This window comes from Hypanus sabinus, chromosome 32, assembly GCF_030144855.1.
Source record: "Hypanus sabinus isolate sHypSab1 chromosome 32, sHypSab1.hap1, whole genome shotgun sequence".
Classification (NCBI taxonomy): domain Eukaryota; kingdom Metazoa; phylum Chordata; class Chondrichthyes; order Myliobatiformes; family Dasyatidae; genus Hypanus; species Hypanus sabinus.
The window spans coordinates 5,092,873-5,218,411 of NC_082737.1; the positions used below are offsets into that span (position 1 = coordinate 5,092,873).

At 43.6% G+C, this 125,539-nt stretch overlaps 2 protein-coding genes across 10 annotated transcripts; one reads left to right on the forward strand and one right to left on the reverse strand.

Annotated features, from left to right (window-relative positions):
• Positions 1-18,212: 18,212 nt before the first annotated feature.
• On the reverse strand, positions 18,213-55,933 carry LOC132384422 (zinc finger protein 229-like). 9 transcript variants are annotated; one of them, XM_059955569.1, is made up of 4 exons: positions 54,917-55,933; positions 54,016-54,148; positions 31,662-31,829; positions 18,213-21,882 (listed from the first exon to the last, which is right to left on the reverse strand). In XM_059955569.1, exon 4 carries the CDS (start codon positions 21,472-21,474, stop codon positions 20,074-20,076), a length of 1,401 nt encoding a protein of 466 aa, XP_059811552.1. In that variant the 5' UTR covers positions 21,475-21,882; positions 31,662-31,829; positions 54,016-54,148; positions 54,917-55,933; the 3' UTR covers positions 18,213-20,073. The 9 variants fall into 9 exon arrangements, with proteins under 9 accessions (XP_059811552.1, XP_059811551.1, XP_059811549.1 ...); XM_059955568.1 differs by having other exon boundaries at positions 54,823-55,933; XM_059955566.1 differs by adding an exon at positions 35,089-35,229 and having other exon boundaries at positions 54,016-55,933.
• Positions 38,943-114,837, forward strand: LOC132384380 (zinc finger protein 850-like). Its single transcript, XM_059955484.1, has 4 exons — positions 38,943-39,014; positions 49,669-51,450; positions 54,781-54,977; positions 107,469-114,837. The coding sequence occupies exons 2-4, from the start codon at positions 49,985-49,987 to the stop codon at positions 108,824-108,826; spliced, it is 3,021 nt and encodes a 1,006-aa protein (XP_059811467.1). The 5' UTR covers positions 38,943-39,014; positions 49,669-49,984; the 3' UTR covers positions 108,827-114,837.
• Positions 114,838-125,539: the final 10,702 nt, after the last annotated feature.

A 125,539-nucleotide genomic window follows, 5' to 3' on the forward strand; every position in this document is an offset into this window, starting at 1 on the left:
CCCTTTGCGCACTTGATGCCCTCTGGTAGACTGCCATCCAGTCCCAGTGGGAAGGCTGTCAATGGCTTTACTCAGCTCTTCGGCAGTCGGCAATGCATCCAGTTCCTCCATAACAGGCAGGCATTCCACGGCGTCCAGCGCTCTCTCCGAGATGCTGTTTTCTCTGGAGAAGAGAACAGAGTAATGCTCCACTCATCTCTCCATCTGCTTGCCTTTGTCTTTGATAGTCTGGCCTGTTAAGGTTTTCAGTGGTTCTATCTTGCTCTGGATTGGACCGATGGCTTTCGTGGTTCCCTCGTACACTCCACGGATGCTGTCTATGTCAAACGATGACTGAATGCTTTCTCATAGTTGCAATCAGTGGCCTGGCTGTTCCCTGGGCTTGCTTCTTGCTGTCCTTAGCGCTTGCAGTGTTGCCTGGGTGGGGTGTCGTTTGTGCTCTAGCAGTGCAACACGCTGTACCTCGATGACAGCGGTGAGCTTACTTGAGTTCGCTTCAAACCAGTCCTGAGTCTTATCCCTTTTCTTCCCGAAAGTCTTGAATGCAGTACTGTGGTTAGTATTCCTGAGAGAGTCCCATCTCTGCTGAGCATCTCATTGTGGTGGGTCTGCAAGGAGAGCATCCTCCAGTGACTTGATGAACTCCGCTCCTTTGTCTGGGTGTTGTGTCTTACTGGCATTCATGCGCTGTTTGCCTGTGGGCTTGGCGTAGTGCAACTTCTCTGGCCGAAGTCAGTTCTTGCAGCAAATATGTGTCGCAGTCGGCACTCCGAAAGGAGCGAGTCATGAGCACGTTTCTCAGGTGACGGCGTTTTGTGATTCTCAGGTTCAGCTTGTGCCAGTGTTTGGAGCGGGGATGTCGCCAAGACACTTCGTGCTGAGCTTTGGTCCGGCAGTAGGTGTTGGTGACACACAATTCGTGGAGCTTGCAAAGCTGGAGCATTCGTTGTCCGTTGTCATTCATGCTGCCAATCCCATACCGCCCCACGCAGCTTGGCCAGGAGTCGTGGTCAGCGCCCTCTCTGGCATTGAAGTCGCCAAGCAGCAGCAACTGTTCCTGGTTTGGGATCTCCTGTATCATCATTCAGAGCTGGTCGTAGAACTCGTCCTTTGCGTCTTGTATGAGGAGAGGGTTGGGGCGTAGACGCTGACAAGGTTGATAAGCCCGTTGGATGCGTGGAGTCGAAGTGAGAAAATCCTCCTCGTCCCTCTCTCGCACGGCTCTACAATCTTCAGCAGCGAGTTGTTCACCATGCTCTCTGGTGTCGTCTGAGCCCTTCCACTGCCAGAAGAATGTACAAGCCTACAAAGTACCTAGGACATTTTCTTGGAGCGGTGTCAGCGTCGCACACCCTGCGGTAGGAAGGTTTACTGGTTCCGTAATGGATCAGCATCAGGGAACAACGGTATGGAATATGGCAGAAATTCCGAAGAATGCCTTCTGGGCTGCGCAATTTAACCTTGAAAATTATGAGTGGATGGCCTTAGACCTTCAAATTGCGAATGCATTAATAATCATTCAAGTGATTTACTTCCCCGTCTTCGCTATCATTGCTCTTCCCGGTGAGTCTCTCTCCAAAGCTCAACTATGCAACAATATTTAACTGTTGTCTAACGTTTATCACCCATCTGAAATTATTGCTGCTGTCGCACACTCCGTATAAGAAATTCTCAAAGTCTCAAATTCTGCAACGATGCTGTTGACTGTGACTCTTGGCACCGTGCAGGTCAATTGTCTAATTGCTAAACTCTGTCCAGCCGTTGCACACAGCATTTCATGACCGAGATATAATATACCGAGAAATATAATCCAAACCCGTAGTATTCTCAAAGCCAATCGCTCTGTCCACTCAGCGCCAGCATCACTGCACACCAGCCACAAATTGGATAAATTCTCAACAGAAAACGCTTCCTGATGTGTGTCACTTGATTATTATTTTTTCTCCTCCTCGCAGTGAACCTGGTGACGATTTTAATCTTTTTCAGAGGAAAGTGCGGTCTCTCTAGAGTTGTCACTCGCTACCTGGTTGCCATGGCAGCGGCAGATCTTATGGTTATTGTCCTGGATCTGATATTGGGCAAGATTCCGGATACTTACATGCCAGTGAAACTTTTCCTCTGGGGTAGGGATACACCAGTGTGTAAAATCCACGCCGTCCTGCTTTACGTTGCCACCAATTATTCGGTCTGGTTCACCGTCACTTTCACCTTTGACCGGTTTGTGGCCATTTGTTGCCAGAAGCTGAAAACAAAATATTGCACCGGGAAAACTGCAGCTGTGAATCTGGGAACAGTGACTGTGATCGGCTGTTTAAGAAACGCTTACTGGTATTTTCGGCTCTCGGGGCGTTATGCACTGTTAATTGCTCCATTTATTTGTAGGCAAACCGCATATTATGTGTCTTCATCTGTCGTAATACAAATGGACTTATTTAATTACCTTCTCACTCCTGTAATCCCATTCCTATTGGTTCTCCTGACGAATGGATTAACCATCAGGCACGTTTTAGTCACCAGCAGAGGGCGCAGGAGACTCCGGTGTGCTGACAAGGGACAGGGTTCCAGGGACCCGGAGATGAGAACCGCAGGAAATCCCTCTTTTTACTGCTGATCATCTCTGGCAACTTCGTCCTGCTGTGGGCACCGTTCACTCTGTGTTCTGCGTGGAGCCGACTGTCTGCTTTGCCTGCGGTGACGCTGCCTCCTGATTCTGTGCGAGAACTGGGCTCGATGTTGCAGCTTCTGTGCTGCTGCACAAACACGACTCTTTACGCCGTCACCCAGACCAAGTTCAGGGAGCAACTGAAGGACGCGATAAAATATCTCCTGGCTCTCATTGCTGCGAGTATGTCATGAATTAACGATGTTTCCCATCCTGGCCCAGCTAATTCACCACTCATTGCAGGCAAGCTCTGCATTAATAGTTCTCCCTGTTCGTCTCATTACTTGCCCGCTTTACCATCGCGAATGATTCCTCACTCTGGCTCAATAACGATAATTTTAATCTTTTTTCTTCCTGCATTCGCCGGTTTCTATCCCCCTCTCCTCCCCAGTGAAAATATTTATATTTGTTAGTGCAGATCACAGTTGTGACCCACAGTTCTGCCGTCCAAGTCCCACTTTTCACCTGTTCCAGCCGCACTGCTCCTCTCCAGCGAGAAACCTCTCCTGTGTTCCCGAATCCTCTCCCGTTTAACAGTGACTGCCAATCCAATCCGCACATCGATACTGTAAATTAACTCTTTTCCTGAGTACCGCTTTGATAAATTCAATGATTCCAGGAACATCTTGTAGCCACAATTTTATAAGACGTTTGAAAAATCGATGCTAGTGTTGATGAAATGCGAATGTCAATTTGCAATGTGAGTGGGGAGGGGCGGGGAGGAAATGCTCTAGTTTTTTTTAGGCTCGACTTGGCTGACGGGACTCTGTAGACCAGTTCAGCATGACTACACGGGCCGAAGGGCATGTTTCCGCGCTGGTTTCTCTTAAGTGTTTAGAAATTTCCACCCAACCTACCACAGAATGCTATGAGATAAGATCCCTCTCAGCCCTGGGTATTTGTTCTTATTTACGGACGTGAGAATGTCGATAATTATGTCTGGAGAACAGCAGCAGAATTTCCCCTTCCCTTTATTGGGCACTGAAACCGAGAGACGCTTTCCTGACGAATATCGACGGGAAGTAATATTTTTGCTCCCTCTCCCTTAACCTCTACGTTTAGATTCCACGTGTAGTCCCCCTGCAGTACCAGCACTTTCCACCAGCGCTTGTCCATGTTATGCTGAAAATAAAAGAAAACCTTCGCATTAATCTTAATGACGTCAGCCAGTGAATTACCTTCATCCCCAATTGTTCACGTTGAACAATTCCCTGCACTCGAGAGGACAACTCCACAAAGTTGTCCCTACCTTAGGAAGTACTAGGCTTACCCATATCCTTCTATTTATCTAAGCTCTATGTACCTATCCAAAAGTCTCTTAAGACCCTAGTGTATCCGTCTCCACCACCATTGCCAGCAGCCCATCCACGCACTCCCACTCACTGAGTAAAAAACGTAGCCCTGACCTCTGTACCTACTCCCCAGCACCATTTCCTGTGTCCTCTTATTGCAACCATTTCAGCCTCTGACTATCCACTGGATTAATAGCTCTCAGCATCTTATACACCTCTATTGGGTTACCTCTCATCCTCTGTCGCCCCAAGGAGAAAAGGCCGAGTTCACTCAAACTGTTTTAATAAGGCATTCTCCTCAATTCAGACAACATCCTTGTATATTTTTTGCACCCTTTCTACGGCTTCCCCATCCTTCCCGTAGTGAGGCGACCAGAAGTGAGCACAGTGGGGTCTGACGTGCGTCCTATATAGCTGCAACATCACCTCTCGGCTCCTAAATTCAATTCCACGATTGATGAAGGCCAATACCCCGTATGCCTTCTTAACCACAGAGTCAACCTGCGCAGCTGCTTTGAGCGTCCTATGGACTCGGACCCAAGATCCCTCTGGTCCTCCACACGGCCAAGAGTCTTATCATTAATAATGTGTCAGGGGTAAGTTTTTTTTTCCTTTTTTTTGCGTAAAGAGCAGTGTGTGCGTGGAATGGGCTGCCAGAGTGTTGGTGGAGGCGGATACGATAGGGTCTTTTAAGGCTACGTGGAGCTTAGAAAAATAGAGGGATATGGGTAAAGCCTAGGTAGTTCAGAGGTAGGGATATCTTCGACATATATGGGCCCGTATTGTGCTGTATGATTTCTGTTTCTATCTGTATGAGTAACCATATCCTATCTTCAGATATTTTTCCTTGGTGACTTTCACAGGAGGAATTAAACGATTTTTCCACGAATTGCTACACATAGACAGAGAAACTTACCAAACAAACGATTTGCACAAAATCCCCACAAACTCTGCAAAGCATCCTAATGCTGAGAAGGTGCGTTGTAAAGATTCGTGAATGTGAGTCTGTACGCAGCAGGGAATCAAATCAAGGCAGATCTGCAGACGGAGAAGAACGTGGATCAGTTCCCATTGGATCGGCACAAACTCTACACTCGGTATACTGTCCACTATCTGTGACTTCCTGCAGAGCCCCCACCAGGATTGAAGAGGTTAGCAAACCGAAACACCGACTGAATGCAATGCTGAAACGCTGGCCCCATCAAAACCGTATTTTCGACGTTAAGAAAGACACATCAGTTCAATAAACAGCACAGTCTATGCTTTTACAAACACTTCAGTGCTGTTGTGGGAAACAATGGAGACAGCAGCTCTTATTTTTGTTCATCCCGCCCTTCCCCCACCTACTTAGCTTTATCTATCACCTTCTAGCCCGTCGTTATCTCCTCCACCTTCATATTCTGGCTTGTTATCCCTATTTCCAGTGTGAATAGACCATTATACACAGGAGCAGGTATAGTCCACTCGGCCGATGGTGTCTGCTCCCCCATTGCTTTATTTATTACTACTGTCAACCCTATTGTTCCGCCTGCTCCCCGTGAAGTGGCGCCCAGACTAACTAGGAACCTATTAACCTACGCTTTAGTATACTCAGTGATTTGGCGTCCACCGCAATCTGTGGTACTGAATTACACAGGTTCAACACCATCTGGCTAAACGAATTCCTTCTCATCTCTGTCCGAAATGGACGTTCTCCAGTACGGAGGCAGTGCCCTCTGGCCCTTTATCCACTTTAACTCTATCTGGGCATTTCGATATTCGATCGGCTTCAATACATCCACCCCCACTCTTCTAAACTCAAGTGAGTACAGGCTCAGAACCTTCAAACTCTCCTCATATGTTCAGCCTTGCATTCACAGAATCACTCTCGGGAACCTCCTCTGCCCAATACCAGCACAACCTTTCGTAACGATGTGGCCCAGAGCGATCACAATACGCCATTTAGTCTGATGAATGTCTTATAAAGCCTCGGCTTCGTATCCTCGCTCTTATTTTCTGGTCGTCTGGAAATGACTGCTAGCATTGCATTTGCCCTTTTTACTATAAACTCAACCTAATAGTTAACCTTTAAGAAAACCTGCTCAAATACTCGCAAGTCCCTTTGTACCTGTGAGTTTTGAACTTTTCTCGCCGTTTAGAAATAGTTTATTCCTTTATTCGCTTTACTCAGACACATGCTCACACACTTCCTTCCACTATATTTCATCTGCCGCTTCTTTGCCCAATATCCTAATCAGTGTAATTCTTTCTTTACGCTCCATTCTTTCTCAAAACTATCTGCTCCTCAAACTGGATTCCAGCGACATCCACTATTGTCTCCTTGACTCTTTAAGTCTCTGAAAATAGTTCTGGCATCGTTTTTATGTTATTCCTTGTTTACTTCAATATTTCATTTGCCTGTTGCATTTTAGTTGCTTTGTTTTCGTTTTTTAAAGACTCTCAACTCCTCCTGTTTCCCACTATTTTCCATGTCCTTCGCTATTATGTCGTCCTTGCATTCGGTGGTCAGACATGGGTTTCTCTTGGAGTTTGCTCCTCTTTTCCCTCCTGAATTTCACAATCAGCTCTTCCGTCTTACTGACACTGCATCCAGGTTGTTGCTGTTACATTGCTCAACCAGCAGGTATATCTCGCTCCTGTACGCTCTCTGAGATTGTACCAACCATGTATCTATCATCAGCGAATTTATAGATGATACTTGAGCTCTACCTGGCACACAGTTCTGGGTATAGAGAGACTACAGCAGTGCATTAAGCACACAGCCTGAGTTGACCTAGTGTCGATCATTAGCGAGGGGAGGTATTATTTCCAATACGCACAGATTGTGGTCTTCTGGTTAGTAGGTCGAGGATCCAATTGCAGACGGTAGTATAGAATATAGAAGCCCAGATTAAATAGCTTATTATTCAAGACTGTGGAGATCATGGGGCTAAACGCTGGGCTACAGGTAGCGAATAGCATCGTGACATGGACTTTTTTTTATCCCCCAGGTGATCTAAGGCCGTATGAGGAACCACCGAGATTGTGTCTTCTGTAGTACTATTGTGGCGATAGAAAAAATTCAGTAGATCTCTCATTTACTGAATCGGATAAACATTGGGAATCAGATCAGAAGCAACAAAATAAATTAGACCTTGACATACCTTCTGCACATGATCGGTTTGAAATTGTACGCTCCTTCATCAGTAAAGCTGGAACAAGTATTTCAAACAATAGAACTATTCTCTAATGACATAAATATAATCTTTGGATTAGAAAAGTCAAGTCAAGTCAAGTCAAGTCATTTTGACCATAAACTGCTGGTACAGTAAACAGTAAAAACTAAACAACGTTCCTCCAGGAAACTGGTACTACATTAAGCAACACAAAACTACACTAGACTATGTGAGACAGTGCAAGGCTACACTACATAAAACAACATAAAAACTGCACGAGACTACAGACCTGCACAGGACTACATAAAGAAAACAATATAGTGCAGGGCACATAAAATCAATAAACAAGACAATAGGCACAGTGGAAGACAAAGTACAATATAATAATAAATTATGTAGATGCCAGTCTAGACTCTCAGTATTGAGGAGTCTGATGGCTTGGGGGAAGAAACTGTTGCCCAGTCTGGTTGTGAGATCGCGAATGCTTCTGTACCTTTTGCAGATGGCAGGGGGAGAACAGTTTATGTGAGGGGTGCGTGGGGTCCTTCACAATACTGTTACATAGAGAAAGGTACAATGAGACTAACAAAATGCAAACCAGATCAGAAAGATAGAATAAGACTGATGGAGAAATATGAAACATCAGTATTTAAGATTTCAACAAGCAAAGAAAGTAGATCATAGTGCGATAAATGAAAAAGCTAGAAAGAACATGCTTCAAGGCTGAAGAAAACCTGTTAAACAATCTCAATAGTAAAATATAACAAACGCTATAAACATTTCCACGATACCCATTCAAACACCAAAATCTTGATTTAAAATACAAAGCCATAAAAGACACTAACACCTTGCTCGACATTCAAGCTGTATCCAGATCTAGAGACAGTGTCCTCAAACTATATTACAACCGACACATGATTCCAAACAGGTGAATCCATCATAATCGCCTGGGCATAATATTACAAGATAAACGAGCAAGAACAAGTTACGTTACAGACATGGACATTACGACACATTTGGATAGCGGTAGAAGGATCAGTTCGAGTCAGCATGGGTTTACGAAGGGAAAATCATGATTGACTAATCTTCTGGAGTTTTTTGAGGATGTTAACTATGAAAATGGACAAGGAAGAGCCAGTGGTTGTAGTGTCCCTGGTCTTCCAGAAAGTCCCACATAGGAGATTAGTCGGCAAAATTAGGGCACATGGTATTGCGGGCAGAGAACTGACATGGATTGAAAATTGGCTGGCTGTCAGGAAACAAAGAGTAGCGATTAACGGGTCCCTTTCGGAATGGCAGGCTGTGAACAGTGGGGTACCGCAAGGTTCGGTGCTGGGACCGCAGCTGTTTACAAAATACATTAATGATTTAGATGAAGGGATTAAAAGTAACATCAGCAAATTTGCCGATGACACAAAGCTGGGTGGCCACCTGAAATGTCAGGAGGATGTTATGAGAATGCAGGGTGACTTGGACAGGTTGGGTGAGGGGGCAAATGTATGGCAGATGCAGTTTAATATGGATAAATGTGTGGTTATCCACTTTGGTGGCAAGAACAGGAAGGCAGATTACTATCTAAATGGAGTCAAGTTAGGAAAAGAGGAAGTAAAACAAGATCTAGGTGGTCGTACATCAGTCAATGAAAGCAAGCATGCAGGTACAGCAGGCAGTAAAGAAAGCTAATGGCATGCTGGCCTTTATAACAAGAGGAATTGAGTATAGGAGTAGAGAGGTCCTTCTGCAACTGTACAGGGCCCTGGTGAGACCCCACCTGGAGTATTGTGTGCAGTTTTGGTCTTCAAATTTGAGGAAAGACATTCTTGCTATTGAGGAAGTGCAGCATAGGTTCACAATGTTAAAACCGGAATGGCGAGACTGTCATATGTTGAAAGATTGGAGCGACTGGGCTTGTATACACTGGAATTTAGAAGGATGATAGGGGATCTGATTGAAACATATAAGATTATTAAGGGATTGGACACGCTGGAGGCAGGAAGCATGTTCCCGTTGATGGGTGAGTCCAGAACTAGAGGCCACAGTTTAAGAATAAGGGTAGGCCATTTAGAACAGAGAGGCGGGAAAACTTTTTCCCCAGAGAGTGGTGGATATGTGGAAAGCTCTGCCCCGGAAGGCAGTGGAGGCCAAGTCCCTGGATGCATTCAAGAGAGAGTTCTTATAGATAGCGGGGTCAAGGGATATGGGGGAGGGCAGGAACAGGGTACAGATTGTGTATGATCAGCCATGATCACGGTGAATGGCGGTGCTGGCTAGAAGGGTCCAATACCTACACCTGCGCCGACTGTCTATTGTCTATTGACATTGGAAAAGTACACGTCATGCAGAAATATAACGAATTAAAGGAGGAAATTGAAAGACTATTGAACATGATCCACAACAGACATCATCCCAATGTCACGATGGTGGTGGCATCCGTTAGTCTCGCAAGACCATGGATCTGCGCCTGGAAAGTCTGGGCTCTCCAGGGCGCAGGCCTGGGCAAGGTTGTATGGAAGACCGGCAGTTGCCCATGCAGCAAGTCTCCTTCTCCACACCACCGATGTTGTCTAAAGGAAGGGCAAGGGCTGATACAGCTTGACACCAGTGTTGTCGCAGGAGTTGGCAGAACAAGGTTGAAGTCAACGTCGGACTGCCTTAGGGACCCCAGCTCCGGATTTGTCCTCAGGGTTTACTCCCGAAGCCTTTCTGATCAGTGGTTATGTCCGCAAGGCAGCGGAGGTTTAAAATCAGAGTTTTCCCTCTCTTAGATGGACTGCCTTCCCAGGCTGACGAGTTCCTTGTATCCGAAAATGTAACTATACAAGGACATTAAACAATCACGCCAACAGTGCAATGTCCATGTAAATCTTCTGGAAATCACAAAACAAAGTATCACTGGAATAGAGCTAAAGTTGCTAGCAATTGAGAAATGAATATGCATGTCGATGCGCGTAGCTCAGACATTACAAGCTTGTGCTTATAAGTTTAAATGATAATAACACTAAACAGCTTCATTATTATGTTTCATACCCGGGGTGTTAGTGATGATAATCTCCCACTAGCCGTAAAACTCTCCAAATGGCGTGCTTCCCAACTAGCCTCTGATAACCAAGTCCAGTTCCTGGACACGCGAGTCTTAGCTACTAAGACTGGTGGAACTATTTCTATTGCCAGAATAAGGGGCAAATGCGGCTTACTGCTGTCTTAATTCTAGTCGCTTGCGGCGGATGGGTCCCATCAGCTATAGTTGGCAACTCGTCTCGTAGATGTGGAAAACTCTGATCTCAAAACTCCGATGCTTTGCGGCTCTACCCGCACACGGGGAAAGTATGGGAGTAAAGCACAAGGAACCATCCAGAGCAGGAGTCCCAAAGGTGACTGACAGAACGTCCTCTGCCTCTGGTTGTGCCAGGCCGCATCGATCTCAGCGGTTCTGTTGGACTCATCTCCTGCATGGAAAATAATTATTTTTGGTGGAGGTTGGGGGGAGAGGTGCATGGGCAACAGCTTGCTCTCCACATCCTATTGCCCTTGGATTCCATTCTGTCTTGCATATCACGTAGACAGCTGGGACGCAACACCGATGGTCGACGTAGGACATCAGAGGGCGTCAACAATGCTTCCTCATGCAAGATTCCCAGAAGGATTATGTACAGCTTGAGTCTGTGCTAAAGGCAAATGCAATGTTGACATTTATTGTAAGGGAATAGAATATAAAAGCAACTGGATAATGCTGACTCTTTATAACTCAGAGATTGTCAACAGTTTTGTGCCATTTCGTTGCCATTGGGGCAAGTCCAGAGGGAATTTCCAAGAATGATTCCAGGAGTGAATGGATTAACATATAAGGAGCGTTTGGCAGTTAAAAAAAACAAAAATATAAAAACAATACAGACCCTTCGGCCCACACATCTGTGCCGAACATGCCCTTACCCGAGAACTACCTAGGCTTACATAGAAACATAGAAAATAGGTGCAGGAGTAGGCCATTCGGCCCTTCGAGCCTGCACCGCCATTCAGTACTATCATGGCTGATCATCCAACTCAGAACCCAGTGCCTGCTTTCTCTCCATACCCCCTGATCCCTTTAGCCACAAGGGCCATATCTAACTTCCTCTTAAATATAGACAATGAACCGGCCTCAACTGTTTCCTGTGGCAGAGAATTCCACAGATTCACCACTCTCTGTCTGAAGAAGTTTTTCTCATCTCGGTCCCAAAAGGTTTCCCCACTAATCTTAAACTGTGACCCCTCGTTCTGGACTTCCACAACATCAGAAACAATGCATCTAGCCTGTCCAATCCCTTTAGAACTTTGTACCTTTCAATTAGATCCTGCTTAAATCTTCTAAATTCCAGTGAGTATAAGCCTAGTCGATCCAGTGTTTTTTCATTTGAAAGTCCTGCCATCCCAGGAATTAACCTGTTGAACCTTCTCTGTACTCCCACAATGGCAAATGCATGCCCATCTTCAATGACTGGTGTACAATGACACCCAGGTCTCTTTGCATCTCCCCCTTTCCTAATCGGCCGCCTTTCAGATAATAATCTGTTTTCCTGTTCTTGCAACCAAAGTGGATAACCTCACATTTATCCACATTAAATTGCATCTGCCATGAATTTGCCCACTCACCTAACCTATCCAAGTCACCCTGCATCCTTTTAGTATCCTCCTCACAGCTAACACCGCCGCACAGCTTCGTGTCATTCGCAAACTTGGAGATGCTGCATTTAATTCCCTCGTCTAAATCATTAATGTATATTGTAAACAACTGGGGTCCCAGCAATGAGCCTTGCGGTACCCCACTAGTCACTGCCTGCCATTCTGAAAAGGTCCCGTTTACTCCCACTTTTTGCTTCCTGTCTGCCAACAAATTCTCTATCCACATCAATACCATACCCCCAATACCGTGTGCGTTTGCACACTAATCTCCTGTGTGGGACCTTGTCAAAAGCTTTTTGAAAATCTAAATATACCACATCTACTGGCTCTCCCCTATCCACTCTACTAGTTACATCTTCAAAAAATCTATAAGATTCGGCAGACATGATTTTCCTTTCATAAATCCATGCTGACTTTGTCCGATGATTTCACCTCTTTCCAAATATGCTGTTATCACATCTTTGATAACCGACTATAGCATTTTCCTCACCACCGATGTCAGACTAACCGGTCTATAATTCCCCGGTTTCTCTCTCCCTCCTTTTTTAAAAAGTGCGGTTACATTAGCCACACTCCAATCCACAGGAACTAATTCAGAATCTAAGGAGTTTTGAAAAATTATCACTAATGCATCCACTATTTCTTGGGGTACTTCCTTAAGCACTCTGGGATGCAGACCATCTGTCCCTGGGGATTTATCTCCCTGTAATCCCTTCAATTTACCTAACACCACTTCCCTACTAACACGTATTTCCCTCAGTTCCTCCATCTCACTAGACCCTCGGTCCCTTACTATTTCTGGAAGTTTATTTATGTCCTCCTTAGTGAAGACAGAACCAGAGTAGTTATTCAATTGGTCTGCCATGTCTTTGTCCCCTATGATCAATTCACCTATTTCTGACTGTAAAGGACCTACATTTGTCTTGACCAATGTTTTTCTTTTCACGTATCTATAAAAGTTTTTACGGTCAGTTTTTATGTTCCCTGCCAGCTTTCTCTCATAATTTTTTTTTTTTGCCTTTCCTAATTAAGCCATATGTAGATTGAAATCACCCATTAAAACTACTGTTCCTTTATTGTACGCATTTTAATTTCCTGTTTAATGCCATCCCCAACCTCACTACTACTGTTAGGTGGCCTGTGCACAATTCCTACCAGCGTTTTCTGCCCCTTATTACTAGAGTGTTATGCAACTCTACCCATATTGGTTCCACATCCTCCAGGCTAATGTCCTTCCTTTCTATTGTGTTAATCTCCTCTCTAACCAGCAATTCTACCCCACCTCCTTTTCTTTCCTGTCTATCCCTCCTGAATATTGAATATCCCTGGATGTTGAGCTCCCATCCTTGGTCACCCTGGAGCCATGTTTCTGTGATCCCAACTATATCATATTCATTAATAACTATCTGCACATTCAATTCATCAACCTTGTTATGAATGCTCCTCGCATTGACAAACAAAGCCTTCAGGCTTGTTTTTACAACACTCGTAGCCCTTATACAATTATGTTGAAAAGTGGCTCTTTTTGCTTTTTGCCTGTCTGCCACTTTTACTTTTTACCTTACTACTTTTTGCTTCTACCCTCATTTTACACCCCTCTGTCTCTCTGCAATTGTTCCCATCCCCCTGCCACATTTGTTTAAAGCCTCCTGGACAGCAGTAGCAAACGCTTCCCCTAGGACATTGGTTCCAGTCCAGCCCAGGTGCAGACCGTCTTGTTTATACCGGTCCCACCTCCCCCAAAACTGGTTCCAATGCCTCAGAAATTTGAATCCCTCCCCCTTGAACCATTTTTCAAGCCACGTATTCATCTGAAATATCCTCCTATTTCTACTCTGACTAGCACATGGCACTGGTAGTAATCCAGATATTATTACCTTTGTGGTCCTACTTTTTAGTTTATCTCCTCACTCCCTAAATTCTCCTTGTAGGACCTCATCCCGTTTTTTACCTATATCGTTGGTACCTATGAGCACCACGATCACTGGCTGTTCACCCTCCCACTCCAGAATGTCCTGCAGCCGCTCAGAGAAATTCTTGACCCTTGCACCAGGGAGGCAACATACCATCCTGGAATCTCGTTTGCGACCGCAGAAACGCCTATCTATTCCCCTCACAATCGAATCCCCTATCACTATAGCTCTCCCACTCCTTTTCCTTCCCTCCTGTGCTGCAGAGCCACCCATGGTGCAATGAACTCGGCTGCTGCTGCCTTCCCCTGATAAGACCTCTCCCCCAACAGTATCCAAAACAGTATATCTGTTTAGGTGGGAGATGACCCCAGGGGACTCCTAAACTACCTGCCTATTGCTACGCTCTCTAGTGGCCACCCATTCCCTTTCTGCCTGTGTAGCCTTTACCTGTGGCGTGGCCAACTCACTGAACGTGCTATTCACGACTTTTTCAGCATCACGGATGCTCCAGTATGAATCCACTCGCAGCTCCAGACGCTCAATGCGGTCTGCCAGAAGCTGCAATTGGACACACTTCCTGCACACAAAGTCGTGGAAGTATCCCTGATTTCCCACATGCTGCAGGATGAACAAACCACGGGGCCGATCTCAGCTGCCATGACCTTCCTAATACTTGCCTCAACTTTTGAAACTTTCTCCTTTGAAAGGAACTTACCCAGCCTTACCACACTTGGAGTGAAGCTCATCCTCAGCCTCTTCTCGTCGAAGCCTCTCGAGTCAAAGCCTCAAATCTCCACTCCTTCACTGGCCCACTCACTCACTGGCCGCTCTGCTTGAGGTAACCCTCTATTTATTTGTTTTCAGCTTTTCAAACTGCTTGGTCACCTGACCTCGATTGCCCAATCAGCTGCTTTCTGCTGAGTCTGAGCTATTCAAATCTTGATTGTCTAATCAACGGCTTACCCATATTTTCCTAAGCTTCATTTAACTATCTAGGAGACTCTTCAAAGACGCTATTGTTTCCGCCACACCACTGCCGCTGGCAACGGATTCCACGCACTCACTACTCTCTGCGTTAAAAAAACTACCCCGATATCTCCTCTGTACCTACTTATATATATAATAGAATATGTTATATTATATATAATATCAGAATATATAAGCAAGGAGTTAATGCTGGTACTTTATAAGACATTACGTAGGCCATACTTAGTGTACTTTGGACCCATATATCAGAAAGGGTGAGTTGTCGTTGGAGACAGTCCAGAGGATGTTCAAGATGATTCCGGGAATGAAGGGGTTAAAATATGAGGACGGTTTGCCAGCCTTGGGCCTGTACTCCTGAACTGACCTATGTTTAAGAAATTCGGGTAGTGGGGGTAAATCTCACAGAAACACACCGAATGTGGAAAGCTCTAGATAGAGTGGATGAGGAGAGGACTTTTTGTATGGTGGGGGGAGCCATACCAGAGTACACAGCCTCAACACTGAGGAGCGGCCTTTTAGAGTAGTTAAGGAGGATTTTATTTAGTCAGAGCAGTGAATCTGTGGAATTCTCTGACAAAGACGGCGATGGGTGTCAAGTCTGTGGGTACATTTAAGGCAGAAGCATGGGGTTGAGTGAGAACGGTGGAGCAGACTCGATGGCCTAATTCTGCTCCTATGTCTTATGGTATTATACTGCTAGTGTCTTACACAGTGAACATCGACACAAAATACTTATTACATTCGGCCGCTATTTCTTTGCTCGATTCCTAACTCTCGAGCATAATCTTCCAGCGGTACAACTGTTCCCTCTCTTTTCCTCTTTATATATCTGAACAACTTTTGATACTTGATACCATTGTCATGGTCCAGACCAAAGTCCGCATTCCAGTTCACGGTCTGGTCCACGGACTCTGGGTCCTCCGGCTGTCCCTTGTTTCGGTTGGACTTAACTATAAGCACCTGATGCTCATCTTTTTTGCTGGGAATATAAGTGGCCCTGGGATTGAGAGTGGTTGGGGGGTCGTCTTGTCAAGATTCTCTGAGAGCTAACGGCCGGTGTAAGGCTAGAACGGCCACTTGCCATCTTTAGGCCGTATTGGAGAACCATTGCTTCTTGGAGCCTTGCTGTCAGTAGTCGGAGCTGTCATAGTGGTATGGATTCGGCCGTTTCCCGGGCCAGCTGGGTCAGCCACTCCGAGCAAGGTAGGGATCCGGTTGCTTCAGTAGCCAACCAACATTGCTGGCCGTAACTGCAACTCGGAGCAACCCTGATGCAAAGATGGAACTGTCTGTCGTTCTTCGGTGTTTGTCCCTTCCTGCCGTCACCCCGTGGGGTAAGTCAGGCCGTTCTGCCTTTGCCCTGCGAGGGTAATCTGTCTTCTCTTGGCCTCTGTTGGGTACGTCAGGCTGTTCTGCAGTTACACGACGGATGGTCCTGACCCACCTTGGTGTGGAGTGAAAGTTGATTCCCGGCTCTTTGTCTATGTACTGTGCTGTTCCTAGTCTGCCTCCAAGCTCCAGCCTCCGAGTTATTCAAGCCTCGAGCTCCAAGAACCCAAGAATCCAAGTTTCTAGCTCCAAGACTCAAGCCTCGAGCTCCAAGAACCCACTACTCGTCATGTCTTTGCTGGTTTGGGATCCGAGCCCGAGTCAAGACCCAAGTTCTGAGTCCTTGTCCAGTCTCGGGCTTGGAGTCCACGCCCAGGCTCATTGTTCCCAGTGACTCGTCCTGGTCCTGCTTCCCTTGCCTAGTCTGTGAATTGTCCTGTCCTTTAGTTTTGTCCCGTCCTGTTCCTAATAGTTCAGTGTCTGTGTCTTGCACTTGGATCCATTCCCAATGTCTGCCTTATGACAATCATTGGCTCATTTACCTTAATTTTTCATCTTGTCTCTCCCGTGTGTGTGTGTGTTTTTTTTTTGTTGTCTCCTGTTGGTTATGTGAAAGCTTTCCAATCCTCTAACTTCCCACCATTTTCTTGCTATATTATATGATCCCGCTTTTGCTTTTATCAAAAACAGGAGAAAATCTGTGGGTGCTGGAAATCCAAGCAACACACACACAAAATGCTGGGGAACCTCGGAGCCCAGGCAGCGTATATGAGAAATGATAAACAGTCGACATTTCAGGCCGACACCCTTCATCAGGACTGGGATAAAAAAAAAGATGAGACGTCAAAGGAGTGTTGGGGGTGGTGAAACGGGGGGGGGGGGGGGGGGAAGTAGTGAAGGAAAAAAATTTCTTAGGATATAATTTCCTTAAAGATTTTCGGAAGATCGTTGCTATTGCCTGCATACCTCTTCAGCCAACTTTTTCAGATCTCTGGGTTGTACACCATCTGGTCCAAGTGACATATTTACCTTCACACCATCTGTTTCCCAAGAACCTTCTCCCGAGTAGCATAACTTTACACATTCTGACCATTAAGATCTGTGACTTCCATATTCCTTGCAGTGTCTTCAATGAGTGATATACAATACTTATTCACTTCATCTGCATCACCTTGCACCCCCACCCCATTACTACCTCTCCAGCATCATTGTTCAGAGACCCGATATCCACATCCGGCTTTTTTACATTATAATGCACCTGAAGAAAAATTTGGTATCCTCTTTAATATTACTGGCTAGCTCATCTGTATATTCCATCTTTTCCTTCTTAATTATATTAGTTGCATTCTCTTTGTTCTTAAAAGCATCCCAATCCTCTAATTTAAAAGTAATTTATGTTCTTTGCTCTCTCTGGTTTTTATGTTGTGTTTGGTTTCTCTTAACACCCGCAGTTTTGCCGCGTTACCTTTAGAATACTAGTTCCTCTTTGTGATCTATGTACATCCTGTGCCTTCTGAATTGCCTCCACAAATTCCAGCCATTGCTGCTCTCTTTTCAACCCTGTCTGTGTTCAGAGCTGGAGAAGTCAAAGGATCATGGGACAGGAGGCTGGTGAGAAAGAAAGGGGAAGAGGAGCACCAGAGGGAGATGGAGTACAGGCAGAGTGATGGGCAGAAAGAGAGGGGGAAAAAAAAGGAGGGGGGAAATACATCCCTTTTGCCAATTGCCTTTCCAGCTCTCAGCTTCACCCCACCTCCTCTGGTCTTCTCCTATCATTTCGCATTTTCCCATCCCCCTCCTACTTTCAAATCTCTTACTATCTTTCCTTTCAGTTAGTCCTGACGAAGGGTCTCGGCCCGAAACGTCGACATAGATGCTGCCTGGCCAGCACTTTGTGTGTGTTGCTTGAATTTCCAGCATCTGCAGATTTCTTCGTGTTTGCATTTGAACATAAATCAGAGGCTAACTCAGAAAAATAAATCATTAATATAGAAGAAAACATTAACCAGTGGAATGAGTACGACCCTCCATGGGAGACATCCCAATGATCTGAGCAGATGAGATGGTGACAAGGAAGCATCGAGCACCTGACTGAGAGTTGGAGACCTGTTCCCAGAAACAGAGGGGTTCCTTGCAAAAATACAGGACAAGGTGGTTAACAAAAAGAAAACATATAATGCAAACAAACAAGGCAATAAATTCAGAAAATGCCAAGAGAAACCAGACACAATCCAACACATTCCATGATCCTGCTGCAGTTGAACTCAATCTGATTACTTACAAAGGTACAATCAAGTGGCAAATTTCATTCACCAAAATCTTGCTTAAAATTACAAACTCATAAATGCCCTCCATCACTTCATAAAGGCACCATGAATTCAAGCCGTATCCACTTTCAGAGTCAAAATCTTACAAATTATATGATGATCAAGACATTATTTCAGATAGGACAATCCATAATAACCATCCGGATATAATATTACAGGATTAACAAGCAGGAACAAATCCCTCAATAGATAATACCATTCTCAACACACACATGTATCGACTAATGGGGCAACTCACAACGGGCTTTGTTTGTGTCATCTGTCAAACTGAATTATTTTCTCTGTCAATCAGTTTCCAAATGTTGCTACTCTGTCATTTGTTGCCACGCCTCTCTGCTGATTCCCTTCTCCTCATCATACGTTCTTACCCTGACCATTGTCCAGAGCCCCAATCTCTGCCCTGTGCAGACCCGCCTCTGGTTTCTAACTCTGCTCCATTGAACATCCAACTAATGGTTTCCCATTCTGCTTTCTGTGTTTAGAGGACAGTGGTGTTTTCTAACAACCCTTCAGCAACAGGAGAAATGACCCAAAATGTGGAAATGAGCTGTGAATAACGAGGTTAACTACCAATGTCATTCTTCCTCAGCCCAGAGATTAGAGGGGTGAAGAACATCTCAGACAGAACTGCAGTCAGCTCAACATCTTCAGTCTGCAGAAAATTCAAGGGAAACCTCTTCACCCACAGAGTGGTGACTGTTTGGAACCCATCACCACAGGGAGAGTGAGAGTTGAACAACAGGGGAGGATTTAAAAGGACTGTCGTGGAACAGAATCACTGGCAGGGTCCAGCCAGCCTGAGTTGACTGTCTACTATACAATAGGTGTGTTATAAATTCACCAAGTATCAGAGAGAGTTTAAAATAAACTGATTTAATTGTCTCAGATCCAGAATATTAAACTCCAGTCCCATTAAAGGTGAATATGCAACAGAAGAAACTCCTCCCATGCCCAGTGACCAGGGTGCAGAACTAGGTATGGTGAGCAACAGCAATAATTGTTGAGTTCAGCACTGACCGTCACTCTCAAAATTACATTCAGCAACGGTGATGGACAAATATCCACCATGCAGCTTTTTGACACTTTCTCCCCAGTGTGAACACTGTAGTGTGCCATAAGTGTAACATACTGTAAAGTTTCACTGCTAATGTAATGGTCTCTCTCTAACGTTTCACTGCTGAGGTAATGTGAACTTTTGCCAGGGAGATGAGAAGAAGCGAATACAGATAGTGGGCCCTTTTTCTTTTTTTTTGTTTCCTTTACTAACCCTATGGTCAAAGTAAGATTTAAAAGCTCAACCGTTTAATCACATATTGTGTACTGTTTGTTGTTTCGGGGTACTGATTTGTAACAGGGGACATATCACGCAGCATCCACCCAAATGAGATCTCTTAAGTTTGGCTGGCCTGTGGGGCTATCACCCCCTACATTAAGCTGCTAGCCGAAGTGAGAGTTACACAAGATTAGTTGAGATTTTTTTAAGTTTGGCTAGGCTGGGGGTGGGGGAAGGGAAACCACCCCCATTATTAAGCTGCTAGCCTTAGCGAGAGTTACAAAAGGTTTCGTGACTGAGTTAATCGCTTCCCACAGTATGAGCAGCTGAATGGCCTCTTCCCCATGTGAAGTCGCTGCCGTCTCTGTAAGTTGGATGACCGACTGAATCGCTTCTCACACACCCAGCAAGTGAACGGTCTCACCCAGTGTGACCTCGTTGATGTACCTTCAGTTTAGATGAGCAAGTGAATCCCTTCATACAGTTTGAGCAGGTAAACAGCCAATCCCCATGTGAACAGACCGGTGTGCTTGTAGATGGGATGAATGAGTGAATCCCTTCCCACAGTCTGAGCAGGTGAATGGCCGCTCCCCAGTGTGAACTCGCTGATGTACCTTCAGTTTAGATGATCGAGTATATCCTTTCCCACAAACTGAGCAGGTGAATGGCCTCTCCCCAGTGTGAACTGACTGGTGTCTCAGTAGGGTGGATGACTGAGTGAATCCCTTCTCACAGACTGAGCAGGTGAATGGCCTCTCCCCAGTGTGAACTGACTGGTGTCTCAGTAGGGTGGATGAATGAGTGAATCCCTTCCCACAGTCTGAGCAGGTGAATGGCCTCACCCCAGTGTGAACTGACTGGTGTGCTTGTAGGTTACCTAACTGTGTGAATCCGTTCCCACAGTCTGAGCAGGTGAATGGCCTCTCCCCAGTGTGAACTCGCTGATGTACCTTCAGTTGGGATGACTGAGTGAATCCCTTCCCACACACTGAGCAGGTGAATGTCCTCTCCGCGGTGTGAACTTGCTTATGTACCTTCAGTTCAGATGAGCAAGTGAATCCCTTCCCACAGTCTGAGCAGGTGACTGGCCTCGCCCCAGTGTGAACTCGTTTGTGAGACATTAGGTAAGATGACTGAGTGAATCCCTTCCCACAGTCTGAGCAGGTGAACGGCCTCTCTCCAGTGTGAATCCGCTGATGTACCTTCAGATGAGATGAGCAAGTGAATCCCTTCCCACAGACCGAGCAGATGAACGGCCTCTCCCCAGTGTGAACCCGCTGGTGTATCTGTAGATCAGATGATTGAGTGAATCCTTTCCCACAGATTGAGCAGGTGAATGGCCTCTCACCAGTGTGAACTGACTGGTGTCTCAGTAACTGAGATGACAAAGTGAATCCCTTCCCACAGTGTGAGCAGGCGAACGGTCTCTCCCCAGTGTGAACTCGCTGATGTACCTTCAGATGAGATGAGCAAGTGAATCCCTTCCCACAGTCTGAGCAGGTGAACAGCCACTCCCCAGTGTGAACTGACTGGTGCGCTAATAGGTGGGATGACTGTGTGAATCCCTTCCCGCAGTCTGAGCAGATGAACGGCCTCTCCCCAGTGTGAACTCGCTGATGTACCTTCAGCTCAGATGATTGAGTGAATCCCTTCCTAGAAACTGAGCAGCTGAACGGCCTTTTTCCAGTGTGAACTGACCGGTGTGCTTGTAGGTTACCTAACTGAGTGAATCCCTTCCCACAGTCTGAGCAGGTGAACGGCCTCTCCCCAGTGTGAACTCGCTGATGTACCTTCAGTTTAGATGAGCAAGTAAATCCCTTCCCACAGTCCGAGCAGGTGAACGGCCGCTCCCCGGTGTGAACTCGCTGGTGAGCCATTATGTCAGATGATCAAGTGAATCCTTCCCCACAAATTTAGCAGATGACCAGCCTCTGCCCAGTGTGAACTGACTGGTGTGTTCACAGGTGGGAAGACCGGCTGAATCCCTTCTCACACACAGAATAGGTCAATGGCCTTGTCCCAGTGCAAACTTGCTGATGTACTTTCAGTTGAGATGACCGAGTAAATCCATTCCAACTGTTTGAGCAGGTGAATGGCCTTTCCCCTCTGTAAAATAAACGGCGTGCCAGTGGGTCAGGTGAGCGATTGAATCCCTCCCCAGAGTCTGAGCAGGAAGGATGATCGAGTGAATCCCTTGCTCCTCTTCTCAAATATCAGGATAGAGACAGCAAAACTGGCATGTTGTGTTCGAGATTCCCAGAGTCAACTTCCTTGTCGTTTTTACCCTGTAAAAAGATTTACCATATCCATCAATGGGTGGAAGACAACATTTCAGATGAGATCATTTCTGCCATCATGAATCTGTGACCAGGCTCAGTTTTACTCTCTCTGTTGGTATTATTCCCTGTTTTCACTGAGTTGCATGGGTGCCTGGCCCCACAATAACTGAAACACTCTCACACAAATAGCCGGCAGTGCATTCCACGCACCCACTACACTCTGTGTAAAAAAAATAACTCTGACATCCCCTCGGTATGTATTTCCAAGCACCTTAAAGCTGAGCCCCTTCGTGTTAGCCATTTCAGCCTTGGGGAAAAAAAAACTTTGGCTATCCACACTATCAATGCCCCTCATCATCTTATACACCTCAAAAAGGCTTCAAACAAAAACAAGGAAATTATACATCATTTTGGGGATTTGTTACGTATACAAAATTATGAGGGTATACATAGAGTTTTTTTTCCCACTGAGGTTGGGTGGGATGACAACCAGAGGTCATGGTAAGTTGGGAAGGTGAAAATTTAACAGGAACATTTGGAAAAGCTCTTCACTGAAATGGTTGTGAGTGTGTGGAATGAGATGTCAGCACAAGTGGTGAATATGAGCTCGGTTTCACCATTTAAAATAAGTTTGGATGGAAGCCTGGATGGTAGAGGTATGGAGGGTGATGGTCCCAGTGCAAGTAGTTGCATTAGACAGCTTAAATGTTTTTTCAGCATTGACTAGATGGGCCAAATAGCCAGTTTCTGTACTGAACTTCTCCATGATTCTATGACAAAGAAGCTGGCCAAACATGTTTGGAAGGGAAAAGGTAGGAGTGACAATGGAGCAGCAATGGCTGGAGTTCCTGGGAGCAATTCGGGAGCTGAGTGATCGATACATTCCAAAGAAGTGAAAGCATTGGAAAGGCAGGAGGACACAACTGTGGCTGAGATGAGGAGCCAATGCCAACAGAAAAGCCAAAGAGATGGCAAACAAAAAAGCTAAAACTATTGGGAAGCTTTTTAGAAACCAATAGAAGTTGACTAAAAAAAAAGTCAGATGAGCTCAGTGCGTGGAATTATGATATTGTAGTCATTACTGAGTCTTGGTAGCACCCAGCAGTCTGAGGCATTTAGAGGAACAAAATATCTGGGGTCTCAATATCTCTTGAAAATCAAGGGTCCCTGCAACAGTTACCTTTCAACTTCTATTGTGACAGGCACATACAAACTCTACACCCTCAATATTTCATTTCTAAAGGCCTCCAACCTACCAAGTATTCCTTTGTTAGAAAACAGCCAGTCCCAAACCACACTTGTCACACCAATACCATCACAATTGACCATCCTCCAATTTAAAATCTCATCCCGGAGTTCTCCCAGAGAGTTGTGGGGGTCTGGAATGCACTGCCTCGGAAGGCAGTGGAGGTCAGTTCTCTGGATGCTTTCAAGAAGGAGCTAGATAGGTATCTTATGGATAGGGGAATCAAGGGATATGGGGACAAGGCAGAAACTGGGTATTGATAGTGGATGATCAGCCATGATCTCAGAATGGCGGTGCAGGCTCGAAGGGCTGAATGGTCTACTTCTGCACCTATTGTCTATTGTCGTCCAGACCTCTCTTTTTGCATATTTACTTTGAATTTTACGGCAGTATTATCACTAATTTCTGTCACCAGCCCGTGATCATTTCCTAACAGTTTACTGCAAACTTCTATGTCAGGAATTCTACATACTGATTAAGGGCACATTTGACAAACTCTATGCCATCTAGTCCTTTTACAGTATGGGAGTCCCAATCAATATATGGAAAGTTAAAATCACTTACTGAAACAACCTTTGTTTCTTGGAATGGTCTGTGATCTCTCTGCAAATTTGTTCCTCTAAATCCCTCAGATTGTTGGGTGCAATCAAGTCCCAATAATGGCTGAAGTATCATAATTCCCTGTCCTGAGCTCATCGGGCTTTCTTATGATGCTTCTTGCATTGTGATATTCTCAGCACATTCATCGAACCATGCTCAACCATTTGATTGCTGACTCTATCTGAGGTCTGAACATCATCTGACTGGTGTCAAGAAAACAAACTCTCCATCATTATCACAAAAACAAAGGAGTTGATTGTGAAGGACAGGAGGAATGGAGACATCAATGGATCTGGGGTTGAGATGGTGAACACCCTTAAGTTCCTCAGCATAAAAATCACCAAGGATCTCACATGGTCTGTGCATACTCGCTGTGTTGTGGAAAGAGCACAGTAGCATCTCTTTTACCTCAGACAGTTGAAGAAGTTGTGTACGGTACCCCAAATCCTTTCTACAGGGACACAATTGAGAGCATTCTGACTGGCTGCATCACTGCCTGGTATGGGAACTGTACTTACCTTAATCGCAGGACCCTGCAGAGAGTGTGCAGACAGCCCAGTGCATCTGCAGATGTGAATTTCACACTATTCACGACATTTACAGAGACAGGTGTGTAAAAAAGGCCCAAAGGATACTGGGGACCCAATTCACCACAACCACAAACTGTTCCTGCTGCTACCATCAAAGAAATGGTACCACAGTAAAAGGACCAACAGACTCCGGGACATCATTTTCTACCAGGCCATCAGACTGATTAATTCAGGCTGATACACTTGCATTTCTATGTTATATTGACTGTCCCATGTACAATATTATAATTGACTATACCTTACACATTGCACCTTTAGATGGATACATAATGTAAAGATTTCTACTCCTCATGTATATGAAGAATGTATGCAATAAAGTCAATTGAATTCAATTCAATTCATCCTCTCCACTATCTGTTCTGTCATTCTGGCTCCCATTCCCTCTACAGCTTATTTGAATGATATCACCCTTCCCCTCACACTAGCACCAGCAAGCCTTACCACGAGGATATTAACCCCCTCTTGTTCTGTTCTAACAAATCCTCTATCACCCCTTTGACTTTCCTCTGCCAGGTAATTCCCCCCAACAGTTACGAAAGTGTTCCATTTGTTGTTGTGCAGGACAGCAACAAGAGTACTCTGCAAAGGCTGTATCACCTCATTCCCCTTCCTGACTCTCACTCAGTTTCCTGTGTCCTGCACTTTGTGTGTAACTTGCCTCTCTTCATGTCATATCTATCACCCCTCCAACTCCTGGATGATCTGTAATTCATCAATTTCAATTTCCAACTCATTAAAGTGCAGGGCTACAAGCTGCAGCTGGATGCACATCTTGTAGGTGAGAGCATCAGGGACACTGGAGGTCTCTCCACCTTCCCACCAATGTCCTCTAATTTGTAATGACCAACGTACACATAAATCATGTACTGTGCATTTTTTTACCCAGTGACAACATGTGCACAGTGAATTTTATATAGAGAGGTATTCATTTTTAACACCTAGCAAATTACTATCAATAAGAACTTTGATCTCCTCTAAGTTCGTCTGAGTTCATCTGCACTCTCACATAACCTATGTAGAAGGCTTGTAACGGGTAATGAAAGATATTCTTAACAGAGCTTTTGCACTTTGTCCATGTGGTTTGTTTGCTATATTATGCTTTCAAAATTCAGATTTCCAAATATCACTCCACCTCCTCCGACTTGCAAATTCTCCAGCAATTTTTGCATCGCTGCAATACGCACAGGTAACACATGTTTCTAAATGGACATAAATATTTCCCTCGAAACCTCTTGAGGAATTGAGGGTATATGAAAATCATTTTGAACCAACGTAACCTCTGGCTACAAAGAACAATTGGACTAAACTGAAATTTTTGAACTGAAGTAAACTCTATCTTCAGTGGTTAGCTAGGAGAGGCTCATTGGTGTGTATGGGGTGTCAGGGAGGGGTAGCACCTTTGGTGGGAGGGACATGTCACGTCCCTTTCAAGGCAGTTAGCCCACCTTTGGTCCCCATCTGGCTCTCAGATCTCAACTGTGACTCCCTGTAGCTGTTTGCATGCGACAGCAGCCACATCCTGTGGCTATGACAAGCCAGCTAATCCAGATGAGGGTAGGCGACGGGTCTCAAACCCTTGGTGAGATTGGGAGTTGTCTCCCCCAGCATATGAAGTCAGACTCCGGTGGATTGAGCGTACGAGACTACTACAAGGTCCAACGGTTAAGAAGGTGGTCTCTGCAAGTGTTGTGGAACGTGTAGAACAGGACAAAACACAGAAGACATCCTGTTCATCCACTGTGCCTAGCCCATCTCCAGTCATCTCTGTCTTGCCACTGGATCCAGATGGGAATTGGGAAGAGAAAGTGAGGATCTGTGCAAATCTCACTCACTTAAATCTAAATCATGCAATAGTCTCCACACCATCATCATCATAATGCTGTTGAGGTCTTCATCGACGATGACGGACGAACAAGACAGGCTCATTACTGGTTCTCTGTGGCTTGCAGAGAGACACATGGACAGCTGTTAACATTATACATTGTACCCTCATTTGAATAAAGAGAGGAAGACTCACTGATAAGGACAGGAACAAACATCTGTCTGTCACCCAATAAGTATTTCACATTTTGTTGCTCTCCGCTAGTCCCTCGCCCAAGGCTGATCAGGTACCTTAACGGGATTGGGAAAGAATCTGTTGGGAGACTCGTATAAGGTAGGCAAAATTTTACGAAGTGGAAAGGAAGCGATATCAGGTAAATTTTACTAAATGGGCAGGAGGTGGTACCAGGTAAATTTTACAAAGTGGGCAGGAAGCAGATGTGCCGGGTAAATTTATCAATTGTGTAGGAGGTTCCAGCCGGGTAAATCTATTAAGTGGGCAGGAGGTGCCAGTCGCATAAATTTTTCCAATTGTTAATTGAGCAGGAGGCTTTGCGCCGGGTAAATTACTTAGAGAACATTGGTTAATTGCCGTCGATTGATATGAGTGAGCCAGGAGCAGCCCTACACAATATGTGTGAGAGTTCAGTAGACAAGGAAAAAGATTTGAGAAACTGGAGAAAAAAATGTGGTGGAGGAACCTGCAATATTATTTCATGAGAATAAGCAATAAATTTGATATGGAAAAAGAACTGTGGAAATAAGTGGAAATTATTGAAAAAGGAATGGAAGGAAAGACAGATGTAAAGTGGAACAGTATATTATCAGCAAGTTGGAGGAATGATGCATGTGACAAGGGGATAGAAGTATGTACTGCAGACATAACGCCAAAAGGCTGGGAGACGGAAAAGTCGGAATGCGAATGGGTGGATGAGCACCGAAAACGAGAGCAGGAAAAACAATGTAAGCCAGTCTAGATAGGAGAGCAGGGCTAGAACGTCAGTTGGAAGTTTGAACTGATAGGGAAACAAGGGATCCCAAACCCATGCCTGGTACACTGATCCTGCTTGAGGACAGTTACTGTGATGAGGAGTGGGCACCCACCGTAGCCCCCCCCCCCCACCTTACCAGAGGCCAACTGCACCCAGTGCTCCCAAACCCTAATCCTCCCAGTACTCAGATACGGTGGCCACTCGGGTAAAACAGCGGCACAGGGAAGGGGAGGTCCCTATACCCTGAGATCCCAAAAGGGAATACCGAGGATTATTCTAAGACAGGGAGGAAAGAATCCAATCAAACCCCAAAGTTAATGGCTCCACAAAGACAATTGCATACCAAAATGCTACCAAATCCACAAGCAGGAGGAACAGCCCTCAGTGATTCCTGTGTATGCACCCTAGAAGCCTCAAGAAATGATAATGATCATGAACCAGATAGGAAAGGAAAACCAGCACAGCTTGTTCAGTGTGTCCGCAGTATTATACAAATGTTTAATGCAACTCCACAAGATTTATTCAGTCTCTGCTGCATGATTCTCATAGATGCTGATGGGCGGAGATGGAAGGCAGAATTGAGATACCAAACCTATCTGGAGTTACAGGCGGGAGACCATAATGAGAATGAACAGATAGACCAGATTATTCAAGCCTTGGAAAGGGCTTTCCAGCAACCTGTAAAACCTGTAAACATCACTGAAGTACCTGAATGCAAACCTAAGCCTGGGGAAATCGGGACCAGACTATCCAGACTATTGGGTGTGTTGTAGCCTGCTATGGCACTTTTGCAGGAGATAAAGCCTTTAATGATTGGAATCTGTCCGCCCCCCCCCCCACCCCCACAGTTTATGCCTTACTGCTCCGATGCTTATCAACTAAGTTAGCCAACATGATTAAAACAAATAATACGGATTGGCCTGACAATGACCGAAATTGAATACGACAAGCTTTGACATATTATTGGGACCCGACTTTCAAATCACGATCAACCCTGAAGGGAACTAATATTAAAGGTGAATATGTTCAGTGGGAAGAAGGACGTGAGAGGGCTATATGTAGGAATCAGAAATGGGAACAAAAACCTACCAAGGGACAGGTGGGGACAACAACCTGTTTAAAAACTGACAAGCAAGGAAGCTTCCTACTGTGAGTACCACCCCTCAGGAAGAGCCCAATGTAGCATTGCAAGTTGCTGGAATTACAATTCCATTTATGATTGATATGGGGGCAAACACAACCACTCTCGATCAGGAAATAGTATCAGAAAAGGGAAAACAGTTATCAGACAATCACATTGTCTGGGTTCGAAGGCTGTCTGGATATGTATTCATGTACCCAGCCACTACTGGTGGAATTCCAGGGGAACCAGTGAGAGGTTTCATTTACAGTCACCACCAGTCAGGGGTGTAATCTACCAGGGAGAGACATGCTCTGTCCTTTGGAAATTGAGATTCTATGCACGGACATTCACCCTGGGACTAGCAACCGACCAACAGCTTCCCAGTTTCCGACTCCCCAGTGGTGGGCACTTAATCTGGACTCCACTGCGTTTGAACCCCTTCTGCCAGCGGCCGACCCTCATGTGACTCTGTGCTATGACCCTATGTGGTGCTTAACTGAGGAAAGCCAATATTATTCACCCCTCAAGGGACAGAAGTTCCCAGTCACGGTGACTGGAGAGGTTAAAGGAAGAGAGGGCACTGCATTTCTGGCCGAAGTTCCAGATTTCCTTTGACAGACAGGACTGGTGGTTCCCCATACCACCATTAGGGTTTGCCCTGGGTTCAAGCCAAAGAGCCTGGGTTCCTTACCTACACCCTGACGAAACAAGCCTCCAGCACCAAGGGAGACTGGCAAGACTTGGCTGCGGGCCAACTCCAATACTGGAAGGAGTCTGAGGTGAAGACAGGACATCTGGTAAGAAACTCTTTTAACATTGACCAAACTCAAGATGTTGTACCCCATCTCTGGGCAATTTCAGGCCATGAGGTCGGCTGCACCAACTGCCCCTGTCCGGATCACCAGGAAATAAGGACAGACTCTCCCATCCATTCTGCAATACCCCCTCAAGCCCGAGGCAACATTTTATAAGGATGGAAGCTCTTTTGTGGATCCACCAGGATAATCATATTCTGGCTATGCGTTAGTAATGGACAGTGAAGTAATTGAACAAGCCTCTTTTGAAGTAGCTGTCTCCGCCCAGAAGGCTCAGCTGTTTGCTCTGACTATATCCTAGCAACAGACAAAAGTGTGAATCTTTAAACAGACTCCCGTTATGCATTTGGAGTTGTACATGACTACGGGGCTCCTTCTGAACATGGGGATTCCTGAATGCCTCTGGCCACCCCATTAGTAGTGCCACCTTTGTAAACAACTTACTCACCGCTCTACAGCTACCTCGAGTTTTGGCTATTATTAAATGTGTGGCCCACACCCACATGTCCGACTGGGTCACTAAAGGCAATGCTTTAGCCGATAAGACATCAAAAAGTGCGGCACGATCCTGGGTAGTTGCAATCCCCTCGGGTTCCCGTCAAGCAGCCTTCCGTGACTTTAGCAGAACAGGTTTGCCAGACATGCAGGAGGTACGTACTTTTCAGGGGAGGAGTTCAAACTCTGGTCCCAGATGGGGTGCCAGAAAGACTCGGACCTAGGCTTTTGGATAACCCCAGTGGGACAGGTTTGTGTTCCTATACAGTTTTTACCAATATTGGTCTATTATATACAGAATTGTACACACCTGGAAAAGGAGGGAATAGGTGGTAACCTGTACCTTGCACACCAGGTACGACTCTCTTGACAGGTGGACCTTCTTCATGTCTACAATTTGATTTTATTGAATTGCCTATAGTACATTGCTATAGATACTACTTTGTTATTATAGATGTGTTTAGTAGATGGATTGAAGCTAATCAACTTCCAATAATACTGCTATGACTGTTGTGAAGGTATTATTATGGGAAATAATTCCCAGGTACAGCCTGCCAGAGATGCTGAGCTCTGACAATGGCCCACACTGGTGGTGAAAGTGACAAAGAGGTATGTAACAAACTAGCTACTCAACGAACTGAGTAGAAGGACTCTCTCGAACTAAAGGAAAATGTATTGGTTGACAGTGGTGATCGTGTTTATGTCTTTGAGAGGGCTCACCCCAGCATGTTAACACCTTTTTGTCTCTCTGTCACACCGATGCCAAACAGGTAGAACTAGGGGCCTGCTGGATTTATGCCAAAATTCCACAGCATGGTAATACTATGATTCCAATGTCAGTAATCCCGCTGAACCAGAGTGAGGAACTCTCAGCTTGGGCTTTCTCAACTAACACCCAGGGAAGAGAGATAAGGAACTGTGGTTCAGTCAGAGTATACTGGGAAACATGAATCCTGGCCATACTTGCAGGTGCCCAGCAACGGAGAGGAATAACTGAGACTGAACGATTTTGGATGATCACTTTTCTCTCCTATGGAGCAGCCAGGAATTCATGAAAGATAATCAATTTGGCTACAGTGCTTGAGGAGCTGGCCACAATACTGCAGGGGCCCTGACAGAAACACAGGCCCAAGTAACAGAAATATCCACTGAAATGATTGCAATCTGGCTAACAGTCCTACAGAATTGTATGGCTTTAGATTTTATCCTAGCTGAGAAAGGGGGAACCTGTGCTATTAGTGACACAGAATGCTGCACCTATATCCCTGATGAGTCTACTAACATTACATCCCTCTCCGAGCACACTGCCAAGGGACTGACAGCATCAAGAAAGTAGGGCAGGATGTACATGGGTTTACGGAAGGGTCGAAATGGTGGTCTTTGAAGGCCTCTTCAGTAATATGTGGGACATAATGATGCATTATGGCCTAATAGTTGTACATATCATTGTTATAATTACAATGATCAAAAGGAGGAAGTGATAAAGTATTTAGAAGGGTTAACACTTTGTTAAACAATAGCAGTTTGTTTTTCTGAAAGAAACTGCTGATGAGCAACAGATGTAAGCCATATTTCTTCTTGAGGGTAGCTAGCTAGGGTTTCAGGATGCTCCTCCTTGTACACTCATGCATAGAGATAGGACAGCTTCAGACTGTTCTGTGTGTGTAAGCCATTATGACTATTTTGTAATTTGTCTTCGGGGCTGTCATGTAGTAAATAACTTTGGGTCCAGCCTGTCTTGTGTGGGGGGGGCAGGGGTATCAGGACAAATATATCTGTGGTGTGAGGGGAATTGTTAGTCAGTTAGTAGGCTGTTCCTGTTTGAGCAACTAACTGAGTCAGCCCCGGATGCTTGAAGTCAAGAGTTCGTGCCTACATGCTCTCTGAGTGACTATCCGGATTTGACTTCGACAGAATGGGAGAGCTTTTAAAGGACTGGGCTGCTGGAAGCACATTACCAGACTTGGAGTGATTGCAACTGGATCTGACAGAGGCATAACTGGTTTTTCTGGGCACATACAGTTCCACTCCAACTATTTCCTACCTTCCTTTGTACAATTATGTAATGTCTAAAGGACCAGTGTTTGAGTAAATGAAACTCACCAAACATTCTCCTGACTGAATCACTGGAATCTCCGAGTCAGATGGGTTCTCTCCAGCTGATGCTCTCAATCCTCGGGCTGGTTCACTTATTCGTGTTCCGTCATCTTCAGTTGTGGTTTGCTTCCTTTTGGGGGTTTTCTTCTAATAAATCTCTCACCGCAGGTCTAACTTTAACATGAAAGATAATGAAGCACATTAACAATAAAAAGGAGAACCAGACATTTCTGCTTAATGTTACTAAGAACAAAGCTCACTGAAATCTAAACGTTGAAGGCAGATATAATTATCTCAGTGAACAATCTTTTATTGTCCCTCACACGTCACAAAACGATATGGGATAAGAAGCAGCCATCATTCAGTCATGGTAAGATACAAGACACAGGAACAGAGTTAGGTGATACGATCCATCTGGTCTGCCCCACCACTCAACCATGGCTGATTTATATTCCAACACCAGTTTCCTGCCCTCCCCCTGTAACCCTGAAACTGCTTAGCAATCATCATTATATTAATCTGTCATAAATATAAATTCCACAGATCAGACATCTTTTGGCCATTTTTTTTCTCATCTCACTTTTAAAGGAGAAGCATCTTTATTCTGAGACTGTGCTGTCAGATCAGCGACTCTCCGTCTGATGGAAACATCCTCTCCATATCCACAGTATCCAGGCTTTTGAGCATTCGGTAGGTTTACTTAACCATACATCCCTCCACCACCCCCACCGACCCTCTGAACTCCATGAAGCACAGGTCCAGAACCATCAACTTCTCCTCATACGTAAAGCCGATCATTCCGGAGATTTTTTTTAAACCTTGTTCGCAACACACCACGTGATCTTGCGACACAAAGCGGGGGGCGGGGCAGATCTGCGGCACACAGCCTCACGTGACCCGTTGGCGGGACGTCCCTTTCAATTCTGCGGAAATAGACAGCCTGGGCTCCTGTTTTGGATCGTTCTAAGCAGATTCAGTGAAGTCAACACATTTCCGACGAGCCCAGATAACTGGGTACTAAATGAGTAATTGGCCCTCAGTTCGAGGCTCACGGTCAACATCGGATCTCCCCGCTCGGGATCGCTCTCAATACTCACTGATGGGAAAGAGATGACTGTGACCCGATCCCGCAGAACCCGCCCGGAGACTGTGAGCATGCGCAAAGTGATTGTTGCATCACCGGAGGGCGGGGCCTCGGAAGCCCCCTCCCGCCGGCAGTGACTCCAGCTATCCATTACTCTGTGGCCAGAAGCAAACTTGCCGCTCACATCTCATCTCACCCTAGATGTATTAGACATTTCACCCCCAGGAAAAATATATCGTCTGTCCATTCTCTATCTATTCCTCTCGTAATCTTATAAACGTCCATCCAGTCTCACCCCAGCTTGAGCCGCTCTGGAGAAAACAACACAAGTTTGTGCTACCTCTCGTTACAGCTCATGCCCTCTAATCCAGGCAGTATCCTGGTAAACCTCTTCTGCGCCCTCTCCAAAGCCCCGACATCCTTCCGAGAATGGGGGCCACCAAAACTGTATGAAATACTCCAGATGTGGTCTAACTAGTTTTATAAAACGGTGTTACGAACTGTAACGTTTGAGAAACGAACCAGCGGCAATATAGTTCACACTAGTCTGGTTTTGATGTTAAACCCACTTCTTTAATAGGATCTACAGATAATATAGTAACTTAACGAAATTCAGGTTCAGATTCAGTTTGTTGTCATTTAGAAACCACAAATGCAATGCAGTTAAAAAATCAGACAACGTTCTCTGGAATGAAATCACAAAAAAAGCACACGACAAAACAGACCACACAAGAAAAAACACATAACGTTTGGTAATTCCCAGTCCAGAGGCCGGAGAGGCTGCTGCGTAACAATATCGCGCTACCATCTTAGCACGTTCTCCGGAAAGGAACTCCAAACCCATCAGACAAAGTTAACAAGTTAATGAAGGAAAGTTAACAGTTTTATGCGTAAATATGTGTATATATAATTCCCAAGCTATCGAGCCTGAGGGAACAACTCTTAGAGACTTGAGATGGTAAAATTCAGTAATCCACGGAATAAATGATGGGAGAGAAATATTTGTAATCCAGGGTGAAACGTAGAGAAAAGGCCATTACTTCAAAATAACCGTCGACGAAGTTCTTATCCAATGGATTCGTCCACATACGAGTTATCAGCGAAAGTGACCTGTCACAGGAATACCGTCTACCAGGGGTTACCACACAACATACCCAGGCAAGGGATAACACAAACGCCCCCCCCCCCAAGATATTCCACAATCCATTCCTATGGATTATACGAAGTGACAGCCATACGCATTCGTTGCTGTTCTGTGTACCGATGATCAACCCACTCTTGTGGGCATCGGAGAGTTCCAAGCCTCAGCTGCTACAAACTGAAGCTATCAGCTTTTCCAGTCTCTCTCTCTCTCTCTCTCTCTCTCTCTCTCTCTCTCTCTCTCTCTCTCTCTCTCTCTCTCTCTCTCTCTCTCTCTCTCTCATGGTTAATCCACAGTTAGCGCTGTCAGCCTGTGACTTACGTCATAGTCCCGCCTCCTCACGCCGGCGCTCTTAAAGAAACAGTCACAGTACGACCGCAGGCTCGTCACAGCTACAACACAACTTCCCGACTTTTGAACTCAATGCTTCAACTAATAAAGACAACCATGCCATTTGCCTTCTTAACCACCCGATCAATCTGTGCAGTCTCTTTCAGGGAGCGATGAACTTGGAGTCTAAGATCCCTCTGATCATCAACACTGTTCAGAGTTTTGCATTTAATAGTGTACTCACTGTCTCTTTACATTCGACCTACCGAGCTGCTAAGATGATCATCACTAATCAAATCTCACTGAAATTTCTCAGGTCCTGTTGAATTTATTGCCAAGTGCACAAGTCCGAGAAGGTACAGGTACAGAGAATCACTGACTTGTGGCAGCATCACAGGCAAGTACATTCAGTTAACACACAAATTATACGATTCTCTGTCAGTAACAATCTATAATCTATAAACATGTCATTAACCGATTATAGAATACAGTACATTCTGTCATGATCCACATTAAAAAGTGCAATAACAGACTTCCTGCTTTGTGTACGTATTCTTTGAAAATGTTGAATTCGGTCCCTTTCTCCATTCCTCCTATAATCCACAACCAACTCCTTTGTTTTTGACACAATGAGGGAGAGTTTGTTTTCTTGACACCACTGTGTCGGGGTGATGACTTCTTCTCTGTAGGCAGCCCCGTTATTATTTGAGATTAGGCCAATCAATGTAGTGCCAGCAAATTTAATTAGCAGATTGGAGCTGTGGGTGGTGACACAAGTCATAGGTGCACAGAGAGTAAAGGAGGGGGCCAAGGATACAACCCTGTGGGGTATGTTTGCTGAGGGTCAGAGAGACAGAGGTGAGGGAGCCCGATCTTACCACCTGCCGGCGATCTGACAGGATGTCCAGGATCCAGCTACACAAGGCAGTGTGAAGGCTGAAGTCTCTGAGCTTCTTGTCGATACTTCTCGCCTTTGTGTGGCTACTGCTCTGCCCATGACTGCAAGGAACTGCAGAGAACTTTGGAGAACAGAGAACATCAGAGAAACAAGCCTCCCCTCCATGGACTCTTCCTACACTTCCCCTGCCTCGGAAAAGCAGGTCATGTACTCAAAGATCCTCACAACCTGGACATTCTGGCTGCAAACCCGCTCCCTCATCGGGGAAGAGACACAAAAGCCTTAAAGCGCGTACCACCAGGCTTAAGGACGGCGTCCTGTCTGCGGTTATAAGCGAAATGAATGATTTGGACCCAACCTCACAATGTAACTCGACCTGACCTTGCACCATATGTCTATCTGCACTGCACTTGCTCTGCAGCCATAATACTTTGTTATAGTTATTGTTTTGTCGTATATCAATCTATTGTTGCTATGTGTTGATCTGTGTGGATGGTACGTCAGGCAAGATTTTCACTGTAGCTCAGTACGTGATGAGAATAAACAAAATTCTAATTTTAATTGTGTGGAAATATTAGACAGACTGAGCTTCTGCTCTGGAACCACTTAAGGAAACTTAACTGTTGCAATTTCTGAGGAATGCAAATAAATGGAAAAGGCTTCAATCTCGCATTACGATCTGCGGTAACTGGAATCAGGTGACCGGTGATGGGTCTCCCATATCAATATCAGGATCAGGTTTAATAGCACCGGCATATGTCATGAAATTTGTTGTTTCTGCGGCAGCAGTAGAACCTAATTCAGAACAATAGATTTTAACAACTATGAATTACAATAACATACACATTAAATAATATAAACAGAGCAAAAATAAAAAATAAAAACTGTAATAAACTCTTAATTGTGTGGAAATTCTGGAGCAAAGCTTAACTAAACTGTATGCATTGATTAGAAGCTCAGAACAAGAAAAAACTGCTAAATTCTCATATGAGTGGATTATATACCCAGAAGTATTGGTTGCACGTTGACAGGTGGAAACAGTGGAATAAACCATAAGACCATCAGATACAGGAGTAAAAGAAGGCCATTTGGCCCATCGAGTCTGCTCTGCCATTCACTCATAGGCGGATCCAATTATTCTAGTCATCCCCACTCCCCTGCCTTCACCCCATACCCTTTCATGCCCTCGCTAATCAAGAGCCTATCTAACTGTGCCTTAAATACACCCAATGACTTGGCCTCTACAGCCGCTCATGGCAACACATTCCACACATTTACCACCCACTGACGAAAGTAATTTCTCCGCATCTCTGTTGTAAATAGATGTCCTTCAATTCTGAAGTGCTCTCTTGTCCCAGAGTCCCCTGCCATGGGAAATAACTTTGCCATATCTAATCTGTTCAGGCATTCTAAGTTTTGTAATGTTTCTAGGAGATCGCCCCTCATTCTCCTGACCTCCAGAGAATAAGAGCTGCTAGACATTCCTCATTTGGTAACCATTTCATTCCTGGAATCATTCTCGTGAATCTTCTCTGAACCTTCTCCAATGTCAGCACATCATTTCTAAAATAATAATCCTAAAACTACACACAATAGTCTGTGTGGTCTCACAAGTACCTTTTGGAGCCTCACCATCGCATCCCTGCTCTTATATTCTATACCACTAGAAATGAATGCCAACTTTGCATTTGCCTTCTTCATCACCGACTCACCTTTAAATTGACCTTTAGGGTATCTTGCGCAAGGACTCACAAGTCCATTACCATCTCTGCATTTTGAATTCTCTCCGCATCTAAATAATAGTCTGCCCGTTTATTTCTTCCGCCAAAGTGCAATAAATAATAGTCTGCCCGTTTATTTCTTCCGCCAAAGTGCAATAAATAATAGTCTGCCCGTTTATTTCTTCCGCCAAAGTGCAATAAATAATAGTCTGCCTGTTTATTTCTTCCGCCAAAGTGCATGTATTTCATTTGCCACTTCTATTAAATCTACCCACCAGGGTATTGGACCCCTTTGGGTTCAGGTGTAACCCCTGGAAGAGGCTCCAATGATCCAGGAATCTGAAGCCCTGCCCCCCCCCCCCCACATAGGTCTCTCAGCCGCATATTAATACGCCTGATCATGCAATTGTTTCATTGCTAACACGTGGCGCAGGCTGCAATCCTGAGATTACTACCTCAGAGGTCCACAGGGGTCTGTGTTGGCAACGTTTCTGTTTACTTTCTATGTCAATGCACCGGATGACAGACAGTATTGATGGCCCCGTGGCCAAATTTACAAATGAAGTCGAATATTGAAAGGACCGGATAGAGGTCGTGGAGGGCTATAGTATCCGGTTATCACAGTGCCATAAATACAACTTAAATATACAAACAATAGGCTTGCTCCGCGGCTTGAGATTCTTGATTGGAGAATGGCGCTTTATACTCAAAATCCTCATCGCCCACAGTGACTGTGCACTGATCCCAGCAATGGAACCCGCCACTGCAGACCCACAGTGCACTATGTACTGATTGCAAAGCTACGAAATTGCACGTGAATAGCCTGCCCTCTCACAACTCCACTCTTTCTGAGTCACCAGCAAACAGGGACATCTCACATCTCGCTGCCTCCGCCAGGTCATTAAACTGTGAACAACTGTGGTCAGGGACTGATCTCTGGGATACTCCAAACGCTACCTCCTTCCAGTCTGAAAACGATCCAGTCATGCAGCCACAAACTACCGATCTCCAACGAAAAAGCCTAATCACCTACTCCTGAAAGTCAATACCATTGCTGACTCTGAGTTGACCGCCGTCAAATGCCAGGAGGGTCATAATAATCAGAAAGTCTCTAGTCACAGCCGTGTAAATAAACTGTGATCTCAGCGGGTGCGTGGCGCTTGCTCAGAATGCGAAGGAGACAGGCAAACTGAGCCAAGTCACAGACTGATGAAGGGGAGGAATGATGGAATGATCCATTTTGATACAGAGAGGGAAGCAGAGAGTTTGATATTGTGCCTAATACTCACTCTCTCTCTCTCTCACACACACACACACACACACACACACACACACACACACACACACACACACACACACACACACACACACATCACAGTCCCGCCTGACTCAGGCACTTAAAGCGACACTCACAGTAAACGAACCTGCGGTCTCGCAACACAATGCACCTCCAAAGTCTGACAGCTGACTAGCGAGTGAATCTTCGATGGAGCAGAGTCAGAAACCGAAGAGTTGCCAGACTGAGTCAGGGCTTTGGGGCTCCAGAGATGGGGTCTAGAGTTTACGCGGAGGAGGAGAAGGAGAAGGAGGAATCAGACCAGCAGGATATGGCTACAAAAGAAAGATCAGAAACATTTGGAAACTGGTTGACCAAAAAAAGGGTGGTTAATTTCTGTAAAATACTGGTGGAAATTAACAGAAGAAGCAACAGATGTGGAGAAGAGTAAGTAGACAACGTTTAGGCCGAGCCCCTTCAGCATGCCTGGACTGTGTACTCCTCTGCTTAGTTGCTGCCTGAACTACAGAGTTCCTCCAGAATTTTGTGTATGTGCGTTTCTATGTTTCCAGCAACTGCAGAATCTTTTGTGTTTCATATCTGCACTTGTAGGAGGAATTTACTTTGGCATTAGATACAGGTTGATATTGAGTACATTGTTTACTGGAGCAGCTTTCTGTGTTAAAACAGCTGCTGCATTTTCTAACACACAAAAAAAACTTGAGCTATGGAGAATGAACTGATGCTCGCAGAAACTTGTAATGGTACTATGATTACCCATAAAGCCCTGTGTTTAAAGTTTTAGCCATCGCTGAAGCTGCGATCAAATGCGCAGGCGTCAGGATTGATGACATCAGCTAATATCACGCATGCGCGCAGTACACAAAAGGCCTCAGGTTACGAAAGCAGGTAAGAGAGATTCTTCAGGCGCTAATTTTTTACACCGGCTGACGGACAATTGCTGTGACCTGCGAACATCATGACCCCCAATCCCGCAAACCCTGCTTTCTTCCCTCTCTCAGCCCCACGATCCGTACACGGGCCCCGCAGAGCTTCCGGCTGATAATGTAATGGGAACCGATGGACCTCTCAGACAGAGCTGAGCTTCAGCTATCTAAAGGCAAGGATTAGGAAGTCGGAGAAAGGGAACAAAATCTATTGCATCAGCAGTTGAGAAAATCACCTTTGTTCTACCTCCAATCACAAACAAGAGAAAATCTGCAGATGCTGGAAATCCAAGCAACACACACAAAATGCTGGAGGAACTCAGCATTAGTACACTTTTCCATAGACGCTGCCTGGCCTGCTGAGTTCCTCCAGCAGTTTGAGTGTGTTGCTTGTTCTACCTCCTCTTGTTCTTGACTTTTCTGCCCGTGAGAATATATTTTGACACATTCTCTCTGGGTACATAATGACATCAAACACCTTTGCCCTGGGCAACAAGTAGCTTTCACATCACAAATGTGCCAGTCTCCAATGAGACAGACTACTGCCCTTCCCTTCATATTCTTTGGCATTGCCATCAATGACTTCACCACCGTCAGTCACCTGGGGAAATATTATGTACAATACAGAAACTGGTGTTACCTATGTGTATTGTGGTGATGCAAAAGTTGCTGGAGACTTTCCAAGTGGGAAGAAGTGGAGTGATATTTGGAAATCTGAATTTTCAAAGCATCATTTATCAAGCAAATCATGTCTGGACGGTGTGCAAAAGCACTGTCAAGAAAATACTACATTACCTGCTACAGAGTTTGTGTGAGAGTACAGATGAACTCGATCAAATCCATAAGTGATCAAAGCTTTTATCATCAGTGATTTGATAGCTGTTAAAATGAATACCTCAAAATATAAAATTTACTGCCTACATGTTGTTGTCACCACGCAAAAAGTTATAAATTAGAAGGGGCATTGGTGTGAAGATGGGGAGTCCTCCAGAGTCCCTGATGCCCTCACCTACAAGATGTGTATCCATCTGCAGCTTGTAACTCTGCACTTTCAGGAGTTGGGACTTGAAATGGATGAATTCTGGATCATCTGGGAGTTGGAGGGGATGATAGATGTGACATGAAGAAAGATGACTTACACCCAAGGTACAGGACACAGGAAACTGGTTAAGAGTCAGGAAGGAGAATGAGGTTGACTAGCCATTGCAAAGTACTCTTGTGGCCATGCCCCACAACAACAGGTAGACCACTTTAGAAACTGTTGGGGGTGGGTTAACTGACTGAGGAAAGTCAAAGGGGTGATGGGGGATTTGTTAGTTAGGGGAACAGAACTAAAAGGGGACTTATATCCTAGTGGTAAGCTTGCTAGTGCTTCCCTGTGGTTAAGCTAATGTTGCAGGGAGGATTGGAGCCAGAATGACAGAACAGACAGTGGAGAGGTTGAATTGAATTGTATTGTCTTTATTACTTACATCTTTCAGAAACATGAATAGTAGAAATTTTTACATTACGTCTCTAAGTGTGTAATGTGCAGTTTATAATTTATAATAATATGTACAACAGGATATTCAATATAGCATAGAAATCCAATTGTATCAGCATGAATTAATTAGTCTGATGGCCTGGTGGAAGAAGCTGTCCTGGAGCCTGCTGGTCCTGGCTTTTCTGCTGTAGTAGTGTTTCCTGGATGGTAGCAGCTGCAACGTTCTGTAGTTGGAGTGACTGAACACCCCAGTGATCCTACGGGTCCTTTTTACACAGTAACATAAATACCCTGGATAGTGGGAAGTTCACATCAACAGATGGGTTGGGTTTTCCGCACCACTCTCTGCAGAGCCTTGTGACTGAGGGAAGTACAGTTCCCATACCAGGCAGTGATGCAGACTCTCAGGATGCTCTCAAGTTGCTCCTGTAGAAAGTTCTTTGATTTGGGGAACCATACCAAACTTCTTCAATGGTCTGAGGTGAAAGAGGAACTCCTGTGGCTTTTTCACAACACAGCCGGTGTGTACAGACCACATGAGATCCTCAGTGATGTGTATGCCAAGGAACTTAAAGCTGTTCACCCTCTCAAAAGTAGATCCATTGATGACAAAAGCGTACCCTGTCTCCATTCCTTCTGTAGTCCACAACCAGCTCCTTTGTTTTTGCGAAATTCAGAGAGAGGTTGTTTTCTGTACACCAGACAGATGTTCAGACCTCAGACAAAGTCAACAATCAAATGGTTGAGCATGGTGCGATGAATGTGCTAAGCTGTGTATATCACAAAGCAAGAAGCATTGTAGGAAAGCCAGATGAGTTCAGGACAGGGAATTATGCTATTGTATCCATTACTGGGAGTTGGTTGCACCCAACGGTCTGAGGATTTAGAGGAACAAATTTGTAAGGAGATCACAGATTATGCCATGAAACAAAGGCTGAGATTGTAAGCAATTTTAAATTTCCACATGCTGACTAGGACTCACATACTGTAAAAGGACTAGATGGGGTAGTGTTTGTCAAATGTGCCCTTAATCAGTATGTAGAATTTCCGACAAAGAAGTGTGCAATAAGGTATTAGGGAATGATCCAGGGCTAGTGACAGAAATTAGTGTATGGGAACACTTTGTATCTAGTAATCATAATGCCATGAGATTCCAAGTATATATAGAGAAAGAAAGGTCTGGACCATGGTTGGAGATTCTGAAGTGGACAAAGGTCATTTTGATTGTATCAGAAAGGATCTGACAAGTGTAGATTGGGACAGGCTGTTTTCTGGCAAAGGAGTACTTGATAGGGGATTCATTTGGAAGGGGAATAGATAGGCCTTTCTGTGGCGGCAAACGAGACTCCAGGATAGTATGTTGCCTCCCTGGTGCAAGGGTCAAGGATGTCTCTGAGCGGCTGCAGGACATTCTGGAATGGGAGGGTGAACAGCCAGTGGTTGTGGTGCACGTAGGTACCAAGAGATAAACTAAAACGTAGGAACACAAAGGTAACAATCTCTGGATTACTACCAGTGCCACATGCTCGTCAGAGTAGAAATAGGAGGATAATTCAGATGAATATGTGCTTGAAAAATGGTGCAAGGGGGAGGGATTCAAATTTCTGGGGCATTGGAACCAGTTCTGGGGGAGGTGGGACTGGTATAAGCAAGACGGTCTGCACCTGAGCTGGACTGGAACCAATGTCCTAGGGGAAGTGTTTGCTACTGCTGTTCAGGGGGCTTTAAACTAATGTGGCAGGGGGATGGGAACAAGTGCAGAGAGACCGAGGGGTGTAAAATGAGGGTAGAAGCAAAAAGTAGTAGGGTGAAAAGTAAAAGTGGCAGGCAGGCAGGCAAATCCAGGGCAAGAAGCAAGAAGAGCCACTTTTCAACATAATTGTATAAGGACTAAGAGTGTTGTAAAAACAAACCTGAAGTCTTTGTGTGTCAATGCGAGGAACATTCGTAACAAGGTGGATGAATTGAATGTGCAGATAGTTATTAATGAATATGATATAGTTGGGATCACAGACACATGGCTCCAGGGTGACCAAGGATGGGAGCTCAACATCCAGGGATATTCAATATTCAGGAGGGATAGACAGGAAAGAAAAGGAAGTGGGGTAGCATTGCTGGTTAGAGAAGAGATTAACACAATAGAAAGGAAGGACATTAGCCTGGAGGATGTGGAATCGATATGGGTAGAGTTGCATAACACCAAGGGGCAGAAAACGCTGGTGGGAGTAGTGTACAGGCCACCTAATAGTAGTAGTGAGGTTGGGGATGGCATTAAACAGGAAATTAGAAATGCGTGCAATAAAGGAATAGTAGTTATAATGGGTAACTTCAATCTACATATAGATTGGGTGAACCAAATTGGTAAGGGTGCTGAGGAAGGGGACTTCTTGGAATGTATGCGGGATGGTTTTCTGAACCAGCGTGTCAAGAAACCAACTAGAGAGCAGGCCATTCTAGATTGGGTATTGAGCAATGAGGAGGGGTTAGTTAGCAATCTTGTCGTGTGAGGCCCCTTAGGTAAGAGTGACCATAATATGGTGGAGTTCTTCATTAAGATAGGGAGTGACATAGTTAATTCAGAAACAAAGGTTCTGAACTTAAAGAAGGGTAATTTTGAAGGTATGAGATGTGAATTAGCTAAAATAGACCGGCAAATGATACTTAAAGGGTTGACAGTGGATATGCAATGACAAGCATTTGAAGATTGCATAGATGAACTACAACAATTGTTCATCCCAGTTTGGCAAAAGAATAAACCAGGGAAGGTAGTGCACCCGTGGCTGACAAGGGAAATCAGGGATAGTATCGTCCAAAGAAGAAACATATAAATTAGCAAAATTAAGCAGCACACCTGAGGACTGGGAGAAATTAAGAGACCAGCAGAGGAGGACAAAGGGCTTAATTAGGAAAGGCAAAAAAGATTATGAGAGAAAGCTGGCAGGGAACATAAAAACTGACTGTAAAATCTTTTATAGATATGTGAAAAGAAAAAGATTGGTCAAGACGAATGTAGGTCCTTTACAGTCAGAAGCAGGTGAATTGATCATAGGGAACAAAGACATGGCAGACCTATTGAATAACTACTTTGGTTCTGTCTTCACGAAGGAGGACATAAATAATCTTCCGGAAATAGTGAGGGACCGAGGGTCTAGTGAGATGGAGGAACTGAGGGAAATACATGTTAGTAGGGAAGTGGTGTTAGGTAAATTGAAGGGATTAAAAGCAGATAAATCCCCAGGGCCAGATGGTCTGCATCCCAGAGTGCTTAAGGAAGTAGCCCAAGAAATAGTGGATGCATTAGTGATAATTTTTCAAAACTCCTTAGATTCTGGATTAGTTCCTGAGGATTGGAGTGTGGCTAATGTAACCCCACTTTTTAAAAAAGGAGAGAGAGAGAAACCGGGGAATTATAGACCAGTTAGTCTGACGTAGGTGGTGGTGAAAATGCTAGAGTCAGTTATCAAAGATGTGATGACAGCCCATTTGGAAAGAGGTGAAATCATCGGACAAAGTCAGCATGGATTTGTGAAAGGAAAATCATGTCTGCCGAATCTTATAGATTTTTTGAAGATGTAACTAGTAGAGTGGATAGGGGAGAGCCAGTGGATGTGGTATATTTAGATTTTCAAAAAGCTTTTGACAAGGTCCCACACAGGAGATTAGTGTGCAAACGCACATGGTATTGGGGGTATGGTATTGATGTGGATAGAGAATTTGTTGGCAGACTGGAAGCAAAAAGTGGGAGTAAACGGGACCTTTTCAGAATGGCAGGCAATGACTAGTGGGGTACCGCAAGGCTTAGTGCTGGGACCCCAGTTGTTTACAATATATATTAGTGATTTAGATGAGGGAATTAAATGCAGCATCTCCAAGTTTGTGGATGACACGAAGCTGGGCGGCAGTGTTAGCTGTGAGGAGGATGCTAAGAGGATGTAGGGTGACTTGGATAGGTTAGGTGAGTGGGCAAATTCATGGCAGATGCAATTTATTGTGGATAAATGTGAGGTTATCCACTTTGGTTGCAAGAACAGGAAAACAGATTATTATCTGAACGGTGGCCGATTAGGAAAATAGGAGGTGCAACGAGACCTGGGTGTCATTGTTCACCAGTCATTGAAAGTGGGCATGCAGGTACAGCAGGCGGTGAAAAAGGCAAATGGTATGTTGGCATTCATAGCAAAAGGATTTGAATACAGGAGCGGGGAGGTTCTACTGCAGTTGTACAAGGCCTTGGTGAGACCGCACCTAGAGTATTGTGTGCAGTTTTGGTCCCCTAAACTGAGGAAAGACATTCTTGCCATAGAGGGAGTACAAAAAAGGTTCACCAGATTGATTCCTGGGGTGGCAGGACTTTCATATGAAGAAAGACTGGATCAACTAGGCTTATACTCGCTGGAATTTAGAAGATTGAGGGGGGATCCTATTGAAACATATAAAATTCTAAAGGGATTGGACAGTCTATATGCAGGAACATTGTTTCCGATGTTGGAGAAGTCCAGAACGAGGGGTCACAGTTCATGGATAAAGGGGAAGTCTTTTAGGACCAAGATGAGGAAAAACATCTTCACACAGAGAGTGGTGAATCTGTGGAGTTCTCTGCCACAGGAAACAGTTGAGGCCGGTTCATTGGCTATATTTAAGAGGAAGTTAGATATGGCCCTTGTGACTAAAGGGATCGGGGGTATGGAGAGAAAGCAGGTACAGGGTTCTGAGTTGGATGATCAGCCATGATCATACTGAATGGGTGTAACCAAGACTCATTAATGACAGCAATATCATAATTCCATGTCCTGACCTCATCTGACTTTTTTTTTGTGTTGCCCTCTGTTGTTTTTTTAAATGTTCTGAATAGTTTTTGCTCTATTATTTGCCCTCTCTTCAGCTTTTATGGTGGCTTTGGCTTCTCATTTCAGCCACGGTTGTCTCCTCCTGCCTTTCGAGTGCTTCACTGGGATGTATTGATCACTGAGCTCCTGAATTGCTCCCAGAAACTCCAGCATTTGCTGCTTCATCATCATTCCTACCATTTCCTCTTCCAAACAAGTTTCTCCAACTTCTCTGTCATAGAAACTTGGAGAAGGTCAGTGAAGAAACAGACCATTTGTCCCATCTAGACAATGCTGATAACATCTCAGTTCTCTGATGCAATGACCTGCAGTGAGAATACAGCCCTCCATTCCGCCACCATCCAGGTACCACTTGTGCTGGCATCTCATTCCACACTCTGATAATCAATTGTGAAGAGGTTTTCCACATGTTCCCATTAAATTTAGGTTAAATGGGGAAGTCACTTAACCTCTGGTTGTCAACCCACCCAACATCAGCAGAAAAAGCCTGCTTGCATTTACCCTATCTATATCCTTATAATTGTGTATACATCTAACAAATCCTCAAAGCAATATATAATTTCCTTGTTTATGCTTAGAGCCTTTTTTTAGGTGTATAAGATGCTGATGGGCATTGATCGTGTTGGTAGCCAAAGGTTTTTCCCAGGGCTAACATGAGGGAGTAAGTTTTTTTACACCGAGAGTGGTGGGTGGGTGGAATGCACTTCCAGCAGCGGTGGTTGAGGCAGATACAATAGGGTCTTCTAACAGCCTCTTAGATAGGTACATGGAGCTTTGAAAAATAGAGGGCTATGCGCTAGGGAAATTCTTGGCAGTTTCTAGAGTAAGTTGCATGGTTGGCACAACATTGTGGGCTGAATGGCCTGGAAAATGCTGTAGACTTCTGTGTTCTATGTTGAACAGCATAGTAACTTTGGCTTTCGTACAATCCTCTGATAACTCTCCCGTCGCTAAGGATGATTTAATTATCTCTGCTAGGGTCCTGACAATTTCTGCACTTGCCTCCCGTAGGGTCAGAGGGAGTACCTTGTCATGTCCTGGAGATTCATCCACCCTAATCTGCCTCAGGAGAGCAAACATCTCCTCTTTTTTAATCTGTACAACGTGCATGATTTTTATGCCACCTTCCCACACTCACATAGACCCTGTGTCCATCTCCTGAGTAAACAGAGATGAAATATGAAAGATCTCCCCCATCTGCTTTGGTTCCACATGTGGATTGCCAGTCCAGTCTTCCAGCCTTCCGGCCTTGCAGTGCTTTTGTTCTTAATCTTTCTCTAGAATCCCTGAGGATGACCCTTCATATTTTCTGCGAGGGCAGCCTCATGCCTTCTTGTAGCCATCCTGATTTGTTTCTTATGTGTTCTCTTGCATTTCTTATCCTCCATAAGAACCTGCCTGCCTATCCCTGTTATGCAACTCCATTTTGTGCTTCACCAGGGTCTCAATATCTCTTGAAATCCAAGGTTCCCTCCGGTTTCTATCTTTACCTTTTATTCTGACAAACACATACCCGCTTTGTTCTTTCAAAATTTTGTTTTCAAGGCCTCCCATTTACCAAGCACACCTTTGCCATAAAGCTGCCTGTCCCAGTTCACAGCTGTGAGATCCTACTGTCATAGTTCCAGGTGCTTATCCATGGCCTGAACACGTCCACTTTTCCTATGCTGCTCCTTGTATTGAAATATGCAGGGCTCAGCATATTCACTGCACCATGCTCAACTTTTTCATTCCTGACTTTGTCTGAGGGCTGAACAACAACTGTCTCCAAAACCCCTCCACTCCCTGTTCCGTTATTCAGGCTCCCATTCCCCCTGCAACTTTAGTTTACCTCCCCCCCCCCCCCAACCTATGACCACTTCCCACCATGCAGCTCTGTCACCCCTTTGGGTTTCCTCTCCCAGATCAGTAAAAAAGAGGTGCATACCAGGTATAGGCAGATAGGAACAAATGGGGTACTTATGAAGTACAGGAAATTCAAGGGAACACTTATGAATGAAATAAAAGGTATGAGGCTGTCTTAGCAGAAAAAGTGAAGCAGAATCTTTTGCAGATATGTTAAGAGTGAAAAGATTGCAAGGGAAAAAAATAATCCTCTGGAAGATCAGAATGGTAATCCATATGAGGAGACAAAATAGATGTGGAAGTTTTTTTTGCATCCCTATTTACTTAGGAGATGGACACAGAGTCTACAGAAGTGAGACAAAGCTGCATTAACTTCATGGACCCTGTACAGATTACAGAGTTGGAGGTGTTTGCTGTCCTAAGGCATATTGGCGTGAATCAATCCCCAGGGCCTGACAAGTTTTTCCCTAGGACCCTGTGGAAGACAAGTGTAGAAATTGTTGGGGCCCAAGCACAGATATTTAAATAATCCTTAGAGACAGGCGAAGTATTGAAGGATTGGAGGACAGCCAATGTTGTTCTGCTGTTCAAGAAAGCCTCGAAAAGTAAACTAAGAAATTGTACATTGGTGATCTTGACATCAGTAGGGGGAAGCTTATTGGACCATATGTGCAGGAACTGGATATATAAGTATTTGGATAGATGTGGACTGATTAAAGATAAGCAGCATGGCTTTGTGCATGGGAGGTCATGTCTAACCAATCTTATAGAGTCTCTCGAAGAAGTTATCAGGAAAGTGGATGAAGGCAATGCAGTGGATGTTGTCTACATGGACTTTAGCAAGGCACTTGACAAAGTCTCACATGGGAGGTGGGTCAACATGGTTCAGTCACTCAGTATTCAAGATGAGACAGTAAATTGGATGAGACACTGTCTTTGGGAGAAGCCAGAGTGTGGCAGCAGGTGATTGCCTCTCTGACTGAAGGCCTGTGACTAGTGGTGTGCCACAGGGATCAGTGCTGGATCTGTTGTTGTTTGTCAACTATATCAGTAATCTGGATGATAACATGGTTAGCTGGTTCAGCAAATTTGTAGATGACACCAAGACTGGGGGTGTAGTGGACTGTGAGGAATACTATCATGGCTTGCAGTGTGATCTGGACAAGCTCAGAAAATGGTTTGTGAACTGGAAAATGGAATTTAATGCAGGCACGTGTGAGTTCTTGCACTTTGATAGGCTCTACAAAGGGAGGTCTTTAAAGTGACTGGTCAGGCACTGAGGAGCGTTGTGGAAGAATGGGATCTGGGAATACAAGTCTTTAATTCACTTAAAGTGGTGTCACAGTTAAATAGGTACAGAAAGAAAGATTTCAGCCGATTGGCCTTCACAAACCGAAGTACTGACAACAATAGATGGATGCTGTGTTGACTTGTAGAAGACATTGGTGAGGCCTAACTTGAAGTATTGTTTGCAGTTTTGGTCACCAACCTACAGGAAGATGTAACATAGGTTGAAAGAGTTCAGAGAACATTCACAAGGATGTTGGCATGTCTAGAGGACTTGGGTTATAAGGAAAGATTAAACAGGTCAGGACTTTATTCCTTGGAATGTAGAAGATTGAGGGGACATTTGATTGTTATAGAGGGTTATAGATAAGGTAAATGCAAGCTGGCTTTCTCTACTGAGATTAGGTGGGACTACAGCTACAACCAGAGGCCATGGGTTAAGGGTGAAAGGTGAAATATTAAGGGGAACATGAGGGGAAACTTCTTCACACGGACGGTCATCTGGGTATGGAATGAGCAGCCAACACAAGTGGTGCATGCGAGCTCAATTTAAACATTTAAGAGGTTTGTATAGGTACCCATATGGCAGGGGTATGGGAGTAGACAGTTTAAATAGTTCCACACAAACTAGGTTGCCCAAAAGGTCTGTTTCTGTTGTAATTTTCTATGACTGTGACAAGAACATAAAAGAATACAAAAATTCACTCTAAGTGCTTTTAACAGCTGTGCAAACCAACCATTCATCTCAGCAGGAATTTTTACATTGCATTAAAACTGTGATACTTTAAGTTAATAATACATAAAAGAAAATCCCATCTTCACATCAAGAAAGACTATTTGTGTGCGACTGTTTCAGTTACTGTGGGGTCAGGCACCCATGCATCTCAGCAGGAACAGAGAATAATACCAATGGAGAGTCAAACAGGTTGGAGATGGCAGAAATGCCCCATTCTGATAGAGACAGAATGAACATCAGGGAATTGATGGTCGTTCCAGATACCAGCACTGTGCCCAGTTAGAAGGTGATTTCTCTCTCCAACTTGGATTGAACTTCACTATTACAGTGTAATACCAGATCACACCTTGACAGTCAAATGATCTCATCTGAAATGTGGTCCTACACCCATTGATGGGTTGTGTAAATCTTCTTACAGGTTAAAAATGAGAAGGAATTTGTCTACGGGAACGCAATACGCCAGTTTTGCTGTCTCTGTCCAGATAATTCAGAAGTGGAGCAAGGGATTCAATCAACCATTATTCCTGCTCAGACTGTGGGAATGGATTCACTTGGTCATCTCAACTGAAGGTACATCATCAAGTTCATACTAGGACAAGGTAATTCATCTGTTCTGTGTGTGAGAAATGATTCAGTCAATCATCCACCTATGGACACAACAGTCAGTTCACACCGGGCAGAGGCTGGTCGTCTGCTGAATTTCAGGGAAAAGATTCACTCGGTCATCTGATGTAATGGCACACCAGCGAGTTCACACTGGGGAGTGGCCATTCACCTGCTCAGACTGTGGGAAAGGATTCACTCAGTCATCTCAATTACTGACACACCAGCGAGTTCACAATGGGGAGAAGCCATTCACCTGCTCAGTCTGTGAGAAGAGATTCACTCACTCTTCCACCCTACAGAGACACCATCGAGTTCACACTGGGGAGAAGCTATTTGCCTGCTCAGTCTGTGGGAAAAAATTCACTGATTCATCCACCCTACAGGGTCACCAGCGAGTTCACACTGGGGAGAAGCCGTTCACCTGCTCAGTCTGCAGGAAGGGATTCACACATTCATCCCACCTACGGAGTCATCAGCGAGTTCACACTGGAGAGAAGCCGTTCACCTGCTCAGAATGTGGGCAGGGATTCACACTGTCATCTACCCTACAGAATCATCAGCGAGTTCACACTGGGGAGAAGCCGTTCACCTGCTCAGAATGTGGGAAGGGATTCACTCAGTCATCCAACCTCCAGAGACACCAGTCAGTTCACACTGGGGAGAGGCCGTTCACCTGTTCAGTCTGTGGGAAGAGATTCACTCACTCATCCACCCTACAGAGTCATCAGCGAGTTCACACTGGAGAGAGGCCGTTCACCTGCTCAGAATGTGGGAAGGGATTCACTCAGTCATCCCATCTACAGAAACACCAGCGAGTTCACACTGGGGAGAAGCCGTTCCCCTGCTCAGTCTGTGGGAAGGGATTCACTCTGTCATCCCAACTGCTGGCACACCAGTCAGTTCACACTGGTGAGTGGCCGTTCACCTGCTCAGAATGTGGGAAAGGATTCACTCTGTCATCCCAACTACTGGCACACCAGTCTGTTCACAGTGGCGAGTGGCAGTTCACCTGCTCAGAGTGTGGGAAGGGATTCACTCGGTCATCCCAACTACTGGCGCACCAGTCTGTTCACACCGGGGAGAGACGGTTCACCTGCTCAGTCTGTGAGAAGAGATTCACTCAGTCATCACACCTACTGAGTCATCAGCGAGTTCACACTGGGGAGAGGCCATTCATCTGCTCAGACTGTGGGAAGAGATTCACTTACTCTTACACCCTTCAGAGACACCAGCGAGTTCACACTGGGGAGAAGCTGTTCACCTGCTCAGAATGTGGGAAGGGATTCACTCAGTCATCCAACCTACAGAGTCACCAGCGAGTTCACACAGGGGAGAGGCCGTTCACCTGTTTAGTCTGTGAGCAGAGATTCACTCACTCATCCAGCCTACAGAGACATCAGCAAGTTCACACTGGGGAGAAGCCATTCACCTGCTCAGAATGTGGGAAAGGATTCACTCGGTCATCCAACCTACGGAGTCACCAGCGAGTTCACACCGGGGAGAAGCCGTTCACCTGCTCAGAATGTGGGAAAGGATTCACTCAGTCATCTCAACTACTGGCACACCAGTCTGTTCACAGTGGAGAGTGGCCATTGTTATGAATCCCTAGATTTCATTTGCTGTGGGCTGTCATTTTGAGAGAGAGAAAGAGACAGAGATTAGGATGCCGAGTCAGTCTGATTTGCAGCTTGTTTAATTTGCTCGCAGCTTGTTTAGTTTTAACCAAGGACACAGACACTCAGAGTCAGATGGAGACGAAGGAGGAAAAATGGAAGGATCGAAACCAGGGAACTAGTGGCAAAGGGTCACTGTTTGGAACTTTATATGCCCATAAGGGTGGATTAATTATCGATTCACTATACATTGAATGTGTGGTTGCCACCTCCTTGATCCATGGGACTGGATCAGATTTGGGGTATCCTGTGAAGACCACTTCTGTGTTAACCCTTAGTCCTGGGTGTGGTGTAGTAATTCACTTGATACCCCTTGTAACAAGTCACTTTCGGCTATAATTCGTATATGGATTTGGAATGATGATGGATAAAATCTAGAGCAAACGTTCTCTCGTTTTATCACCATGGAACCTGTGGAATTCGACATAATTGCCTTCTGTCGACATTTACCCTGGATTACAAATATCTCTCTCTCATCACCTACTCTGTGGATGAACTGAACTTTCATACTTTACCATCTCAAGACTCTAAGCCTCGTTTCCCCCCAGCTCAATAGTTTGGGAGTTATATTTACACACATGTACACACATAGCACTGTTAACTTTTGTTTGTGCTTAAGTTGCTATATTGTAAGTAGATAGTAATAAAGATAATGGTTTTAACATCAAAACCAGACTCCAGGAGTAGTCTGTTGCTGCTGGTTTGTTTCTAAAGCATTATGGTTTGTAATAGAATTTGTAATGCGTCCAAGATATGAACAACTTCAGGGGGCATATTGATTGATTAATTAATTATGGATTTCATTGGGGAAATCCCTTTTGATTTATTTGTGTGTGCAAAATCAGCAGCAATGGATGTTAATAGATTTCTGGAAGAGCCAACCTTTGAGGAATTAGAGGACACCAGAAGGATTGAGTTGTTGAGTTGCTAAGCTGAAACTGACAATGAGGAGGGCACAGATGCACAGGATAATACCGAACATTATGTATCTGAGGGTGTGTTTAAAGTGGAGGAGTTGGAGGTATTTCCTGAAAGTAAACCTAGTGAGCTTGAGGTCCAGTACAAGTTAGAAAAATTAAAGATGGAGGCTGTGAAAAGGCAGAGGCAGTTTGAGGTGGAAAAGATAGAGAGGTTGCAGCAAAGGGGTCTAGCATTGGACTCTGGGTGTACATTTGAGGCCAGTCGGGAAGTTAAATTAGTACCTCCTTTTGACAAGGCTCAGGTTGATAAATACTTACAGCATTTTGAGAAGTCTGCTCAGATTTTAAAGTGGCCAAAAGAGGGTTGGTGTTTTGACCGCTGGTGCCCATATGAAAATATAAATGATGATTTTAACAGCTTGAAAGAGCTGGTTTAAATTGAAGAATTCAAAAGGTGCGTCCCTGATGACATAAAGACATATTTAGATTAAAAGGATGCAGCCACTTTGCAGGAGTGATAATGCTTTGTTACATGAGACAGACTGAGCTTCTGCTTTGGAACCACAGAAGGAAACAGAACTGTTGTCATTTCTGAAGAAAACAAATAAGTGAAAAAGTCTTCAATCTCGCATTACAATCTGCAGTAACTGGGATCAGGTGACCAGTGAGGGTCAATATCAATGTCAGAATCAGGTTTAATAGCACTGGCATATGTCATGAAATTTGTTGTCTCTGCGGCAGCAGTAGAGCCTAATTCATAACAATAGATTTTTAAAATTGTGATTTAAAATAAGAATATATGTATTAAATAGCTAAGTTATATAAGCAGTACATTTAAAACAAATGTAACAAACTAATTTAATTGTTTGGAACTATTTGACTGGGTTGTTGCTTTGGAAATTCTGAAGTGAAGCTTAAGTACACTTAACTGTACACATTTATGAGAAGCTCAGATAAATACAAAAGGCTAAGTTATCACATAAATGGGTCACACATCCAGAAATATTGGCTGCACTTCAGCAGGTAAAAACAGTGGAATGAAACATGCTGAAAATATTGCAGAAAAAAACATACTGTCCACCCACAATGAGAGGACGTGACATCCAGATCTGCCTTGTCTGAACAGATGAAAGATGAAGCTACACGTACACATAGAGCAGTGACCCGCAGATGCTGCAGATCTGCGGAAAAATGTGAACAGGAAACAGGATCATGTGATGGGTGGAGGGTCTCCCACCTGAAATGGTGACTACGCTCCTTACACCTCTCACACTGCCCGACCCATCGACTGCATTTCCCACATTATTCCATATTTACTCCAGATACGTGTTTAATTTCCTCCATATTGTCCCTGTCCCTTTCCCTCCAGGTCACAGAGTCACGGGCTCAATTTCCATCCCGATTCTGCACACAATTCAGACCCAAACAGGAATTGTTCAGGTTTTGTTTAAATCAATCTGTCTTTATAAACACTAATTTCTATTCACATTCCCCCAGCCTCACTGGACAGGAACACTGAGACACCAAGTGAGAAACAGCAGGAGGAGGCCATTCATCCCCTCTAACCTTCAGCAAGATGGCGACTGCTCTCCCATCTCAGCCACATGTTCCCGATCCTTATTTCCTCAACCTCTTCAATCTCCACACATCTGCCAGCCTTTGTTCTATGTGAGAACGATCACCGAGTCTTCACTGCCCTCTGTGGTGGGAATTTACAGACATTGACCACCCTCGGAGTGCAGACATTTCCCCTCATCTCAGTTCCGGACAGTCCATCCACTTTTTCAGAGACTGGGATCCCTGGTTCAACCGGTAATGATGCTGTGTATTTCAATGTGTTCAGCTCCCAGTCTTCCCCCTTCCCACCTCACCTGGATCGATCTCTCACTCCCCAGTTCTTGCCCCATCCCCACACCTCACCTCTTTTCTCTGACTATTTCCCGTCCACTCTCAGTCCAGAGTGAGGGCCCCAGCCCGAAATGTTGACGGTCCATTTCCCTCCACAGATGCTGCCCGACCCACTGAGTTCCTCCGGCAGTTTGTTCTATATAACCTGTGTTAGTACGGGGAGCGGGATTTTACACCATATTCCAAGTACAGTCTCAACAAAGCCCAAACAATTGTCACTTTGCCCGGACCGTTGGCCCCGCTTGCAGGTCAACAGTCTGCCGGTGTTGGCACCCTAATGTGGTGAATTCCTCTCCTCCCCACCACCGTGGGCTCAGACATTTCCAGAAATGAGCCCCTCCTGTCCCCACGGGGACAAACATCCTGTCCGCCCCCTCTCACACTATCTTTATCCTTTCAATAAAATCCCCACTCCCACTGCAGGGAACCGGCATCAAACCAACGGGCCGAGTTGTCTCCTCCTACCTCTCAGCGATACAACAGACTCCGGCCGCGGGAGATGCTTCACAAATGCCCCCGACTTCCCGCGGAGGGAAATGGAAATAAATCGGATATTTACTTTGAGATTTCTTCCGCATTGACGGGGAGAGCAGGCGGCCGCGGTGACAGATTCAGCGGGGGTAACACCCTCTCGGCTGGTCCGCCTCCGCTATTGGGTGTAACCAGTGATTAACATCGTTTCGCACCAATGCGAATAGCGCAGCTCCTGAATCCTCTGTTGTAGGCGGTGGGGAAGGGTGTGGTCACGTGATTAGTAGCTCAGCCTTTAAAGCGATTAAGCTCGAGCACATGACGTACGATACCGCGCACGTGAGGGCAGATACTGGTGTGGGGAGCCCATATGTGACGCCACCTGTGGGAGAACACTCGTATTTAAAAACACCTCAATGGACGTTTCTTATGATTTCGGTGGGACAACAACATTAATCACGGGTTTCATCACTGAATCCAGTGTTGTGTGATGTAAAGTCCCCTGTTATGTGTCCGGCTGTGCCGTGTTGTTGCTGAAGTAAGCAGAGTGTTGTTTGTCTAGATTCGTGTCACAACACCAGTATTGCCAGCGGGGTCCACACACAGTGTATTATCAACTTAAAACCTCTCGTCCCTGCAGTCTTTGTCTCCTGGTAAACTCAACACCCGAACAATGTTACCTCACCTGCCCCGTTTTTTTTCAGATATTTACCCCCTTGCTTCTCAGTCGTGAAGGAGGGTTCAACTGGAAACTTTGACTGTTTACTCATTTCGATAGATTCTGCCCGGCCTGCTGAGTTCCGCCAGCATTTTGTTTGTGTGGTTTGCTGAACCCAGCATCTGCACTCTGTCGTGTTTGTGATTTACCTCTCCTCTGACCCTCCCGCCTCCGGCCACTGGTGGCGCTGCCGCGAACCTCCTGCTATACGCAGGCCCCGTGCCGACCGCAGCTAACGCCGGCGGTGTTGTCGCACGGCTGGATGCTCCGAGCTCTCCGGTCCCGGAGCCCCGGTTTTAGCTTTGCGCCCGAGCCCGGGCTGTGGGATCAGTTAGTTTGGTTCCCAAGCTGTGAGGGGGATAAGGGTGAAGGGGATCTGTCTGTGTGTGTGGGTAGAGGTTATGGGTGGACTGTGGGTGTGGGGTAAGTGGAGGGAAGGGTGTCGAGTGGGGTGGGAGGGTGGGGATGTCTGTTTTGAGGAAGTGGGATGAACGGACGTTCCGTGACCCGGGTCAAATAAAGTTGTAACCAGGGGAGGATCTGTTCCGTAGTATCGGACGCTCGGCTATCCTTTCAGTGGGCAACAACTCTCTCTTCATATGAATTATTGATTAATCTTGCTGTTAACATTGTGTTTGTTACAAAGCCCCAGAGCCTGGGAAGAACTGTCACCACCATGGGCTGTTAGTGCAGATTGGGAAGGCGGTGGGGTGTCAGTGACCTCTGTATCAAAGAAGGACACGGGTTTGTTTGTGAAATATAAATGTCCGCACAGTGGTTTCGGATCATCTGGCGTATCTGTAGTTGGCAAGGGGAAAGGGAGAAAGGAAGGGGCTGATGAGGAAGAGTTTTAAGCAGCGAAGTATGGTCAGAGGTGGAGGGGTACAGGAGCTGTGATAGACCGTTTTAATCGTGTTTTTTATATAATCTCACAGATAGTGACTGAGGAAGAAGCGTGTTGAGGGAGGATACCCAGAGGTCAGCAGGTCAGACAAGATATCAGAGTGACAGTGATGTCGTTTCCAGTGTCACGGATATAGACAGTCGTCTTGAGTGAGGAGTTTGTGTGAAGATGCAATTCCATTGGAATTAGTAAAGTGTCTATCTATATATCTGAGTGTACAATCTTTGGGATTCGCTGCCCCGAGGGTACATTTGAGGTGGAGATAGATAATTAATTCAGGAGAGCGAGGGGAATGGTCACAGAAGCATAAGTCAGACACGGCTGTGTTAAATAATCATAAGATCATGTGATACAGCTGAATTCCTCTTCATTTCTGGTCTAAATTATTTTCCATCTCTTCTGAAAGTGTGCCCCCTGGTCCTGGGCTCTGCATTATAGGAAACATCCTCTCCTCATCCTCTTTACCTCGGGTTTTTTTCCGTTGTCAGGAACTTTCCTCACCCCCCACCCCCCGCCCGATTATTCTAAGCTCCAGCGGGAACAGGCACAAAAGCATCAAATACCATGAGCTGTGATCTTGTTAGGCAGCCTCATATGCAGCGCCTTGTTAAAGACCATCTGAAAATCCAAAGAAATATCATCCACTGTCTCTCCATTGTCTATCCTGCCTGCTTTTCATCAAAGAATTCCAGCAGATCTGTCAGGTAAGATTTCTCTGGAGGAAAACCATGCCGACTTTTGCCGTGCTATATCATGCACCTCCAAGTACCCTGAATCCTCACCATTAATGGACTCCAACATCTTCCCAACTACTGAGGTCAGACTATCTGTCCTATAATTTCCTTTCTTATGCCTCCCTCCCCTCTTAAAGAATAGAGTGGCATTTGCAACTTTCTAGACCGCCGTAGCCATTCCCAAATCTAGTGATCCTCGAAAAATTATTACTCATTCTTTAAGAGAAACATGAGGGGATATTTCTTCAATTAGAGGTGGTGAGATTGTGGAATGGGCTGCTAGAGCAAGTGGCAGGGCCGATTTCAACTTTTCAGAGAAGTTTGGATGGAAGGGGTACGGGAGAATATGGTCCCAGTGGAGGTTGCTGGAACTCGGCAGATTGATGGGTGTTGGCACAGACTAGATTGGCCGAATGGCATTATTCTGTGCTGTAGTGCTCTATGTCTAACGTCTGCACAAACTCTTCATGTACCTCTCCCTGAATCCTGGGTTGTACACCGTCTGCCCGGGAGTCTCATCTACTTTCAACCCTTTCAGCTTCTAAAGCACATTCTCTCATTAATAATAGCATCTACACTCACTTCTGCTCCGATATTCTTGAAGTATTGGCATTTTTGTGGGGGGAAAAAGATGCAAAGCCAGGGTAAGGAATGTAGAGGGGACAGGGGAGGAAGAAGTACAAAGTGGGAGGTCATGGGTGAAACTGGAGGTGGGGAGGGGTGAAGTAAAATATCTAAGGATATATAATTGCTCAACGAAACCAGGATTCAGCACTCTATGCTGCCATGTGTAACACTAATAAAGGTACACACCACGAAAGTAAATGAGAACACAATCCAGAATAATGAAGAAATGGTCTCTATGGAAGATCAAGTTCACCACTCACGTCTCTCTATAGAAAACATCCCGCGATCTGAGCAGACAGGTTTCTCTCAACCTGAGAAATGATTAAGCTTTGCGATGCCTGCACCTCGTTTTACCAGTTGGAGCCGAGAAACAGTAATTATTATACGTTGGCAAACCCTCTATAGACTGATAATTGCTACACATGAAGTCTTAGCCTCCAGAACTGCCCACGGGAATGAATTCCACAGATTCACCACACACTGCCTAATCTCATCCTCATTCCAAAAGGACGCCCCTCTGTTCTGAAAATCTTTCCTCTGGTCCTAGACTCTCCCATCATGGGACATATCAGTCTATTGAGGCCTTTCAACATTCCATAGGTTTCAATTATATCGCCCTAAATTCTTTTGAATTGCAGTGAATACAGGCCCAGGGTCATCAAATGGTCTTCATATGATAGGACATTCAATCCTTTAAACCAACTCCAGTGTTAGCTGCGGAGGATCAGAGGGATCTTGGGGTTTGAGTCCATAGGATGGTCAAAGCAGTTGTGCAGGCTGACTCTATGTCTATTGGCCTTCATCAATTGTGGAATTGAATTTAGGGGCCGAGAGGTAATGTTGCAGGTATATAGGATCCTTGTCAAAGGGCCTGTATTGTGCTGTAGGCTTTCTATGATACCCTGCTCTAATAAGCTATCATCTGCGCATTCTAGGGACTCTCCTTCTTGGGATCCAGCACCAACTTGATATTCCCAATATATCTCAATGACTATCTTAAATGACTATTGTTGCATTGCCCTTTTGGCCAGCACTTTCCATCACTCGTTATAATTTATGGACAATATACCTACTACTGTTTGGGGTCTCTTGACAACTTACATCAGAGTCTTTTCACCATTGCTGCTCTTTAATTCTTCCCACTATGATTTGTTACGTACTCGTGACATGACAGTGGTACCCTTGTCACGTGAATGGGGTTGAAGCTGTACTGGACTTGAGGTAATAGTCTTGTGATGGTGGAGTGACGTCATGTTCCCGCCAGTAGAGATCATGTGACGGGATTTTTTTTACAGGGTATAAAAGGAGGACCCCTCCCTGTGAGGAGGGGCAGTTCGTGGCTGGATTTGCCAAGTTGACTTCATGCCGCTGCGTGATTTAATGTAATGACGCAGTTTCGTTGAAAGATGAAGTTTTATCTAATGTCTAAAGTTTAAAAGGTCATTGCCAGCAGTTTCTTCACAATACTGCTAGTTGGAAAGTCAGTGGAGAGTGAAGATCGGTGTTCGGGAGTTAAAGATCGAGGAGAATCTACTTCGACGGTGAAAAGGGTTCGACCTTATTCGAAAGGAATTCGTTGACTGTTCTCGTGTTGATCTCTGCGGGATAGCAGAAGATTGAGGACAGTGTGATAAAGGAAAGGTCAGTGCCTTTAAGCCGTTTCGTTTCGTCAATTCTTCGTGGGAAGTTCGACGTCGGGGATCGAAGCCAAGCGACGTGAAAGAGAATTTAAATCGTCTTATAAAGTCTCTCCTTTTAAATGGACTGTGAGCATATCGAACTTTTGGCAATACTACTTTAAAGAACTGTTTTTACAACGTCACTTTAAGAACTGTTTGAGCTGCTGCACAGCAGCTGATTTCCGGTTACGTTAGTGTTTGTTTACTTTTGGGGGGTTTGTTTTCAGTGTTTAATAAAAGTGTTATTTGTTATAAAATCCCTTGCCGAACTCATATATTTATTGTTGCCTGAATACGTAACAGATTCAACTCCTTCTAAACCTAAAACTTCAGAAAGTGCAAACAAACAAGGTGATAAATACAGAAAAATGCCAAGAGAATCTAGAAACAGTCCAACACATTCTGGGATCCTGCAGCACTTGAACTCAATCTGATTACTTACACAGGTAGAATTAAGTGGCAAATATCATTCACCAAAATCTTGTTGTAATATATAAACACATGAATGACCACCATAACTTCGCAAAGGCAGCATAAATTCAAGCTGCCTTTCAATATCTTACAAACTATATAACCATACATTATTATTAATAGGACGATCCATTATAACTATTCAGATATAATTTTACAGGATAAACAAGCAGGAACAACTCCCTCAATAGATAAAACCATTTCCAAAACATCAGGCATTGTTAATTTTGCCAGTCAGACAACCAAGTTATTTTTTCTGTCAATCGACTTCCAAATGTTGCTACTCTATCATTTGTAGCCATGCTCCGCCGAATCCCTTCTCCTCATCATACAATCTTACCACGACCATCGTCCAGAGCTCCAAACTCTGCCCTGTGAAGGCCCACAGTTTCTGACCCTCCTTTGTTCAACAACCAACTAATGGCTTCCCATTCTTCATTTTTAGAATCCTTTTATTAATAGATAATCTTCTACAACTATAGAATAATACAAAACTTCAACGAATTGATATGTATACGATGAATAGAGCTGCAGAAAAAAACTAATAATATATAAAAATGAAAAAATATATATAGGAAAAAGAAGGAAAAAAAAAGAACCCCATCTAACTAAGAAAAAAACCCATTAACTACAAAAAAAAACATTAGGAATCAACCCCCGGAAGCAATACGTTTAACCATCATCTAGATATATAAAGAAATGTCATCAACCGGCAATTCACATTTTTTAAAAAAGATAATAAAATCGGAAGGAAACCATATAGCATAATTCAAATTAAATGGTAATAATTGGCAAATGAACCCATCTTCTCTCAAAATCAAATTGTGGTTCAAAAGCTCTACTAATTTTTTCCAAGCTGAGACATAACATTACTTCAGAAAACCATTCAATTTATGTAGGGGAAGGGATATCTTTCCATTTTAATAAAATAGCCCTTCTTGCCAACAATGTAACAAATACAATTACATGTTGATCTGAAGATGAAATACCCTGAATATGATGTGGAACTATTCCAAATAGAACAGTTAGTCATTAGGTTGTAAATTAATTTTCAAACCTTTAGAGATTATAGAAAATAAAAATTTCAAAAACAGTGTTTTTTGTAATTTATTTTTTATTGTTCATCAAACAAACATTTCCGTAAGATGTATTTCACAAAATCTCCACAAGGTATTTATCTGGGGTATACACTTATAGAAAAGAGTGAAAAGAAAAAAAACAAGCAAAAGGAAAGAACTATGTACAAGTAGGGAGTGATTTTATTTTTACAACAGATTCATTGATCTGTGAGAATAAAATGAGAATAAAATCTATGAGGCATTATATAGTTAAACCTTTTTTCCCAATATGAATCAAATTGTTCCAGCTTATGATTAACAGATGCTATTATCCTCTCCATTTTGTAAATGTCCATTGTAATTTCCATCCATGTATTTAAAGTTGTGCTCTCCTGTGATAACCATTTCCTAGTAAGAGTCTTTTTACCAGCCACCAACAGTATATTCATTAAATATTTATCTCTTTTCAACCATTCTTGAGGTATATATCCAAAATATATGGTCTTACTCTCCAAGGGTATTTCACATTTAAAGATGTCCTGTAGGGCAATAGTTTTTGATAACAGGGCAGACCCAAAAATATGATAATGATTTGCATTTTGTTTTCCACAATTTCTCCAGCAAACAGGGACGTTACTATTATCGTGGGATTTCTCAGAGGGTGTAATAAAATATCAAGTTTTTCCATCCAAACTCCCTCCATTTCTGTGAATTGGTACACTTCCATTGATAACTCCATATTGTTGTCCATTCTTCCTCAGATATAATTATCCCTCCTTCCTTCTCCCATTTTGTTTTAATGTACGAAGTCGAATGTGTTTTAAGATTTGACAACCCCTTATACATGCTTGAAATGATTCTACTACCATTATCTGAAGTATATGCTTTTCTGAAGAGTTCTATCAAGCACTTACCTGCCTTGGTTACATTTTTAAGCGTCTTATTAACATATTGTCGCATCTGTAAATACCGATAAAATCTTGTTTTTCTAATAAGTGGTTCTCTTCAAGCATTTTAAAACTGAACAGTGTTACTTCTTTCATTATGTTGCAAAGAACTGTTATTCCTTTAGCTGTCCAGTCCTTAATTCTAGCATCCAATTTATTGGTGTAAAATCAGTCATATGCACACCATTTATGAATTGCAATATCTCCCTCGAGATTATATTCTTTTATAGTAGTTTTCTATATTTTAAGAGTCAATTTCACCCATGGGTTATCAATAGTATTTATGTACCTTTGCAGGTTGCTATCAGCCAAAATTGTTTGTACGGGGATGGGAAGTACCCGCTCCTCAATGTTTTTCTATTAAGCCTCATATGATGGATTGCACCAATATATCACAGCTCTCAACTGTGCTGCAAAAGAGAAGGCAAGCCCCATTCCCCCCCTTTTCCTTTGCTAATTGCAAAGTTTTGAGACGAACTCTAGGCCTTTTACCCTGCCAAATATACTTCGATAGCATCTTGTTCCATTCACTGAATTGATTTTGATTACTCTCTTTTGGTAGGGTCTGAAAGATATAACAATCTGGGCAGTATATTTTTTTTAATAGACTCAATCCTTGAACTGAGAGTGAAAAAAGGAATCAGGCTCCATCTTGCCATATCTTCCTTAATTTTTTAATATAATAATTACATTCTGATAATTTTGCCAAATCTTTTGGCATAATGATGCCCAAATATTTGAAAGACTCCGTGTGCCATGCCCAGGGATATCGACTTTCACTTTCTATTGGTGGGCTATAGTAATATGAAAGTAATTGGGTTTTATCTATGTTGATCTTGTATCCTGATAATTGACCATGTTGTTTAAAGGATTGCATCAATTTAGATAAAGCGTATGTTGGTTGCCCTAGATAGATCAAAATGTCATCCACATAGCAAACCAATTTATGCTCTGTCCCTTTAATAGTAATTCCCCTGATATCTTCATTTTATCTGATGTATTGAGCTAATAGTTCCAGATATAACGCGGAGTAGTGGTGACCATGCACAACACTGTCTCGTGCCCCTTTCTAGGGTAAGACTATATGATAAATATCCATTGATTTTAATCCTGGCAGTAGGATTGTCATATAGTGTCTGTATAGTTTTAATAATTGTGTCTTGGAAACCAAATCTATGTAAAATTCTGTAAAGAAAATTCCAGTTAACCGAATCAAATGTTTTTTCAGCGTCCACGCTTATCACTATTGCTTCGATTTTATGTTTTTGTATACAATCCATAATGTGAAGTGCCCTTCGTATATTGTCTTGAGTCTAGTGTTGTCGTATAAAACCTGTCTGATCATTACGTATCAGTATGGGTAGAAACTCCTCTAATTGTTTGGCCATGATGGAGTTAAATAACCTATAATCTACATTAAGAATGGATATTGGTCTAAATGAACCGCATTCCATTTTATCCTTGCCTTCTTTCGGTATAGCTGAGATTATCACTTCTTTCCAACTGGGTGGCATTTGTGCCTTTTTTAGAGCCCAGTTCAGTGTGGGGAGCAAAACAGGAATCAAATCATTTTTAAATTCTTTGTACCACTCTGCCGTATACCAATCTGATCCTGGTGACTTGCTTAATTTAAGCCTACTAATTGCAGCTTTTAATTCAACTTCAGTTATGTCGGCAGTCATGCTTCTATTTTGTTCTTTGCTTAAAGTGGTTACTCTAAAGAATTCAAGAAGGTGTCAATTTGGGTAATGCTTCCCCCTGGAACTTTGGAATATAGCATTTTGTAAAACACTTCAAAAGCTTCTTGAATTTCACTTAGCTTTTTTTTTTATCATTTTCATTCTTGGGTCCCTAATTCTATTAATTGTATTTTCTGCTATCTTATTTTTCAGTTTCCACGGCAGTATTTTCATAGATTTCAATCCACATTCATAAGTAATTTTCTTAAAGAAACCAATATCACTTCCCGGGGTGTGTATATATTCAATAGAGTAACTGAATTGCCATCTATATTCCCCCTTACCAGAATATATCTGCCTTCTTTATCTCCCATTTCCAATAATTTCTCAAAACTTAGCTTACTTGAGATCAGAAATGCCACTCCTCTCCTATGTCCTGATTTATATGTGGAGAAAAACAGGTTAGTGAATTCCATTCTCTTTAGTTTTTATGCTTATTATCACTTAAATGAGTTTCCTGTAAATATACAACATGGGCTTGTTCATTTTTCATTTTGGATAAAATTCTTATGTTTGATTGGATTTAATAGCCCATTTACATTAAAAGAAATAAATTTTACCTTGTTCTTAGCCATCTGTATTTATCTGTCAATGTGTCATTGAAATTAGAATAAAACTTAATCCATCTACTCCCTGAACAAATAAGAACCCAGAATCTCAAATAATAACAAAAATGGCAACGAACGTGTGATTCCAAGGCTGAGGTCTCTAGTAAATGACCCTGCGTTGAGCAAGAGGAAATGTCTAGCTGTGGGGGATAACCCCTCCTACTTGTGAGTTGAGGGCCCCCATTGCAGTATTCATAAAAGTCAGTGATCAAATCCATTACACAGAAAAGACTTCCCTGTGTACTCACATATATATAGATACATACACACATACATACATACACACACACACACACATATTTATATATTCTCATTTTGGTGGGGAGAAAGGAGTAAGTCAGCGAATAAAGAATAACAACTAAGTGATATAAAATCCACATTATAATAAGTATTTCTTGAGATAGGTATGTCACCGTGTACTTTTGCTTCTGTTTAGTTTCTCAATATTTTTTAAGTTAACCAAACCTTATGGCTCTTCTGAAGTGGGTGAGGACTGTCTTTGGGAAACTCCAGCTTTCTTACTGATATGTTTCTCTCGGCCTCCTCCCATCTCCTGCCTTCTTGTTTCTCGCAATATTTCCCAAGCCGAGCGGGACAATTCCTCAGCCAGGCTTTCCTTCGTTTTGGTCATGCTGACGGACAACCTTCTGTCCTTCATGTCTGCAGTCACCTCTTCCACTGTCTGGTACAACCGCGTCCCGTTGTCATAAAACACTTGAAGTTTAGCAGGGTATGGAGTTTGCTTTAATACTCACTTTCCTTCGGAGTATTCTTTGCATTTCTGGAGGACCGTGGGGGGTAATCTTAGTCGAAATATATTAATTTATCTTTCCTTTGTTAAATAATAACGATGGATGATTTTAAATTGAATTAAGCAGTGATTGGCACATATCGAAGAAGAATTTACGTTTTTCAAAATTCAAACCCAATCTTCATTCACAAAGGTCATATTAAGTTCTCTCTCCCAATCTTGTTTAAACTTTAGTGATAGGTTCTCTTTTGTAACAACGTAAATTATAAATTCTGCTACGGAACCTTTCACTAAGGGATTTAATTTCAAAATGGTATCCAACAAATCAGATTCTTGTAAATATTGAAACTTAGGTAAATATTGTTGTAAACAATGTCTAACCTGGAAATATTGCAAAAAAATGTGTATGAGCGAGAGTATTTATTAATTAACTCTTCAAAAGGCATCAATCGACCATCACAGAGTAAATCTGTAAAAAGAATGGATCCCTTTATTTTTCCATAGGAGAAAAATGGGGTTGATTATTAAAGGTTTAAATGAAAAGTTTCGATATAAAAAACTAGACAACTTAAATTGGTTAAAATTTTAAAAATACGTAACTGAGTCCAAATCCATAAAGATTGTTTAATAACCAGGTAAATTTTTAAATTTGGAATTTCAGAGAGCTGTAAAGGTAGTGGAGCTCCTAATATTGAAGTTAAATGAAATTGTTTAACAGCTTTTAATTTCAAATCAACCCAAAGTGGTTTTTGGCTCATATAGAGCCAGTATAACCAAAAACATAATTGTCTAATATTCACAGCCCAATAATACAGTCTTAAATTAGGAAGCGTAATTCCACCATCTTTTTTGGGGTTTTGTAAATGGTACTTGTTAATTCTTGGTCTCTTATTTTTCCAAATAAAGGAAGAAGTAAGAGAGTCAATTTGAACAATTTTTTTGTTAAAAAGATACGTATATTTTGGAAAATATATCCAGGTAAAATCATAATTTTCACGGCATTGATATGACCTAATAAAGAAAGAGTAAGTGGATTCCATCTAGAAAATAGTAATTTTTATGGAGTCTACTAGAGGAACTATATTAGCTTTATAATGACCCTATTTTTTTTAGTAATTATAATACCTAAACATCTAAATGTATTAACAATTCTAAAAGGAATATCATTATATGCACTAACAGGAGAATTTAATGGAAACAATTCACTTTTATTCAAATTAAGTTTATATCCTGAAAAATTTCTAAAATCTTTAAGCGTTTCCAAAAGATTAGGAATTGATTCCTCAAGATTCGAAATAAAAACCAAAAGATCATCTGCATAAAGAGAAATCTTATGTATTGTTTCATTTATAGAAATACCATGAATGTTTTTGGCCTCCCATAATGTTATAGCTAAAGGCTCCAATACAAGATTAAATAATAAAGGGGTTAATGGACATCTCTGTGTAGTACCACGAGAAAGTGAAAAGAAAGAAGACCTGTAATTGTTAGTAATGACCATGGCAATAGGGATCTTATAGATCATTTGAATCTATATATTATAATTACTACCAAAACCAATTTTTTCAAATACTTTGAACAAGTATGGCCACTCAAATCTATCGAATGCCTCTCCTACATCAAGAGAGATAACAGATTGAGGTTGCTTAGATAATTGTGAATAAATAATGATCATCAATCTCTGAACAATAGAGAAAGAGTAACGGCCCTTAATAAAGCCCGTTTGGTCCATAAAGATGATTTTAATTTAAATATTTTCCAAGCGCTTCGCCATTATTTTAGGAAGAATTTTGGCAACCGCATTTAATAGCGAAATAGGTCTATATGATGAGCATTCAACAGGGTCTTTATCTTTTTTAAGAATTAAGGAAATAGATGCTTCATCAAAAGAAGGTAAATTACCCTTCTCAAAGGATTCATGAAATATTTCCAAAAGATACAGAGAAAGTAATTTTTCAAATTTTTTGAAAAATCCCACCGAATAACAATCTAAACCTGATTGCATTGATAAAATAGCTTTCTGAATTTCATGCTTAGTAATTGGAGCATCAAGCATCTGTCGATCTTCATCAGTAATTTGTGGAAATTTAATCTCATGTAAAAAATGCTTCCATTTTGCAGGAATCTGCAGGAAATTGAGATCTATAAAGATCAGAGTGAAAATCTTGAAAAGTGTTATTAATATCCTCATAGTTACTTACTATATCTCCATTGTTTTTACGAATCTTTAAAATTTGTCTTTTAGCTCTAACTGCTCTTAATTTGGAAGCTAAGAGCTTATTATTTTTATCCCCAGAAATATAAAATTAACTTTTCAATTTAAGCAAATATCCTTCAATAGGATATGTTAGTAATAAGTTATACTTTGATTGTAGTTCTACTCTTCTTTTAAATGAAAGAACATTTGGAGGGATTGCATTAATGTTATCTAATTCTTTAATTTGTTTAGAAATTTTATCTAATTCCATTCTTGTTTGTTTCTTCAATTTAGCTATATACGATATAATTTGACCACATAGATAAGCTTTTAATGTATCCCAAATTACTAACTTAGAGACATTTCCTATATTATTAAAGAGAAAAAAACTCTTTTATCTGAGTTTCAATAAACGCAACAAATTCTGCACCTTGTAATAAATGTTCTGGAAAATGCCAAAATGGTCTGGCAGAAACAACATCTTCTGAACATTGCATAAAAGTCGAGGGTCGACTATAAAATAGTCAATTCTTGAATGTTCATTATGAACATGTGTGAAAAAAGAATATTCTCTATCACTAGGATGCATATGCCTCCAGATCTCAATTAAGCTATAATCAGTTAAAAAGGAATTAATAACTGATGCAGAAGTTGTTGTTTGGATGATGACTTATCCATTAAAGGATTTAAGCAAGTATTAAAATCACTACCCATTAATAACATATATTAATTTAAATCAGGTAATAGAGCAAAAACAGCTTTAAAAAATGAGGGATCGTCAGCATTTGGTCCATAAATAATAACCAAAACCATTTTCTTATTACAAATTATTCCTTTAACATTAAATCTAACATTAATATCAGCTATATTATCTTCCTGATTAAAAGGAATATTAGAATCGATAAAAAAAGAGACTCCTCTAGTTTTACTCTGCGAATTTGCATGAAATAGAGGATCCTTCCAAAATATAAAAAGATCAATTCTTATCACACAACTTGATATGCATCTCTTGAGCAAAAATTATAGCTGGCTGGAATCGATTTATAACTTTAAATGTTTTCTTACGCTTAACAGGGTGATTCCAACCGTGAACATTCCAAGTTAAAACATTTAACTGATTAGATGTCATCATGGAACTTTGTATAAAAAGTAGTTTGATTCATGTCAGGATAAAGTGATCGAAAATGGCGGAGATGAACAACGATAAAAATAATTAACATATGCTCCGGGATTCCATAACAGGGATAAAAAAAGAATAAAAATACACCCAAACTACAAAACCCAGAAACAAGTCGATGTCAATCGACGCAAGCCCCAAGAAAAGCATAGAAGTGAGTACAACTCTGCCTAGTTTAGTAAAAAAACAATAAAAAAGTAATCCCTATCTCCCTCTACCGAATATAAATCTCATTACAGTCAACATATATCTCAGTATAATTAACTTGGAATGATAGTGTTTTTCTTGTAAATCCAAACGACCTTGTTATTGAAAGTAACCTTTATAATATTAGATAAGGGAAGAAAAACACATCCAAAACAATTCTTGAAATATTTGCACGAAAGGAAAACAATCATCATCTTGAAATTTTCCAATCTGTCTTTAAAACACAAGGAAATCCAAATAATGACTTAGAAAAAAATCTTCAATAAAGCATACGGAATAAAAAAAAACAATTGATTCATTTAAATGCTGCAAAAAAAAGTTCGAGATGGTTCAAACTTAACGACAGCCTCAACAGTTGTTCAACAGTTCTCAGTATCAACAGTTCTCACACTATATCTTCTAAGGTTAAAATCCTCCAAACCAGTCTTTTTCAAAAATAAAAATACATTTTAAAATAAAGACTTTCTGTGACCATCAAATCCTCCAATTTTATCAGTCTTTACACCGTGAGACACTCAAACCATTATAAGTCATTCAACTTCATGCTTCAAATTCGTCATCATTGAAATATTTGCATAGAAGAAAGAAACAATCGGCATCTTTAAATTGCCCAGTCTGTCTTTAAAACATAAGAAAATCTAGGTAATTACTTAAAATAAACTTTACAAAAGCATACAGAGCAAAAAAAAACGGTACATTTAGATGCTACAGAAAAAAATTCTAGATGGTTCAGAATTATCTAGTCTTTCAACAGTTCTTCCGCTATATCTTCGGAGGTTAAAACCCTCCCAACCAGACTTTTTCAGAGATAAAAATGCATTTTAAGGTAAAAACTTTTATAACCATCAAATCTTCCAATTTCTTTTCTTTACACCACGAGACAATCAAACTATTCAATCTCCAAACAAGATTCACCAACGGACTCGTCAGACAAAGAGTTAATAAAATGCAATGGTTCAGCTGGATCATGGAAAATACGAATTCCAGAAGTTTTAATAATGATCCTTAATTTTGCTGGATACTGTACTAATGGAAAAAGCTTCTTTTGATAAGCTAGTTTCACAGAAGGAGCAAAAGCAGCGCGTTGTTTAACAATTTCACGGGGAAAATCTTCAAAAAAACGGACTTCTGAGCATTGAAATTAAAATATTCTCGGTTTTCTTGCAAGCTTAATAATGCAATCCTTGTCTCTAAAATGGAGAAAATGCACAACAACATACCTGTTTTTACCTTCATCCAAAGATTTTAAAGCACCAGTTCTGTGAGCCGATTCGATCTCTGGGAGCAAACAAACCTCCGGAAATACAAAATAATCCAGTGTGTCGGCAGATTCTGGTTTCTCTTTTAATCCAACAATTCGAATATTATTCCGACATGATTGAGCTTCTAAATCCACGATTTTTTTTTAGCTTTTTCCAAATGAGAAGAGATATCAGCCGCATTTCGATTAACTTCTTTCAGATCGAGGCTCAAAGAGTCTATTTTTTCTTCAAATTTCCCTTTTAGTTGAGGTATTTCAGTGCAGATACTGCTAATTCGAGATTCTGATCTCTTAACTCAAGAGGGTTCTTTCGCGTACTTGTCGGTCTTTTTAGATTTTCCGGATTTCGTCCAGTGCTCTTCGAAGTAGCCATAACTATTGCTGTACAAATTCGACTGAATAAAGTTGAAATTTCAAAGCTCAAATCGGAAAAGGGAGAGATTAAAGGCGGACAGTAAGTAACTGGGTCTTACATGTCCGAAAGTGGGAGGCTTTCTGCTTCCCATTCTGCTTTCAGTCTTTGGAGGACAATGGTGCTTTCTAACAACCCTGCCAGCTATATAGGAACCTGGTCAGAACCCACGTGGAGTACTGTGCTCAGTTCTGGTCGCCTCACAGGAAGGATGTGGAAACCACAGACAGGGGGCAGAGGAGATTTACGAGCATGTTGCCTGGATTGGGGGCGTATGCCTGATGAAAACAGGTTGAGTGAACACGGCCTTTTCCCCTTGGAGTGAAGAGGGATAAGTGGTGAACTCTTAAACTTATAGAAGATTATGAGAGGCATTGATTGTGTGGATAGTCAGAGGTTTTTTCCCAGGGTTGAAATGTCTGCCACAGGAATGCACAGGTTTTTGATAAAGAGTACTCCTGTTTGAGTACTGCTGGTGAGGGGGGGGGGGAGGACAGCCTACCTGGAGGAAGCAACAGTGGCCATGCCTCCGGCACAGATTCCGGCTCTGTCACTTATAAGGGCAGGGAAAGGAAGGGTAGGAAGCATTGCAGTAGTAATAGGGGACTTGATAGTCAGGGGGTCAGATAGGTGATTCTGTGGACGCAGTCAGGGGACCCGGATGGTAATTTGCCTCCCTGGTGCCAGGGTCCATGATGTCTCTAATCGTGTCTAAGATATCCTGAAGTGGAAGGGTGAAGAGCCAAAGGTCGTGGTACATATTGGTACGAATGACATAGGTAGGAAAAGGGAAGAGGTCCTGAAAGGAGAATATAGGTAGTCAGGAAGGGAGTTGAGAAGAAGGACCTCAAAGGTAGTAATCTCGGGTTTATTGCCTGTGGAATGCAATGGTGAGAGTAGGAATGGAATGAGGTGGAGGATAAATGCGTGGCTGAGGGATTGGAGCAAGTGGCAGGGATTCATGTTTCTGGATCTTTGGGACTTCTTTTGAAGCAGGTGTGACCTGTACAAAGAGGATGGGTTGCACTTGAATCCTAGGGGGACCAATACTATGGTGGGGAGATTTGCTAAGGCTACTGGGGAGACTTTAAACTAGAATGGATGGAGGTGGCAATCAAATTGCAGAGATGAGGAGAGAGGAGGTCAGTTCACAAATAGAGAAAGCTTGGAGACAATGTGTGAGGGAGGATAGCCAGGTGATAGAGAAGGGGAGCGCTCAGACTGAAGATGTAGGGGATAAGGAAGAAAAAGAAGATAGTAAAGTTGTTTGCACCATTAGGGATAAACAGAGAGTAAGGGGTGGAGAATTTCTTAAATGCATTTATTTTAATGCTAGGAAAATTGGAAGAAAGGTGGATGCGCTTAGCGCATGGATTGATACCTGGAAATATGATGTTGTAGCTATTAGTGAAACATGGTTGCAGGTGGGGTGTGATTGGCAACTAAATATTCCTGGATTTTGTTGCTTCAGGTGTGATAGAATCGGAGGGGCAAGAGGAGGAGGTGTATTGCTTGTCAGAGAAAATATTACAGCGGTACTTTGGCAGGAAAGATTAGAGGGCTTATCTAGGCAGGCTATTCGGGTGGAATTGAGGAATGGGAACACTTACAGGGATGTATTATGGATGACCTAATGGGGAGCAAAAATTAGTGGACCAAATTTGTAAGGAGATAGCAGATATTTGTAGTAAGCACAAGGTTGTGATTGTGGGAGATTTTAGATTTCCTCATATAGACTGGGAAACCCATTCTGTAAAAGGGCTGGATGGTTTGGAGTTTGTAAAATGTGTGCAGGGTAGTTTTTTGCAGCAATACATAGTGGTACCAACTAGAGAAGGGGCAGTATTGGATATCCTGTTAGGGAATGAGTTAGGACAGGTGACAGAGGTATGTGTTGGGGAGCACTTCGGGTCCAATGATCACAATGCCATTAGTTTCAATATAATTATGGAGAAGGATAGGTCTGGACCCAGGGTTGAGATTTTTGATTGGAGAAAGGCTAACTTTGAAGAGATGCAAAAGGGTATAGAAGGAGTGGATTGGGACAATTTTTTTCATGGAAAGGATGTAAAAGAGAAATGGAGGTCATTTAAAGGTGAAATTTTGAGAGTACAGAATCTTTATGTTCCTGTTATGTTGAAAGGAAAGATTGAAAGTTTGAGAGAACCATGATTTTCAAGGGATATTGGAAACTTGGTTCAGGAAAAGAGAGAGATCTACAATAAATATAGGCAGCATGGAGTAAATGAGATGCTCGAGGAATATAAAGAATGTTAGGAAAGAAATTAGAAAAGCTGAAAGAAGATATGAGTTTGCTTTGGCAAGTAAGGGGAAAATAAATCCAAAGGGTTTCTACAGTTATATTAATAGCAAAAGGATAGTGAGGGATAAAATTGGTCCCTCAGAGAATCAGAGTAGACAGCTATGGGTGGAGCCAGAAGAGATGAGGGAGATTTTGAACAATTTCTTTTCTTCAGTATTCACTAGGGAGAAGGATATTGAACTGTGTAAGGTAAGGTAAACAAGTAGGGTAGTTATGGAAGCTATGATGATTAAAGAAGAGGAAGTGCTGGTGCTTGATTTTAAAAAATATTAAAATGGATAAGTCTCCAGATCCTGACAGGATGTTCCATAGGGCCCTAGGGAGGTTAATGTAGAAATAGCAGGGGCTCTGAGAGAAATATTTCAAATGTCATTAGAAACGAGGATAGTGCCAGAGATGGTGTATTGCTCATGTGGTTCCATTGTTTAAAAAGGGTTCTAAGAGTAAACCTAGCAATTATTGGCCTGTAAGTTTGATGTCAGTGGTGGGTAAATTAATGGAATGTATTCTTAGAGATGGTACACATAATTATCTGGATAGACAGGGTCTGATTAGGAACAGTCAGCATGGATTTGTGTGTGGAAGGTCATATTTGACCAATCTTATTGAATTTTTTGAAGAGGTTGCTAGGAAAGTTGACGAGGGTAAAGCATTGGATGTTGTTTATGTGGACTTCCGTAAGGCCTTTGACAAGGTTCCACATGGAAGGTTAGTTAGGATGGTTCAATTGTTAGGTATTACTATTGAAGTAGTAAAATGGATTAAACTGTGGCTGGATGGGAGATGCCGGAGGGTAGTGGTGGATAACTCTTTAACAAGTTGGAGGCTAGCAACTAGTGATGTGTGTCAGGAATCTGTACAGAGTCCAATGTTGTTTGTCATATACATTAATGATCTGGATGATGGGGTGTCAAATTGGATTAGTAAGTATGCAGATCATACTAAGATAGGTGGACAATGAAGTATGTTTTCAAAGCTTACAGATAGATTTAGGCCAGTTAGAAGAGTGGGCTGAAAGATGGCAGATGGAGTTTAATGCTGATAAGTATGAGGTGCTACATTTTGGTAGGACTAATCAAAATAGGACATCCATGGTAAATGGTAAGGCATTGAGGAATGCAGTAGAACAGTGTGATCTCGGAATAATAGTGCATAGTTCACTGAAGGTGGAATCTCGTGGATAGGGTGGTGGAGAAAGCTTTTGGTATGCTGGCCTTTATAAATCAGAGCATTGGATATAGGAGTTGGGATGTAATGTTAAGATTGTACAAGGCATTGGTGAGGCCAAATTTGCAGTATTGTGTACAGTATTGACACCGAATTTTAGGAAACATGTCAACAAAATAGACAGAGTACAGAGAAGATTTACGAGAATGTTACCTGGGTTTCAGCACCTAAGTTACAGAAAAAGGTTGAACAAGTTATGTCTTTATTCTTTGGAGCGTAGAAGGTTGAGGGGGGAATCTTGATAGAGGTATTTAAAATTATGAGGGGGATAGATGGAGTTGACGTGGATAGGCTTTTTCCATTGAGAGTAGGGGAGATTCAAAGAAGAGGACATGAGTTGAGAGTTAGGAGGAAAATGTTAAGGGGTAACACGAGGGGGAAATTCTTTACTCAGCGAGTGGTAGCTGTGTAGAGGCAGGTTCGATACTTTCATTTTTAAAAAATGGATAGATATATGGACAGGAAAGGAATGGAGGGTTATGGGCTGAGTGCTGGTGGGACTATGTGAGAGTAAGCGTTCAGCACGGACTAGAAGGGCTGAGATGGGCTGTTTCCGTGCCATAATTGTTTTATATGGTTTAAGTTGCTTGGGAGTAGGTGCAGAGGAGATGTCAGGGCTAATTTTTTTTTTTACTTATAGAGTGGAAAATGTGTGGAATGGGCTGCCAGCAACAGTGGTGGAGGTGGATACGGTAGTGTTTTTTAAGAGACTTTTGGATCAGTACATGGAGCTTAGAAAAATAGAGGACTGTGTGTATCCCCACTTATTTCTAAGGTAGGGGCATGTTTGGCACAACTTTGTGGGCTAAAGGGCCTGTATTGTGATCTAGGTTTTCTAGGTTTCTCTGTTAACCCTTTAGAAACAGGGAAAGGAGCCATAGTGTGGAAAGGAGCCATGAATAAGGAGGTTAACTATCAATGTCATTCTTCCCCAGCCCAGGGTTTTGATGGGCAAAGAACATGTCAGACAGAACTGCAGCCAACTTGACTTCTTCAGACTTCAGAAAATTCAAGGGGAACCTCTTCACCCACAGAGTGGTGACTGTTTGTAATCCATCACCACAGGGAGAGTGGGAGATGAACAACAGGGCTGTTATGGAACAGAATCACTGGCAGGGTCCAGCCAGCCTGAGTTGACTCTCTACTGTACACTGTACACTGTTATAACTTCACTAAGTACTGGAGACAGAGTTCAAAAGAGAACTGATCTATTTGTCTTTGATCCAAAATATTAAACTCACCCACTAAAGGTGAATATACAGCAGAAAAAACTCCTCCTGTGCCCAGTGACCAAGGTGCAGAACTGTGTGTGGTGAGAAGTAGCAATAATTGCGGAGTTCAGCACTGATTATCACTATCAAAATTGCATTCAACAATGGTGATGGACAAATATCCAGCATGCTGCTTATTGAAATTTTCTCCCCAGTGTGAACCCGGTAGTGTGTCTCAAGGTTAGATAACTGAGCGAATCCCTTCTCACATTCACAGCAGTGTAACAGCTTCCCCCAGTGTGAACTCAAGGATGCACATTTGATGGAGATGGCTGAGAGAAAATCTTCCCAATGACTGAGCAGGTGAATGGCTTCTCCCCAGTGTGAACTCGCTGGTGACTCAGTAGGTGGGATGATTTGGTGAATCTCTTCTCACAGACTGAGCAGGTGAATGACCTCTCTGTGGTGTGAACTCCCTGATGTAGCTTCAGTTTAGATGAGCAAATGAATCTCTTCCCACAGTCTGAGCAGGTGAACGGCCGCACCCCGGTGTGAACTCGCTAGTGTGCCATTAGGTCAGATGACCGAGTGATTCATTACCCACAAATTCAGCAGATGACCAGCCTTTGCCCAGTGTGAACTGACTGGTGCATCTACAGTTAGGAAGACTGACTGAATCCTTTCTCACTCAGAGAACAGGTGAATGGCCTTGCTGAGTGTGAACTTGCTGATGTACCTTCAGTTGAGATGACAGAGTGAATCCATTCCAACAGTCTGGGCAGGTGAATGGCCTCCCCCATGAGTAAAATGATGGGCGTGCTGGTCGGTCAGGTGATCAAGTGAATCCCTCCCCACAGTCTGAGTAGGAAGAATGATTGAGTGAATTCCTTGCTTCAATTCCTAAATATCTGGACAGACAGAAAAACCGGCGTGTTGTGTCCATGATTCCTGTAGAGAAATTCCTTTTTGGTTTTTAACCTGTAAAAGGATTTACAACATACATCAATGGGTGAAGGACAATATTTCAGATGAGATCACTTTAGTCAACAAGGTGTGATCTGACAACACACTGTTACAGTGAGGGTCAACCCAAGTTGCAAAGAGAAATCACCTTCCAACTGGGCACAGGGCTAGTATCTAGAATAGAAGGGTACCTCTTATCACTAATTTATGTCACCAGCCTTGGATCATTTCCTAGCAGCTTATTGCACACTTCTACTTTGGGAATTCTATTGATTGAGGGCACATTTGAAAAACTCTACACCATCTTGTCCTTTTACAGTATGAAAGTCCCAGTCAATGTAAGCAAAGTTAAAATAACTTCCTACATCAATTATTTTTCTCGGCATAGTCTGTGATCTCTCTGTAAATTTGTTCCTCTCGACCCCTCAGACTGTTGGGTGCATACAATTCCCAGTAATGGTAACAATATCATAATTCAATGCAGTGAGCTCATCTGACTTTCCTATGATGCTTCTTGCATTTGATATACACAGATCAGCACATTTGCCACACCATGCTCAACCTTTTGATTGCTGACTTTGTCTGAAGTCTGAACAACATCTGATTTGTGTCAAGAAAACAACCACTTCCTCAATATCACAGAAACAAAGGAGCTGGTTGTTGATTACAGAAGGAATAGAGACAGGCTAACCCCTATTGACATCAATGGATCTGGAGTTGAGAAGATACACAGCTTTAAGTTCTTCGGCATACACATCATTGAGGACTCATGTGATCTGTACTTACTGGCTGTGTGCTGAAAAGAGCAGAGTAGAACCTCTTTCACCTCAGATGGTTGAAGAAGTTTGGGATGGGGCCCCAAATCCTAAGAACTTTCTACAGGAACACAACTGAGAGCATCCTGACTGGCTGCATCACTGCCTGTCATGGGAACTGTAATTCTCTCAATTGCAGGACTCTGCAGAGAGTGGAGCGGACAGCCCAGCGCATCTGTAGATGTCCGCTATTCAGGATATTTACAAAGACAGATGTGTACAAAAGGCCCGAATGATATAGGGGACCCAATTCACCACAATGACAATCTTTTCCAGCCGCTATCATCCAGGAGACGGTACCACAACATAAAAGCCGGGATCAACAGACTCTGGGACAGATCCTTTCACCAGGCCAACAGCCTGACTAATTCTTGCTGATACAATTGTATTTCTATGTTATATTGACTGTCCTATGTAAAAATTATTTATTATAAATTACTGTAAGTTACACATTGCACATTTAGATGGAGAAGTAATGTAAAGATTTCCACTCCTCATGCATATGAATGATATAAGTCAATTCAATTCACCCTCTCCACTATCTGTCTGGCATTCTGACTCCAATCCCTCCTGCAACTTTAGTTTAACCACACACCCTCCTCGGCACACTAGCACGAGCAAGCGTTACCACCAGGATATTAGACCTCTGCTGGTATTCACTCACGAACTAACAAATCCCCTATCAGCCCTTTGACATTCCTCTGCTAGGTAATCCCCCCCAACAGTGTCTAATGTGGTCTAACTCTTGATGTAGTGGATGGCCACGAGAGTACTTGGTGGTGGCTATTTTACCTCATTCCCTTTCCTGACTCTCACACAGTTTCCTCTGTCCTGTACCATGCGTGTAACTCATCTCTGTTCATGACATATCCATCCTTCCCTCTGACTCCTGAATGATCCAGAGTTCATCCGTTTCCAGCTCTAAATCCCTAACATGCAGGGTTATATGGAGTCAGGAATGTGATGGTATAAGGGACACTGGAAGTCTGCCCGCGTTCCCTCCAATGTCCACGCTAATTTGTAAAGACCAGCCAGTGCAAAAATCTTGAGCTGTGCAATTTTTACCCAGTGACAACAACATCTGTAAACTGAATTTTATTTAGAAAGGTATTCATTTCAACAGTGAGCAAATCACTGTCAATAAGAACTTTGATCTCCTCTGTGTTTCATCAAGTTCATTTACACTCTCACACAACCTATGTAGCAGGCCTGGAGCGGGTAATGAAAGATTTTCTCACCAGCAATTTTGCACACAACCTGTGTGTGATTTTCTTGCTAAATGATGCTTTAAGAAGTCAGATTTCCAAATAAATCTCTCTTCTTCCGACTTGTGAATTCACCAGCAACTTTTGCATCACCACAATACACACAGGTGTTATGAGTGTACTATTACTGTTGCTATGCTGCTCATGGGAGAGAGAGATGAAACACAGGTACGAACACTTGCTACAGATAAGATGGGAGAGAGAGAGAGACGGTTGATTTTTGTATTTTGACTCTTCCTGGATTATTTACTTTCCCTACAAGGACTTTACTTTGCTCGTTAACATTATCCAAGAGACTGCAGGAGTGGCCTGATTTGATGGACACAGTCATTCAGAGTTGAGACCCCGTTAGTAGGGATAAAAGACAGGTCTGGAGAGACACCTTTCAGACACACCGGTGGACACTGACTGAGGGTTGTGAACCCACAAGGAAGGTTGGGGTTTCGGAGACCAAATCAGGAGATCGGTCAACATAGCTCTCAGTGTAACAGCAGGGCTGGTGGGGACTTGTGTGTGTGTCCACTCATGCCGGAGTGACGAGTCCACCACAGAAGAACATTCATAGCCGAATCACCACAATGGTGCAACGGAACCAAAGTTAACAGGAAGGTTTGCTGACTGCAGCTGCTCAATCTCTCGCTTTCTCACTCTCTCTCTCTGTCCAACGATTACCACACAACAACTATACCTACCTCAGCACGCATGAACTGAACTGAACTTTATACCTTTCTATGACAATTCATTTACCCCTAGACATCGATAGAGCTTGTTTATTATTGCTTATTATTTTTCCCACATTTTTAGGTTTATTATTGCTAACTTGTGTTATATGTATATTTGCATAATTGGTTTTGTTTTGCTTATTTTACTAATAAACACTTTTCAAAATAGTACCACCAGACTCCAATGGATTCTTCTCTCTCTGCTGGTTACGGGGTACGTAACAAATTGGAGCCTTGTCTCGGGATTTGATTACCAAATTGGGGGGCCAGTGAGTTGGGATAAAAGTCCCTTATCTGATCTGGGTGTGTGGACAACCAGACGGGAAACCAGCAGAGATGGAAATTGACGAATTTTTTAAAGAACCAACTACAGGGGCATTAGAGGATGCCAGAAATTTGGAATTGGTGAGTGTTGCGAGATGATTGAATTTCTCGGCAGTGAAACCGGTGATGAGAAAGATGGAAATACAGAGAGCAATAGCTGAGTATTATGTATCCCTAGGTGTGTTTCCGTTGGGGGCATTGGACCTGTTCCCTGAGAGGAAACTAGTCGAGGGTGAAGTTCAGTTACAGATAGAAAGATTAAGGTTGGCTGCGGAGGAGAAAAGGGAGCATGAGTTCCAGATAAAGGAGTTGGAGGCTGCAAGGCAGAGAGAAGAAGCTGATAAGCAGAGGGAGGAAAGGGAGAAAGAGAGGCAGCATGAGTGGGAAATGGAGAAGTTAAGGGCATCGCAGGGAAGAGACTGGGCAGCAGACCCAAATGTGGGGTTCAAGATTGGGCAGAAGATCCAGTTGGTACCTCCATTAGAGGAGATGGATGTCGATAAGTTCTTACTCCATTTTGAGAAAGTGGCTGTGAATTAGAACTGGCTGAAGGGGAAATGGGCTGTTCTGTTACAGAGCGTACTTAGGGGGAAGGCTCAGCAAGTGTATTCGGCATTGTCTATGGATGAGTCTAGGATTATGAGGAAGTAAAAAGGGCTATACTGAGGAGTTAAGAGTTGGTGCCCGAGGCATACTGGCAGAAGTTCTGGAACTTGAGAAAGCCGTGGAACCACACGTATTTAGAGTTTGCCCGTGAGATGCAAATGTATTGTGAACGCTGGTGCACCTCAAAAGGGGTCATTGGAGATTATGATATATTGTTACAGTTAATGCTGATTGAGCAGTTCAAAGGTTGTATCCCTGAAAGTATGAAGACGCACTTGGATGAGAAGGAGACAGTGATTCTGTCTGCGACTGCCAAGTTAGCAGACAAGTATGCCTTAACCCACAAGACAAAGTTTTCCTCAAATAAGAGCTACCTGAGAGGCAGTAGGGATGGCAAAGAAAGCCCACTGGCTAAGGTAGAGAATAAGCAGGGAACTAGTGGAAAAGGTAAGGAGGAGGAAAAGCAGGCTGGCAGGAAGGTTCCTAGCTTTATGTGTTACAATTGTGGGAAAGCTGGTCATATAGCATCTAAATGCTTTGCTCCTAAGAAGGAGACAGGAAAAGGGAAAACAACAATCCTGACTGGTTGCACTGAGCCGGTCAATAGATCGATGAGGAAGGCGAAGTTAGATAGTGCGCAAGAGAGGCGTGAGAAGTTTATCTTGGAAGGGACGGTGTCTGCGAAGGAGGGTGAAACCCCAGTTCCAGTGCAGATCTGGAGGGATACTGGGGCTGGTCAGTCATTGATTCTAAAGAAGATGTTAGATTTTGGTCCTGAGACCGAGACTGGAGAGGTTGTGTTAAGAGGTATCGGAAAAGGTACTGAGGCTGTACCTTTGCACAGGATATTTCTGAAAAGTGACCTGGTATCTGGACCAGTCGAAATAGAGGTGCGGTCGAAACTATCGATGGACAGCGTGGACATCCTACTTGGTAAAGATCTGGCAGGTGGTGATGTGTATTCAGCAGTAAAATTAACAAGCAAGTCTATAAGTGCGGAGGACCCGCCCCTAGATTCTAAGATTTATCCCGAATGCAGTATGTCTAGAAAGGCGGCTGAGAAAGGAGCCAGTTTAAATGAGTCCAGTGTTGATTTAGCAGAGACGTTTTTACCAACCCTGTACCAAGAGGGGTTAGAGGATGGTAAAATGGAGGATAGTGGAGTTAAGGAAAGTAAGGGAAATGAAGCAGATTTAGTATTGTCAAGGAACAAAATTTTGACCCTTGCCCATAAGATACCCCTAGGTGGACATTTTGGAGTGAGGAAGGAGGTTATGGAGACACAGAATAAAGATGAGAAACAGATGAGGCAGTTAGAAGGTCCAGGGTTGGACACAGATGATCTGTCTGGCTTGACAAAGCTGTTTTCAGTTGAAGAAGTTAAGTATGTTCCTGACGATGTGAGAGCAGTCCTAGATGAAAAGGATGCCGCTACCTTGAGGGAGTCTGCTGGGTTAGCAGACAAAGTTGTTTTAACCTGCAAGGTTGAGTTTACTCCAGATGGGAGTTGCCCAGAGAGTACCTGGGAGGATCAGGGGAACTTGGAATTTGAAAAAGGTACTGGTATTGAAAGCCTAGAAGAGCCAGTTGTCCCATTTGCTTGTGTTCAGGTTGTGAAGGATGTGGAGTCACAGGGTACTGAACCTTGTGTGGAAGCTCAGAAAAAGTCTGAGGTATCTGATTTAGTTGAAAAGAAATGCAGTCCTTTTGGGTCAGATGGACTTGGTTCAGTGGAGAAAGGGTTAACCTTGGCACCAGTAGAAAGAGAGAATTCTCAGTCTTTTGTGTTAGAAGGTGTGTTAAAAATTAGTGATGAGATGAAAGCTAGTGAGATGAATATTATTGAAGGAAAAAGGAAAAGTATTGTTCCTAAACTTCTGAAAAAAGTAAATTTTAAATCGGGTTTGGTTCCAGAATTGTTGACAAAAGGGAAGGGACCGTTAACTAAATAATGGCTTGTTAACAAGGTGCCTGCAAATCAATTTGTTTTAAAATTTAAGGATAAACAACTTGATGTTGTTCAAGGATGTGATTTGGAGAGGCAGAACTTGAAGTGTTGTTTTGATCAAGAGGGGTCACCTGCAGATGTTAAATTGGAAACTAATAGAATTAAAGACCCTGAAAATAAAATTAATGACTTGCTTAAAATTAATGAATTGTGTGGAAGTTCAGAAAATGGGTTTAGTTTGGAAATCATTGGTGATAAGGTAGCTCCTGTGAAATGAGTCTGTGAAGGCCTATTCCAAGCTGGTGAGCAAGCTAACCACATAAAGCTTAAGTGGAAAAGGGACAAAGGTTGACCAAATGCCACTTTGAATAACAGGATCTGGTTTTGCCGTAATTTGACTTTTTTTGACAAAGCACGTGAAAGATAAAAACACCATGGAAGATTGACTGTTTGAATGTTAAGTTTAAAAGTAAAATAGAGATTAGTATTCGCACAAACTGCTGTAATATATTACATTATATTCACACATGTATTGGTTCACATTTTATAATAGACACCTAAGCTATGATCACAATCCCTTGGTATTGTTGGCTAACATGAAAAATAAAAATAGGTGGTTATTAAGTTGGAGTCTATTGTTACAGGAATTCGATATTAAAATACAACATGTAAAGGGGAGTGACAATGTAGTTGCTGATTGTTTATCCAGATGTTAATTTGAACATGTATCTATATTATTTTTGTAGTTAAGACAACTTCTGTATTTTGTTAAACTCTGTAATTCTGTAATATGCTTTATTAGTTACTTTTCACCTTGGTGAAAATTCCTGGAAGGATGGGGGTGTTATGAGTGATGAACAGAGCTAATGCACAATGGGGTGCAGAGTTAACCATCACCCCCCCCCCCCCGAGAACCATGAACTATTACTGTTGCTATGCTGCTCATGGGAGAGAGAGAGACGAAACACAGGCATGAACATTTGCTACAGATAAGATGGGAGAGAGAGAGACTGTTGATTTTTGTATTTTGACTCTTCCTGGATTATTTACTTCCCCTACAAGGACTTTACTTTGCTCATTAACATTATCCAGGAGACTGCAGGAGTGGCCTGATTTGATGGACACAGTCATTCAGAGTAGATGGATAGCTGAGACCCCATTAGTAGGGATAAAAGACAGGCTGGAGAGACACCCTTCAGACACACTGGTGGACACTGACTGAGGGTTGTGAACCCACAAGGAAGGTGGGGGTTTCGGAGACCAAATCAGGAGATTGGTCATTATAGCTCTCAGTGTAACAGCAGGGCCGGTGGGTACTTGTGTGTGTGTGTGTGTGTGTGTGTGTGTGTGTGTGTGTGTGTGTGTGTGTGTGTGTGTGTGTGTGTGTGTATGTGTCCACTCATGCCAGAGTGAAAAGTCCACCACAGAACAATGGTCATAGCCAAATGACCACAACAGTGCAACGGAATCAAAAGGCAACAGGAAGGTTTGGTGACTGTAGCTGCTCAGTCTCTCACTCTCTCTCTCCAACGATTACCACACAACATCTATACCTACCTCAGCACACATGAACTGAACTGAACTTTATACTTTTCTATGACAATTCATTTACCCCTAGACATCGATAGAGCTTGTTTATTATTGCTTATTATTACTCCCACACTTTTAGCTTTATTATTGCTAACCTGTGTTATATGTGTATTTGCATTATTGGTATTGATTTGCTTATTTTACTAATAAACACTTTTGAAAATAGTACCACCAAACTCCAACAGATTCTTCTCTCTCTACTGGTCTGACACCCAGTTACGGGGTACGTAACACAGGTAACACACTTTCTGTATTGGACATAAATATTTCCCCTGAACCTTCCACCTGACAGTGGTGAACTCAGTGATGGTAATGCCAATGTATATAAAGGGAAGGGCTGTAGTCTGTCTCATTTGTGATGTGAAAGCTACTTGTTGCCCGGGGCAAAGGTGTTTGATATCATTATGTACCCAGAAAGAATGTGTCAAAATATATTTTATATAAAGAGGTATTCATTTCAACAGTGAGCAAATCACTGTCAATAAGAACCTTGATCTCCTCTGGGTTAGATCGAGTTCATCTACACTCTCACACAACCTATGTAGCAGGCCTAGAGCGAGTAAAGAATGATTGTGATGTTCTTGCTAAATGATGCTTTAAAAAGTCAGATTTCCATATATAAGTCCACTTCTTCCCACTTGTAACTTCTCCAGCAACTTTTGCATCACCACAATACACACAGGTAACACCAGTTTCTGTAGTCTACACCATTATTTCCACTGAGCTCTGCCCCAAGTGACTGACTGTGGTGAACTCAGTGATGGCAATGCCAATGAATATGAAGTAAAGGACAATAGTCTCTCTTGGAGTCTGGCACATTTGTGATGTGAAAGCTATTTGTTGCTCAGGCAAAGGTATCATTATGTACCCAGAGAGAATGGGTTGAAACGTTCTCACTGGTAGAAAAGCACAGAACAGGAGGAGGTTGAACAAGCAACACATTCAAAATGCTGGAGGAATTCTGCATGCCAGAGAGCATCTATGGAAAAGTCCACGAATGTTGAATTCCTCCATAGTTTTGTGTGATTTGCTCGGATTTCCAACATCTGCAGATTTTCTCTTGTTTGTGATTGGAGGATGAACAAAGGTGATTTTCTCAACTGGTGATGTGAAAGATTTTGTTCCCTTTCTCCGAGTTCCCAATCCTTGCATTTAGATAGCTGGAGCTCAGCTCTGTCTGAGAGGTCCATCAGTCCCTATTCCCTCATTAGCCAGAAACTCCCCAGGTCCCACCCTTTTTGACAGGTAACAGGTGACAGGTAACAATGTGGGATCTATATGGAAGAGACTGTTTTCACCTGTACTGGATGTGGACTAATATCCTACTATAATAACAGCCTCATGTTTCTTCCAACAGTCTGTGACTTCTCTGTAAATTTGTTCCTCTGGATCCCTCTGACTGTTCAGTGTCTGTAGTATAGTCCCACTAACATGGTTATACCTTCCATATTTCTCCGTTCTACCCATAATGTCTCCCTTGATGATTCGTCCAGTCTGTCCTCACTGAGCACTGTAGTGGCTGAATACTAACGCCACACATTTTCCTTTAATCCCTGCTGTTTTGTCACGTCTAAAACAACAGAAACCTTATTGTGGAGGTGAAGGTGGTAATCAAGCGGTGACCCTATATAAAGTGTTGTGCAATGGACTCAGTCCCCACCCTCTCTCAACACGCGCGCGCACACACACACACACACACACACACACACACACACACACACACACACACACACACACACACACACACACACACACACACACACACACACACACACACACACACACACACACGATGTGGCCGACCTTTTAAATTTTATTTCTTATTTCCAATCAGACATGTTGGTCCACGGTCAGTTGTACTATCAACATCAGGCTGAAGAAGCAACACCTCACATCCCGTGTGGGTGGCTCCAACCTGCTTCCTACGAATCATCTGTTTGCAGACTCTGGGGCTCGGGAACAAACTCAATGTTAACAGGAAGATTAGACAGTAATTAAGATGAAGAGAGAATTGTTGCTTCCTGAAAGGACACGCAAGCTGATCTGTCTGATCCAGTGGACCAGATCCTCCCTCGTTGACAAACAGCCTATTTCTTGGACTCGAGTCCTGTGCTTAGGGACATTCCCTGGGGTTACGCCCATTTCTACTTGTCATCTCTGTCAATAATTTGGTTGAGAAAGTACAGAGTATAGGGAGAGAGTTTGCAGCAAGTTCAAACAATTACTTTTTTGAAAGATAGTAAGTATAAACCCTCCCCTCTCTTTCTCTCTCCCCACTCAGAAATGACCAAAAGCTACTTCAGTAGATGCAAGATCTTGAACTGAGTAAACACTGTGAGGGAAAGGGAGCGATTTTAAAGGGCTGGGCTGCTGGGGGCGCATTTCCACATATGGAGTGATTGCAACTGGGACTGACAGAGGCATATCTGGTTTTTCTGGGCACATTCAGTCTCACTCCCAGCTATTTCCTACCTTCCTTTTACAGGTATGTAATGCCTAAAGGACCAGTATTTGAGTAAATGAGACTCACCAAACTTACTCCTGACTGAATCACTGGAAACCGAGTCAGAAGGGTTTCTCTCCAGTCGGTGCTCTCAGTCCTCAGGCTGGTTCACTTGCTGTCATTCCCTCATCTTCAGTCGTGCTTTGTTTCCAGTTGGGGTTTTTATTCCAATAAATCTCTCACCACAGGTCCAACTTTAACTTGAAAGATAATGAAGCACATTAACAATAAAAAGGAGAACAAAACATTTCTGTTTAATGTTACTAAGAACAAAGCTCACTGAAATGTAAACGTTGAAAGCAGATATAATGATCTCAGTGAACAATCTTTTATTGTCCCTCACACGTCACAAAATGATATGGGATCAGAAGGAGCCATCATTCAGTCATGGTAAGACATAAGACACAGGAACAGAATTAGGTGATTCGATCCATCTGGTCTGCTCCACCACTCAACCATGGCTGATTTTTATTCCAACATCATATTCCTGCCTTTCTCCTGTAATCCCGAAACTACTTAACAATCATGAATTTATTAATCTCTGTCATTAATATACCCAAATTGCGCGCCTCAACCAACCTCCGTGACAAGAAATTCCACAGATCAGACATCTTTTGGCCAAGAAGTTTTTCTTATCTCAGTTTTATAAGGGAAGCATCTTTATTCTGAGACCGTGCTGTCAGATCACAGACTCTCCGTCTAATGGAAACATCCTCTCCATGTCCACTGTATCCAGGCTTTTCAGCATTCGGTAGGTTTACATCCCTCCAGCGACCCTCTGAACTCTATTGAGCACAGGTCCAGAACCATCAAATGCTCCTCATACATACTGCCGATCATTCCTGAGATTATTCATGTCAACCTTGCTAACAACACACCACGTGATCTTGCGACACAAAGCGGAGTGCAGGGCAGATCTGCGGCACAAAGCCTCACGTGACCTGTTGGCGGGACTTCCATTTCAATTCTGCGGAAATAGACAGCCTGGTCTCCTGTTTTTTTTAATCCTTCAATGCAGATTAAGTGAAGTCGAGTCATTTTTGACGAGCTCAGATGACTGGGTACTAAATGAGTAATTGGCCCTCAGTTCGGGGCTCACGGCCAACATCATCGGATGTTCCCCTCGGGATCGGTCTCAATACTCACCGATGGGAAAGTGATATCTTTGTTCCGCATACAGTGAATCACGACCCCCTTCTCCCCGATCCAGAAGGCGATAAGCCTTTACCTACCCTCCAGTCGATCCACTTCTGCGCTAAGCGGAAAGGAAAATGTAGACACGGAGTCAGTGAACATGAACATGAACATTGTTACATCATCCAGTGGGCGGGGCCTCGGATACAGATGCTGCCCATCTGTGGTTAAATGGGCGGGGCAAATGGAATCACGTGACTAGTGGGTTCTCCCACCCGTGGCAGTGACTCCAGCTACCCACTACTCTGTTTCTCACCTTTAATGTGTTAGACATTTTAACCCCAGGAGAAATATATCGTCTACCCATTTTATCTATTCCTCTCGTAATCTTGAAATGTCCATCCAGCCTCACCCCAGCCTGCGCCGCTCTGAAAACAACACAAGTTTGTCCATCCTTTCGTTATAGCTCATGCCCTCTAATCCAGGCAATATCCTGGTAAACCTCTTCTGCGCCCTCTCCAAAGCCCCGACATCCTTCCGAGAATGAGGGCGACCAGAACTGTCAGAAACACTCTAGATGTGGTCTAACTAGTTTTATAAAACTGTGTTACGAACTGTAACGTTTTAGAAACGAACCAGCAGCAATAGAGTTCATGCTGGAGTCTGGTTTTGATGTTAAAACAACTCTCTTTATTCGTATCTACTTATAATATAGTAACTTGATGAAATAAAAGAAAGTTAACAGTGTACATATGTGTAAATATAACTCACAAACTATCGAGCCTGAGGGTACAAAGCTTAGAGACTTTCGATGGTAAAGGAGGAAAGTTCAGTAATCCACGGAATAAATGATGGGAGAGAGATATTTGTAATCCAGGGTGAAACTTAGAGAGAAGGTCGTTACATCAAAATAACCGTCGTCGAAGTTATTATCCGTTGAATTTGTCCACATACGAGTTATCAGCGAAAGTGACCTGTGACAGGAATACCGTCTTCCAGGGGTTAACACACAACATGCCCAGGCAAGGGTTAACACAAGCGGTAACCCAAGATATTCCACTATCTAATCCTATGGATTATACGAAGTGACAGCCACACACATTTGTTGTGGTTTTCTGTACCGATGATCAACACACACTTGTGGGAATAGGAGAGTTCCAAGCCTCAGCTGCAGCAAAATGAAGCTATCAGCTTTTTCGGTCTCTCTCTCTCTCTTTAGACTGATCGACTGCCTGTCTGCAGATCGCATTCTCTCTCTCATGGTTAATCCACAGTGAGCGCTGTCAGCCTGTGACTGACGTCATAGTCCCGCCTCCTCACGCCGGCGCTCTTAAAGAAACAGTCACAGTACGACCGCAAGCTCGTAACAGCTACAACACAACTTCCCGACTTTTGAACTCAATGCTTCAACTAATAAAGACAACCACGCCATTTGCCTTCTTAACCACCCGATCAATCTGTGCAGTCTCTTTCAGGGAGCGATGAACTTGGAGTCTAAGATCCCTCTGATCATCAGCACTGTTCAGGGGTTTGCATTTAACAGTGTACTGTCTCATACATTCGACCTACCGAGCTGCCAAGATGATCATCACTCATCAAATCTCACTGATATTTCTCAGGTCCTGTTGAATTTATTGCCAAGTGCGCAAGTACGGGAAGGTACAGGTACAGAGAATCGCTGACTTGTGGCAGCATCACAGGCAGATAACACACGGAACACAAGTTATACGATTCTCTGTCAGTAGATATAAATATGTTTTATGTCATTAACCGTAAATAAAATACAGTACATTCTGTCAGGATCAATATTAAAATGTACAATAACAGACTGAAAATGTTGAATTCGGTCCCTGTCTCCATTCCTCTTGTAATCTACAACCAGCTCCTTCGTTTTTGTTACAATGAGGGAGAGGTTGTTTACTTGACACCACTGTGTCGGGGTGATGACTTCTTCTCTTTTGGTTACCTCGTTATTATTTGAGACTAGGCCAATCAATGTAGTCCCATCAGCAAATTTAATTAGCAGATTGGAGCTGTGGGTGGCGGCACAAGTCATGGGTGCAAAGAATAAAGGAGTTGATCAAGGAGACAACCCTGTGGGGTATGTGTGCTGAGCGTCAGAGAGACAGAGGTAAGGGAGCCCACTCTTACCACCTGCCGGCGATCTGACAAGAAGTCCGGGATCCAGCTACACAAGGCAGGGTGAAGGCCGAGGTCTCTGAGCTTCTTGTCGATACTTCACGCCTTCGTATGGATACTACTCTGCGCATGACTGCAAAGAACTGCAGAGTAGTTTGGAGAGCAGAGAACTTCAGAAAAAGAAGCCTCAGCTCCATGGACTTTTCCTACAGTTCCCCTGCTTCGGAAAACAGGCCATTTACTCAAAGACCCTCACAACCAGGGACATTCTGGCTGCAAACCCAGCCCCCATCGGGGAAGAGATACAAAGCCTTAAAGCGCGTACCACCAGGCTCAAGATTGGCTTCCTGGCTGCGGTTATAAGCCAAATGAATGATAAAATGGACTCGGCCTCACAATGTAACTCGACGTCACCCTGCACCATATGTCTATCTGCACTGCACTTTCTCTGCAGCCATAATGCTTTGTCACAGTTATTGTTTTGTCGCATGGAATGTACATTTTGCTCAATGTTCTGTTGTAATGTATTGATCTGTGTGGATGGTACGTCAGGCAAGATTTTCACTGTAGCTCAGTATGTGATAAAAATAAACAAATTCCCCATTTTAATTATGTGGAAATTATAGAGAGACTGAGCGTCTGCTTTGGAATCTCGGAAGGAAACTTCCGAGACAACTGAACTGTTGTCATTTCTGAGGAATGCAGATAAATAGAAAAAGCTTCAATCTCACATTCCGATCTGTGGTAACTGGGATCAGGTGACCGGTGGTGGGTCTCCCATAGCAATATCAGAATCAGGTTTAACAGCATTGGCATATGTCATGAAATTCGTTGTCTTTGCAGCAGCAGGAGAACCTAATTCATAATAATAGATTTTAACAACCGTGAATTACACTTTGTAAAAACATACACACATTAAAACGTTAAATTATATAAGTAGTGCAAAAATAAAAATAAAGAATGGAATAAACTCTTTTAATTGTATGGAAATTCTGGAGCAAAGCTTAAATAAACTGGACACATTTATGAGGAGGTCAGTAAAACAGAAAAGGTCAAATTCTCATATGAATGGATCATATACCCAGAAATATTGGCTCGTGTTGGCAGGTGGAAAGAGTGGAATAGACCATAAGACCATAAAATATTGGAGCAGAAGTTGGGCATTCGGCCCATCGAGTCTGTTCTGCCATTAAATCATGGGCTGATCCAATTCTTCCAGTCATCCCCACACCCCTGCCTTCACCCCATACCCTTTGATGTGCTGGCTAATCAAGAACCTGAAATACACACACTGACTTGGCTCCACAGCCGCTCATGACAACAAATTCCACAGATTTACCACCCATTGAATTAAGTAACGTATCCACATCTCTGTTCGACATGGACGTCCTTCAATTCTGAAGTCATGCCCTCTTGTCCTAGAATCCCCTACCATGGGAAATTAACTTTGCCATATCTAATCTGTAAAGGGCTTTTAACATTCAGAATGTTTCTATGAGATCCCCATTATTCTCCTGAACTCCAGGGGACACAGCCCATCAGCTGCCAGACCTTCCTCATATGGTAAACCTTTCATTGCTGGAATAATTCTAGTGAATCTTCTCTGAACCCTCTACAACGCCAGTATATCACTTCTAAAACAAGGATCCCATAACTGCTGGATCACAAGGATCACAATGGGCTGTGTGATCTCACGAGTGCCTGACAGAGCCTCACCATCGCATCCCTGCTCTTAATTCAACCCATAGAGACTCTACACCTTCCAATCATATGTCATCTCCTTCCAATGATTTAATATTGAACACAGGGCACACTTCCTGTGCCTACTCACCTCTCTTTCAGATACACCGTACATCGTTGGACTTTCAGCTCCCAATGGCAGCCACTCTTTAGCCAAGTCTCACAGATAGCCACAGCGTCATGTTTGCCAATCTGTAGCTGGATTTCAAGATTGTCCATTTTATTCCTTGCATTCAAATACAACACTCTCAGTCCATCATTTGTTGCTTTCTGATTTAATTACACCACAACTCTATTGCCCTGTAACTCATGCCACTGGCTTTGATTAAATTTCATCTCCTGCATGTTCTTTCTATAATCTCTGTTGCACGCTGTCTATGATTTATTGCCGTTTTCCCGTTCCTCAGCCCAAACACTCCGGATGGAAACTCCGGTTCCCATCTCCCTGCCAAATTCATTTAAACCCTCACTAACAACTCTATTAAATGGGCCCGCGAGGATATTGGACCCCTTTGGGTTCAGGTGTAACCCGTCCCTTTTGTACTGGTCGTACCTCCCCCGGAAGAGGCCCCAGTGATCCAGGAATTTGAAGCCCTGCCCGATAAACAAGTCTCTCAGCCACACATTAATACGCCTGATCATGCTATTCTTTCAGCGCTAGCACGTGGCGCAGGCAGCAATCCTGAGATTACTACCCCAGAGGTCCACAGGGGTCTGCGTTGTCAACGTTTCTGTTTACGTTCTATGTCAATGCATCGGATGACAGTATAGATGGCCAAATAAACGAATGACGTCGATATTGAAAGGACTGGATAGAAGTCGTTGAGGGCTGTAGTATCTGGTTATCACAGTGCCATAAATACAACTTAAATATACAAACGATAGGCTTGCTCCGTGGCTTGAGATTCTAAATTGGAGAATGGCCCTTTATTCTCAAATTCCTAATAGCCCACTTTGACTGTGCACTGATCCCAGCAATGGAACCCGCCACTGCAGCCCCACAGTGCACTAAGTACTGATTGCAAAGCGACGAAATTTCATGTGAATAGCCTCCACCCCCCCCCCCCCCCCCACACACACACACAACTCCACTCTTCCTGCGTCAGCAGCAGACTGGGACATCTCACGTTTCGCTGCCTCCGCCAGGACATAAAACTGTGAACAACTGTGGTCAGGGACTGATCTCTGGGATACTCCAAACGCTACCTCCTTCCAGTCTGAAAACGACCCACTCATCCAGCCACACACTACCGGCAGTTTATCGATCTCCAACGAAAAAGCCTAATCACCTAATCCTGAGGGTCAAATCCATTGCTGACTCTGAGATTACCTGCGACAGATGCCAGGAAGGACATAATAATCAGAAAGTCTCCAGTCGCAGCCGTGTAAATAAAATGAGTGGAGGTCTCAGTAGGTGTATGGCGCATTGTCAGAATGCGAAGGAGACAGACAAACTGAGCCAAGTCACAGACTGATGAAGGGGAGCAATGATCCATTTTGAAGGGGAGCAATGATCAAAGAGGATAGTGAGGCTTGAGAAGAAGTGCGGCGGCGGCCATTTTCAAATTGTCCAATTGCTTCTCAGATCGGAGTTCTGAGAGGCGGGACTGCGCAGGCGCGTGAAGGAGGCCCGGGAAGGAGGGAAGATGTATAAAGAACGCCGCCTTAAGAAGCGGGCAGCGGAGTGAGCCGGGCGCAGAGTGTAGGGCTTGGGCTCAGAGGGCTTAGGCGGAAGAGGGCACAGTAGGCTTATCTTTTAGTTCTTGTATTTTCAGTTATTTGGGAGTATGAGTGTGAGGGCAGCTTGTTGTTCTCGGTGTCGGATGTGGGAGATCCTGGAGTCTCCGAGCCTCCCGGACGTCCACATCTGCGCCAGGTGCGCCGAACTGCAGCTCCTGAGGGACCGAGTTAGGGAACTGGAGCTGCAGCTCGATGACCTTCGCCTGGTCAGGGAGAGTGAGGAGGTGATAGAGAGGAGTTACAGGCAGGTGGTCACTCCGGGACCACGGGAGGCAGATAGGTGGGTTACAGACAGGAAGGGGAAGAGGCAGGTACTAGAGAGTACCCCAGTGGCTGTACCCCTTGACAATAAGGACGGCCCTGTAGCTCAGAAGGGTAGGGTTAGAAGAAAGAGGTCCATAGTAATAGGGGACTCAATAGTCAGGGGCTCAGACAGGCGTTTCTGTGGAGGTGACCGGGAGTCCCGGATGGTAATTTGCCTCCCTGGTGCCAGTGTTCGGGACGTCTCTGATCGCGTCCAAGATATCCTGAAGTGGGAGGGTGAAGAGCCAGAGGTCGTGGTACATGTAGGTACCAATGACATAGGAAGGAAAGGGGAAGAGGTCCTGAAACGAGAATATAGGGAGTTAGGAAGGCAGTTAAGAAGAAGGACCGCAAAGGTAGTAATCTCGGGATTACTGCCTGTGCCACGCGACAGTGAGAGTAGGAATAGAATTAGGTGGAGGATGAATGCGTGGCTGTGGGGTTGGACCAGGGGGCAGGGATTCAAGTTTCTGGATCATTGGGACCTCTTCTCGGGCAGGAGTGACCTGTTCAAGAAGGACGGGTTACACTTGAATCGTGGGGGGACCAATATCCTAGCGGGGAGGTTTGCTAGGGCCACAGGGCGGACTTTAAACTAGTAAGATGGGGGGGGGGGCGGGAGACTATTTGAGGAGGCTATGGGAAAGGAGGTTAGTTCACCAGTGGAGCAAGTAAATAGACAGTGTGTGAGGGAGGAAAGGCAGGTGATGGAGAAGGGATGCGCTCAGCCCGAAGATGTAGGGGAGAAGAAAGAAAAGGATAATAAATTTGAATGCATTCTTAGTGATGGAAAGAGAGGAGGAGATGGAGAGAATCTTAAATGTATCTATTTTAATGCTAGGAGCATTGTAAGAAAGGTGGCTGAGCTTAAAGCGTGGATTGAAACCTGGAATTATGATGTTGTAGCTATTAGTGAAACATAGTTGCAGGAAGAGTGTGATTGGCAACTAAATATTCCTGGATTTAGTTGCTTCAGGTGTGATAGAGTAGGAGGGGCCAGAGGAGGAGGTGTTGCATTGCTTGTCCGAGAAAATCTTATGGCGGTGCTTTGGAAGGATAGATTAGAGAGCTCCTCTAGGGAGGCCATTTGGGTGGAATTGAAGAATGGGAAAGGTGCAGTAACACTGATAGGAGTGTATTATAGGCCACCTAATGGGGCGCGTGAGTTGGAAGAGCAAATGTGTAAGGAGATAGCAGATATTTGTAGTAAACACAAAGTGGTGATTGTGGGAGATTTTAATTTTCCACACGTAGACTGGGAAGCTCATTCTGTAAAAGGGCTGGATGGTTTAGAGTTTGTGAAATGTGTGCAGGATAGTTTTTTGCAACAATACATAGAGATGGGGCAGTGTTGGATCTCCTGTTAGGGAATGCGATAGGTCAGCTGACAGATGTATGTGTTGGGGAGCACTTCGGGTCCAGTGATCACAATAGCATTAGCTTCAATATAATTATAGAGAAGGACAGGACTGGACCTAGAGTTGAGATTTTTGATTGGAGAAAGGCTAACTTTGAGGGGATGCGAAGGGATTTAGAGAGAGTGGATTGGGTCAAGTTGTTTTATGGGAAGGATGTAATAGAGAAATGGAGGTCATTTAAGGGTGAAATTATGAGGGTACAGAATCTTTATGTTCCTGTTAGGGTGAAAGGAAAGGTTAAAGGTTTGAGAGCACCATGGTTTTCAAGGGATATTAGAAACTTGGTTCAAAAAAAGAGGGATGTCTACAATAGATATAGGCAGCATGGAGTAAAGGAATTGCTCGAGGAATATAAAGAATGTAAAAGGAATCTTAAGAAAGAGATTAGAAAAGCTAAAAGAAGATACGAGTTTGGTTTGGCAAATAAGGTGAAAGTAAATCCGAAAGGTTTCTACAGTTATATTAAAAGCAAGAGGATAGTGAGGGATAAAATTGGCCCCTTAGAGAATCAGAGTGGTCAGCTATGTGTGGAACCGAAGGAGATGGGAGAGATTTTGAATGATTTCTTCTCTTCGGTATTCACTAAGGAGAAGGATATTGAATTGTCTAAGGTGTGGGAAACAAGTAAGGAAGTTATGGAACCTATGACAATTAAAGAGGTGGAGGTACTGGCGCTTTTAAGAAATTTAAAAGTGGATAAATCTCCGGGTCCTGACAGGATATTCCCCAGGACCTTGAGGGAAGTTTGTGTAGAAATAGCAGGAGCTCTGACGGAGATCTTTAATATGTCATTAGAAACGGGGATTGCGCCGGAGGATTGGCGTATTGCTCATGTGGTTCCATTGTTTAAAAAGGGTTCTAGAAGGAAGCCTAGCAATTATAGACCTATCAGTTTGACATCAGTGGTGGGTAAATTAATGGAAAGTATTCTTAGAGATAGTATTTATAATTATCTGGATAGACGGGATCTGATTAGAAGTAACCAGCATGGATTTGTGCGTGGAAGGTCATGTTTGACAAACCTTATTGAATTTTTTGAAGAAGTTACGAGGAATGTTGACGAGGGTAAGGCAGTGGATGTAGTCTATATGGACTTCAGCAAAGCCTTTGACAAAGTTCCACATGGAAGGTTAGTTAAGAAGGTTCAGTCATTAGGTATTAATGCTGGAGTAATAAAATGGATTCAACAGTGGCTAGATGGGAGATGCCAGAGAGTAGTGGTGGATAATTGTTTATCGGGATGAAGGCCGGTGACTAGCGGGGTGCCTCAGGGATCTGTTTTGGGCCCAATGTTGTTTGTAATATACATAAATGATCTGGATGATGGGGTGGTAAATTGGATTAGTAAGTATGCCGATGATACTAAGGTAGGAGGTGTTGTGGATAATGAGGTGGATTTTCAAAGCTTGCAGGGAGATTTATGCCGGTTAGAAGAATGGGCTGAACGTTGGCAGATGGAGCTTAATGCTGAGAAGGGTGAGGTTCTACATTTTGGCAGGAATAATCCAAATAGAACATACAGAGTAAATGGTAGGGCATTGAGGAATGCAGAGGAACAGAGAGATCTAGGAATAACTGTGCATAGTTCCCTGAAAGTGGAGTCTCATGTAGATAGGGTAGTGAAGAGGGCTTTTGGAACGCTGGCCTTTATAAATCAAAGCATTGTGTACAGAAGTTGGGATGTAATGCTAAAGTTGTACAAGGCATTGGTAAGGCCAAATTTGGAATATTGTGTGCAGTTCTGGTCACCGAATTATAGGAAAGATATCAATAAATTAGAGAGAGTGCAGAGACGATTTACTAGGATGTTACCTGGGTTTCAGCAATTAAGTTACAGAGAAAGGTTGAACAAGTTAGGTCTCTATTCATTGGAGCGTAGAAGGTTGAGGGGGGATTTGATCGAGGTATTTAAAATTTTGAGAGGGATAGATAGAGTTGACGTGAATAGGCTGTTTCCATTGAGAGTAGGGGAGATTCAAACTAGAGGACATGATTTGAGAGTTAGGGGGCAGAAGTTTAAGGGAAACACGAGGGGGTATTTCTTTACTCAAAGAGTGATAGCTGTGTGGAATGAGCTTCCTGTAGAAGTAGTAGAGGCCAGTTCAGTTGTGTCATTTAAGGTAAAATTGGATAGGTATATGGACAGGAAAGGAGTGGAGGGTTATGGGCTGAGTGCGGGTAGGTGGGACTAGGTGAGATTAAGGGTTCGGCACGGACTAGGAGGGCCAAGATGGCCTGTTTCCGTGCTGTGATTGTTATATGGTTATATGGTTATATGATACAGAGAGTTTGATATTGTGCCTGATGCCGGAACTGTAGCCAGTTAGATGAAATCTTGTTCCTCCAAATTGTTTTGAGCTGTGACAGTGTTTTTATTAGAAGGAACCATGGGGACTAAAATTATCTGAGTTGAAATGTTGCCCTTCTCCCACTGACGTGCTTTGTAAACTTACAACAGTACAGAAAGATCAAGGGATTTGTGTATGGGAATCTCAAACACAACAGCACATTAGTTCCGCTGTATCGGTCAGTTCACCAGCGCTTGAGTGTCACTGATCCTTGAATGTGGAGACAACATCCCACTCGCTGCAATGAGAGCCCGAACACTTGTCTGTCCGTCATTTGATTGGATACAGCTCCATGACGTTGATAGCATTGTGATGTCATTCACTGGTTCTAATTTGGGCGGGATTCAGTCGGTCATCGCAGATACACCAACAGCTTCGCACTAGGAAACGACCGTTCACCTACTCCGTGCGTGTAAAGAGACTCATTCAGTTAACCCACCTTGTGATGCTCCGGTGAGATCACAATAAACAGGGGCCACATTTCTGTCCGGAGTGAGCAAAGAGTTTTACTCACTCATCCCAGCTGCTGCAACAGCAGCAACTTCACATCAGGGAGGATGTTCAAATCAGCTCTGTGTTAAATGTTTAACCTTCATGGTGACTGAAGGCAGCTGCAGGTTCATGATGGACTGTTATTGTCAGATTCTGCAGTTCTTGCAGCTGCTCATCGCACCCGGGACTGAACCCTGGTCACTGAGCATTGGGGGAGTCCGTTCTGCTGATGCTGCCTTAAACTGACTGGTGTTTAATATTGCGGATCTGTGAAAGATAAATCAGTTCTGTATCAAATCCTGTGTCTCCGGTACTTACTGTCTCTACCACACTCACAAAGGCCAATCGGCCCATCTAGTTCCATGTTTCTGTTCCATATCAGTATATCAAAATCTACCCCTGCCGTTCCCCTCTCACTCTCCCTGAGATGACAGGTTGCAACTAGTCACCACTCCGTGGAATAGGGGACTTCCCTTGAATTTCATAGAATCATAGAAATCTACAACACATTACAGACCCTTTGACCCACAATGTTGTGCCGACCATGCAACTTACTCTGGAAACTGCTTAGAATTACCAGACCGCATAACCACCTACAGTCGGTCCTCCTGATCTGCGGATTCCGCTTGCGCGATTACAACCAACCGCGAATCGCGAAACCCGGAAGTGCTGTTCGAGCATGCGCAGACTTTTTTCTTGCCATTATTCCCTAAACAATGCAGTATAACAACCATTTTACATAGCATTTACATTGTATTAGGTATTATAAGTAACATAGAGATGATTTAAAGTATACGGGAGGATGTGCGTGGGTTATCGTGCATCGGAATCCAAAAAAATCGGAAGTTCTCTTACTAAGTATGTCGGAACAGGTACATCCGGTATATAGCGTCAGTTAGTAAAACGTTTGTCTTAGTATATAGTATATATTTTACCTTTCAATGCATATAACACACTTAAGAACGTATGTTTTAGCTTCGGGCTCGGGAACGAAAGTTCTCGGGACTCGGATCAGATCGCTCCCTAGTGCGCTCTCCACCGTGCAGGGTTGATGTGAAGGATCAAAAACCCAAAACCGGACAACCTAATAATTAAACCACTGCGTTGCTTAGTAATAATTGTAGCTTTTATCGGGGCAGAGTCTTTCTCACTTTATCCTTTAAAATTGTTCCGATCGTTGACCGACGCAACCTAACGCTTTTCCAATGACCGATGCCGTTTCACTTCTTTCCGGTCGCTTTATTATTTCCACTTTATTTTCAAATCGTGATCGTGATTATTTTCGTGAACAGAAACAATGCGCTTTCAGAGCTCTGGTGCCGGGCACTAATGTCAACCGCTCTGAGATAGGTTAAATAAGGTCTGGGGTTCCGCTCGGTCCTAAGATCCACCTGACTGAGACAGATTGAATAAGGGACTTGAGCATCCGCGAATTTTGGTATCCGCGAGGTGTCCCGAAACTAATCCCCGGCGGATAAGGAGGGCCGACTGTATTTTCCTAAACTCCATGTAGTTATCTAACAGTCTCTTAAAAGACCGTATTGTATCCGCCTCTACCAGCGTCGCTGAAAGTGCATTCCACACCCATCACTCTTTGTTTAAAAAACTTAGCTCTGACATCTCCTCTGTGCCTACTTCCAAGCAGGTAAAACTTATGCCCCCTCGTGTTAGCCGTTTCAGCCCTGGGAAAAAGCCTCTGGCTATACACACGACCAATGCCTCTCATCATCTTATACACCTGCATGAATCTCCTGCATGATTTTCTCCGGGCTGAACAAGACGATGAGCTCAATTTGACGTTCTTCAGGGCTCCGGACGAAGTTGGTTAAGCTCCTTCTTCCCCGGTCTTTTCAACGTTTTGGGTCATTTTCACCAATTTTAAAGTACTGTGACAGCTGGGTTGTTGCAATTGTTACGTACCAGCAGCAGTAGATCACTAATGGAGTCTGGTTTCCATGTTAAAACCACTATCTTCATTAGTATCTACTCTAAATATAAAAAAATCAAATGAGATAAACAGAAGTTAACAGTGTTATCGTATATATGTGTATATATAGCTCCCCAACTATCAAGCTTGGGAAACAATGCTTAAAGTCTTAAGATGGTAAAGTGGAAAAGTTCAGTAATCCACGGAATAAGTGAGTGAGAGGAGAGATGTGTAAATCCACACGAACATGTAGAGAGAGGGCAATTACGAAGAATTCCACACACATTCTACGCTGGGTAAACGAAATAACAGTCGCCGAAGATCTTATCCATCGGTTAGTTCCAAAATTCACTTAGAAATATCACCAGGTGACAGTGACAGGAATATCGTCTTCAGGTGGTTACCACAGAACACCCCGATTCCAGGTAATGGCCAACAAAAGTGATACCACGGGATACTCCAACAAATCCACACAAATGGATTATACAAAGATCTCTCTCTCTCTCTCTCTCTCTCTCTCTCTCTCTCTCTCACTCTCTCTCTCTCTCCCTCTCTCTCTCTCTCTCTCTCTCTCTCTTTCACTCTCTCTCTCTTTCACACACACACAATACCAGCAGAATGCGACTAGAAATGAAAGATTAGAAGTATTTGGCAACTTGTTGACCAAAATAGGGGTTAATTTCGGCAAACTACTGGTGGATGTCAATAGATCAGGCAGCAATTGTGGAGATGAATAAATAGACAACGTTTAGACCGAGCCCCTTCAGGATGCCTAGACTGTGTACTCCTCTGCTTAGTTGCTGCCTGAACTGCAAAGTTCCTCTAGCATTTTGTGTGTGTACGTCTCGGTATTACCAGCAGCTGCAGAATCTCCTGTTTTATAACTGCATTTTATTTTGGCATTAAATACACGTTGATACTGAGTATCTTGTTTCTGGGAGCCGCTTTCTGCGTTAAAATAGTTGCTGCTTCTTCTATACACACGAAAAAAAAGAGGTATGGACATTGAACTGGTGCTTGCAGAAATGTTTAATGGCACTATGATTCCCGTAACGCCCTGCGTTAAAAATTTCGTCGGCGCTGAAGCACCGATGAAATGCGCAGGAGTCAGGGCTGCTGACGTCTCCGAATATCACGCATGCGCGCAGTACACAGAAGGCCTCGGAAATGTCTGATTCAGGTAAGAGCGATTCTCCGTGTGTCTATTTTAAAACACCGACTAAGGGACAATTGCTGTGAATTCCCGGCGCAGTCCTGCTCTCGTCCCTCTCTCGTCCCTCTCTCTCAGCTCCACGATCCGTACACCGGCCCCGGGGAGCTTCCGGCTGCGAAGGGAATGGGAGCCAAAGGATCTCTCAGACAGAGCTGAGCTCCAGCTATCTAAATGCAAGGATTAAGAACTCGGAGAAAGGGTACAAAATCTTTTCCATCAGCAGTTGAGAAAATCACCTTTGTTCTACCTCCAATCACAAAGAAGAGGAAATCTACAGTTGCTGGAAATCCAAGAACACACACAATTTGCTGGAGAAATTCATCATTAGTGCTCTTTTCCATAGATGCTGCCTGGCCTCCTGAGTTTCTCCAGTATTTTGTGTGTGTTGCTTGTTCCACTTCTTGTTCTGGGCTTTTCATTCTCTCTGGGTACATAATGATATCAAAGACCTTTGCTCTGGGCAACAAATAGCTTTCACATCACAAATGAGACAGACTACTGCCCATCCCTTTATATTCATTGGCATTACCATCACTGAGTTCACCACTGTCAGTCATTTGGAGGAGGCTTCAGGGGAATTATTTATGTAGACTATAGAAACTGGTGTTACCTGTGTGTATTGTCGTGATGCAAAAGTTGCTGGAGAATTTGCAAGTGGGAAGAAGTGGAAAGGTCAGATATTTAGAAATCTGACCTTTTAAAATATAATTTAGCAAGCAAACCACATATGGACAAAGTGCAAAAGCTCCGGCGAGAAAATCCTTCATTACCCATTACAGGCCTGTTACATAGCTTGTGTGAGAGTGCAGATGAACTGGATCGAACCCAGAGGAGATAAAAGTTCCTAATGGCAGTGATTTGCTAGCTATTAAAATGAATACCTCTCTATATAAATCCACTGTGTACATGTTGTCACTGGCTCAAATATGCACAGTACAAGATTTATGTCCACACTGGTCATTACAAATTAGAGGGGACATTGGAGGGAAGGAGGGGAGATCTCCAATGTCCCTGTTACCCTCAGCTACAGGATGTGGATATAGCTGAAGTTTGTAACCGTGCACTTTAAGGAGCTGGAACTTGAAATGGATGAATTCTGGATCATCCAGGAGCTGGAGCAGGTGATAGATATGACATGAAGAGAGGTGGGTTATACCCAAGGTGTAGGACACAGGAAACTGGGTGAGAGTCAGGAAGGGGAATGAGGTTAAATAACCATCGCAGAGTACTCCTGTGGCCATCCCACACAACAACAGGTAGACCACTTTAGAAACTGTTGGGGGGGGGGGGGGGAATTACCTGACAGAGGAAAATCAAAGGGGTGATAGGGGATTCATTGTTAGGGGAACAGAACAAGAGGGGACGAATATCCTCGTGGTAAGGCTTGCAGAGCTTTTTTGTGGGGGGTTGATGTGGTTAAAATGATAGTTTGTACATAGGACAGTCGATATAACATCAAAATGCTATTGTATCAGCATGAATTAATCAGTCTAATGGCCTGGTAGAAGATGATGTCCCGGAACCTGTTGCTCCTTTTGCTGTGGTGCCATTTCCTGGATAGTAGCAGCAGGAACAGTTTGTGGTTGGGGTGACTCGGGTCCCCAATATCCTTTGGGCCCCTTTTACATACCTGTCTTTGTAAGTGTCCTGAATCGTGGGAAGTTCACATGTACAGATACACAGGACTATCTGCACCACTCTCTGCAGGTTCCTGCGATTAAGGGAAGTACAGTTCTCATACCAGGCAGTGATGCAGCCAGTCAGAATGCTCTCATTTGTGACCCTGTAGAAAGTATTTGGGGCCCCATCCCAAGCTTCTTCAGCCGTCTGAAGTGAAAGAGGTGCTGTTGTGCTTTTTTCAAAACACTGTCGGTATGTACTCACGAGAAAATTTGCAAATGCTGAAAATTCAAGCAACACACACAAAATGCCGGTCAAATACAGCAGGCCAGGCAGCATCTATAGGGAGAAACACTGTCGACGTTTCGGACCGAGACCCTTCATCAGGACACCATGTGAGACCCTCGGTGATGTTTATGCCAAAGAGCATAAAGCTGTTCATCCTCTCAACCACAGATCCATTGATGTCAATAGGGGTTACCCTGTCTCCATTCCTCCTGTCATCCACAATCAGCTCCTTTGTTTTTGTGACAATGAGGGAGAGGTTGTTTTCTTGACACCAGTCAGATTATTGTTCAGATCTCAGATAGAGTCAGCAATCAAATGGCTGAGCATGGTACGATGAATGTGCTGAGCTGTGTATATCACAATGCAAGAAGCATCGTAGGAAAGCCAGATGAGCTCGGGACAGGGAATTATGATATTGTAGCCATTATTAGGACTTAGTTGCACCCAACACTCTGAAGGATTTAGAGGAACAAATTTGTAGAGAGATCGCAGACCATGCCAAGAAACAAAGGTTGATTTAGTAAGTGATTTTAACTTTCCATATATTGACTGGGACTCCCATAGTGCAAAAGGACTAGACAGGGTAGAGTTTGTTAAATGTGCCCTTAAACGCTTCATAGAATTCCTGACGTAGAAGTGTGCAATAAGCTGTTAGGAACTTATCCAGGGCTGGTGACAGAAATGAGTGGTCATAATGCCATCAGATTCAAAGTAACTATGGAAAAAGAGAGTTCTGGACCATGGGTTGAGATTTTAAATTGGAGAAAGGTCACTTTTGATGGTATGAAAAGGATCTGGCAAGTGTGGTTTGGGACAGGCTGTTTCCTGGCAAAGGAGTACTTGGTAAGTGGGAGGCCTTCAGAAATGAAATTTTGAGGAGATTGTATGTGCCTGCCAAAGTAAAAGTTGAAAGGTAACTGGTGCAGGGTACCTTAGTTTTCAAGAGATATTGAGGCCCGGGATAATTTTTTCCTCCAAATGCCTGAGACTGTCGGGTGCTACCAAGACTCATTAATATCTACAATATCATAATTGCACGCACTGATCTTATCTGAATTTTTTTAGTCGTCTTCTGTTGGTTTCTAAAAGCTTCCCAATAATTTTTGCTCTTTTGTTTGCCCTCTCTTTGGCTTTTATGTTGGCTTTGGCTTCTCATTTCATCCACAGTTGTGTCCTCCTGCCTTTCCAATGCTTCCACTTCTTTGAGATGTATCTGTCACTCAGCTACTAAATTGTTCCCAGAAACTTCACCCATTGAAGCTTCGTTGTCACTCCTAATTTTTCACTTCCAAACAAGTTTGGCCAGCTCCTTCGTCATAGAAACACAGAGAAGTTCAGTTTGAAAACAGGCTATTTGGCCCATCTAGTCAATGCTGAAAAAACATTTAATCTGTCGAATGCAACTACCTGCACTGGGACCATCGCCCTCTATACCCCTACCATCCAGGCTTCCATCCAAACTTGTTTTAAATGGTGAAACTGAACTCATATTCATCACTTATGGTGGCATCTCATTCCACTCACTCACAACCATTTCAGTAAGGAGTTTTTTCCAAATGTTTCCATTTAATTTTCACCTTCCCCACTTACCCATGGTTATTATCGTGCCCAACCTCAGTGGAAAGAACTGCTTGCATTTACCCTATCTATACCCTCATAATTTTGTATACATCTAACAAACAAATCCTCAAACCAAGTAGAGTCTGTGTGGATAGAACTGAGGAACAGTAAGGGCAAAAGGACCCAAATGGGTGTTGTCTACAGGCCACCAAACAGTAGCATGGATATTGGGTGCAATTTGAATGGGGAGTTGACATTGGCATGTGGCAAAGGTAATGTCGCAGTAGTTATGGGGGATTTCAACATGCAGGTGAACTGGGAGAATCAAGATGGTGCTAGACCACAGGATAGGGAGTTTGTAGAGTGCCTACGGGATGCATTCTTGGAACAGCTTGTACGAGAGCCGACCAGGGACAAGACTATTCTGGATCTAGTGTTATGTAATGAACAGGATTTGATAAGCGATCTTGCAGTAAGGGAGCCATTAGGAGGTAGTGATCATAATATGATAAGCTTTTATCTGCAATTTGAGAAGGATAAGGGCAGATTGGAGGTGTCAGTGTTGCAGATGAACAGGGGAAGCTATGGAGCCATGAGGGAGGAGCTGGCCAAAGTTGACTGGACAGATAGCCTAGCAGAAAAGACAGTGGAACAGCAATGGCAGGTATTCTTGTGAATAATGCACAAGGTGCAAAATCAGTTCATCCCCCGGAGAAGGAAGGATTCAAAGGGGGGAAAGGGGCCACAGTGGTTGACAAAGGAAGTCAGAGATTGCATAGCATTAAAAAAAAGGAAATATGACAGAACTAAGGTGAGTGGGAGGACAGATGATTGGAAAGTTTTTAAGGAACCACAGAACTTAACTAAAAAAACAATACAGGGAGAAAAAATGAGGTACAAACACATGCTAGCCAGGAATATAAAGGAAGATAGCAAAAGCTTTTTTAGGTATGTGAAGAGAAAGAAGATAGTTAAGAACAATGTTGGGCCCTCGAAGAATGAATTGGGTGAAATTATTATGGGAAACAGAGAAATGGCAGAAGAATTTAATGAGTACTTTAGATCTGTTTTCACTAAGGAAGACACAAGCAATCTCCCAGATGTATGGATGGGCCAAGGACATAGGGTATCAGAGGAAATGAAACAGATTGACATTAGGAAGGAAACAGTGATGAGAAGACTGATAGGACTGAAGGCTGACAAATCCCCAGGCCCAGATGGTCTGCACCCGAGGGTACTAAAGGAGGTGGCCCTGGAAATTGCGGATGCATTGGCAATCATTTTCCAATGTTCCTTAGATTCAGGATCAGTTCCTGAGGATTGGAGAATGGCTAATGTTATCCCACTTTTTAAGAAAGGAGGGAGGGAGAAAACAGAGAACTATCGACCTGTCAGCCTGACATCGGTGGTGGGAAAGATGCTAGAGTCCATTATTAAGGATGAAATAGTGGCATATCTAGATAGTGTGATAGGATTGGGCTGAGCCAGCATGGATTTACCAAGGGTAAATCATGCTTGACTAATCTGTTGGAGTTTTTTGAGGATGTAACCAGGAAGTTAGAGGGTGAGATCCAGTGAATGTAGTGTACCTCGATTTTCAGAAGGCATTTGATAAGGTGGGTAAGGAGATTGGTGGGTAAAATCAAAGCTCAGGGCATCGGGGGGAAGGCATTGACATGGATAGAAAACTGGTTGGCAGATAGAAAGCAAAAGGTAGTGGTGATTGGGTGTTTCTTGGAATGGCAGGTGGTGACTAGTGGGGTGCCACAGGGCTCGGTATTGGGACCACAGCTTTTTACCATTTACGTTAACGATTTGGATGAAGGCATAGAAAATAACATCAGCAAATTTGCTGATGATACTAAGCTGGGTGGCAGTGTGACATGTGATGAGGATGTTAGGAGAATTCAGGGTGACTTGGATAGGCTGAGTGAGTGGGCAGATACTTGGCAGATGGCGTTTAATGTGAATAAGTGTGAGGTTATCCACTTTGGGAGTAAGAACAGGAAGGCAGATTATTATCTGAACGGTGTAGAGTTGGGTAAGGGAGAAATACAAAGAGATCTCGGAGTCCTTGTTCATCAGTCACTGAAGGTGAATGAGCAAGTGCAGCAGGCAGTGAAGAAGGCTAATGGAATGTTGGCCTTTATTACAAAGGGAATTGAGTACAAGAGCAAGGAAATCCTCTTGCATTTGTACAGAGCCCTGGTGAGACCACACCTGGAGCATTGTGTACAGTTTTGGTCTCCAGGGTTAAGGAAGGATATCCTGGCTGTAGAGGAAGTGCAGCGTAGATTCACGAGGTTAATTCCTGGGATGTCTGGACTGTCTTACGCAGAGAGGTTAGAGAGACTGGGCTTGTACACGCTGGAATTAAGTAGATTGAGAACGGATCTGATTGAAACATATAAGATTATTAAGGGATTGGACAAGACAGAGGCAGGAAATATGTTCCAGATGCTGGGAGAGTACAGTACCAAGAGGGCATAGTTTGAGAATAAGGGCTAGGTCATTTAGGACAGAATTAAGGAAAAACTTCTTCTCCCAGAGAGTTGTGGGGGTCTGGAATGCACTGCCTCGGAAGGCGGTGGAGGCCAATTCTCTGGATGCTTTCAAGAAGGAGCTAGACAGGTATCTTATGGATAGGGGAATCAAGGGATATGGGGACAAGGCAGGAACCGGGTATTGATAGTAATTGATCAGCCATGATCTCAAAATAGTGGTGCAGGCTCGAAGGGCCAAATGGTCTACTTCTGCATCTATTGTCTATTGTTTATGCTTAGAGCCTTTTTTAGGTGTATAAGATGTTGAGATGCATTGATCTTGTGGATAGCCAAAGTTTTTTTTTCCCCAGGGCTGAAATGGCTAACACAAGGGAGCATAGTTTTAAGGTATTTGGAAATAGATACTGAGGGGATGTCAGAGTAAATTTTTTTACACAGTGAGTGGTAGGTATGTGGAATGCACTGCCAGCTATTTGTGTGAGAGTATTTCAGTTACTGTTGGGCCAGGCACCCATGCAGCTCAGTGGGAACAGGAAATAATACCAATGGAGAGAGTCAAACTGAGCCAGGACACAGATTGGAGATGACAGAAATGCCCCGTTCTTATAGAGACAGGGGGAGGATCAGAAAATTTGATGGTCATTCCAGATACCAGCACTGTGCCCAGTTAGGAGATGATTTCCCTCTCCAACTTGGGTTGAACTTCACTGTAACAGTGTGATGTCAGCTCACACCTTGGCAACTCAAGTGATCTCAACTGAAAAGTTGTCCTTCACCCATTGATGGATTATGTAAATCTTTTTACAGCTTAAAAATGACAAGGAATTTGTCTACGGGAATCTAGAACACAACACACCAGTTTTGCTGTCTCTGCCCGATATTAAAGAAGAGGAGCAAGGGATTCACTTGATCATCCTTCCTGCTCAGACTGTGGGGAGGGATTCACTCTATCATCTGACCAACTGGCATGCCCGTCATTTTACACAGGCAACCCATTCACCTGCTCAGACAGTGGAAATGGATTCACTCGGTCATCTCAACTGAAGATACATCAGCGGGTTCACACTGAGACAAGGCCATTCACCTGTTCTGTGTGTGAGAAGGGATTCATTTGGTCTTCCCACCTGTGGACACACCAGTCAGTTCACACTGGGCGGAAGATGGTCATCTGCTGAATTTGTGGGGAAGGGTTCACTCGGTCACCTGACCTAATGTCTCACCAGTGAGTTCACACCATGGAACGGCTGTTCACCTGCTCGGACTGTGGGAAGGGATTCACTAAATCTTCTCACCTACTGAGACACCAGTCAGTTCACACTGGAGAGAGGCCGTTCACCTGCACAGACTGTGGGAAGAGATTCACTTCGTCATCTCAACTGAAGGTACATCAGCAAGTTCACACTGGAGAGAAGCCTTTCATCTGCTCAGACTGCGGAAAGGGATTCTCTTTGTCATCTCAGTTACTGAGACACCAGTCAGTTCATACTGGAGAGTGGCCATTCACCTGCTCAGACTGTGGGAAGGGATTCAGTAAATCTTCTCACCTACTGAGGCATCAGTCAGTTCACACTGGGGTGAGGCCGTTCACCTGCTCAGACTGTGGGAAGGGATTCACTTCGTCATCTCAACTGAAAGTGCATCAGCAAGTTCACACTGGAGAGAGGCCGTTCACCTGCTCGGACTGTGGGAAGGGATTCACTTGCTCATCTAAACTGAAGGTACATCAGAGAGTTCACACTGGAGAGAGGCCATTCACCTGCTCAGACTGTGGGAAGGGATTCACACAGTTAGCTAGCCTACAAACACACCAGTCAGTTCATACTGGGGAGAAGCCATTCACCTGCTCAGACTGTGGGAAGGGATTCACTCGGTCATCTCAACTGAAGGTACATCAGCGAGATCACACTGGAGAGAGGCCATTCACCTGCTCAGTCTGTGGGAAGGGTTTCACTGAATCATCTCAACTGAAGGTACACCAGCGAGTTCACACTGGAGAGAGGCCGTTCACCTGCTCAGATTGTGGGAAGGGATTCACTCGGTCATCTCAACTGAAGGTACATCAGCGTGTTCACACTGGAGAGAGGCCATTCACCTGCTTGGACTGTGGGAAGGGTTTCACTGAATCATGTCAACTGAAGGTACATCAGCGAGTTCACACTGGGGAGTGGCCATTCACCTGCTTGGACTGTGGGAAGGGATTCACTTGCTCATCTAAACTGAAAGTGCATCAGCGGGTTCATACTGGGGAGAGGCCATTCACCTGCACTGTCTGTGGGAAGGGATTCATTTCGTCATCTCATCTGAAGGTACATCAGCGAGTGCACACTGGGGAGAGGCCATTCACCTGCTCAGAGTGTGGGAAGGGATTCACACAGTTAGCTAGCCTACAAGCACACCAGTCAGTTCACACCGGGGAGAGGCCGTTCACCTGCCCAGACTGTGGGAAGGGATTCACTCGGTCATCTCGTCTACTGACACACCAGTCAGTTCACACTGGGGAGAGGCCATTCTCCTGCTCAGTGTGTGGGAAAGGATTCACACGATTATCTCAACTACAGCGACACCAGCGAGTTCACACTGGGTAGAGGCCGATCACCTGCTTTGACTTTGGGAAGTGATTCTTTCAGCCAAATCTACCAAGTGTGCATCATTGTGTTCACAATGGGGACAGGCCGTTCTCCTGCTGTGAATGTGGTAAGCGATTAACTCAGTAATCTAACCTTATGTAACTCTAGGGGGTGATAGTCCCCCCAGCCCGGCCAAACTTAAGAATTCTCGTTTGGGTGGATCCTGTGTGATGTGTTCCCTGTTATAAATTAGTACCCTGAGATACCAAACAGTATACAATATCTGATTAAATAATAAAGCTTCATAATTCTTACTTTAACTAAAGGGTTAGTAAAGAAAACATACATGAAAAAGAAAAAGGACCCACTCTCTCCATTCACATCTTCTCATCTCTCCCCAGCAAAAGACACGAAATCCCTCTTTCACACTCACAACATTTCTCTCATTGGATAGCCCCGCACTCCAAAACCCTGTTATCTCTACTTGTAACCTAAACATTGCTGTTACAGAGAATTCATTACCTCAGCAGGGAAACATTACAGAGAGGCCATTACATGAGCAGTGAAACCTTACAGCATGTTACACTTGTGACACACTACCAGGTTCACACTGGGGAGAAAGTTTCAATAAGCTGCATACTGGATATTTGTCCATCACAGTTGCTGAATGCTATTTTGAGACTGACCGTTCGTGCAGAACTCTGCAATTATTTCTGCTGCTCACCACACCCAGTTCTTCACCCTAGTCATGGGTGGAGTTTCTTCTGCTGCATATTCACCTTTAATGGGACTGGAGTTTAATATTCTGTATCTGAGAAAATTAGATCAGTTCTATTTTAAACTCTCTGTCTGGTGCTTAGTGAATTTATAACACATCTAGTGTACAGTGATGAGTCAACTCTGGCCGCTGGACCCTGCCAGTGATTCTGTTCCACAACAGTGCTTTTAACCCCTCCCCTGTTTTTCCTCTATCACTCTCTCTGTGGGTGAAGAGATTTCCCTTGAATTTCCTGCAGACTGAAGAAGTCAAGTTGACTGCTCTTCTGGTGAGATGTTCTTTGCCCCTCAAATCTCTGGGCTGAGGAAGAATGACATTGGTAGTTAATCTCCCCATTCAGGGCTCATTTCCACATTATGGGTCATTTTCCCTGCTTCTAAAGGGTTGATAGAAAACACCACTGTCCTGAAGACTGAAAGCAGAATGGGAAACCATTAGTTGGCTGTTCAACGGAGCAGGGTCAGAAACCAGAGGCGTGTCTGCAGAGGGCAGAGTTTGGGGCTCTGGACAATGGTCAGGGTGAGAGCGTATGATGATGAGGAGGAGGGGATCAGCAGTGGGGCGTGGCAGCGAATGACAGAGTAGCAACATTTGGAAGCAAATTGACAGTGAAAATAATTTGGTTGTCTAACTGGTGACACAAACAATACCTGTGGTGAGGTGCTCCACTGATCGAGGAACACGAATGTGTTGGGAATGGTTTTATCTATTGGTGGGGTTGTTCCTGCTTGTTTATCCTGTAATATTATATCTGGATTGTTATTGTGGATTGTGCTATCTGAAATAATCTATTGATTGTCATAAAATTTGTCAGATTTTGACTCTGAAAGTGGATCAGGCTTGAATTTACGGCACCTCTGTAAGTGATGGAGGGCATTCATGAGTTTGTATTTTAAAGCAAGATTTTGGTGAATGATATTTGCCACTGATTGTACCTGCATCCGTAATCAGATTGCGTTAAACTGCTGCAGGGTCCTGGAATGTGTTGAATTGTGTCTGGTTTCTCTTGGCATTTTCTGCTCTTGCTGCCTTGTTTGTTTATATTCCATGTATTTTTGATTTTTGTTTATTTCCTTTTGTTAACCACCTTGTCCTGTATTTCTGCAAGGAACCCCTCTGTTTTTGCAAAGAGGTCTCCAACTCTCAATAAGGTGCTTGATGCTTCCTTGTCAACATCTCGTCGGTTCTGATTGTTGGGATGTCTCTCATGGAGGATCATACTCATTCCACTGGTTACTGTTTTCTTCCATAGTGACTATTCATTTTTCTGAGTTGCCTCTCATTTAAATTTTCTTGTCTGTATTTCTTATCACGATTGCATATACACACACAGAGTGCTGAATCCTATTCATTTTTGATGAAAATATATATGAGGGGTGATTGATATGTTCGTGGCCTCAGGTAGGAGGAGTCAATTTTAGAAAACCTAGTACAGTTATTTTTCAGTGTAGTCCCATCCTACATTTACACACAGCCCAGCAGTGGCATGCAAACGTTTGGGCACCCCTGGTCAAAATTTCTGTTACTGTGAATAGCTAACAAGTAAAAGATGACCTGATTTCCAAAAGGCATAAAGTTAAAGATGACACATTTAAAAAAAATATTTTAAGCAAGATTACATTTTTATTTCCATCTTTTACAGTTTCAAAATAACAAAAAAAAGAAAAGGGCCCAAAGCAAAAGTTTGGTGCCCTGCATTGTCAGTACTTATTAACATCCTCTTGTTAAATGCTTCTGTAGCCAGCCTAGAGTCTTTCATTTGGGTAAATTGCTGGGTTGTTATAAATAGCAAAGTACTGACTCTGGGAATTACAAATCAGAATATGCCCTTCCAGTCAATGCTAACCTGTTTTTGTTGTTACTGCCTAGTTCCAACTATCTGCACCAGAGCCTCCATACACCTCCCATCCATGTCATCAACAAAATTTATCTTTATTGTGTAAATCAAACCCACATCCTCCACTTCTGCTGGCAGCTAATTCAATACTCTCACCAACCTCTGAGTGAAGAATTCCCCTTCAGATTCCCCTAAAATAATTCGCTTTCATCCTGAACTTGTGTCCAATGTCAGGGTGAAAGGGAGGCCGGGGCAGAGAGGGAAGACAGTAAGGGGAGGGGGTGGTCGAATGTGGAGACGGAAACAGAGTGGAGGGTTTATACTCAGTATCTTTCAGAAAAAGTAATTGTTTGAACTTGCTGCAAACCTACTATCCATGCCCTGTACATTCTCAACCAAATTATTGACCTAGATGACAAGTAGCAATGTTTGATGTTCAAAGTAAATTTTATTATCAGAATACATATATGTCACCACATACAACCCTGAGATTGTTTTTCCTACAGGAACACTTAGCAAATCTATAGAATAGTAACAGGATCAATGAAAGATCAAGTAGAGCACAGATTTCAACAAACTGTGCAAATGCAAATATAATTAAATATCAATGAACAATGAGAGCAATGGGGTGTAACCCTGGGGAACCTCACTAGGCCCGGGCCTCGAGTCCAATAAAAAGCCTCCCACCATCACTCTCTGATTCGTACCATCAAGACAACTGTGCATCCCGTTAGCCAGTTTCCCTGGATCCCATGTGACCTAACTTTCCACAGTAACTTACCATGCTGAACATTATCAAAGGCCTCACTGATGCCTGTATAGGCCATGATCCTGGGACAGAGGTGTCACAGATCAGAGAGCATAGATTTACTCAGAGGATGGAGAGGTTTAGAGAGATTTTTCACAGAGTATAGCTCAAATCTTGAACACACTGCCCGAGGTGGTGGTGGAGGCAGATCCCTTCACAACATTTACGAAGTGGATGAGCATTGAAACTGCTGAGGTACAGTCGGCTCTGAATGATGTGCTGATAAATGGGACCAGTGTAGACAGTGAGTAGGTGGTCAGATCAGGTATGGCCGGCCAAAGGCCTCTTTCCATGCTGTGTGATCCACCACTCTGGACATGCCAAATTAACAATGGTGGCACTGTAAGACGTTGATTTCAAAACTCCACAGCCCTCGCCAACCTGAAATAAACCAGACTCGTCACCACTGGGAATATCTGTTTCTGTCAAGGTAACATACAAATTAGTCACCTCTGATAAACAACTGGCAATTGATGAAGTTCCTGTGTTTTCTTCCATTAATATTGCTTCCTTACAGCAAAACTAACCCTCTCACTGTGTCAGAATTGATGACTAAATCCGGCCCCAAACACTGTGCTTTCATCCCTTCACATTGTAACTTGAACCATCTCACTGAGGGTTCAAGTGAGATGGAGACACAACCCCTGCCCTCTGCACATGTGATCACATCTCCCCTGCTTCTGACATTTCAAATACCCGCAGAATGGTTATCTGATCCAGTCTGAAGGTTGTAGTACATTCAGCTTGTCGTCAGACCATGGCCTGCTGTGAGGTATAAATGTTCTTACAGTGAATTCGAATCTGCTGACATATCGGGAGTCTGAAAGTGAAAGGGAATCGGGAAGGGACACAAACTCCCCCTACCCAATCTGCATTCACAGCCCATGACGGTGACAGATGTCCTAGACTCTGGGGCTCTGTAACACACAATCTTGTGAACAGCAAGCTTAGACGGTCATTAATATGAAGAGAGAATTGTTGTTTCCTGAAAGGACACTGGAGCTAATCTATCTGATCCAATTCACCAGATCCAATTTACAACTAAATTTGTCTCGGGACCATCCTCCCCGGATCACGGAATGTCCAATCATCTCATTTTCTCCTGACAGAACCCAACCCGCCTACAACAGGACACCCACATTCCACTCATAAACTCTACGCACACACACAGACAGATCCCCTTCACCCCAAACTCCTTGCAGAACCACAAGGAATTGATCCCACAGCTTGGGCTCCGTCGCAAAAGTTCAAACCAGGGCTGAGGAGAGGCCGGAGCCTCCATCCACCCGGCAGAGCTCATGCCCGGCCATTCCTCACTGCACCCGGCCCCCGATTTACATAAACTCGAGATGAGCCACTCCTCACCGCCGCCCGGACTGTCCCACATTTGCAACACTTGTCGAGAGCGAGCTTGCGCGTCTCCCGTTGGTCCAGTCGCTAGCCAGAGGTCCCTACAGCGCCGCCACTGGCCGGAGGCCGGAGGGACAGCGCTGAACTCCCCATCAACCCCATCTAGCCGGCTCCGGGCGAAACGTAATGACCAACAAATATAATTCCTGTCAACGATCAGCTGTCTGAGTGATTCGATGACTGAGAGGAAGGAGTACCTATGGTCCACATTGTCAGGGTGATTTACAAGGAGACAAAGACTGCAGGGATTGGAGGTCTCCTGTTAGCTATTACACAGTGTACCCTGGTTCGCATTAATTACAAAAAAAGTTGTTTGTGGAAAAAAAACAAGATTCTGCACTGACTGAAGCCATCCCAAACCAGATCAGTCTGGAAAGTCCTGCCCTGAAACATTTCACACGCAAGAGAAGTTTGCAGATGCTGGAAATCCAAGGGACACCCACAAAATACCGGAGGAACTCAGCAGGCTGGGCAGCACCTACGGAAGATAGTACAGTGGACGTTTCGGGCGGAGACCCTTCGGCAGGATGCTGCCCGGACCGCTGAGTTCCTCCAGCATTTTGCGTGTGTTGCCCAGATACATTTGCGGTTTTGTGACCCAGCTCGAGACAAGCACAACACTGCCCACTCCACCAACAACACGGCAGAGCCGGACATAGGACTACAGGGGATTCAGTCATAAAACCCTAATTTAATTCTGTTGTTGCAAATCGTACGAAACAATAATAAATAGAAACAACAGCTGGATTCATAAAAGGGACCTTACATCACACAACAGGGGATTTAGTCACGAAACCCTAATTTAATTTAATGTTGTTCCACATCGTACGAAACAAAAGGTGTTTTAAAATAGAAGCGCTCTCCCTCACGTGACTTCACACAGCAGCTCCCACGCGGCTGACGTCACCCATGGTCTCCTCGTATCTGCATCTGCCGTAAAGGATAGTAAAAGCTTCTTTAGGTATGTGAATAGCAAAAAAAAATTAAGACCAAAATTGGGCCATTGAAGACAGAAACTGGTGAATTTATTATGCGGATCAAGGAAATGGCAGATGAGTTGAACAGGTACTTTGTGTCTTCACTCGGGAAGACACAAACAATCTCCCAGATGTAATAGTGGCCAAAAGAACTAGGGTAAAGGATGAACTGATGGAAATTTATATTAGGCAAGAAACGGTGGTGACTATTGAATCTGAAGGCTGACAAGTCCCCGGAACCTGATGGTCTGCATCCCAGGGTATTTAAAGAGGTGGCTGTAGAAATCGTGGACACATTGGTAATCATTTTCCAATGTTCTATAGATTCAGGAACAGTTCCTGCTGATTGGAGGGTGGCTAACGTTGTCCCACTTTTCAAGAAAGGAGGCAGAGAGAAAACAGGGAATTATAGACCCGTTAGCCTGATGTCAGTGGTGGGAAAGATGCTGGAGTCAATTATAAAAGAGGAAATTACGACACATTTGGTTAGCAGTAGAAGGATCAGTCCGAGTCAGCATGGATTTATGAAGGGAAAATCATGCTTGACTAATCTTCTGGAGTTTTTTGAGGATGTAACTATGAAAATGGAGAAGGGAGAGCCAGTGGATGTAGTGTACCTGGACTTCCAGAAAGCTTTTGATAAAGTCCCACGTAGGAGATTAGTGGGCAAAATCAGGGCACATGGTATTGGGGGCAGAGTACTGACATGGATTGAAAATTGGCTGGCTGATCGGAAACAAAGAGTAGCGATTAACGGGTCCCTGTCAGAATGGCAGGCTGTGACCAGTGGGGTACCGAAAGGTTTGGTGCTGGGACCTCAGCTGTTTAGAATATACTTTAATAATTTAGATGAAGGGATTAAAAGTACCATTAGCAAATTTGCTGATGACACAAAGCTGGGTGGCAGTGTGAAATGTCAGGAGGATGTTAAGAGAATACAGGGTGACTTGGAAAGGTTGGGTGAGTGGGCAAATGTATGGCAGATGCAGTTTAATAGGGATAAATGTGAGGTTATCCACTTTGGTGGCAAGAACAGGAAGGCAGATTACTATCAAAATGGAGTCAAGTTAGGAAAAGGGGAAGTACAACGAGATCTAGGTGTTCTTGTACATCAGTCAATGAAAGCAAGCATGCAGGTACAGCAAGCAATGAAGAAAGCTAATGGCATGCTGGCCTTTATAACAAGAGGAATTGAGTATAGGAATAAAGGGGTCCTTCTGCAGCTGTACAGGGCCCTGGTGAGACCCCACCTGGAGTATTGTGCGCCGTTTTCGTCTCCAAATTTGAGGAAGGGCATTCTTGCTATTGAGGGAGGTTCACAATGTTAATTCCCGGAATGGCGAGACTGTCATATGTTGAAAGATTAGAGCGACTGGGCTTGTATACACTGGAATTTAGAAGGATGAGAGGGGATCTGATTGAAACATAGAAGATTCTTAAGGGATTGGACACGCTGGAGGCAGGAGGCATGTTCCCGCTGATGGGTGAGTCCAGAACTAGAGGCCACAGTTTAAGAATAAGGGGTAGGCCATTTAGAACAGAGATGTGGAAAAACTTTTTCACCCAGAGAGTGGTGGATATGTGGAATGCTCTGCCCTAGAAGGCAGTTAGAGGCCAAGTCTCTGGATGCATTCAAGAGAGAGTTAGATAGGGCTCTTATAGATAGCGGGGTCAAGGGATATGGAGAGTGGGCAGGAACGGGGTACTGATTGTGTATGATCAGCCATGATCACAGTGAATGGTGCTGCTGACTAGAAGGGCCGAATGGCCAACTCCTGCATCTACTGTCTATTGTAACACACTAATGTGATCAGTCTGGAAAGTCCTCCCCTGAAACATTTCACACACAAGGGAAAATTTGCAGATGCTGGTAATCCAAGGGACACCCACAAAATACCGGAGCAACTCAGCAGGCTGGGCAGCATCCACGGAAGATAGTACAGTGGACGTTTCGGGTGGAGACCTTTTGGCAGGATGCTGCCCGGACCGCTGAGTTCCTCCAGTATTTTTCGTGTGTTTCCCAGAAACATTTGTGGTTTTGTGACCCAGCTCGAGACAAACAGAACGCTGCCCACTCCACCAACAACACGACACAGCCGGACACAGGACAACAGGGGATTCAGCCATAAAACCCCAATTTAATTCTGTTGTTGCAAATCGTACGAAACAAAATAAATAGAAATAAATACAGACAACAGCCGGACACATAGAAGGGACTTTACATCACACAACAGGGGATTCAGTCATGAAACCCTAATTTAATTTAATGTTTTTCCACATCGTACGAAACAAAAGGTGTTTTAAAATAGAAACGCTCCCCCTCACGTGACTTCACACAGCAGCCCCCACGTGCCTGACGTCACCCATGGTCTCCATGTATCTGCATTTACTGTCACGAGCACGGTGCCTTACGTCACACACGCGCTGCTGTGTTCGAGCTAACGGCTGAGCTACCAAGCATGAGCCAACGCCTCTCGCCCAGCTTCCACAGAGGAGTTGAGAATTGATTGCCGGGCTGCGCTACTCCCATTAGTGAGAAGCGATGTCAGTCATTACTTACACGTAATACTGGAAGCGGACCAGCCGAGAGGGCGTTGTCGCTACTGAGGCCGTTTCCTGCTGCCGCTCAAACTGCCCGTTAAAGCGGAACAAATTCCAAAGAAACTGTCCCGCTTTTTGATTTATTTCCACTTACCTCCAAGGGAAGTTGGGGGCGTTTGTGAAGCATCTCCTGCGGCCGGAGTCTGATGTATCGCTGAGAAGTAGGAGGAGACCGCACGGCCTATCGCTTGATGCCGCTTCCCAGGAGAGGGATCCCGCCAGGAGAAGGAGGAAGAGGGGGATTTTATTGACGGTGTGAGAGAGGCGGACAGGATGTTTGTGCCGGTGGGGACAGCAGAGGCTCATCTGTGGAAATGTCTGAGCCCACAGTGGTGGCGAGCAGAGGGATTCACCACATTGCGACAAACACCGGCAGAATTTTGCCCTGCAAGCGGGGTCAATGGTCCGGGCAAAGTGACAATTATTTGGGTTTTGTTGAGACTGTACCTGGAATATGGTGTAAAATCCCGCTCCCCATACTAACTCCGGTTATACAGACCAAAGAACAAACTGCCGGAGGAAATCAGTGGGTTGGGCAGCATCTGTGGAGGGAAATGGACCGTCAACATTTCGGGCCGAGATCCTCCCTATGGACTGAGAGTGGATGGGAAATAATAGAGAATAGAGGTGAAGGGTGGGGATGGGGCAAGAGCTGAGGAGTGAGAGGTGGATCCAGTTGAGGGGAGAGGTGGGAAGGTGGAAATAGTGATGGGGGTGAGAGGTGAGTGATTGGGACAACACGAGGCTGCAGAAGATGGAAATTAATTTCATAGAGGATTAACAAAGAGGTTAGAGACATGTGGCTGAGATGGGAGAGCAGCCATCATCTTGTTGATGATTAAAGGGGCTGAATGGCCACAGATAGAAAAGTGCAGAAAGATCGAATAGACCTGCGAGGTAATCTCAATACATAGAGACAGTGAGTACCTGGAATGAGTTGTTCAGTGTTTGCATCGTTGGCTATCTACCTCGGGTTCAGTATCCTCACCGTGTTTGGGAATTCCCACTCACTGTCGTCTGTCTGTGAGCAGCTGGAAATTAAAGAAACACACAAGTTGCTGGAGACGTGAAATCACATCAGAAATTGTTTGAAGCCGTTCTGACACAGGGTTTTGGAGCTAAAGCACTAACTTTGTTCCTCACCACAGATATTCTTTATCTGATGAGTGTTACTTGAATTTGCAGTTTTTTAAATCATTCCAACGAAATGTTCTAAGTCTCCTGGGAAATGGACTTGTGCAGGACGCATTCATTCTCTTACAGCACAGAAACAGGGTTTTCAGCCCATCTAGTCTGTGCCATTCTCTGCCTGGACCCATCTACGTGCACCCAGACTCCAAGATGTCAATACCTCCCTCATCCATGTACCCAAGGAAACTGCTCTTCAGTGCTGCAATTGAACCTGCAGCATTGAAGTAAAAATAACAATGAACAGTGTTGTCGGAACAGATTGCTTCTGAACACCCCTGGGTAACGACTTCCAGAGAGAATACGCTTCTCACTCTGCCACCACCCTCTGCCTTCTGTGGTCAAGTCATCTCAGTATCCACAAAGCCAAGTTCCCCTGGATCTATGCTTCCTGTCACCCTGACCCGGCCTAATTTTGGGAACGTTATCAAAATTCTCACTAAAATCCATTTGGCGCTTCTGCATGAATTTCAATAAATACTCCCGAATACCTTAAGTGCAGTGAACGGTGAAAAGATAAGAGCAGAATATATGAAAAACACCGAAAAAATTAAGTTCCATTGGGACAAAGAGTGTGTGTGTGTGTGTGTGTGTGTGTGTGTGTGTGTGTGTGTGTGTGTGTGTGTGTGTGTGTGTGTTATCATGTGAACGTGTGCATTTTTGTGAGGGAGAAATGAACAGAAAATAGATGGATAGAAGCACAGATAGAGAGAGATGTTTCCCCATCACAGGAAAATTCATTGTTGTAACATGAGAGAATTAAAGAGATCGGCGTGGGCAGAAACGCCGGCATGGACATCGTCAACCTCACTACACACATCGATGCTGTGAAACTCCATGGACAAGGTGGAGCGAACTGCCCGCTTGCATGAGCAGAATATGCTGATTACGGAATGTCATTGTGTGGTAGGTCAGGACAAGAGGAACTCTGTCGCTATTCCTCCACTGTCCTCTTACCAGATTGCTTCCTCTCCAGCCCCTGACCCTTCATACTCACCTGGCTTCATCTGTCACTTTTCCCCTTCCCATGACATTTTATTCGTAACTTTCCAGAACTGAAGAAAGGTCTCGGCCCGATACGTCGACTGTTGATCCATCTTCATAAATGCTACCCGACCTGCCGAGTTCCTTCAGCATTTTGTGTGTGTTAATTTGGATCTGCTGAAATCCACGTGTTTAACATATTGAAATAAACATTTTTTTCAGGTGTGGCGCATCTGGAATCTAGCATCAGGCTGGATTCGAACTCAGGACCTCTCACCCCGAAGTCCAGCGCTGATGCCAGTACGCAGCGGCCGTAGTGGCAGCAGAAATGTACATATTTTTTGAAAAATTCAGATGCATGGAGACGCACGGAGAAGTGAATCCATAAGACCGGCATTTTCTGTACAGACAGACATACTTTATTGATCCCGAGGGAAATTGGGTTTCGTTACAGTCACACCAATCAAGAATAGTGTAGAAATTACTGCCTTATTGTTTGTATTTCATGTACCTTCGATTTTTCTTTCCTTTTGTTAACCACATTGTTGTGTATTTCTGCAAGGAACCCCTTGTCAAGTCATTTTTGACAGGTCATGACCATTGCATCTGTTATCTGTGCAGCAACCTCTCTCAGGTGTTACGAATCCCATGGTTTCGATTGCTGTGGACTGTCACTTTAAGAAAGTTCCTGAGTGAGGCGGGACTAACAGTGACTTCAGCCGGCTGCTTTCTCAGCTCAGAGAAAGAGAGAGCGAGATAGAGATTTAGAGAGGGCGATATATATAGATAGACAGATATGAGACACACACACTCATTCACTCACTCACTCGGAACGAGGGAGACAGAACAGCTACTCTCGTAGTCTGAGTAAGACTTTTATTTAAGAACTGCCGGGGCAAGATTTGCTCCAGAATGTGTGTCTGTCACTTCGTATAATCCAAAGGAGTGGATTTAGGAATGTAATGTGGGACCACTTGAAGTTAACCCTTACCTGGATATGTTATCTGGTAGTCACTTGAAGACGACATTCGTCTGACAGGTCACTGGATTTTGGATCGATTCAACGGACAAGATCTTCGATGATGGTTTGCGTTTACCTGTGGAATTCGATATAATTGCCTTTTCTCTACATTTACCCTGGACTACATATATCTCTCTCTGATCATTTATTCCTCGGATTACAGAACTTTCCTTCTTACCATCTTACCAACTTACCATCTCAAGACTCTAAGCCTTGCTCCCCCAGGCTCGATAGTTTAGGAGTTACATTTACACATATTTATACGCATAACACTGTTAACTTTTGTTCAATTTGTTTAACTTACAATATTATAAGTAGTTACTAATAAAGATAATAGTTTTAACATCAAAACCAGACTCCGGTGTGAACTGTATTGCTGCTGGATTGTTTCTAAAACGTTACACAGAACTCTGGGATGTACTCCATCTGGTCCAGGTGACTTATCCACTTTAAGAACCTGAGTTTGCCTAGCACATTTTCCTTTGTAATAGCAATGGCATTCACTCCTGCTCCCTGACACTCACGGATCTCTGGCACACTGCTGTGTCTTCCACAGAGAAGACGGATGCAAAGTACCTATCAAGTTCATCTACCATCTCTTCCGAATTTCTATCCCATGATCATCATTTTCCAGAGGTCCGAAATAAACTATCACCTCCCTTTCGCAATTTTATAATGGTGTATATTATTGTCTAGTTTGCTCTGATATTTCACCTTTCCCCTTCATATAGCTTTTTTTCAGTTGCCTGTTGTTGGATTTTCAAAGCTACCCAATTATCTAACTTCCTACTCACTTTTGCTACTTGAAGTCCATAACTTCCTTTGTCGGCCACGGTAGCCTAGACCCGCCATTTGCGAACTACTACTGTGGGACATTTTGACCTATTCTGTACTTTATGAACTATTCCCAGAAACGTCAGCCACTTCTGCTTTGACGTCATCCCCACCAGTAGCCTTCTCAAATCCACCTGGGGAATCACCTCTCTCATGCTTCTGTAATTCCTTTTATTCCATTGTGGTACTATGCATGTGAGCTATGCTTCTCCCTCGCAGATTGCAGTAGGAATTCAATCATTACGATCACTGCCTTCTGATGGTTCCTTTACATTAACCTCCCTGATAAGATCTGAGTTATTGCACAACGCCCAATCTAAAATAGCTGTTCCCCGAGTAGGCTCAACAATCAGCTGCTCTACAAATCCATTTCAGAAGCATTCAATACATTCCCTCTCTTGTGACTTCACACCAATTCTCCTGCAGATTGAAGCCACCCATTGCTTTTACAAAGGAGAGAACGTGTCTTGGAAGCTGAAAAGCCTGAAGGCAAACACACCAGGGTTCAGAAAGAGGTAGCTGAAGAGATTGTGAAGGCATTAGAGTCATAGAATACTATAGCACAGGAAAATCTTGTCCGTGCTAAAGCATTAATCTGCCGAGTTCCAACAACTTCCACCTGGACCATAGACCTCCATATACTTCTCATCAATGGACATAAGCAAGCTTCTCTTGAAAACGTCCCTGCCACTTGCTCTGGCAGCTCGTTGCACACTCTCCCCGAATCTGAATGAAGAAGCTCCCCCTAAGTTTTCTCTTAAAGTAATGAGTAATAATCTATCACAAATCACTAGATTTTGGAACGGTTCTGGCAGACTAGAAAGTTGCAAACATCACTCCACTCTTTAAGAAGTGAGGGAGGGCAGAAGAAAGAAAATTATAGGACAGTTAGTCTGACCTCACTGGTCAGGAATATGTTGGAGTGTATTAAGGGTGTGTGTTTTGGGGTACCATAATTGGGGACGCATGATGAAGTCAGCAGTATAAGGAAATTGTGTCTGACAAATCACTTGCAATACTTTGAGGAAGCAACAGGCAAGATAGATAAAGCAGAAGCAGTGGATGTATTTTGCTTGGATTTTCAGATGATGAGTTCATGAGTTAATTTTCAGATTCATAAGTTGAGAGTTAAGGGGCAGAAATTTAGAACTAACAGGAGGGGAAACTTCTTTACTCAGAGAGTGGTAGCTGTGTGGAACGAGCTTCCAGCAGAAGTGGTAGAGGCAGGTTTAATATTGTCATTAAAGAATAGGATAGGTATATGGACAGGAAAGGAATGGAGGGTTATGGGCTGAGTGCAGGTCGGTGGGATTAGGTGAGAGTAAGCATTCGGCACGGACTAGAGGGCGGAGATGGCCTGTTTTCGAGCTGTAATTGTTATACGGTTATATGATCTTTAACAAGGTGCCCCCATGAGAAAGTAAGGAGGCATGGGATCCAAGAAAACAGTGCTTTGTGGATCCAGAAGTGGCTTGCCAGAAGGTAAAGAGTAGTTGTAGTTGGGTCATATTCTGCATGGAGGTCGGTCACCAGTGGAGCGCCTCAGGGATCTGCTCTGGGACCCAAACTCTTCGTGATTTTTAAAAATGACATGGATGAGGAAGTGGAGGGATGGGTTAGTAGATTTGCTGGTAACACAAATGGTAGTGCAGAAGGTTGTCAGAAGTTACAGCGGGATATTGATAGGATGCAAAACTAGGCTGAGAAGTGGCAAATGGAGTTTAACCCAGGAAAGTGTGAGGCACTTCATTTTGGGAGGTCAAATATGATGGCAGAATATAGTATTAATCGTCAGACTCTTGGCAGTGAGGAGGATCAGAGGAATCTTGGGGTCCGAGTCCAAAGGACACTCAAAGCTGCTATGCAGGTTGACTCTGTGGTTAAGAAGGCATACGGTGCAGTGGCCTTCCGTGGGACTGAGTTTAAGAGCCGATTGGTAATGTTGCAGCTGTCTTCGACCCTGGTCAGTCCCCACTTGGCGTAAATTACTAAATTCCTCTTGTCTCACTACAGGAAGGATGTGGATACGATAGGAAGGGTGCAGATGAGATTTACCCAGCACTGGTCATGACCTGTCAAGAATCAGTTCCTTCTGGCTTGGTCCCGGAGGACAGGAAGATTGCAAATGTCAATCGGCTCTTTGAGAAGGGAGGAAGGCAGAAGAAAGAAAATATTAGTCCAGTTAGCCTAATCTCATGCTGGGAAAGTGTTTGAGTCTATTGTAACAGATGATGTTTTGGGGTACTCAGTGACTAATGATAAAATGTCAAAGCCAGCATAGCCTCTGTACGTGAAAATCTTGCCCGAAAAATCTGTTAGAGTTCTTCGAGGAAGTCATAGCAGGATGGACAAGCAAGAGGCACTGGATATCATTTACTTGGGTTTTCAGAAGGCATCTGATAAGGTGTAACACATGAGACATGATAAAAATCAGAAGAAATACTGGCATGGATAGAGGAATGGCTGACAGCCAAGAGACAGCAAGTGGGAATTAAAGGAGCCTTTTCTGATTGGCTAACAGTGACTAGTGGTCTTCAGGGTTCAGTATTCGGTCCGCTGCTTTTCACATTATTTGTCAATGAATTGGATAATGGAAACGAAGGCTTGTGGCAAGGTTTACGGATGATTCAAAGATAGGTGGAGGCGTTGTTAGTGCTGGGGAAGCGATGCGATTGCAGCAGGACACAGACAAATTTGAAGAATGGGCAAAAAATTTCCAGAGGGAATACAATATTGGGAAATGTACGACAATGCATTTTGGCAAAAGGAACAATAGTGAATTAGGGAGAATGTTCAAACAACAGAAAAACAGAAGGAACTATGAGTCCTCGGGCAAGACTTCCAGAAGGTTAACTTACAGATTGAGTCTGTGGTAAAGAAGGCAAATGCAATGCTGGCATTTATTTAAAGTGAAGTTGAACATATAAGCAAGGAGATATTGCTGGGACTGTGTAAGACACTACATAGGCCTCACTTAGAGTATTTGGGACCTTTATCTCAGAAAAGGTGTGTCGATACGGAGAGACTCCAGAGGATGTTTCCGGGATTGAAGGGGTTAAGATGTGAGGAGCGTTTGCCAGCCTTGCGCCTGTACTCTTGCACTGACCTATGTTTAATAAATGCGGGTGGGGGTGCTAATTCTCACTGAAAACCACCGAATGTGGAAAGGTCGAGATAGGCTGGATGAGGAGAGGACTTTTCATATGGTGGGGGTAGTCATACCAGAGGGCACAGCCTCAAAACCGAGGAGCGATCTTTTAGAGTAGTTAAGGAGGATTTCATTTAGTCAGCGAGCAGTGTATCTGTGGAATTCTCTGACACAGAAGGCAGTGGGGGCCAGGTCTGTGGGTACATATAAGGCAGAAGCTAATAGTTTGTTGATCAGTCAGGGAATTACGGAATATCCCGAGGAGGCAGGTGCATGGGGTTGAGTGAGAACCAGGATCAGCCATGATAGAATGGTAGAGCAGACTTGATGGGGCGGAATGGCCTAATTCTGTTCCTATGTCTATTGGTCTTATACTGCTAGTGTCTTGTACAGTGAAGATTGACACAAGGTACCCGTTACGTTCAGTCGCTATTTCTAGCTCTTTTACTAACTCACCAGCATCATCTTCCAGGGGTACAATATCAACTCTTGCCTCTCTTTTACTCTTTATATATCTGAACAACTTTTGATACTTGATATTATTGGCTCACAATTTTTCATCTTGTCTTTCTTGTTTGTTTTTTTAGTTGTCTCCTGTTGGTCATGTAAAAGTTTTCCTATCCTCCAACTTCCCACTATTTTCTTGCTATATGACACCACATTTGTTGTCATCAAAAACAGGAGAAAATCTGTGGATGCTGGCAATCCAAGCAACACAGACACAAAACGCTGGAGGAACCTAGGAGGCCAGGCAGCGTATAAAGGAAATAGTAAAGGGACGTTTCGGGCCGAGACACTTCATCAGGACTGGGGGGAAAAGATGAGACGTCAGGGAAAGAAGTGTGGGGTGAAAGGGGTGGAAGAAATGGCAGTTGATACGTGAAACTGGGAGAGGGGGAGTAGTGAAGGAAAAAACTTCTGAGGATATAATTTCCTTAACGATTCTTGAAAGATCAATGCTAATGTCTCCACATCACTTCAGCCACCTCTTTCAGATCTCTAGGGTGTACAGCATCTGGTTCAGGTGACCTATTTACCTTTAGACCGTCTGTTTCCCGAGAACCTTCTCCTGGGTAACGTAACTTTACACATTCTGACCACTAACATTTGGTACTTTCATAGTCCTGCAAGTGTCTTTGACAGAT

Excerpts from the sequence above, each read along its gene's own strand:
- LOC132384380 (XM_059955484.1), top strand. The coding sequence starts at position 49,985 with ATGGCACACCAGCGAGTTCACACTGGGGAGTGGCCATTCACCTGCTCA. Across the intron at positions 51,451-54,780 it reads CACAGTGGAGAGTGGCCATT|GGAACCGGCATCAAACCAAC; the intron begins GTTATGAATCCC and ends CTCCCACTGCAG. Across the intron at positions 54,978-107,468 it reads CGGTGACAGATTCAGCGGGG|TTCACACCATGGAACGGCTG; the intron begins GTAACACCCTCT and ends CTCACCAGTGAG.
- LOC132384422 (XM_059955572.1), bottom strand. The coding sequence starts at position 21,474 with ATGGCTCACCAGCGAGTTCACACCGGGGAGCGGCCGTTCACCTGCTCG.